Source organism: Oncorhynchus clarkii, chromosome 19 (assembly GCF_045791955.1).
Source record: "Oncorhynchus clarkii lewisi isolate Uvic-CL-2024 chromosome 19, UVic_Ocla_1.0, whole genome shotgun sequence".
NCBI classification, from domain to species: Eukaryota; Metazoa; Chordata; class Actinopteri; order Salmoniformes; family Salmonidae; genus Oncorhynchus; species Oncorhynchus clarkii.
Genome location: NC_092165.1, coordinates 61,811,356 through 61,955,534, shown reverse-complemented (window position 1 = coordinate 61,955,534; position 144,179 = coordinate 61,811,356). Strand labels below are relative to the sequence as shown.

Genomic DNA, 144,179 nt, shown 5'->3' with positions numbered 1-144,179 from the left:
TCTTCTGTAAGGGCTCACAATTCAAACCCTCACATCTGCAGGGACAGACAGAGTTGGAGAAGAGCAGTGAGCACTGGACTCTCAGGTGACAGAAACACATTATCACTAGGCCATGCCTAAGGGGGTCTATTCGTCTGGGAGGTGTATTGGGGGGGGGGCTGGACTCTGACCAGGCCAAAAAGTCACTGATCAATAGGCTCAGTGGTAAATGTCAACCAGGGAAGACTATATTTTTCTTCAGGGGATCTAAAGATGCCTACAGAAATGGGTGTTGAGTCACAGACACCTTGTGTAATATTCACTGAGCGATTGGTCCAAAACACTGTTAACAAACAATGGCAAGAGGCGGGGAAGCTAAGAATCCTAGGATTACTCTACACTGACGACCTGAACTACAAAACTAAACAAATGAAGAAATGCTGGGAAGCTGCAATGGAAGGAGGAGAGGGATTGTAGGGGGGAGGGGACTTCCCCACTGAGGCCCATTCTGAAAACAGGGTCGGTTTTGTGGAACATTTAAAGTTGTAAACACAACTCAAGTGGAACATTTCAATCGTATGAAGGAGACATGAGATCCAAGACCAAAGGAGACATGAGATCCAAGACCAAAGGAGACATGAGAGCCAAGACCAAAGGAGACATGAGATCCAAGACCAAAAGAGACATGAGAGCCAAGACCAAAAGAGACATGAGAGCCAAGGGGAAAAGGAGAGATGAGAGCCAAGGAGAAAAGGAGACATGAGAAAAAGAGAGATGGAGAGATGAGAGCCAAGGAGAAAGGAGAGATGGAGAGATGAGAGCCAAGGAGTAAAGGAGAGATGAGAGCCAAGGAGTAAAGGAGAGATGAGAGCCAATGAGAGATGAGAGCCAAGGAGAGATGGAGAGATGAGAGCCAATGAGAGATGGAGAGATGAGAGCCAAGGAGTAAAGGAGAGATGAGAGCCAATGAGAGATGAGAGCCAAGGAGAGATGGAGAGATGAGAGCCAAGGAGAGATGGAGAGATGAGAGCCAAGGAGTAAAGGAGAGATGAGAGCCAATGAGAGATGAGAGCCAAGGAGAGATGGAGAGATGAGAGCCAAGGAGAGATGGAGAGATGAGAGCCAAGGAGAAAAGGAGAGATGAGAGCCAAGGAGAGATGGAGAGATGAGAGCCAAGGAGAAAAGGAGAGATGAGAGCCAAGGGGAAAAGGAGAGATGAGAGCCAAGGAGAGATGGAGAGATGAGAGCCAAGGAGAGATGGAGAGATGAGAGCCAAGGAGAGATGGAGAGATGAGAGCCAAGGAGAGATGGAGAGAAGAGAGCCAAGGAGAGATGGAGAGATGAGAGCCAATGGGAAAAGGAGAGATGAGAGCCAATGAGAAAAGGAGAGATGAGAGCCAAGGGGAAAAGGAGAGATGAGAGCCAAGGAGAGATGGAGAGATGAGAGCCAAGGAGAGATGGAGAGAAGAGAGCCAATGAGAGATGGAGAGATGAGAGCCAAGGAGAGATGGAGAGATGAGAGCCAAGGAGAAAAGGAGAGATGAGAGATGAGAGCCAAGGAGAAAAGGAGAGATGAGAGCCAAGTAGAAAAGGAGAGATGAGAGATGAGAGCCAAGGAGAGATGGAGAGATGAGAGCCAAGTAGAACATTAGAGATGAGAGCCAATGGAAAAGGAGAGATGGAGAGATGAGAGCCAATGGAAAAGGAGAGATGGAGAGATGAGAGCCAAGGAGAGATGGAGAGATGAGAGCCAAGTAGAACATTAGAGATGAGAGCCAATGGAAAAGGAGAGATGGAGAGATGAGAGCCAATGGAAAAGGAGACATGGAGAGATGAGAGCCAAGTAGAGATGAGAGCCAAGGAGAGATTGAGAGATGAGAGCCAATGAGAGATGAGAGCCAAGGAGAGATGGAGAGATGAGAGCCAAGGAGAAAGGGACAGATGAGAGCCAATGGGAAAAGGAGAGATGAGAGCCAATGGGAAAAGGAGAGATGAGAGCCACGGAGAGATGGAGAGATGAGAGCCACAGAGAGATGGAGAGATGAGAGCCAAGGGGAAAAGGAGAGATGGAGAGATGAGAGCCAAGGGGAAAAAGGAGAGATGAGAGCCAAGGAGAGATGGAGAGATGGAGAGATGAGAGCCAAGGGGAAAAGGAGAGATGGAGAGATGAGAGCCAAGGAGAAAAAGGAGAGATGAGAGCCAAGGAGAGATGGAGAGATGAGAGCCAAGGGGGAAAAGGAGAGATGAGAGCCAAGGGGAAAAGGAGAAATTGAGAGATGAGAGCCAAGGAGTAAAAGGAGAGATGGAGAGATGAGAGCCAAGGGGAAAAAGGAGAGATGAGAGATGAGAGCCAAGGAGAAAAGGAGAGATGGAGAGATGAGAGCCAAGGAGAGATGGAGAGATGAGAGCCAAGGAGAGATGGAGAGATGGAGAGATGAGAGCCAATGGGAAAAGGAGAGATGAGAGCCAATGGGAAAAGGAGAGATGAGAGCCAATGGGAAAAGGAGAGATGAGAGCCAAGGAGAAATGGAGAGATGAGAGCCAAGGAGAGATGGAGAGATGGAGAGATGAGAGCCAAGGGGAAAAGGAGAGATGAGAGCCAATGGGAAAAGGAGAGATGAGAGCCAAGGAGAGATGGAGAGATGGAGAGATGAGAGCCAATGGGAAAAGGAGAGATGAGAGCCAAGGAGAAAAGGAGAGATGAGAGCCAAGTAGAGATGGAGAGATGAGAGCCAAGGAGAAAAATAGAGATGGAGAGATGAGAGCCAAGGGAAGGAGAGATGAGAGCCAATGGGAAAAAGGAGAGATGGAGAGATGAGAGCCAAGGAGAAAAGGAGAGATGAGAGCCAAGGAGAAAAGGAGAGATGAGAGCCAAGGAGAAAAGGAGAGATGGAGAGATGAGAGCCAAGGAGAAAAGGAGAGATGAGAGCCAAGGAGAGATGGAGTGATGAGAGCCAACGGAAAAGGAGAGATGGAGAGATGAGAGCCAAGGAGAAAAGGAGAGATGAGAGCCAAGTAGAGATGGAGAGATGAGAGCCAAGGAGAAAAGGAGAGATGAGAGCCAAGGGGAAAAGAAGAGATGAGAACCAATGAGAGATGGAGAGATGAGAGCCAATGGAAAAGGAGAGATGGAGAGATGAGCCAATGAGAGATGGAGAGATGAAAGCCAAGGAGAAAAGGAGAGATGATAGCCAAGGAGAGATGGAGAGATGAGAGCCAACGGAAAAGGAGAGATGGAGAGATGAGAGCCAAGGGGAAAATGAGAGATGGAGAGATGAGAGCCAAGGAGAAATGGAGAGATGATAGCCAATGAGAGATGGAGAGATGGAGAGATGAGAGCCAACGGAAAAGGAGAGATGGAGAGATGAGAGCCAAGGAGAAAAGGAGAGATGGAGAGATGAGAGCCAAGGAGAAGAGGAGAGATGATAGCCAAGGAGAAGAGGAGAGATGGAGAGATGAGAGCCAAGGAGAGATGGAGAGATGAGAGCCAAGTAGAGATGGAGAGATGAGAGCCAATGGAAAAGGAGAGATGGAGAGATTAGAGCCAAGGAGAAAAGGAGAGATGGAGAGATGAGAGCCAAGGAGAGATGGAGAGATGAGAGCCAATGGAAAAGGAGAGATGGAGAGATGAGAGCCAAGGAGAAGAGGAGAGATGATAGCCAAGGAGAAGAGGAGAGATGAGAGCCAAGTAGAAAAGGAGAGATGAGAGCCAAGGAGAAGAGGAGAGATGAGAGCCAAGGAGAAAAGGAGAGATGATAGCCAATGGAAAAGGAGAGATGGAGAGATGAGAGCCAAGGGGGAAAGGAGAGATGAGAGCCAAGCAGAAGAGGAGAGATGATAGCCAAGGGGGAAAAGTGGGAGAAAAAAAATAGAGATTAAGGAATCTCAGGAGTTAATACGAGTCTTCAGAGAGGTAAGAATCACATTTACTCCTCATCCTCCTCCTTCAATCTGGTTTCCTTTAAGGCTGCAGCGAGTATTGGGAAATAGACGGTGTGTGTGTGTGGTGTGGTGTGTGTGTGTGTGGTGTGGTGTGTGTGTGTGGTGTGTGTGTATTGGGTAATACAGTTTAAATAGTTGGCTGTGGTCCCACAGGGTCCAGCCAGAGGCAGCTCTCTAGCTCTGGAGGAGGAAATGCTTTCTAAGCTGTTTAGTGTGCGTGTGTGTAGTGTGCGTGTGTGTAGTGTGCGTGTGTGTGTGTGTGTGTGTGTGGTTGGGATCAGATCAAATCAGATTAGTCGGGGGGGGGGGGGGGATTGTAGGGACTGTTGGTAGTTCAAAAGGTATTAGACTTTGGAATTTTTGGGGGATCATCTACTTAGGACAGTCTTGTTCATTGACTTGGAAGTTGGAACAACAGAAAATATGTTGGATTGCATTATGCTTAAGAGCCGAGCTATCCACGGACGGAACGAGAAAACGAGAAAAGGGGGACACAATTGCATCAGTAGGTGATAGTAGAGCTAGAATAGGAGTATCTTCAAATCCCGAGAGAGCATTTCAATAAAGTCCTCTAGTTACTGTAGAGCGCTATGTTATCTTGATGTCCCAGCAGTAACTTTGGGATAATGTGTAATAAAACCCCATCTGTATTCTCATCACCTCGGAAAATGGCTCTGTTGTGAATAAACTGGGCTTATCTCTTATAAAACAGAAATGTCACTCACATATCTCCATAACACTACTGCCAGAGAATCTCTTAGTTTTCAATAATAAAGGAATGAATATTCCCTCCACAGCATTGGAAGGAGCGGAGCTCGTAGTAATGAATGTGTCTATGTCATTAGCGAGGGGACAAGCCAACCAAAACATATGACTTGATAGTTGGCCATCAGAATGGACCATAATAATCAGCCCCAAATGGCACCTTATTCCCTATATAGTGCACTACTATAGACCAGAGCCCTATTCCCTATATAGTGCACTACTATAGACCAGAGCCCTATTCCCTATATAGTGCACTACTATAGATCAGAGCCCTATTCCCTATATAGTGCACTACTTTAGACCAGGGCCCTATTCCCTATGTAGTGCACTACTTTAGACCAGGGCCCTATTCCCTATATAATGCACTACTATAGACCAGGGACCCTATTCCCTACATAGTGCACTACTTTTGACTTATTTCAAATTTGGACACAGCCTTCGAGAGGTCAGGGGTTAGATAGTAAATGACAACGACCACAAGAGAAAGCACAGACTGATTTGGGACCAGGCTAGAGATTCACAGCAACAGAGAATGAACAGAGAGGAAGTATAGACGATGAGGGTAGTAAAGAGGTGAAGAAGAAGAAGAACAGGGGGAGTAAAGAGGAGAAGAAGAGAAGAAGAACAGAGGGAGAAAAGAGGAGAAGAATAACAGAGGGAGAAAAGAGGAGAAGAAGAGAAGAAGAACAGAGGGAGTAAAGAGGAGAAGAAGAACAGAGGGAGTAAAGAGGAGAAGAAGAGAAGAAGAACAGAGGGAGTAAAGAGGAGAAGAAGAAGAACAGAGGGAGTAAAGAGGAGAAGAAGAACAGAGGGAGTAAAGAGAAGAAGAACAGAGGGAGTAAAGAGGAGAAGAAGAGAAGAAGAACAGAGGGAGTAAAGAGGAGAAGAAGAACAGAGGGAGTAAAGAGGAGAAGAAGAGAAGAAGAACAGAGGGAGTAAAGAGGAGAAGAAGAGAAGAAGAACAGAGGGAGTAAAGAGGAGAAGAAGAGAAGAAGAACAGAGGGGGAAAAGAGGAGAAGAGGAGAAGAAGAACAGAGGGAGTAAAGAGGAGAAGAAGAACAGAGGGAGTAAAGAGGAGAAGAAGAACAGAGGGAGTAAAGAGGAGAAGAAGAACAGAGGGAGTAAAGAGGAGAAGAAGAGAAGAAGAACAGAGGGAGAAAAGAGGAGAAGAAGAGAAGGAGAACAGAGGGAGTAAAGAGGAGAAGAAGAGAAGAAGAACAGAGGTGGAAAAGAGGAGAAGAGGAGAAGAAGAACAGAGGGAGTAAAGAGGAGAAGAAGAACAGAGGGAGTAAAGAGGAGAAGAAGAACAGAGGGAGTAAAGAGGAGAAGAAGAACAGAGGGAGTAAAGAGGAGAAGAAGAGAAGAAGAACAGAGGGAGAAAAGAGGAGAAGAAGAGAAGAAGAACAGAGGGAGTAAAGAGGAGAAGAAGAACAGAGGGAGTAAAGAGGAGAAGAAGAGAAGAAGAACAGAGGGAGAAAAGAGGAGAAGAAGAGAAGGAGAACAGATGGAGTAAAGAGGAGAAGAAGAGAAGAAGAACAGAGGGAGTAAAGAGGAGAAGAAGAGAAGAAGAACAGAGGGAGTAAAGAGGAGAAGAAGAACAGAGGGAGTAAAGAGGAGAAGAAGAGAAGAAGAACAGAGGGAGTAAAGAGGAGAAGAAGAGAAGAAGAACAGAGGGAGTAAAGAGGAGAAGAAGAGAAGAAGAACAGAGGGGGAAAAGAGGAGAAGAGGAGAAGAAGAACAGAGGGAGTAAAGAGGAGAAGAAGAACAGAGGGAGTAAAGAGGAGAAGAAGAGAAGAAGAACAGAGGGAGTAAAGAGGAGAAGAAGAGAAGAAGAACAGAGGGAGTAAAGAGGAGAAGAAGAGAAGAAGAACAGAGGGGGAAAAGAGGAGAAGAGGAGAAGAAGAACAGAGGGAGTAAAGAGGAGAAGAAGAACAGAGGGAGTAAAGAGGAGAAGAAGAACAGAGGGAGTAAAGAGGAGAAGAAGAACAGAGGGAGTAAAGAGGAGAAGAAGAGAAGAAGAACAGAGGGAGAAAAGAGGAGAAGAAGAGAAGGAGAACAGAGGGAGTAAAGAGGAGAAGAAGAGAAGAAGAACAGAGGGGGAAAAGAGGAGAAGAGGAGAAGAAGAACAGAGGGAGTAAAGAGGAGAAGAAGAACAGAGGGAGTAAAGAGGAGAAGAAGAACAGAGGGAGTAAAGAGGAGAAGAAGAACAGAGGGAGTAAAGAGGAGAAGAAGAGAAGAAGAACAGAGGGAGAAAAGAGGAGAAGAAGAGAAGAAGAACAGAGGGAGTAAAGAGGAGAAGAAGAACAGAGGGAGTAAAGAGGAGAAGAAGAGAAGAAGAACAGAGGGAGAAAAGAGGAGAAGAAGAGAAGGAGAACAGAGGGAGTAAAGAGGAGAAGAAGAGAAGAAGAACAGAGGGAGTAAAGAGGAGAAGAAGAGAAGAAGAACAGAGGGAGTAAAGAGGAGAAGAAGAGAAGAAGAACAGAGGGAGTAAAGAGGAGAAGAAGAGAAGAAGAACAGAGGGAGTAAAGAGGAGAAGAAGAGAAGAAGAACAGAGGGAGAAAAGAGGAGAAGAAGAACAGATGGAGAAAAGAGGAGAAGAAGAAGAACAGAGGGAGAAAAGAGGAGAAGAAGAGAAGAAGAACAGAGGGAGAAAAGAGGAGAAGAGAAGAAGAACAGATGGAGAAAAGAGGAGAAGAAGAGAAGAAGAACAGAGGGAGAAAAGAGGAGAAGAAGAGAAGAAGAACAGAGGGAGAAAAGAGGAGAAGAAGAGAAGAAGAACAGAGGGAGAAAAGAGGAGAAGAAGAACAGAGGAAGAAAAGAGGAGAAGAAGAGAAGGAGAACAGAGGGAGTAAAGAGGAGAAGAAGAGAAGGAGAACAGAGGGAGAAAAGAGGAGAAGAGGAGAAGAAGAACAGAGGGAGTAAAGAGGAGAAGAAGAGAAGAAGAACAGAGGGAGAAAAGAGGAGAAGAGAAGAAGAACAGATGGAGAAAAGAGGAGAAGAAGAAGAACAGAGGGAGAAAAGAGGAGAAGAAGAGAAGAAGAACAGAGGGAGAAAAGAAGAGAAGAAGAACAGAGGTAGAAAAGAGGAGAAGAAGAACAGAGGGAGAAAAGAGGAGAAGAAGAGTGTTTCACCTGGTTGACCTCATCCTTGTCTAGTCCCAGGACACTACCCATGAGCCTCAGCACTTCAGAGCGTTCGGGTTTCGGGGTGTGGAAGTACCCCATGAACAGGTTCCTCATCAGAGCCCTGAGCAGACAGAATAAAAAGTAAGTAAGCCTTGTCTGAGCCAGAAAGGCCCATAGGGGCAGCTTGAGGTTCAACTATAACCCCATGGACAGGACGTCTAGTCTGACAAAAAGAGTCATTACACTGGCTAGATGGGAAAATAATACGACCTACCCTCTAGTACATATAGCTCTATTAATACGACCTAGTCTCTAGTACATATAGCTCTATTAATACGACCTAGTCTCTAGTACATATAGCTCTATTAATACGACCTACACTCTAGTACATATAGCTCTATTAATACGACCTAGTCTCTAGTACGACCTAGTCTCTAGTACATATAGCTCTATTAATACGACCTAGTCTCTAGTACATATAGCTCTATTAATACGACCTAGTCTCTAGTACATATAGCTCTATTAATACGACCTAGTCTCTAGTACGACCTAGTCTCTAGTACATATAGCTCTATTAATACGACCTAGCCTCTAGTACGACCTAGTCTCTAGTACGACCTAGTCTCTAGTAAATATAGCTCTATTAATACGACCTAGCCTCTAGTACGACCTAGACTCTAGTACATATAGCTCTATTAATACGACCTAGCCTCTAGTACGACCTAGTCTCTAGTAAATATAGCTCTATTAATACGACCTAGTCTCTAGTACGACCTAGTCTCTAGTACATATAGCTCTATTAATACGACCTAGCCTCTAGTACGACCTAGTCTCTAGTACATATAGCTCTATTAATACGACCTAGCCTCTAGTAGATATAGCTCTATTAATACGACCTAGTCTCTAGTAGATATAGCTCTATTAATACGACCTAGTCTCTAGTACGACCTAGTCTCTAGTAGATATAGCTCTATTAATACGACCTAGTCTCTAGTACGACCTAGTCTCTAGTACATATAGCTCTATTAATACGACCTAGTCTCTAGTAGATATAGCTCTATTAATACGACCTAGTCTCTAGTACATATAGCTCTATTAATACGACCTAGTCTCTAGTACATATAGCTCTATTAATACGACCTAGTCTCTAGTACGACCTAGTCTCTAGTAAATATAGCTCTATTAATACGACCTAGTCTCTAGTACGACCTAGTCTCTAGTACATATAGCTCTATTAATACGACCTAGTCTCTAGTACGACCTAGTCTCTAGTACATATAGCTCTATTAATACGACCTAGTCTCTAGTACATATAGCTCTATTAATACGACCTAGCCTCTAGTACGACCTAGCCTCTAGTACGACCTAGTCTCTAGTACGACCTAGTCTCTAGTACGACCTAGCCTCTAGTACGACCTAGTCTCTAGTACGACCTAGTCTCTAGTACATATAGCTCTATTAATACGACCTAGCCTCTAGTACATATAGCTCTATTAATACGACCTAGTCTCTAGTACAACCTAGTCTCTAGTACGACCTAGTCTCTAGTACGACCTAGCCTCTAGTACGACCTAGCCTCTAGTACGACCTAGTCTCTAGTACGACCTAGTCTCTAGTACATATAGCTCTATTAATACGACCTAGCCTCTAGTACATATAGCTCTATTAATACGACCTAGTCTCTAGTACGACCTAGTCTCTAGTACATATAGCTCTATTAATACGACCTAGTCTCTAGTACATATAGCTCTATTAGTACGACCTACACTCTAGTACGACCTAGCCTCTAGTACATATAGCTCTATTAATACGACCTAGTCTCTAGTACGACCTAGTCTCTAGTACATATAGCTCTATTAATACGACCTAGTCTCTAGTACATATAGCTCTATTAATACGACCTAGCCTCTAGTACGACCTAGCCTCTAGTACGACCTAGTCTCTAGTACGACCTAGTCTCTAGTACGACCTAGCCTCTAGTACGACCTAGTCTCTAGTACGACCTAGTCTCTAGTACATATAGCTCTATTAATACGACCTAGCCTCTAGTACATATAGCTCTATTAATACGACCTAGTCTCTAGTACGACCTAGTCTCTAGTACGACCTAGTCTCTAGTACGACCTAGTCTCTAGTACGACCTAGCCTCTAGTACGACCTAGTCTCTAGTACGACCTAGTCTCTAGTACATATAGCTCTATTAATACGACCTAGCCTCTAGTACATATAGCTCTATTAATACGACCTAGTCTCTAGTACGACCTAGTCTCTAGTACATATAGCTCTATTAATACGACCTAGTCTCTAGTACATATAGCTCTATTAGTACGACCTACACTCTAGTACGACCTAGTCTCTAGTAGATATAGCTCTATTAATACGACCTAGCCTCTAGTACATATAGCTCTATTAATACGACCTAGTCTCTAGTAGATATAGCTCTATTAATACAACCTAGCCTCTAGTACGACCTAGTCTCTAGTACATATAGCTCTATTAATACGACCTAGTCTCTAGTACATATAGCTCTATTAATACGACCTAGTCTCTAGTACATATAGCTCTATTAATACGACCTAGTCTCTAGTACATATAGCTCTATTAATACAACCTAGCCTCTAGTACGACCTAGTCTCTAGTACGACCTAGTCTCTAGTACATATAGCTCTATTAATACGACCTAGTCTCTAGTACATATAGCTCTATTAATACAACCTAGCCTCTAGTACGACCTAGTCTCTAGTACGACCTAGTCTCTAGTACATATAGCTCTATTAATACGACCTAGTCTCTAGTACGACCTAGCCTCTAGTACGACCTAGTCTCTAGTACATATAGCTCTATTAATACGACCTAGTCTCTAGTACATATAGCTCTATTAATACGACCTAGTCTCTAGTACATATAGCTCTATTAATACGACCTAGCCTCTAGTACGACCTAGTCGCTAGTTCATATAGCTCTATTAAAAGAGCACACACACACACACACAGCTTCCCAGAAGTCTGAAGCATGGCCAGCGTGGCTACACGGAACAGTTTAAGTCTGACTGTCGGGACTATATATTTATGTAACAGACCACCATGGCCAAAAGAAAGATTCAAGTCAGAGGTGCAGATCAGGGTATGATGGGCCTTCTGATGGTTCACAAACCAGATGGCCCCCTGTTTCACAGCCTTTATCAGTTCAACTAAACCGCTCATACATCTGGATTCCTATAGTGAATGAAAAACAGACCAGAGGTGGTGTGTGTGTGTGTGTGTGTGTGTGTGTGTGTGTACTATGATGTAATAACCATGTCTACAGCTGATAGCGTAATCAGTAGACCATTGCAGCTTACAGTGTGTGTGTGTGTGTGTGTGTGTGTGTGTGTGTGTGTGTGTGTGTGTGTGTGTGTGTGTGTGTGTGTGTGTGTGTGTGTGTGTGTGTGTGTGTGTGTGTGTGTGTGTGTGTCTCTCTCTCTCTCTGTGTCTGAGAATGCAGACTGATGTGGGAAACTCTATTCCTGGGTGGGATTGATTCCTGTAGTGTTAGCACTGTTACTATACTAATGATGTGATTTACTCTATTTGTGTTATTTGAGCGGTTGGCTGATAACAACATGTGAAATGGGCTTGTAGAACATTCTGGAATGGAATGCCAGATGTCTACTGGGTAACGTAGTTGGACTCCAGACCAGGGGTTTTCAGACCTCTCCTCGGGGACCCACAGCCATCCCATGTATTTGAATAATTCAACAGACATGATTCTAGTCGTCAACTAATCATCAAGTCCTTTTCTTCGTTTCGTCAGGAATTTATTCCCTTTTTTCTCCCAATGTCGCGGTATCCAATCCGAAGTGAAGGCCTCGTCTCACCGCAGCGACTCCCAGCGAGCTTGGGAAAGTTGAAGATCGAGACATGCTTCCTCCGAAACATGCCCTGCTGCTTCCTCCGAAACATGCCCTGCTGCTTCCTCCGAAACATGCCCTGCTGCTTCCTCCGAAACATGCCCTGCTGCTTCCTCTGAAACATGCCCTGCTGCTTCCTCTGAAACACACTCTGAAACATGCCCACCTGCTTCCTCTGAAACATGCCCTGCTGCTTCCTCTGAAACACACTCTGAAACATGCCCTGCTGCTTCCTCTGAAACATGCCCTGCTGCTTCCTCAGAAACATGCCCTGCTGCTTCCTCAGAAACATTCCCTGCTGCTTCCTCTGAAACATGCCCTGCTGCTTCCTCAGAAACATGCCCTGCTGCTTCCTCAGAAACATGCCCTGCTGCTTCCTCAGAAACATGCCCTGCTGCTTCCTCTGAAACATGCCCTGCTGCTTCCTCTGAAACATGCCCTGCTGCTTCCTCTGAAACATGCCCTGTTGCTTCCTCTGAAACATGCCCTGCTGCTTCCTCCGACTGACTTCCTGGTTAGCCAGGAAGTCAGTCGAACTGATCAAGTCTTTTGATTGGTGAATCAGGAGAGGAAGTGAGCCGAACCCGGCCAAACCCGGACAACGCTGGGCCAATTGTGCACCACCCTAAAGGACTCCCGGTCACGGCCGGGTTGTGACACAGCCTGGGCTCAAACCCGGGTCTGTAGTGATGCCTCAAGCACTGAGATGCAGTGCCTTTAGGCCGCTGTGCCACTTTGGTCGAGGTCTGTAGATCCTATTTCACAGACATCTGGAAACACTGGACAGGTACTTTAAGTTCCATCACTTGGCTGCATCCCAAATGAAATGGCACCCTATTTCCTAAACAGGGCACCGTATTAGACTACACTGGCTAGGCCATGAGTTTAGACTGGAGAACCTGGCACAAAAGACTAGGGACAGCATGCCAAATGGCGCCCTATTCCCTATGGGGACTGGTCAAAAAGTAGTGCACTATACAGGGAATAGGGTGCCGTTTTTTTGGGACTCGGGGAAAAGCCTAGTTTACTGTAGAGAGAAGGGGAAAAGCAGACCGGTTTTCAAAGAGGAGCGTGGCGATGAAAACAGGTGTCTGTAATCAGCTGATTTATGTCTGGATCAAACACCTGTCCTCCTCCTCACCTGCTGCTGTAGCTAGAGATGTTCTGGGTGATATGCATTCCTTTTCCATACCTTCCTGTCTGTACATACCTGTCTGTACATTCCATACCGTCCTGTCTGTACATTCCATACCTTCCTGTCTGTACATACCATACCTTCCTGTCTGTACATACCTGTCTGTACATACCATACCTTCCTGTCTGTACATACCATACCTTCCTGTCTCTACATTCCTGTCTGTACATACCATACCTTCCTGTCTGTACATTCCATACCTTCCTGTCTGTACATACCATACCTTCCTGTCTGTACATACCTGTCTGTACATTCCATACCTTCCTGTCTGTACATACCATACCTTCCTGTCTGTACATACCTGTCTGTACATACCATACCTTCCTGTCTGTACATTCCTGTCTGTACATACCATACCTTCCTGTCTGTACATTCCATACCTTCCTGTCTGTACATTCCATACCTTCCTGTCTGTACATTCCATGCCTTCCTGTCTGTACATTCCATACCTTCCTGTCTGTACATACCATACCTTCCTGTCTGTACATACCATACCTTCCTGTCTGTACATACCATACCTTCCTGTCTGTACATTCCATACCTTCCTGTCTGTACATACCATACCTTCCTGTCTGTACATACCATACCTTCCTGTCTGTACATTCCACACCTTCCTGTCTGTACATACCATACCTTCCTATCTGTACATACCTGTCTGTGCATACCATACCTTCCTGTCTGTACATTCCATACCTTCCTGTCTGTACGTACCTGTCTGTACATACTATACATCCCTGTCTGTACATACCATACCTTCCTGTCTGTACATACCATACCTTCCTGTCTGTACATTCCTGTCTGTACATACCATACCTTCCTGTCTGTACATACCATACCTTCCTGTCTGTACATTCCATACCTTCCTGTCTGTACATTCAATACCTTCCTGTCTGTACATTCCATACCTTCCTGTCTGTACATACCATACCTTCCTGTCTGTACATACCATACCTTCCTGTCTGTACATTCCTGTCTGTACATACCATACCTTCCTGTCTGTACATACCATACCTTCCTGTCTGTACATTCCATACCTTCCTGTCTGTACATTCAATACCTTCCTGTCTGTACATTCCATACCTTCCTGTCTGTACATTCAATACCTTCCTGTCTGTACATTCCATACCTTCCTGTCTGTACATACCATACCTTCCTGTCTGTACATACCATACCTTCCTGTCTGTACATTCCTGTCTGTACATACCATACCTTCCTGTCTGTACATACCATACCTTCCTGTCTGTACATTCCATACCTTCCTGTCTGTACATTCAATACCTTCCTGTCTGTACATTCCATACCTTCCTGTCTGTACATACCATACCTTCCTGTCTGTACATACCTGTCTGTACATACCATACCTTCCTGTCTGTACATACCATACCTTCCTGTCTGTACATACCATACCTTCCTGTCTGTACATACCATACCTTCCTGTCTCTACATTCCTGTCTGTACATACCATACCTTCCTGTCTGTACATTCCATACCTTCCTGTCTGTACATACCATACCTTCCTGTCTGTACATACCTGTCTGTACATTCCATACCTTCCTGTCTGTACATACCATACCTTCCTGTCTGTACATACCTGTCTGTACATACCATACCTTCCTGTCTGTACATTCCTGTCTGTACATACCATACCTTCCTGTCTGTACATTCCATACCTTCCTGTCTGTACATTCCATACCTTCCTGTCTGTACATTCCATACCTTCCTGTCTGTACATTCCATACCTTCCTGTCTGTACATACCATACCTTCCTGTCTGTACATACCATACCTTCCTGTCTGTACATACCATACCTTCCTGTCTGTACATTCCATACCTTCCTGTCTGTACATACCATACCTTCCTGTCTGTACATACCATACCTTCCTGTCTGTACATTCCACACCTTCCTGTCTGTACATACCATACCTTCCTATCTGTACATACCTGTCTGTGCATACCATACCTTCCTGTCTGTACATTCCATACCTTCCTGTCTGTACATACCATACCTTCCTGTCTGTACATTCCTGTCTGTACATACCATACCTTCCTGTCTGTACATACCATACCTTCCTGTCTGTACATTCCATACCTTCCTGTCTGTACATTCAATACCTTCCTGTCTGTACATTCCATACCTTCCTGTCTGTACATTCCGTACCTTCCTGTCTGTACATACCATACCTTCCTGTCTGTACATACCATACCTTCCTGTCTGTACATACCATACCTTCCTGTCTGTACATTCCATACCTTCCTGTCTGTACATACCTGTCTGTGCATACCATACCTTCCTGTCTGTACATTCCATACCTTCCTGTCTGTACGTACCTGTCTGTACATACTATACATCCCTGTCTGTACATACCATACCTTCCTGTCTGTACATACCATACCTTCCTGTCTGTACATTCCTGTCTGTACATACCATACCTTCCTGTCTGTACATACCATACCTTCCTGTCTGTACATTCCATACCTTCCTGTCTGTACATTCAATACCTTCCTGTCTGTACATTCCATACCTTCCTGTCTGTACATTACATACCTTCCTGTCTGTACATACCATACCTTCCTGTCTGTACATACCATACCTTCCTGTCTGTACATACCATACCTTCCTGTCTGTACATTCCATACCTTCCTGTCTGTACATTCCTGTCTGTACATTCCATACATTCCTGTCTGTACATACCATACCTTCCTGTCTGTACATACCATACCTTCCTGTCTGTACATTCCATACCTTCCTGTCAGTACATACCATACCTCCCTGTCTGTACATTCCTGTCTGTACATACCATACCTTCCTGTCTGTACATACCATACCTTCCTGTCTGTACATACCATACATTCCTGTCTGTACATTCCATACATTCCTGTCTGTACATTCCATACATTCCTGTCTGTACATACCATAACTTCCTGTCTGTACATACCATACCTTCCTGTCTGTACATTCCATACCTTCCTGTCTGTTCATTCCTGTCTGTACATACCATACCTTCCTGTCTGTACATTCCTGTCTATACATTCCTGTCTGTACATACCATACCTTCCTGTCTGTACATACCATACCTTCCTGTCTGTACATACCATACCTTCCTGTCTGTACATTCCTGTCTGTACATACCATACCTTCCTGTCTGTACATTCCATACATTCCTGTCTGTACATACCATACCTTCCTGTCTGTACATACCATACCTTCCTGTCTGTACATACCATACCTTCCTGTCTGTACATTCCATACCTTCCTGTCTATACATACCATACCTTCCTGTCTGTACATTCCTGTCTGTACATTCCATACATTCCTGTCTGTACATTCCATACCTTCCTGTCTGTACACACCATACCTTCCTGTCTGTACATACCTGTCTGTACATACTATACATCCCTGTCTGTACATACCATACCTTCCTGTCGTACATACCATGCCTTCCTGTCTGTACAGTCCTGTCTGTACATACCATACCTTCCTGTCTGTACACACCATACCTTCCTGTCTGTACATACCTGTCTGTACATACTATACATCCCTGTCTGTACATACCATACCTTCCTGTCGTACATACCATGCCTTCCTGTCTGTACAGTCCTGTCTGTACATACCATACCTTCCTGTCTGTACATACCATACCTTCCTGTCTGTACATACCATACCTTCCTGTCTGTACATACCATACCTTCCTGTCTGTACATACCATACCTTCCTGTCTGTACATTCCATACCTTCCTGTCTGTACATTCAATACCTTCCTGTCTGTACATTCCATACCTTCCTGTCTGTACATTCCATACCTTCCTGTCTGTACATTCCATACCTTCCTGTCTGTACATACCATACCTTCCTGTCTGTACATACCATACCTTCCTGTCTGTACATACCATACCTTCCTGTCTGTACATACCATACCTTCCTGTCTGTACATACCATACCTTCCTGTCTGTACATACCATACCTTCCTGTCTGTACATTCCATACCTTCCTGTCTGTACATTCAATACCTTCCTGTCTGTACATTCCATACCTTCCTGTCTGTACATTCCATACCTTCCTGTCTGTACATTCCATACCTTCCTGTCTGTACATACCATACCTTCCTGTCTGTACATACCATACCTTCCTGTCTGTACATTCCATACCTTCCTGTCTGTACATTCCATACCTTCCTGTCTGTACATACCATACCTTCCTGTCGGTACATACCATACCTTCCTGTCTGTACATACCTGTCTGTATATTCCATATCTTCCTGTCTGTACATACCATACCTTCCTGTCTGTACATACCTGTCTGTGCATTCCATACCTTCCTGTCTGTACATACCATACCTTCCTGTCTGTACATACCTGTCTGTACATACCATACCTTCCTTTCTGTACATACCTGTCTGTACATTCCATACATTCCTGTCTGTACATACCTGTCTGTACATACCATACCTTCCTGTCTGTACATTCCATACCTTCCTGTCTGTACATACCATACCTTCCTGTCTGTACATACCATACATTCCTGTCTGTACATACCATACCTTCCTGTCTGTACATTCCATACCTTCCTGTCTGTACATACCATACCTTCCTGTCTGTACATACCTGTCTGTACATACTATACATCCCTGTCTGTACATACCATACCTTCCTGTCTGTACATACCATACCTTCCTGTCTGTACATTCCTGTCTGTACATACCATACCTTCCTGTCTGTACATACCATACCTTCCTGTCTGTACATTCCATACCTTCCTGTCTGTACATTCAATACCTTCCTGTCTGTACATTCCATACCTTCCTGTCTGTACATTCCGTACCTTCCTGTCTGTACATACCATTCCTTCCTGTCTGTACATACCATACCTTCCTGTCTGTACATACCATACCTTCCTGTCTGTACATTCCATACCTTCCTGTCTGTACATTCCATACCTTCCTGTCTGTACATACCATACCTTCCTGTCTGTACATACCATACCTTCCTGTCTGTACATACCTGTCTGTACATTCCATATCTTCCTGTCTGTACATACCATACCTTCCTGTCTGTACATACCTGTCTGTACATTCCATACCTTCCTGTCTGTACGTACCATACCTTCCTGTCTGTACATACCTGTCTGTACATACCATACCTTCCTTTCTGTACATACCTGTCTGTACATTCCATACATTCCTGTCTGTACATACCTGTCTGTACATACCATACCTTCCTGTCTGTACATTCCATACCTTCCTGTCTGTACATACCATACCTTCCTGTCTGTACATACCATACATTCCTGTCTGTACATACCATACCTTCCTGTCTGTACATTCCATACCTTCCTGTCTGTACATACCATACCTTCCTGTCTGTACATACCTGTCTGTACATACTATACATCCCTGTCTGTACATACCATACCTTCCTGTCTGTACATACCATACCTTCCTGTCTGTACATTCCTGTCTGTACATACCATACCTTCCTGTCTGTACATACCATACCTTCCTGTCTGTACATTCCATACCTTCCTGTCTGTACATACCATACCTTCCTGTCTGTACATACCATACCTTCCTGTCTGTACATTCTGTACATTCATGTCTGTACTTACCATACCATTGTGGAGTCAATGACTGTTCCATTATAACATAGTGGAGAAAATGACTGTTTCATTTTCACATAGTGGAGTCAATGACTGTTTCATTATAACATAGTGGAGACAATGACTGTTTCATTATAACATAGTGGAGACAATGACTGTTTCATTATAACATAGTGGAGACAATGACTGTTTCATTATCACATAGTGGAGTCAATGACTGTTTCATTATAACATAGTGGAGACAATGACTGTTTCACTATAACATAGTGGAGACAATGACTGTTTCATTATACCATAGTGGAGACAATGACAGTTTCATTATAACATAGTGACTACAACAACAACATAGGGATAACCATCTCCTGACTAAAACAACAACAACAACAACATAGGGATAATCATATCCTGACTAAAACAACAACAACAACATAGGGATAACCATCTCCTGACTAAAACAACAACAACATAGGGATAACCATCTCCTGACTACAACAACAGACCTGAGCGGTGCCCCCGCACATTGACACATTGACTCTGTACCGGTACCCCCTGTATATAATCTCCACATTGACTCTGTACCGGTACCCCCTGTACATAGCCTCCACATTGACTCTGTACCGGTACCCCCTGTATATAGCCTCCACATTGACTCTGCACCGGTACCCCCCAGTATATAGCCTCCACATTGACTCTGTACTGTTACCCCCTGTATATAGCCTCCACATTGACTCTGTACCGTAACACCCTGTATATAGTCTCCACATTGACTCTGTACCAGTACCCCCTGTATATAGCCTCCACATTGACTCTGTACCGGTACCCCCTGTATATAGCCTCCACATCGACTCTGTACCGGTAACCCCTGTATATAGCCTCCACATTGACTCTGTACCGGTACCCCCTGTATATAGCCTCCACATTGACTCTGTACCGGTACCCCCTGTATATAGCCTCCACATTGACTCTGTACCGGTACCCCCTGTATATAGCCTCCACATTGACTCTGTACCGGTCTCCTGCAGAGCTCTGAACTCTGACTCCTTCTCCCTCATGAGGAGGGACACCTGCATGTTGGTCTCCTGCAGAGCTCTGAACTCTGACTCCTTCTACCGGCACCGCTGGGCCTCGTTCTCATCCTTCAACACAACACAACTTTATTGTACCAGGTTTCAGCCTTCTTTTCACTCAGTCAGTGAGGTTAGTGTTGTGGAGTAAATTCAATGTTGATCCATCCTCAGTTTTCTGTCACACCTATTATTATAGATTTTTAATATATTTTTTGGGGGCTTGTGTCTATTTATTTGTTTTTATCTGCCGTTTCCAACTACAATAGTGATTTACAAACAGCAGTATCAGAGAGAACAGTAATCATCATAGTTACCTGTAGATCTTCTGCCAGCTGGCCAGATTCATTACATTACACATGATTCATTCTATTACATTATCAAATCAAATCAAATCAAATTTTATTTGTCACATACACATGGTTAGCAGATGTTAATGCGAGTGTAGCGAAATGCTTGTGCTTCTAGTTCCGACAATGCAGTAATAACCAACAAGTAATCTAACTAACAATTCCAAAACTACTGTCTTGTACACAGTGTAAGGGGATAAAGAATATGTACATAAGGATATATGAATGAGTGATGGTACAGAGCAGCATAGGCAAGATACAGTAGATGGTATCGAGTACAGTATATACATATGAGATGAGTATGTAAACAAAGTGGCATAGTTAAAGTGGCTAGTGATACATGTATTACATAAGGATACAGTCGATGATATAGAGTACAGTATATACGTATGCATATGAGATGAATAATGTAGGGTAAGTAACATTATATAAGGTAGCATTGTTTAAAGTGGCTAGTGATATATTTACATCATTTCCCATCAATTCCCATTATTAAAGTGGCTGGAGTTGAGTAAGTGTCAGTGTGTTGGCAGCAGCCACTCAATGTTAGTGGTGGCTGTTTAACAGTCTGATGGCCTTGAGATAGAAGCTGTTTTTCAGTCTCTCGGTCCCAGCTTTGATGCACCTGTACTGACCTCGCCTTCTGGATGATAGCGGGGTGAACAGGCAGTGGCTCGGGTGGTTGATGTCCTTGATGATCTTTATGGCCTTCCTGTGACATTGGGTGGTGTAGGTGTCCTGGAGGGCAGGTAGTTTGCCCCCGGTGATGCGTTGTGCAGACCTCACTACCCTCTGGAGAGCCTTACGGTTGAGGGCGGTGCAGTTGCCGTACCAGGCGGTGATACAGCCCGCCAGGATGCTCTCGATTGTGCATCTGTAGAAGTTTGTGAGTGCTTTTGGTGACAAGCCGAATTTCTTCAGCCTCCTGAGGTTGAAGAGGCGCTGCTGCGCCTTCTTCACGATGCTGTCTGTGTGAGTGGACCAATTCAGTTTGTCTGTGATGTGTATGCCGAGGAACTTAAAACTTGCTACCCTCTCCACTACTGTTCCATCGATGTGGATAGGGGGGTGTTCCCTCTGCTGTTTCCATGACGGTTACCTGTAGCTTGTGGAGCTCCTCTACCAGCTGGCCAGATTCATGATGATGATGATGATGATGATGATGGTTACCTGTAGCTTGTGGAGCTCCTCTACCAGCTGGCCAGATTCATGATGATGATGATGATGATGATGGTTACCTGTAGCTTGTGGAGCTCCTCTACCAGCTGGCCAGATTCATGATGATGATGATGATGATGGTTACCTGTAGCTTGTGGAGCTCCTCTACCAGCTGGCCAGATTCATCATGATGATGATGATGATGATGGTTACCTGTAGCTTGTGGAGCTCCTCTACCAGCTGGCCAGATTCATGATGATGATGATGATGATGATGATGGTGGTTACCTGTAGCTTGTGGAGCTCCTCTACCAGCTGGCCAGATTCATCATGATGATGATGATGATGATGGTTACCTGTAGCTTGTGGAGCTCCTCTACCAGCTGGCCAGATTCATCATGATGATGATGATGGTTACCTGTAGCTTGTGGAGCTCCTCTACCAGCTGGCCAGATTCATCATGATGATGATGATGATGATGGTTACCTGTAGCTTGTGGAGCTCCTCTACCAGCTGGCCAGATTCATCATGATGATGATGATGGTTACCTGTAGCTTGTGGAGCTCCTCTACCAGCTGGCCAGATTCATGATGATGATGATGATGATGATGGTTACCTGTAGCTTGTGGAGCTCCTCTACGAGCTGGCCAGATTCATGATGATGATGATGATGATGATGGTTACCTGTAGCTTGTGGAGCTCCTCTACCAGCTGGCCAGATTCATCATGATGATGATGATGGTTACCTGTAGCTTGTGGAGCTCCTCTACCAGCTGGCCAGATTCATCATGATGATGATGATGATGATGGTGGTGGTGGTGGTGGTGGTGGTGGTGGTGGTGGTCACACATCGTCGGCACTACGTTCACACGTCCGAACAGTCCGAAAGGTAAACGCTGGATATGTCAATCAAAATGAATCCCGAGAACAAAATATACCCTGACAATACCTGATCGCCATGGCAGCAGAAGCATACTTGTTTGAGCTGTTCTTGCCATAATACGGACTTGGTCTTTTACCAAATAGGGCTATCTTCTCTATTCCGGGTGATTACCTCATGAGGCTGGTTGAGAGAATGCCAAGAGTGTGCAAAGCTGTCATCAAGGCAAAGGGGCAAAAGCCTCACTTTATAGAATCTAAAATATATTTTTAATTTTCAGTTACCACATGATTCCATATGTGTTATTTCATAGTTTTGATGTCTTCACTATTATTAAGTAGAAAATAGTCCAAAATAAAGAAAACTCCTTGAGTAGGTGTGTCCAAGCTTTGGACTGGTACTGTGTGTATATATTACAAAACAATACCTGATGATCCGACTGGTACTGTGTGTATATATTACAAAACAATACCTGATGATCCGTGACAAATTCTGAATGGTCTCTCTGAACATCTCTCGACTCGCTGAGGGGTCAGACATGGTGGACAGCCTCAAGTTCTCCTGCTGGACCTTGAGGAGCACAGCCTCCTTCCCTGCTACAATGTCCGTGATGCGTTGGTAGTCCCCCCTAAGCCGGCTGTTCTCCCTCGTCTTCTCATTCAGCACCGCCAGGACCTACAGTAAATCAAGTCAAGTCAAAAAATATATAAATAAATATTACTGGGGTTGTAAAATTCCAATAACTTTAACACAATTCCTGGTTGGAAGATTCCTGGAATCAGGAAGGGATAGGCAGGAAATCCTTCAACTTGAATTTCTGGAAAATATAGACATTTTAGGAAAATTACCCAGGATTTTACAACTGTAATAAATTGAATAAAGTTGATAGTGATTTTGACCTGCTCTCTCTCCACGGCATTGGCCCGCAGCTGCTGGAGGAGGAACATCACGTCTTGGCTGTGGCCTCGTCCCCCCCCCAGGGAGACGTGGGAGTGCAGCGCCTGGATCTCTACGTCTTTCTGCTAGACCATCTGGCTGAGCTTCCCCATCTCCTCTCTGGAGACCACCAGCTGGTCCAGCTGTCTGGTGAGGTTCTGGTTCTTCTCATTCAGCTGGCTGATCTCCGTCTCCTTCTCCTCAATGCCCTTCAAATTGAGATCAGATAATGCTTTATTATCCTGAATGGTAATTCATCAACTGCTGCTGAGTACAACAACAATCCAGGAAATACCTTCACTGGTCTCTCTACCTCCATCTTGGACAGGTCGTGTTTCTCGTTGCCGTTCTCCCTGTTATTCAGGGACGACTTGGTCTCGTCTTCCCGTTGGAGAATGACCACTTCCTGTTCCTGGGAGTATCGGGTAGGGCCGAGGTGATCTACTACTTCCTGCTGCAGGCGCCCAATCTCCTCGTCCTTCGCGTGGATCAGCCTATCGTAGTTCTCTCTGCTCTGCTCGTGGCGTTGGTGGGCCTGCTCCAACTCATTCTGCTGCGCCAGGAGAGACTGCTGGGAGGAGAGGAGGTGCCCCCGCTGCTCCTCTATGGTCCTCTATGCTCCTCTATGCTCCTCTATGGTCCTCCTACAGGCATCTCCTGAGGTCTTCAGCTGGGTGATGTCCGTCTCCAGTTCTGTGGTTCATGTTAATGTGCTCAATAAGGCTGTTCATTTAGCAGCAAATACAATACATAGATATTTATTTTAAAAAACAACAAGAGATATGACAGGATGTGTTACCGTTGATGATGTCCGGGGTGCGTGGCTCGGCCAGGCCGGGGGGCTGGGGTCTACTCTGCTGGTCCCTCAGACGCTCTATCTCCTCCTTATAGGATAGGATTTAATGTTAATATCCCAAGGGAAAAAATTGGCTCCAACACACAGTACCACTGTATACAAAATAGACACTGTACACATACAGTACATGTTGTGGACGTACCTTCAGGTGGCTGTTGTCTTCCTTCACGCCTCCCAGCTGCTTGTCCTTCTCTTCCAGAGCTCCTCTCAGGGTCTCTGGCTGCCTGGACCCCGGCCTCCAGCTCCCTCTGGGTGGCGGCCATGTTAGCTCTCATGTTCTCATCTCCAGGTTCTTCTCCAGGTTCTTCTCCAGGTTCTTCTCCAGGTTCATCTCCAGGTTCATCTCCAGGTTCATCTCCAGGTTCTTCTCCAGGTTCTTCTCCAGGTTCATCTCCAGGTTCATCTCCAGGTTCTTCTCCAGGTTCATCGCCAGGTTCTTCTCCAGGTTCAACTCCTGGTTCAGCTTCACCCTCCTCTCATGCGCCGTCTGAAAATAATCAAGCTATTAGTACAACACATTCCTTACCAAAAAAATAAAAAAATACAGTTAATTGTCAAAGTGCTACAAAAGTGAAAAGATAAAAAAAAAACATGTGAATGTAGATACATGAAGATAGTAAAACAGTAGTGAAACAACAGTGGACTTGCAGTGCCGAGGCGTCCATGGAGCGGGCAGCGGTCAGCTCCTCGATGGTCTGCTGGTACTGCCTGACCTGCTCCTGGAGGCCCCTCTCTGCCTGGATCAGCTCCCCTTCCAGCTGGCTCTTCTCCAGCTTCAGAGCCTCGATGTGGGTGTCCTTCTCCAGGACGGTCCTGCCGAGAGCATCCTGGACCTCCCTGACCTGCCTGGCCAGCTCCTCTATCCTCCCCTGGGCCTGGTCAGCCTCTGTCTTCAGCCTCTGCTTCTCCATCTCCATCTCGTAGTCTTCTGAAATCACCTTCTCCTGGGAGCTCCTCATCTCAGTCAGCTCTCTCCTGAGCTCCTCCAGCTCCTCTCCGGACCCCCCGGATTCTCTCCCTCTCTCCCCAGCCTTGCACAGCTCTGCCCGGGCAGCAGACAGCTGCTCCTCCCTCTCCTGTACGGTTCTCTGGAGCACCTGGTTCTCTTTGCCCATCGCTGTTGCCCGTCCAAGTTTCTCCCTCAACTCCTTGACGGTAGCCTCCAGCTGCTGCTTGCCCATGTGGAGGTGGTTCAGGGTGTAAGCACTCTGGCTCAGTTTCTCCTGTTGGGCCTGTAGTTCTTCCTGTAGCGCCACCCTCTGGTCGGTGGTGGTACTGAGCTCTGACTGCAACCTGAACACCTCAGTCTCAGACTCCTTCAGCTGAACAGAGAGCTTCTCCTACACTGAGATCACATGCTGCATGGAGACACAAGAACAGAGTAATAGCATCTCGATAACCATTTTATAGGTAGTCTTACTTTAATAAGTCTAAATTATGTAAAGGGGGTTAAATCATTAAAAACATGTGGTAATCCTTGATGGACTTTCTTTTTCAACATGGTCTAAGACGCTGTGTATATCCCAATATCAACACATTCCTTCCTATACACGACCAATATATCAATATCAACACATTCCTTCCTATACACGACCAATATATGAATATCAACACATTCCTTCCTATACACAACCAATATATTAATATCAACACATTCCTTCCTATACACAACCAATATATTAATATCAACACATTCCTTCCTATACACGACCAATATATTAATATCAACACATTCCTTCCTATACACGACCAATATATGAATATCAACACATTCCTTCCTATACACGACCAATATATTCATATCAACACATTCCTTCCTATACACGACCAATATATTCATATCAACACATTCCTTCCTATACACGACCAATATATTAATATCAACACATTCCTTCCTATACACGGCCAATATATCAGTGCATGGTGCACTGCTTCAGGCATTGGTTGTGATTGGCTGTTCCAGATCCAGGAAGTGTTACATTGCTGTGTGTCGAAACTAATATAACTGTTTCATAGACTTTTGTTTAACATCGTCAGACTAAAAGTGAGTGTCACCAACCACAACCTGATCAACCTTTAAATATATTCTAGGGGATCATCCATTTCCTCTCTAGGTGATCAGCCATTTCCTCTCTAGGTGATCAGCCATTTTCTCTCTAGGTGATCAGCCATTTCCTATCTAGGTGATAAGCCATTTTCTCTCTAGGTGATCAGCCATTTCCTCTCTAGGGGGGGAATCATCCATTCCCTCTCTAGGGGGATCAGCCATTTCCTCTCTAGGGGGGGGATCATCCATTCCCTCTCTAGGGGGATCATCCATTTCCTCTCTAGGGGGGGACTACTGATGCTTTAAAAAGGGCATTATAAATAGATTTGATTGGTTGATTAAAACACAAGTTCAAACCAGACCTGTGTAGCTTCCATGTTCTTTAGGTCCAGTTCTTCCTGCGTGATGACGAGTGTGTCTCGTTCCTCCTGGTCGTCTTTCAGGGCCTGCTCTCTCTTCTCCAGCTCAGCCCTCAGCTCTGCTATCTGCTCTGAGGCGGCTGGGAGAGAACTCCCGTCTGTCAAGGATGTCTGACTCCACTCTGTCCTCGGCACACGCAAGTCTCTCCAGTCGATTCATCTGATTTTTTGTCTAAGTCTAAATCTGAACACACAATCATTATCCATGGACTCAGGAAGAGTTTCTGCTGCATGAGCAACAGCTAATGGGATCCTAATCAACTAAACTAACTAAACAATGAACTTTTGAATAATCAACTGATCCATCTGACACTCTCATCAACAACAGAACGACATTATAGTTCAAGACATCTAGATTCTCAACGTCACGATGTTAAGTCAACGCAGTTTATTTAATGTATACTGAACTAAAACATAAACGCAATATGTAAAGTGTTGTTCTCATGTTTCATGAGTTGAAATAAAATATGAAAATATAAAATGTTCCATTCACACAAAAAGCTTATTTCTCTAAAATGTTGTTCTTATCCCTGTTAGTGAGCATTTCTCCATTTCAGGTGTGGCATATCAAGAAGCTGATCATTACACAGGTGTACCTTGTGCTGGGGACAATAAAAGGCCACTCTAAAATGTGCAGTTTTATCACACAACACAATGCCACAGATGTCTCAAGTTTTGAGGGAGCGTGCAATTGGAATGCTGACTGCAGGAATGTCCACCAGAGCTGTTGCCAGATAATCAAATGTTAATTTCTCTACCATAAGCCACCTCCAATGTTGTTTTAGAGAATTTGGCAGTACGACCAACCGGCCTCACAACCCGCAGACCACGTGTAACCACGCCAGCCCAGGACCTCTTCACCTGATCGTCTGAGACCAGCCACCAGGACAGCTGATGAAACCGAGGAGTATTTCTGTCTGTAATAAAGCCTTTTTTTGTGGGGAAAAACTAATTCTGACTGGCTGGGCCTGGCCCCCCTCCACAGTGGGTGGGCCAATACCCTCCCAGACACACGCATGGCTGTGCCCCTGCCCAGTCATGTGAAATCCATAGATTAGGGCCTAATGAATTTATTTAAATGTACTGATTTCTTTATATAAACTGTAACTGTAAAATTGTTGCATGTTTCATTTATATTTTTGTTCAGTGTAAGTGGAGTGTAGATATTTGAGGGAAAACCTTACTGTTAGTTCAGTGTGTCAAGAGTTTATATAAGTCAATATATACCGTACGGGAGTTTGTTAAAGAATTAGCATTGTGAAGTGCAAAAACACTGACAGTGTTGAGGCCCATTAGCAAGCAGAAATCACCTCAGACTAAGTCTTAAATGAAGTTTCCATTTGAGAACAGAAATCTACCTTTTTCCTGTTCCGTCATAACATTCTCTTGCCTCGGGGTTCCAACGATGGCGTTGAGTTCTAGAATGTCTGCATGTTCCACAATCATTACATAAAGGACGATCATAGAAAGACTACTATCACAGCTACTACAACACTGCAACACTATTTCAAAAGATACTATGTGATCAGGTTAAATACCTACAGTGCAGTATCGAACAGTCTTCATTCTCAACGTCTCCAGCTCCGCCACTTGAAAAGATGACAATAGTTCGAGTCAGCATATCAAATCGGACTAATAACTAACAGCCTCGGTATGTCTGAGATGATATCTGAATGTGTATGTTGTGAGTGAGTACCTGCGAGAGCACTGTAAGCAACAAAATGGAGTCGTGGTCAGCTTTTCCGAAAGGAGGGCGGGGGAGGCCTTATATGCGTCGCGGAAGTTAGAATAACAACGATCCAGGGTTTTACCAGCCCTGGTTGCACAATCGATATGCTGATAGAATTTAGGGAGTCTTGTTTTCAGATTAGCCTTGTTAAAATCCCCAGCTACAATGAATGCAGCCTCAGGATATGTGGTTTCCAGTTTTCATAGAGTCAAATAGTTCATTCAGGGCCATCGATGTGTCTGCTTGGGGGGGAATATATACGGCTGTGATTATAATCGAAGAGAATTTTCTTGGTAGATAATGCGGTCGACATTTGATTGGGAGGAATTCTAAGTCATGTGAACAGAAGGACTTGAGTTCCTGTATGTTGTTATGATCACACCACGTCTCGTTAATCATAAGGCACACGCCCCCGTCCCTCTTCTTACCAGAAAGATGGTTGTTTCTGTCGGCGCAATGCGTGAAGAAACCAGCTGGCTGCACCGACTCCGATAGCGTGTCTCGAGTGAGCCATGTTTCCATGGCTACATGTAGCTCTGACTTTGAACTCAAAACAAACACATCTACTCATGACCGCTCACGCTGTAAACACAGTCCAGTTCAAAGTGAATGGCAGAGATTCATATTTGGCAATGGCCTATTTGCATATAGGCCTACTGCAGCTCTGAATGGTTATGGCGCACCAGTCTGGAGCAGGTTTGTTCCTATTTCCCTCGATCCTGACTAGTCTCCCAGTCCCTGCAGTTTGTTGCTACCTGACAACTTGACGGTTTTCACTTTTTAATGACTGGTTTTATATTTTTTATTTTTCCTCCTCGCTCTACTTTTTTCCATTCAACTTGTTCACCTCGGACGGACATGGTTCTCCAGGACCTCCACCAGCCGAAGTAGTAACATTAACATGATGCCTTCTAATTACAGTCGCTGTACTCATAATATACAGGAGAACGATCGCCTTACGGCGAGGATAGCTGTGCAGAAAGCCCAGCTTCAGACGCATTATCGTTAGGCAAGGGTAATTTCAGTGTAGGAAAGGATGAAACAGCGTCTGTGCCACCAATAAGTACAGATAGTAGTATAAATCCCTTCGCGCGGCTTCTGGAGGGAAATGCTGTAGGAATGTTCAACCGGTGTCGCTCATTCAGCCAACAGAAACTTTCAACCAGTTTTCCCCATTAAGCAGCGGGTCGGAGTCTTCTCTGGTCTCTCCTCCTCCTCCAGTTTCGGGGTATGAAACGCCGAAGCATTCCACCATTAGCTCTGACAAATTGAACACCCTAGTTATTGGCGACTCCATTAGTATTAGACTTAAAAATAATCAATCATCCATCCATCCATACATACACTGTTTACCGGGGGGCAGGGCTACCGACGTTAAGGCTAATCTGAAGATGGTGCTGGCTAAAGCTAAAACTGGCGAGTGTAGAGAGTATAGAGATATTGTTATCCACGTTGGCACCAATGACGTTAGGATGAAACAGTCAGAGGTCACCAAGCGCAACATAGCTTCAGAGTGTAAATCAGCTAGAAAGATGTATAGGCATTGAGTAATTGTCTCTGGCCCCCTCCCAGTTATGGGGAGAGATGAGCTCTCTCTGACAACTCAATCGCTGGTTGAAAACTGTTTACTGCCCCTCCCAAAAGATAGAATTTGTAGATAATTGGCCCTCTTTCGGGGACTCACCCACAAACAGGACCAAGCCTGGCCTGGAGAGGTGTTCTCATCTTATCCACGAACATAGACAGGGCTCTAACTGCTCTAGCTCCACAATGAGATAGCCACCCTGCCAGCTTAGTGGAGTCTGCCACTGGCACAGTCAGTGTAGTCAGTTCAGCTATTCCCATTGAGACCGTGTCTATGCCTTGATCTAGGTTGAGCAAAACTAAACATGTCAGTGTTCGCCTTAGCAATCTCACTAGGATAAAGACCTCCTCCATTCCTGCCGTTATTGAAAGAGATTGTGATATCTCACATCTCAAAATAGTGCTACTTAATGTTAGATCCCTCACTTCCAAGGCAGTTATAGTCAATGAACTAATCACTGATCATAATATTGATGTGATTGGCCTGACTGAAACATGGCTTAAGCCTGATGAATTTACTGTGTTAAATGAGGCTTCTCCTCCTGGTTATATTAGTACCCATATCCCTCGCGCATCCCGCAAAGACGGAGATGTTGCTAACATTTACGATAGCAAATTTAAATTTACAACAACAAAAAATTACTGCATTTTCATCTTTTGAGCTTCTAGTCGTCATGAAATCTATGCAGCCTCTCAATCACCTTCTATAGCTACTGTTAACAGGCCTCCTGGGCCGTATACAGCATTCCTCACTGAGTTCCCTGAATTCCTATCGGACCTTGTAGTCATGGCAGATAATATTCACATTTTTGGTGACTTTAATATTCACATGGAAAAGTCCACAGACCCACTCCAAAAGGCTTTCGGAGCCATCATTGACTCAGTGGGTTTTGTCCAACATGCCACAGTCACTGCCCACAGTCATACTCTGGACCTAGTTTTGTCCCGTGGAATAAATGTTGTGGAATAAATGTTTGTTAAATGTTTGTTAAATGTTAAATGTTTTTTCTCAGACTATCGAACCACCATTTTATTATGTTTGCAATCGCAACAAATAATCTGCTCAGACCCCAACCAAGGATCATCAAAAACTGTGCTATAAATTCTCGGACAACCCAAAGATTCCTAGATGCTCTTCCAGACTCCCTCCACCTACCCAAGGACGTCAGAGTACAAAAATCAGTTAACCATCTGAGGACGGGGGATCTAAATGTAACCTTGTGTAATACCCTAGATGCAGTCGCACCCCTAAAAGCAAAAAACATTTGTCATTAGAAACTAGCTCCCTGATATACAGAAAATACCCGAGCTCTGAAGAAAGCTTCCAGAAAAGTGGAACGGAAATGGCGCCACACCAAACTGGAAGTCTTCCGACTAGCTTGGAAAGACAGTACCGTGCAGTATCGAAGAGCCCTCACTGCCGCTCCACCAAACTGGAAGTCTTCCGACTAGCTTGGAAAGACAGTACCGTGCAGTATCGAAGAGCCCTCACTGCTGCTCCACCAAACTGGAAGTCTTCCGACTAGCTTGGAAAGACAGTACCGTGCAGTATCGAAGAGCCCTCACTGCTGCTCGATCATCCTATTTTTCCAACTTAATTGAGGAGAATAAGAACAATCCCAAATGTATTTTTGATACTGTCTCAAAGATAACTAAAAAGCAGTATTCCCCAAGAGAGGATGACTTTCACTTCAGCATTAACTTATTTGACAAAAAGATCATGATCATTAGAAAGCAAATTAAGGACTCCTCTTAAAATCTGCGTATTTCTCCAAAACTCAGTTGTCCTGAGTCTGCACAACACGGTCAGGACCTGGGATCAAGAGAGACACTCAAGTTTTTTAATACTATATCTCTTGACACATTGATGAAAATAGTCTTGGCCTCTAAACCTTCAAGTTGCATACTGGACCCTATTCCAACTAAACTACTGAAAGAGCTGCTCCCTGTGCTTGGCCCTCCTGTGTTGAACATAATAAACGGCTCACTATCCACCGGATGTGTACCAAACTCACTAAAAGTGGCATTAATAAAACCTCTCTTGAAAAAGCCAAACCTTGACCCAGAAAAAACTATCGGCCTATATTGAATCTCCCATTCCTCTCAAACATGTTTGAAAAAACTGTTGCGCTGCAACTCACTGCCTTCCTGAAGACAAACAATGTATACGAAATGCTTCAGTCTGGTTTTAGACCCCATCATAGCACTGAGACTGCACTTGTGAAGGTGGTAAATGACCTTTTAATGGCGTCAGACCGAGGCTCTGCATCTGTCCTCGTGCTCCTAGACCTTAGTGCTGCTTTTGATACCATCGATCACCACATTCTTTTGGAGAGATTTGAAACGCAAATTGGTCTACACGGACAAGTTCTGGCCTGGTTTAGATCTTATCTGTCGGAAAGATATCAGTTTGTCTCTGTGGATGGTTTGTCCTCTGACAAATCAACTGTGTTCCTCAAGGTTTTACCTCTTGGGGATGTTATTTGAAAACATAATGTTAACTTTCACTGCTATGCGGATGACACACAGCTGTACATTTCAATGAAACATGGTGAAGCCCCCAAATTGCCCTCGCTAGAAGCATGTGTTTCAGACATAAGGAAGTGGATGGCTGCAAACGTTCTACTTTCAAACTCGGACAAAACAGAGATGCTTGTTCTAGGTCCCAAGAAACAAAAGAGATCTTCTGTTGAATCTGACAATTAATCTTAATGGTTGTACAGTCGTCTCAAATAAAACTGTGAAGGACCTCGGCGTTACTCTGGACCCTGATCTCTCTTTTGAAGAACATATCAAGACCATTTCAAGGACAGCTTTTTTCCATCTACGTAACATTGCAAAAATCTGAAACTTTCTGTCCAAAAAATGATGCAGAAAAATGTATCCATGCTTTTGTCACTTCTAGGTTAGACTACTGCAATGCTCTACTTTCCGTCTACCCGGATAAAGCACTAAAACTTCAGTTAGTGCTAAATACGGCTGCTAGAATCCTGAATAGAACCAAAACATTTGATCATATTACTCCAGTGCTAGCCTCCCTAAACTGGCTTCCTGTCAAGGCAAGGGCTGATTTCAAGGTTTTACTGCTAACCTTCAAAGCATTACATGGGCTTGCGCCTACCTATCTCTCTGATTTGGTCCTGCCGTACATACCTACACGTACGCTACGGTCACAAGACGCAGGCCACCTTACCGTCCCTAGAATTTCTAAGCAAACAGCTGAAGGCAGGGCTTTCTCCTATAGAGCTCCATTTTTATGGAATGGTCTGTCTACCCATGTAAAAGACGCAAACTCAGCCTTTAAGTCTTTAAGACTCATTTATTCAGTAGGTCCTATGATTGAGTTGGCGCCCCCTCGGGTTCGTGCCGTGGGGGAGGTCTTCCTGGGCTATACTCAGCCTTGTCTCAGGGTAGTAGGTTGGTGGTTGAAGATATCCCTCTAGTGGTGTGGGGGCTGTGCCTTGGCAAAGTGGTTGGGGTTATATCCTGTCCGGGGGTATCATCGGATGGGGCCACAGTGTCTCCTGACCCCTCCTGTCTCAGCCTCCAGTATTTATGCTGCAGTAGTTTATGCGTCGGGGGGCTAGGGTCAGTCTGTTATATCTGGAGTATTTCTCCTGTCTTAACCGGTGTCTTGTGTGAATTTAAGTATGCTCTCTCTAATTCTCTCGGAGGACCTAAGCCCTAGGACCATGCCTCAGGACTACCTGGCCTAATGACTCGTTGCTGTCCCCAGTCCACCTGGTCGTGCTGCTGCTCCAGTTTCAACTGTTCTGCCCGGTACCTTGTCACTGGACGTGTTCACTGGACCTTGTCCAGGACCTGCTGTTTTGGACTCTCTCTACCACACCTGCTGTCTCTAACTCTGAATGATGGGCTACGAAAAGCCAACTGACATTTATTCTTGAGGTGTTGGTACCTGTTGTACCCTCGACAACCACTGTGATTATTATTATCATCATCATCATCATCATCTGACCGTGCTACACAACACAGCTCCTCAGACCCGGCCTTGGTCAGCAGTCCCAACAACTGATGCCAACCGCTTCATGGGATCGAAACTCCTCCCCCAAAAAAGAAGCTAACTAGCTGGTAGTCAAACTTTCCAATAGACTTTCAACATTTTCCAAAACAACAAACTTCGCCCCAAACAACAAACCGAGTGCCGCTATTTTCCTCAACAGGGTAGATATTTGTTGAACTTTTGTCAGGTGATTAACTTGAAAGATCTTTACATTTTTCACTATTGGAACCCTGTTACAAATAAGGGAATAGGGAAGATTTTGGAGACACACTCATTCACTCGTTGGTTATAGTTCATTGGGGGAGCGAGAGACAAAACACAAAACGGAAAACCAAACGGTACGAAAACCCCTGTTTATTCTGCCTCACTCCAAACTATCATATACACATGGCATGTCACATCAATACAGGAACTAAGTACACAATCAATAACACTTAGAATCTGCTCTGAAAATGGGAGGTAACAAAAAGCAACAGGAAAAAAAACTAGAGATTAAAAGAAAAGATCCATGTAAATAGATAGATTAATCGGTTTCTTTTTGTAGACTTGGGGGGGAAAGTGACATGTACTGTCCAGTAAGTAGATAACTGCTCTGCAGTCTAAGAGGCTAAAAAAGGGGTGAAGTTTCCCCCTAGCTACAGATCTAGAATCAGTTTCTCCTCCCCCCCCCCAATCCAAACCTCAACCGTTAGTGGTTGACCCAAGATCAGCGTCTTAGGAGGCAACTTCACCTCCACACCTCTAGTGAACCGTGCAGGTGGAACTGCCCTGAAATCAGGTACGAAAGAAATCCAGTCTGTTGTTGATGTGGAAACCAGATTCAGTATTTCAACAAGTCTTACAAGACAATGTCCTTTCACAAGCAATGTGCCCCGGACACCAAAAGGAGTGAACTTCAGATCCGTATGAGGGAGAACCAACGTTAGATTTATTTATTTTAAAAAAACAACGTAGAAATAACAAAAAAAAGAAAAACAATTCAAAGTATGACTTTGCAAATAAAAATTAAAAAGGTGGACAACTTTCTTCAGAGAGAGAAAAGTAGCCTTCTCTTAATATTTCCTATCGGTTTTAAAATGGACAGTCTCTAGTGTACACACACACTTACCTCTCTCACACACACACCTCACATCTCTCACACACACACTTACCTCTCTCACACACACACACATACACACACACACACACACTTACCCCTCTCACACACACTTACCTCTCTCACACACACTTACCTCTCACACACACACACACTTACCTCTCTCACACACACACACACTTACCTCTCTCACACACACACACACTTACCTCTCTCACACACACACACACACACTTACCTCTCTCACACACACACACACACTTACCTCTCTCACACACACACACTTACCTCTCTCACACACACACACTTACCTCTCTCACACACACTTACCTCACATCTTTCACACACACACTTACCCCTCTCACACACACACACTTACCTCTCTCACACACTTACCTCACATCCCTCTCACACACTACTCGAACACACACTTACCTCACATCTTTCACACACACACCTCACACACACATACACTTACCTCTCTCACACACACACACTTACCTCTCTCACACACACACACTTACCTCTCTCACACACACACACACACTTACCTCTCTCTCACACACACACACTTACCTCTCTCTCACACACACACTTACCTCTCTCTCACACACACACTTACCTCTCTCTCACACACACACTTACCTCACATCCCTCTCACACACACTACTCAAACACACACTTACCTCACATCTCACATCTTTCACACACACACACACCTCACATATCTCACACACAACTACCTCACATCTCTCACACACACACACACACACACACCTCACATCTCACACACATCTCTCATCTCTCACACACCTCACATCTCTCACACCTCACATCTCACACACAAACATACAGGTAGAATGGCCAACCAACACATGCAGGTGGTTCTGACTGACTGAGGGGTTAGGCTATTAGATCATTAGACCAAGCCCCCTCCTCTTCCTGTAGTTCATTAGACCACGGCCCCTCCTCTTCCTGTAGTTCATTAGACCAAGCCCTTCCTCTTCCTGTAGTTCTTTAGATCAAGCCCCTCCTCTTCTTGTAGTCCTCCAGGTTGAGAGACCTACGTGGAGCACCGTCCTTCACTGCCAGGGTGTTGGCGCTCACTGACAGAGACTTGGCTTCTGAAACACACCGGAGGAACAGCATTACTATGACACATCCTGTTGTTACAGCTCAGGGTGAAGTTGTCCCTTAGACGCTGACCTTGAATCAGTGTAGCTTCCCCCCCCCCCCCGTCACTATGGTTAACGTTGGGATTTGGGGGAGCTGATCCCAGATCTGTACCTCGGGAAAACGTCACGATGGAGAGGCATACTAGAACGCAGGATCAAGACTGCTCCCCTGCCTAAATACTCTGAAATAACTTGAGATTTTTTTTAGAAAGACAAGCTTGAAATTGGCATTGGCCTAATGGACTTAAACAAACTAGCTTTCTTATTGAAAGATAAATAAATAAATACAAAAATCTGTTAATTCTGATTTATCGAAGTTAGCTGGCTAACTAATGATGATAATCTTTCCATTTCAAGACGATTTGATAAATATCTTTATACATGGGGCTCCGATACAATACAGGAACCATACGTTTAGTTTCAAATGATTAGATAAATATCTTTATACAGTCGTAGTCGGAAGTTTTACATACAGTCATGGCCAAAAGTTGAGAATGACACAAATATTAATTTCCACAAAGTTTGCTGCTTCAAGTTGTCTTTAGATATTTTTTGTCAGATGTTACTGAAGTATAATTACAAGCATTTCGTAAGTGTCAATTAACTTCTGGGCCACATCCTGACTGACGGCAGCCCATTCTTGCATAATCAATGCTTGGAGTCTGTCAGAATTGGTGGGTTTTTGTTTGCCCACCCGCCTCTTGAGGATTGACCACAAATTCTCAATAAATTAAGGTCTGGGGAGTTCCCTGGCCATGGACCCAAAATATCAATGTTTTGTTCCCCGAGACACTTAGTTATCACTTTTGCCTTATGGCAAGGTGCTCCATCATGCTGGAAAAGGCATTGTTTGTCACCAAACTGTTCCTGGGTGGTTGGGAGAAGTTGCTCTCGGAGGTGGTGTTGGTACCATTCTTTATTCATGGCTGTGTTCTTTTGCAAAATTGTGAGTGAGCCCACTCCCTTGGCTGAGAAGCAACCCCACACATGAATGGTCTCAGGATGCTTTACTGTTGCCATAACAGGTAGCGATCACCTCGTCTTCTCCGGATAAGCTTTTTTCCGGATGCCCCAAACAATCGGAAAGGGGATTCAGAGAAAACGACTTTACCCCAGTCCTCAGCAGTCCAATCCCTGTACCTTTTGCAGAATATCAGTCTGTCCCTGATGTTTTTCCTGGAGAGAAGTGGCTTCTTTGCTGCCCTTCTTGACACCAGGCAATTCTCCAAAAGTCTTCGCCTCACTGTGCGTGCAGATGCACTCACACCTGCCTGCTGCCATTCCTGAGCAAGCTCTGTACTGGTGGTGCCCCGATTCCGCAGCTGAATCAACTTTAGGAGACGGTCCTGGCGCTTGCTGGACTTTCTTAGGCGCCCTGAACCCTTATGCACAACAATTGAACCGCTCTCCTTGAAGTTCCTGATGATCCGATAAATGGTTGATTTAGCTGCAATCTTACTGGCATCCATGCCTGTGAAGCCCTTTTTGTGCAAAGCAATGATGACTGCACGTGTTTCCTTGCAGGTAACAATGGTTGACAGGGGAAGAACAATGATTCCAAGCACCACCATCCTTTTGAAGCTTCCAGTCTGTTATTCAAACTCAATCAGCATGACAGAGTGATCTCCAGCCTTGTCCTCGTCAACACTTAGCTGTGTTAACAAGAGAATCACTGATATGTCAGCTGGTCCTTTTGTGGCAGGGCTGAAATGCAGTGGAAATGTTTTTTGGGGGATTCAGTTCATTTGCATGGCAAAGAGGGACTTTGCAATTAATTGCAATTCATCTGATCACTCTTCATAACATTCCGGAGTACATGCAAATTGCCATCATACAAACTGAGGCAACAGACTTTGTGAAAATTCATATTTGTGTCATTCAAAACTTTTGGCAACGCCTGTACACTTTAGCCAAAGACATTTAAACTCAGTTTCACAATTCCTGACATTTAATCCTAGTAAAAATTCCCTGTCTTCGGTCAGTAAGGATCATCACTTTAGTTTAAGAATGTGAAATGTCAGAATAATAGTAGAGAATTATTTATTTAAGCTTTTATTTATTTCATCACATTCCCAGTGGGTCAATTAGTATTTGGTAGCATTGCCTTTAAATTCAATTAGTATTTGGTAGCATTGCCTTTAAATTGTTTAACTTGGGTCAAACATTTGGGGTAGCCTTCCACAAGCTTCCCACAATAAATTGGGTGAATTTTGTCCCATTCCTCCTGACAGAGCTGGTGTAACTGAGTCAGGTTTGTAGGCCTCCTTGCTCGTGCTTTTTCAGTTCTGCCCACAAATGTTCAATAAGATGCACTAACATTTGTTGCACAAACACATCTTCTAATTTCCATTCAAATCTGCTGCTGATGATGATCATGAGCAGAGCCTCTCTGAGCTGTGTGTCTGAGCTGTGGTCACTGATCTATATACCCCATAATGTCAAAGTGGAATTAGGTTTTCATTAAATTAATTTTAAACATTTAAATAAATAAAAAAAAAACACTGAAATGTCTTGAGTATTCAACCTCTGTTATGGCACGCCTAAATAAGTTCAGGAGTAAAAACGATACTTAACAAGTCACAACTGAGTTGGTAGACAATAGTGCTTTCATCGGCAGGGTTGTGGGTTCGATTCCCACGGGGGACCAGTATATACATTTTTTTTTTTAAAGTATGAAAATGTACTCACTATTGTCTCTCTGGATAAGAGCGTCTGCTAAATGACATTAAATATATACACTATATACCGTTCAAAAGTTTGGGGTCATTTAGAAATTTACTTGTTTTTGGAGAGAAAAAAAAAGCAAATTTTTGGTCCATTAAAATAACATCAAATTGATCAGAAATACAGTGTGGACATTGTTAATGTTGTAAATGACTATTGTAGCTGGAAATGGAAGATTTGTAATGGAATATCTACATAGGCGTACAGAGGCCCATTATCAGCAACCATCACTCCTGTGTTCCAATGGCACGTTGTGTTAGCTAATCCAAGTTTATCATTTAAAAAAAGGCTAATTGATCATTAGAAAACCCTTTTGCAATTATGTTAGCACAGCTGAAAGCTGAAAACTGTTGTGCTAATTAAAGAAGCAATAAAACTGTCCTTCTTTAGACTAGTTGAGTATCTGGAGCATCAGCATTTGTGGGTTCGATTACAAGCTCAAAATGGCCAGAAACAAAGTACTTTCTTCTGAAACTCGTCAGTCTATTCTTGTTCTGAGAAATGAAGGCTATTCCATGCGAAAAATTGCCAAGAATCTGAAGATCACGTACAAAGCTGTGTACCACTCCCTTCACAGAACAGCACAAACTGGCACTAACCAGAATAGAAAGAGAAGTGGGGAGGCCCCGGTGCACAACTGAGCAAGAGGGCAAGTACATTAGAAAAAACAGATGCCTCACAAGTCCTCAACTGGCAGCTTCATTAAATAGTACCCCTAAAAACACCCGTCTGAACGTCAACAGTGAAGAGGTGACTCCAGGATTCCCTAATCAATCTAAACACAATACCCCATTGTGACGTCACAATACATCATAATGACGGCACAATACCCCATTGTGACATCACAATACATCATAATAACAAAGTGAAAACAGGTTTTCAGAAATGTATGCACATTTATTAAAAATAAAAAAACAGAAATACCTTATTTACATAAGTATTCAGACCCTTTACTCAGTACTTTGTTGAAGCACCTTTGGCAGCGATTACAGCCTTGAGTCTTCTTGGGTTTGACGCTACAAGCTTGGCACACCTGTATTTGGGGAGTTTCTCCCTTCCTTCTTCTCTGCAGATCCTCTCTAGCTCTGTCAGGTTGGATGGGGAGTGTCGCTGCACAATTATTTTCAGGTCTCTCCAGAGATGTTTAATTGGGTTCAAGTCTGGGCTCTGGCTGGGCCACTCAAGGACATTGAGACTGAAGTTGTCTTGGCTATGTGCTTTGTGTCGTTCTCCTGTTGGAAAGTGAACCTTCGCCCCAGTCTGAGGTACTGAGCAAGCTTTCATCAAGGATCTCTCTGCACTTTCATCTTTTCTTCAATCTTGACTCATCTCCCAGTCCCTGCCGCTGAAAAACATCCCCACAGCATGATGCTGCCACCACCATGTGTTCACTGGTTTCATCAGATCAGAGAATCTTGTTTCTCATGGTCTGAGAGTTCTTTAGGTGCTTTTTGGCAAACTCCAAGCAGGCTGTCATGGAGGCCACTTCTCAGTGAAAGGCACGTCTGGCCAATCTACCATGAAGGTCTGATTGGTGGAGAGCTGCAGAGATGGGAGAACCTTCCTGAAGGACAACCATCTCCTTCCAGACACTGGAGCTCTGTCAGAGTGACCATCGGGTTCTTGGTCACTTCCCTGACCAAGGCTCTTTTCCCCTGATTGCTCAGTTTGGCCAGATGGCCAGCTCTTGGAAGAGTCTTGGTGGTTCCAAACTTCTTCCATTTAACAATGACGGAAGCCACTGTGACCACGGGGACTGACGCGTAATCGGTGAATTTTTACATTCCTAATGCACTGATGCTGCTTTGTAGTATACTATATACATGGTCTAGCAGCACCACTACCGACCCCACATCACAAATTGAACAATCCCCCTGGAGACGGGGGTTCGACCCGTGAACCCACCACTTTATGCGCGTTACATATGAACTTCACCTGCGTTGGGAACCTGTAGGTCAATCTTGACGTCAAAGTCGTGGACTTTAAAGAGGTCCTCTGATAGGTCGCTGGTGTTCTTAGTAGGGTCGATGACTTTGAGAGCAGCCTGTCCTGCTCCCCTGCCCATCTCAAACTCCAAGTCCATCTCTTTGCCTGACCCTTCTCCGTACTTCTCATTGAGGTGTTGGAGGATAGCTGCATGGACTGAAGGGTCTCTGGCCTGCCAAAACACAAACAGACAGACACACAAGTTCATCTGAATATTATACAGCATGGCTGCATCCCAAATAGAGACTTACGTTAGACAGAGAGAGAGACAGAGACGAGCGAGAGACAGAGAGAGAGACAGAGACGAGCGAGAGACAGAGAGAGAGACAGAGACGAGCGAGAGACAGAGAGCGAGAGACAGAGAGCGAGAGACAGAGAGCGAGAGACAGAGAGCGAGAGACAGAGAGCGAGAGACAGAGAGCGAGAGACAGGAAGAGACTTACGTTAGACACCATGGTCGGTTTGCACTGCCGTCTAGTAAACGGGTCCATCTGCAACTTGGCATTCTGTCCTTCAGCCTGAAAGAGAAATAGTATATATAATATAGTCATAATAATAATTAAAAATGTAACGTAACAATGAGTCGTAATAAGCAATAGAATATAAATGTACACTGAATAAAAATATAAACTCAACATGTAAAGTGTTGGTCCCATGAGCGGAAATAAAAGATCCCAGAAATGCTCCATATTCGCACACAAAGCTTATTTCTCTCAAATTCTGTGCACAAATGTGTTCACATCCCTGTTGGTGAGCATTTCTCCTTTGTCAAGATAATCCATCCACCTGACAGGTGTGGCATAATCAAGAAGCTGATTAAACAGCATGATCGTTACACAGGAGCACCTTGGGCAGGGGACAATAAAATGCCCCTCTCTAAAATGTGCAGTTATGTCACAAAACACAATGCCACAGATGTCTCAAGTTTTGAGGGAGTGTGCAATTGGCACGCTGACTGCAGGAATGTCCACCACAGCTGTTGCCAGATCATTGAATGTTCATTTCTCTACCATAAGCCGCCTCCAACGTCATTTAAGAGAATTGAGCAGTACGTCCAACCAGCCTCACAACAGTGTGTATTGCATCTTGTGGGCGAGCGGTTTGCTGATGTCAACGTTGTAAACAGAGTGCACCATGGTGGCGGTGGGGTTATGGTATGGGGCAGGCATAATCTACGGACAACGAACACAATTGCATTTTATCGATGGCAATTTGAATGCAGAGAGATACCGTGACGAGATCCAGATGTCGTGCCATTCATTCGCCGCCATCACCTCATGTTTCAGCATGATAATGCACGGCCCCATGTTGCAAGGATCTGTACACAATTCCTGGAATCTGAACATGTCCCAGTTCTTCCATGGCCTGCATACTCACCAGACATGTCACCCATTGAGCATGTTTGGGATGCTCTGGATCGACGTGTACGACAGCGTGTTCCAGTTCCCGCCAATATCCAGGAACTTCTCACAGCCATTGAAGAGGAGTGGGACAACATTCCACAGACCACAATCAACAGCCTGATCAACTCTGTGTGAAGGAGATGTGTCACACTGCATGAGGTAAATGGTCACACCAGATACTGACTGGTTTTCTGATCCACACCCCTACTTGTGTTTAAGGTATCTGTGACCAACAGATGGACATCTGTATTCCCAGTCATGTGAAATCCATAGATTAGGGCCTAATTTATTTATTTTAATTGACGTATTTCCTCATATGATCTGTAACTCAGTAAAATCTTTGAAATTGTTGCATGTTGCGTTTATATTTTTTGTTCAGTGTGTATTTATAACAAAACCAAAACTAACGGATTAAAAACATAATTGCGTACTGCAGAGCCTGGGGTCGCGCCCAGGCTCTGTCGTAACCGGCCGCGACCGGGAGGGCCGTAGGGCGACGCACAATTGGCCTAGCGTCGTCCGGGTTAGGGAAGGATTGGTCGGTAGGGATCTCCTTGTCTCATCGCGCACCAGCGACTCCCGTGGCGGGCCGGGCGCAGTGCGCGCTAGCCAAGGTTGCCAGGTGCACGGTGTAGCCTCCGACACATTGGTGTGGCTGGCACCGGGTTGGATGCGCGCTGTGTTAAGAAGCAGTACGGCTGGTTGGGTTGTGTATCGGAGGACGCATGACATTCAGCCTTCGTCTCTCCCGAGCCCGTACGGGAGTTTTAGCAATGAGACAAGATAGTAGCTAGTAGCTACTACAACAATTGGATACCACGAAATTGGTGAGAAAAAGGGGTAAAATTCAAAAAATAAATAAATAATTGCGCTGCGATGACATTTAGTTCAGATGGAGGCTGGGATACTTACGACTAGAGCCTTCTCAGACTCCACGATGTTCCAGCTACGATTCCTCTGGTTGATGTAGCTGGAGGAGACAGATGGACAGAGAGGTTTAGATACATTCGGAGAAAACAGATGGGGGTTATTCGGAAAGTATTCAAACCCCTCGACTTTCTCCACTTTGTTACGTGACGTTTAATTCAATGTTTCTTCACTTTAAAAAAAACATTGTAAAAGTGAGGTTTACCTCATGCGTGTTTCATTGGATCTTACTATACAAACATTGCTATGCATGTACCCCCCCCCCCCCCCCAACAGCTCCGTTTCACAAGCGATGCACTTCTACTCAGGTCGTTGTACGAACCGTTTTAAAATCGAAGACGCTAAACAAATGAAGTTCATTATTATAAAAAAATATAATATGATTATTGTGTTTACCTGATGGCAGAGATGTTTTTGGTCCTCTGTCTGTCCAGATGCTCGGCCCTCTCCTCCAACTCATTCAGCTGGTCCTGGATCTCTTTGGCTCGGTCTCCTTCTCCACTCTCCTCAGCCATGGCCTGGAGGAAGACACAAGTCAAGTTCATTTGTCATGCAACAGGATACACATGGTACGCAAGACAATTAAATGCTGACCTGCAGGTTCAAGGTGGACACCACATGAACAATAAATGGAATCAGAAAATACAACTCTATGGAATCAACAGAGTGTACGCACACACACTGCACACACACCGCACCCAGGAGATGTTAATTTATCTACCTTATCTTTGAGTAGTGATGTTTTCTTCATGGCGTAGTTGGAAGGAGCCTTTCTGAATCTGTCTTTCTCTTTAACAATCTGTGGATCAACAAACAAGGTCAAAGTTTAACACTGTAATGAACATCATTAATATGGCACAGAATAGGTATGACCGGGAAATAAGACCAACATTACATCCCCAATGGCACCCTATTCCCTATATAGTGCACTACTTTAGACCAGAGCCCTATATAGTGCACTACTTTAGACCAGAGCCCTATATAGTGCACTACTTTAGACCAGAGCCCTATATAGTGCACTACTTTAGACCAGAGCCCTATTCCCTATATAGTGCACTACTTTAGACCAGAGCCCTATAAAGTGCACTACTTTAGACCAGAGCCCTATTCCCTATATAGTACACTACTTTAGACCAGAGCCCTATATAGTGCACTACTTTAGACCAGAGCCCTATTCCCTATATAGTACACTACTTTAGACCAGAGCCCTATAAAGTGCACTACTTTAGACCAGAGCCCAATTCCCTATATAGTACACTACTTTAGACCAGAGCCCTATATAGTGCACTACTTTAGACCAGAGCCCTATATAGTGCACTACTTTAGACCAGAGCCCTATATAGTGCACTACTTTAGACCAGAGCCCTATATAGTGCACTACTTTAGACCAGAGCCCTATATAGTGCACTACTTTAGACCAGAGCCCTATATAGTGCACTACTTTAGACCAGAGCCCTATATAGTGCACTACTTTAGACCAGAGCCCTATATAGTGCACAACTTTAGACCAGAGCCCTATATAGTGCACAACTTTAGACCAGAGCCCCATTCCCTATATAGTGCACTACTTTAGACCAGAGCCCTATTCCCTATATAGTGCACTACTTTAGACCAGAGCCCTATTCCCTATATAGTGCACTACTTTAGACCAGAGCCCTATTCCCTATAAAGTGCACTACTTTAGACCAGAGCCCTATTCCCTATATAGTGCACTACTTTAAACCAGAGGTCTATGGGCACTACATAAGGAATAGGGTCCCTGGTCTAAAGTAGTGCGCAATATAGGGAAATGAGGTGATATTTGAGACGGACAGATACTTACGTCCTCGATGTCTTTGTCGTTGAATTTGTAGTTACAAGCCTCTTTGATGGCCTGTTCCTTCTTATTGATCTCATCTAGAGTAGGAACCTGCATACTGGCTATGATCATCTGTAGGCAGAGAGGAAAAACATCAAGAGAGACTCTGCTCTCCGACAGGGCCGACGTAACCAGGTATAACAGAACCCTGCTTCTCCACGAGACATCCATCCAAGATCCACAACATTCATCTTTCCCAGTCACTTTGGATATTCCCTTGGCAAGATTTGTAACAATAGACGTCTACCAGGAGGAGTTCAAGCAACCATGCTCCTCTATCCACAATCAGCATGTTCCCTCTGGTACTTCCTCAAGTCAACCATCCAACCAACCAGAAATCTCAATTTCCCACTTCCTCAAGTCAACCATCCAATCAGCATGCTCCTTCCAGTCAACTCACCGCCTCCTTCCACTTCATAAACTCGTTTTCTGTGAACTCCTGATTGGACACAAACTCCAGTCTGAAGACTCGGGTATCACCACCATGCCTAGAGGAGAGAGATTATGGGACGGGGCACAGAGAAACCGTCACAGACGAAGAGACATAAATAGCGAAACGGGAAGAGAGGAGGAGGAGAGAAAGAGAGGAGGAGGAGGAGAGAAACAGGAAGAGGCGAGAGAGAGAGAGAGAGAGAGAGAGAGAAACAGGAAGAGGAGGTGGAGAGAAACAGGAAGAGGAGGTGGAGAGAAACAAGAATAGAAGGTGGAGAGAAACAGGAAGAGGTGGAGAGAAACAGGAAGAAGAGAAGCCAAGGGTAGTAGCGGGTAAGAGGAGAGAGAAACAGGAAGAGGAGAGAGAGAGAGAAGCAGGAAGAAGAGAAGCCAAGGGTAGTAGCAGGTAAGAGGAGAGAGAAACAGGAAGAGGAGGTGGAGAGAAACAGGAAGAGAAGGTGGAAAGAAACAGGAAGAAGAGAAGCCGAGGGTAGTAGCAGGTAAGAGGAGAGAGAAACAGGAAGAGGAGGTGGAGAGAAACAGGAAGAAGAGAAGCCAAGGGTAGTAGCAGGTGAGAGGCGAGTAGTTTTAAATGAAGGATGTCGTACTGTAACTGTAGTCCTTTGTTCGTCCGGGTCGTTCCCAACTGGTACACTTTAGCCGTCTCTACCACGTCAACTATTTCAGCCACCTTATCACAGGGAATTACAAGAAATACTCATTATTGAACAGAACTGAAAATATCAAAGTTAAATCGGAATAAGTTTCCCAGACATGGAGATTCAACATTGAGCAGGATGTTCAGTCTAGGACCAGGTTTAAACATGCACTCAAGATATTAAAAATAATAATTAAATAACTTTTACTGTTGTAAATAATATCCCACGAATTAACACAGTAATGTACACACACATAAGGGTAAGGAAAATATATGTTTTGACCAAAATAGTTTTTTTTTCCATTTTTGTTTTTTGACACAAGTGCAAACTTCAAGGAGTAGTAGGCCGGTGTCCTCTGATGTCATCAGCCTCCATCTTGCCTGAGGAACAAAAGAGGAGCAATAGAGAACTATTGCCGTGTGGATACCTGGACCGCCTATTGAGATGTGCCTTTAGTTCAGTAAATCAGGTGATAAATGAGGTGAAAAAAGGAGAGTGGGGTAGGACTTTAATCTGTCTCATGGGGAAACAGCTCCAATAAATGCATCTTGTTACCCTGTAAACTGGTTTGCTACTACTGTTCCCGATGCCGATCCGTACGAAGCAGCCGCTGACGGTCTTCTGGAAGAACGGCATGTGGCACCAACGCTCCAGTTTGTGTCGGGACAGACGGACACGGTTCAGCTCGTCTGGCAGTGACACGGGCTGAGACTTTGGTGGCGTCTCCTCTTTCCTGGAAACATCCCGAGACAGAAAACATAGAAACACTGGTCACTGATCGTTGTTCACTGATCGTTGGTCAAGCAGAACGGTTTCAAATAGTCAAAAAATATATATCTATTTTTTTAAGTTACAAGGTTACTGAAATGGGATTTCTTAGACCAACTAAATCTTGAAGACCAAATTCAACAAAGTAATTTAGACCTATTAAGGAACTACTAATTTGCAGTGTTTAACATTGAGCTCCAGTACTACTAGGAACACTTTAATAAAATAAATAAAAAAATAAACCCACAGCTGATGGATAGATACTCACTCTTCGTCTTCGGAATAAGATGAAGAGCGTGAACTGCGATCGCTCTTTACTGAGGATTTGTCTTCGTCCTCCTCCTCTTCCTCCTCCTCGTCGTCAGAGTACACCTCGCTGGTCTTCAGGGGCTGCCGTTTCGCCAGGAGCTCCGCTGTCCTTGTTTTCTTTTTCTCTCTCTCCGCTTTCAGTTCCTCCATGGCCTGAGACTTTTTATCCAGCTTCTCGTCCCGTTTAGTTCTCCTCTCCTTGTTGTGGGACATAACCTACAGGAGAATGTAGTCACAATGTACAATGTACCTGTAAGGACTATGGAACACAATGTGGTGTGTTGTTTAAAAATATACAGCACATTGGGAAAGTATTTAAAATGACTTTTTCCACATTGTGTTACATTACAGCCTAATTCTAAAATGGATTAAATCATTTTTTCTCCCTCATCAATCTACACACAATACCCCATAATGGCAAAGCGGAAACAGTTTTTTTTAGAACTTTTAGCAAATATATTTTAAAAAACAAACAGAAATTGCTTATTTACATAAGTATTCAGACCCTTTGCTATGAGACTTAAAATTTAGCTCAGCATCATCATGCTGTGGGGGATGGTTTTCAGTGGCAGGGACTGGGAGACTAGTCAGGATCGAGGGAAAGATGAACAGAGCAGAGCAAAGTACAGAGAGAGATCCTTGTTGAAAACCTGCTCCAGAGCACTCAGGACCTCAGACTGGGGGTGAATGTTCACCTTCCAACAGGCGAATGACCTTAAGCACACAGCCAAGACAAAGCAGGAGTGGCTGTGCAGCGATGCTCCCCATCCAACCTGACAGAGCGTAAGAGGATCTGTAGAGAAGAATGTGAGGAACTCCCCAAATACAGGTGTGCCAAGCTTGTAACATCATACTCAAGAAGAGTTGAGACTGTAATCACTGCCAAAGGTGCTTCAACAAAGTACTAAGTAAAGGGTCTGAATACTTATGGAAATGTCATATTTCTAAAAAACTGTTTTTGCTTGGTCATTATGGGGCATTATGATGTCATTATGGGGCATTGTGATGTCATTATGGGGCATTGTGATGTCATTATGGGGCATTGTGATGTCATTATGGGGCATTGTGATGTCATTATGGGGCATTGCGTGTAGATTGCTGAGTGACACTCAATGTAATCCATTTTAGAATAAGGCTGTAACGTAACAAAATGTGAAAAAAGTCAAGGGGTCTGAATACTTTCCAAATCCTCTATACTTTCACACATGTGCTGCTGCTAATATGTTCTTTATTTTACTCTTATTATTATCATCATCTATCCTGATGTCTAGTCACTTTACCCTGCCTTCATGTACATATCTACCTCAAATACCTTATTATAATCTATCCTGATGTCACTTTACCCTGCCTTCATGTACATATCTACCTCTAATACCTTATTATTATCTATCCTGATGTCACTTTACCCTGCCTTCATCTACATATCTACCTCTAATACCTTATTATCTATCCTGATGTCTAGTCACTTTACCCTGCCTTCATGTGCATATCTACCTCAAATACCTTATTATTATCTATCCTGATGCCTAGTCACTTTACCCTGCCTTCATGTACATATCTACCTCACGTTATTATTATCTATCCTGATGTCTAGTCACTTTACCCTGCCTTCATGTACATATCTACCTCAAATACCTTATTATAATCTATCCTGATGCCTAGTCACTTTACCCTGCCTTCATGTACATATCTACCTGAAATACCTTATTATAATCTATCCTGATGCCTAGTCACTTTACCCTGCCTTCATGTACATATCTACCTCACGTTATTATTATCTATCCTGATGTCTAGTCACTTTACCCTGCCTTCATGTACATATCTACCTCACGTTATTATTATCTATCCTGATGTCTAGTCACTTTACCCTGCCTCCATGTACATATCTACCTCGATATGTTGTACTCCTGCACAAAGCGTCTTTAGAAATGCTTTCAGAAGATAAACTCACCACCTGCAGGTCCTGATGAGTCCGGTCTTCATGATGACCGGATGATCTCTCTCGCTTCTTCCGTTCTTCCTCGTCCTTCTTTTTCTTCTCCTCTTTCTCCTTCTTTTTCGCCGTCTTCAGTTTCTTTTTTATTTCAAATCTGATACAGAAGATGTTCGATTATGGGATATAAATAGCAATACATCAAGATATACATAGCAATAAATCAATAAATCAAGATATACATAGCAATAAATCAAGATATACATATCAATAAATCAATACATCAAGATATACATGGCAATAAATCAATACATCAAGATATACATAGCAATAAATCAATACATCAAGATATACATAGCAATACATCAAGATATACATATCAATACGTCAAGATATACAGAGCAATAAATCAAGATATACAGAGCAATAAATCAAGATATACATAGCAATAAATCAAGATATACAGAGCAATAAATCAATAAATCAAGATATACAGAGCAATAAATCAATAAATCAAAATATACATAGCAATAAATCAAGATATACAGAGCAATAAATCAATAAATCAAGATATACATATCAATAAATCAAGATATACAGAGCAATACGTCAAGATATACAGAGCAATAAATCAATACATCAAGATATACATATCAATACATCAAGATATACATAGCAATACATCAAGATATACATATCAATACGTCAAGATATACAGAGCAATAAATCAATAAATCAAGATATACAGAGCAATAAATCAAGATATACATAGCAATAAATCAAGATATACAGAGCAATAAATCAAGATATACAGAGCAATAAATCAATAAATCAAGATATACAGAGCAATAAATCAATAAATCAAGATATACAGAGCAATAAATCAATAAATCAAGATATACAGAGCAATAAATCAATAAATCAAGATATACATAGCAATAAATCAATAAATCAAGATATACATAGCAATAAATCAAGATATACATATCAATAAATCAAGATATACAGAGCAATAAATCAAGATATACATAGCAATAAATCAAGATATACAGAGCAATAAATCAATAAATCAAGATATACAGAGCAATAAATGAATAAATCAAGATATACAGAGCAATAAATGAATAAATCAAGATATACATAGCAATAAATCAAGATATACAGAGCAATAAATCAAGATATACATATCACTTAAAAAAATATTTATTTTCCCTGTTTTGTAAAATTATATATATTTTTATTTCATTTAACTAGGCAAGTCGGTTAAGAATCTATTCTTATTTACAATGACGGCCTACCCCGGCCAAACCCGAGCGACGCTGGACCAATTGTGCGCCGCCCTAAGGGACTCCCAATTACAGCTCCATTGGTGATAGAGCCTGGATTCGAACCAGGGTGTCTGTAGTGATGCCACTGGCACCGAGATGCGGTGCCTTAGACCGCTGCGCCACTCGAGAATCCCTAAAGGCGATGGTGGTGAATGAATAACAACAATGGGCCTCAGGATTTAGTCAAGGTATCTCTGTGCATTCTAATTGCCATTGATAAAATGCAATTATGTGCCAATTCTCTGACAACATTGGCAGCGGCTTATGGTAAAGAAATGAACATTTAAAATGTTGTTTTTATATTTTTGTTGAGCACACACACCATCTCAGTCTCAACTCTCCTGCCCCGACGACAGTCTCAACTCTCCTGCCCCGACGACAGTCTCAACTCTCAAGCTCTGTACTCAAAAGATAAATTTTGCTTCTTAGTCCAGGACTAGGCTAAAATTTGCATCCAAGAAACTGTCCCTTATAGTTCCAACTTCCTGAAGTAGTCTTACCTCCTCTTGAGCACCTCCCTCTTCTCTATCCTATTGAAGAGCTCCTGCTCCCTCTCCTTCTCCGTCATCTGCTCCAGCCGAGCCCTGTCCTCCTCGTCTCCCATCAGGTCCTCTCCGTAGTCGTCCCTGAAGACATCGTCCTCCGACGAGGAGTCTGAGCTGGAGGCAGAGCTGTTGCTCTCGGAGTCAGACACCTCACCTGGAGGAAGAGACCATTACATAATAAGAAACCCCAAGAGAGATGTTTATCTCAATGTGTCTTTCTGTGATTCCGCGTCTCCGATCACCTGGAAAATACCATTATATGGGGTTAGTTAGCATTATTAGTTGGTAGATACGCAAAAATCTAAATGGTAAAATAAACCACTGGCAGCAATCAACAACTCTTGAGGTCTATCTCAATTAGTCTTTCAAAGATTCCTTGCATCCCATCTCCTTCTCAAGTGTATATAGAATGTGAAGATCCAAGGTCTCTCCCCGCGGGTCATCCTCTCCCATGTGTTTTTAGAAGGAGCCAAGGAGAGAGGATGAGAAGTATAGAGGAAAGATGGAGGGGGGGGGGGGGTGAGCCCGGGGTCTCAGGACAACGTACCCTCCTCGGGGGCAGAACTGTCAGCTGAACTGTCTCCACCAGAACTACCGGACGATGCAGCTTTATGTGCCTTCTTCTTCGCGGCCTCTTTCTTCTTCTCTGTTGTTGTCGGTTTCCCTGGCTTAACTTTCTTCTTGACTTTAGGACCACCGGCGGTCCACTAAGTGAAAACAACATACACAGAAAAATCAGTAAACACAATGTCACGTGGAGCATCAAGGACTGTATAAATATAGTGATAATAACATGACTCTTTCATGCCACCTAGTGTAAGGGCTGGTTTCCTGGACCCAAGTCAAGCCTAGTCAGGGCCTAAAACATTTTTCAAAAAAAAAAGATCCTCAGTTGAGCTTCTTAGTTCAGGAAACCAGCCCTAAGGAGATCAACATAGATATAGAGAGGAGATTCATACCTCATCGTCGCTGTCTGATGTCTCCGAGTCTGATGAGGCTGCAGGCTTACTGACTGGCTGGTCATCCTGTTGGTTATCCTGCTGGTCATCCGAGTCCACCCTCTTCCTCTTGGTGGCCAGAGACAGAAGCTCCTGGGGGCCACAGGGTGAGAGACAGAGGTGAGTGCCTGAACTCCTGATACAGTATATCAACCAGACAAAGTGGAGAAGCTGACATCCATTTTATAAAAATAGGTGTTGTTAACAGTTCATATGGATTGAGACGGAAGCGCCTGGGTGCCACAGGGTGGGATACACAAGACAGAGGGGTAAGTTTAAAGCATGGGCGATTGTGTCTGAAAAGTCTTTCACAGTGATAAGACAATGGGCAGGTAGAATAGTGGAGGAGCTTACATCCTGTACAACATATATATATTTTCGATAGTTAATATGGATTGACTTATACAGGATGAATTCTGTATGGCCTGCTCAGAGGACAGCAGAACAGGTAAAAGTTACATTTTTGTTGACTAAACCGTTACAGTATATTTAGAGGCTGTTGCATGTGTGGAAGCATAGTAGTACTATAGTTTATCAGTCACTCGCTTTTATTATGTGGTCTTATTTTACAGTGAGAAACTTAAATGATTTTATTTTAATATGGTGCTGTGTAAAAAATATATATGAGCCATCATTGGGTAATATACCTACCTCCCTGTTGAAGCTTGTGTCAACGTTTAACTGTATGTTTACCAAAACAAAATGTAATCAACAGGCCGAATTGTTGCTAGCTACCTAACTAAATTACTATCAGGAGGTATAATAGCAAAGATAGCAAATTACCACCTTCACTGCTACATGTAAGGCTATGCTAAATCTACGATTGACATGTCTTTATAGCAACACCACTGGCTGTACAGAAACGGGACAGTCTATCGGACGCTAGCTGGTTAGCTAACATTAGCTAACTGTGTGTCAACATTTAACTTCAGCTGCGCCCCTTCGGGTCATGCAGAAAGATTGCGTTATAAATCCGTAGGTCACTGTATTATTTGATTAGCAAATTATCACAGATTATTGTCGTTGCCACATGATACTATAAACTGGAATTGAATAAAGCCAATAAAACGTCAGGCCTATGGCGCGGTGTTTTCCTCCAAAACTCCTAGGCACAGCTAACATTACCTAGGTTGTCAACACCGAGAGCGGAAAAAAACCCCACATAGAAACCTCCTTACTTGATCTAAATTATCATCACTGGCGCTGTCTTCAGAGTCAGAGTCGATAACGACTCGACCTTTCCGTTTCTTTACATTCACCATGATTAAAGCTTTATGTTTCGTCTGTGGTGGCTGTTGAAACTAAAACTCCGCAGTCCTCCACAACGGGCCGATATACAACTGAACATTGTCGCAACGACTAGAGAACAAGCGGAACTGAAAATCACCGGCAGTGATTTCAGGTAGGACTTTTATCTGGACGGAACACAACCTTGGATTGGTACGCTTCCGTATTTAAAAAAAACATCATAATTACACATTTATAAAAAATCGGTTAGAGATTATACTGATTTTTATTCTACGCTACAAAGTGAAGAACACAATGCTGTTTACTTAAGGTCTATTTGTAAATAAATTCGTGAGACCGATCCGACCGGTAACAAGTTCAGTTGTCAGTCACCGGGTAAGTAACGTTAACGACAGAAAAAAAAACATTGCATTTCCTGCTATCAAAATGAGTTGATTGATATTGTATATTCTGTTATTCACTTAGCTTGTCTTCATATGACTATTAACCAGAACCTGGATGTCCTGTTACAGACTGTTGATGTGGTCATATAGCTAATGGCTTAGTCCAATATTTCACTAAAGGAGCCAAACGTTACTCCTTAGTCCAATGTTACATGTTTTGTATAAAGGGCGAATTGACTCTGTAAACCAAAACAGGCAAGTACTCATCTACATGTGTTGAAACAAATCCCTATACTTTAATATCACATCAAAATAATTTCTCAAAGCGCTGTAAAATGGAGATATGGCCGTGTGGGAATCCTAACCCTATAAACGGTGTGTATCAATTTAATTTAATTCTTGCCGATATGAAATATGCTTCCAAAACAGTACCGCAAGAAATCAGTGTTTTAATGTTCAGACTGAGCGTCGCGGCACAACAAAGCATACCTTTTTACAGAAGATGCTTTCGTCATCGTCATTGACTTTTGTGTAATGGAACTGAGTGAGATGATCAAGGGATACCTATGGCAATGAACATGATAATGCCCTGGCTGTGACATTGTACTTGCTCCTCTTGACAGTCCATCCTTAACGACCACTTTTGTCTCCCCCCCAACAGTAAGGCAAGAACCCAGGATTACTTTTTATGGCAGTGTCAAGAGCTACACATTTCACCCCAGCAGTGAGGTTTTTTGGATCCTGCTACAAACAGAGACTCTTGACCCCACACCTGTCTGTGGGATGGAGGGCTATCTCTGGAGGAGAGTACAGACGGCCAGGCCAGACACAGGACAACACCCCCATATGGAAGAAGTTTGACTTCAATAAAGGTGTGGAGGGGATACGAAAGCATTTCACTCTGCTGAAGAATGAGTTTCTGGGCCGCTGGACAGGGCCAGAGGGAAAGCCACTGATTGAACATATCCTGGAACAGACCAGGGTGATCTGGGAGTTCAGAGGGCCAGAGAGCCTGGAGCAGTGGACAGTGTCTTCAGACCAAGAGATCGGCGGGAGGAGTGAGGCCTATCTGAAGCTAGGCAGGAACAACGCTACATGTCTGATGTATGGGACCCTCTGTTCTGCTCCCCCCAGGGACGGAGAGACACGATATAGTGGATACTGCACTCTACGTTCCAAACCGCCCATGGTTAGTACTGATGTTGTCTTAACTTAGCCCGGGTGCCAGTCTGTTTCTGCCCTCTTGCCAATGAGTTGGCATGATTATACAAACACCGGTACTCAGGCTAGTCTTTCCTCCCCAGTAAGATTAAACGGCTGCCAAACATTGAGCACGTCCTTCCATCAGTTCCATGACTCATCCTTGGGAAGCATGGCCATGCGCGATGTTAACCCCCCCCAAAAAAACATGTGTTCTCTAGGGTTCGTTTGACAGTAAGAATCATCACGATTGGTCCAGCTTCAACACCCTGCACCTGCGTATCCGTGGGGACGGGCGACCATGGATGATTAACGTCGGTGCGGAGACCTACTTCTCACACCAGAAGGACGACATGTACAGTTACTTCCTGTACACACGGGGAGGACCTTACTGGCAAGATGTCAAGGTACAGCTTAGCCATGGACACTTTCAGTTGCCAATGCCATGTAATAGAGACGTTATGATTTCATAGTCTACATATTAGAGGCACGTTTCGTTTTTTATTACAGCCCATTTCCATCTGAACGTTGCGTTCTACTGAACGCGTTCCCAGTCTCCCTTGCTTGGTTTTGGCTTTTCGTTTAAGGAAATTCAGTTTGCGTCTCACACAGCACATAGGAAATGAGCGAGGCTATCGCCGTGTGATCTTAGTTGTGACTACTATAGGACACGACCGAGGCTATCGCCGTGTGATCTTAGTTGCGACTACTATGGGACATGACCGAGGCTATCGCCGTGTGATCTTAGTTGTGACTACTATAGGACACGACCGAGGCTATCGCCGTGTGATCGTAGTTGTGACTACTATAGGACATGACCGAGGCTATCGCTGTGTGATCTTAGTTGTGACTACTATGGGACACGACCGAGGCTATCGCCGTGTGATCGTAGTTGTGACTACTATAGGACATGACCGAGGCTATCGCTGTGTGATCTTAGTTGTGACTACTATAGGACACGACCGAGGCTATCGCTGTGTGATCGTAGTTGTGACTACTATAGGACATGACCGAGGCTATCGCTGTGTGATCTTAGTTGTGACTACTATAGGACATGACCGAGGCTATCGCCGTGTGATCTTAGTTGTGACTACTATGGGACCTGACCGAGGCTATCGCCGTGTGATCTTATTTGTGACTACTATAGGACATGACCGAGGCTATCGCCGTGTGATCGTAGTTGTGACTACTATAGGACATGACCGAGGCTATCGCCGTGTGATCGTAGTTGTGACTACTATAGGACACGACCGAGGCTATCGCTGTGTGATCTTAGTTGTGACTACTATGGGACCCGGCCGAGGCTATCGCCGTGTGATCGTAGTTGTGACTACTATAGGACACGACCGAGGCTATCGCTGTGTGATCGTAGTTGTGACTACTATAGGACATGACCGAGGCTATCGCCGTGTGATCTTAGTTAGTCCAGAAGTATTTGGGTGCTAACATTTGATTGCATCTTTACAGATTCCATTCTCAAAATTCTTCCTCTCTAGTCGCGGGAGGGTACAAGATGATCAGCATCCTCTCTGGTTGGACAAAGTAAGAAAAATTATACTCTAAGTACTACATAGTACTCAGACAAGGGTAAAATGACAATTCACTTGCTAGGTTTTTGCAACTCTTAATGTCCGTTTTGTGCTCCTAGGTTAACACCATAGGAATAACGTTGGGTGATAAGGCAGACGGTCCATTTCAACTGGAGATTGATTTCGTTGCCGTGTGTAACGACCGTGCACACACAGAGGAGTTTGCATATGAGGTATACAAGAGGAACCCTGAAGTCTGAAGACAACAAGCATCACCTACCAAGTCCCCCCCCAAAAAGTCTGCTTCAGGAAATGCCAAATTTACTACATGTATTTACAATTCTGGAAAAAGTACAACAACTTATACGCACTGTAAAACATGTGAATTACAGATGACCAAAATATTTAACATGTTAATGTGAACAATAAAGTACATAACATTGTAATAGTGAAGTTGTTTGAGGAACTACAGAGGAAAATTGAACAATCATAACAGTACAGAGGACAGATGCAGTAAAAACAGGGTCTAATCTTTACAGAAGAGTGGGGGGGGATGACAGAATAATTAGGTCATGACGAGGCCTCGTCTGGCTCCAAGCATGTTCACTTTCTTCTGCTTCCTGTCTTCAGTCTGTTTTGTCCTCCTTTCCTCCCTTGAATAAAAATAAATATGGAAATCAATACAGCCAATCGGAAAGAGAACAAGTTTCAGGACAGACACTCAATTAGTTCCCTTGGAATTTTTTTTTTTTTTTTTCATTGAGTAATTAATGAACGATTGACAAAAGCTGGGAATTCAATTACTCAAATTCCCCCTCCACTTTTACCTTTTTTGTTCCCGACACTCACCTCGTCTGAACCGGGTGCTGTTTGTAGTTCTTCTGGTGTGAAAGAACAATCTGAGACTGGTCAGCGGTGTTCTCCTTGGTCTCTCCATAAGGCTTCAGCTTCCCTACAGACACGATAAGCCGGGGCGTTATCGACCAGACACGATAAACTGGGGCGTTATCGACTAGACACGATAAGCCGGGGCGTTATCGACCAGACACGATAAGCCGGGGGGCGTTATCGACCAGACACGATAAGCCGGGGGGCGTTATCGACCAGACACGATAAGCCGGGGGGCGTTATCGACCAGACACGATAAGCCGGGGGGCGTTATCGACCAGACACGATAAGCCGGGGGGCGTTATCGACCAGACACGATAAGCCGGGGGGCGTTATCGACCAGACACGATAAGCCGGGGGGCGTTATCGACCAGACACGATAAGCCGGGGGGCGTTATCGACCAGACACGATAAGCCGGGGGGCGTTATCGACCAGACACGATAAGCCGGGGGGCGTTATCGACCAGACACGATAAGCCGGGGGGCGTTATCGACCAGACACGATAAGCCGGGGGGCGTTATCGACCAGACACGATAAGCCGGGGGGCGTTATCGACCAGACACGATAAGCCGGGGGGCGTTATCGACCAGACACGATAAGCCGGGGGGCGTTATCGACCAGACACGATAAGCCGGGGGGCGTTATCGACCAGACACGATAAGCCGGGGGGCGTTATCGACCAGACACGATAAGCCGGGGGGCGTTATCGACCAGACACGATAAGCCGGGGGGCGTTATCGACCAGACACGATAAGCCGGGGGGCGTTATCGACCAGACACGATAAGCCGGGGCGTTATCGACCAGACACGATAAGCCGGGGCGTTATCGACCAGACACGATAAGCCGGGGGGCGTTATCGACCAGACACGATAAGCCGGGGCGTTATCGACTAGACACGATAAGCCGGGGGGCGTTATCGACCAGACACGATAAGCCGGGGGGCGTTATTGACTTACCCTTGTGAGGCTTGTAGGTGAGAGGCTTAGAGAGACTGGCCTTCAGATCAAAGTTGGCCTTGTTGGTTCCAGGAGTGTTAGAAAGAACACTGGTGTTTGCATTAAACACAAATGCTGTTCCTTATTAAAAAAAAGGAAAAATACCAAAGAAAACAGGAAGGAATCAATTCAGTTGTAATGCATAGAAAATGCAAAGTAAAGACTACATAGAAATTAAATTTAATGTGATCTTGATCTAGAGAGGACGTTACCTGGCGTCTTGGTGCTAGAGGGAACAGAGGGCTTGTTGACTTCACGTTTCCCGCCAACTCTAGTCTCTTTCCCAGGAGTGACGAGTTCCACGCGGGTTGACGGGCGCGCTGGTGTCTTGACCATGGGCCTCTTGTGCTCATTATCCTGAGTAGCCTGAGAGAACCTTTACACAAACCAACAGTTGGACTTAATCTATAACATTTCATTCTAGAAAACGGTCACCTTGAACAAAAGCTAGTTAGTTAACCTCTATTTAGCAGCAACTCGTCACACAGGGCATGGTGTGAAGTTCATCACAAGAGGTTTAACCAAGAAGTTTCAGTAGCACTGTAAAGTACTTGGTACTAACTAAATCAGACCAATGTTTTAAAAAAAGACTCACCGGACATTGATCCTGCAAGTGGACAGGACTGTGGGTCTGAATGGAACAACAGTGTCCTTCTGAGGGGAGTTGGTGCCAGAGACCCGGGTCTGTCTGCGTTTGTCTGTAGCTGGCTTACTGGCTGAGAGTCTACTTTTATCAGTGGCAGATTTGATGGCTGAGACCCGGGTCTGTCTGCGTTTGTCTGTGGCTGGCTTACTGGCTGAGAGTCTACTTTTATCAGTGGCAGATTTGATGGCTGAGACCTGGGTCTGTCTGCGTTTGTCTGCAGCTGGCTTACTGGCTGAGAGTCTACTTTTATCAGTGGCAGATTTGATGGCTGAGACCCGGGTCTGTCTGCGTTTGTCTGTGGCTGGCTTACTGGATGAGAGTCTACTTTTATCAGTGGCAGATTTGATGCCTGAGAATCGGGTCTGTCTGCGTTGGTCTGTGGCAGGTCTCTGGGATGCTGGGCTGAACAGGGAGGCACAGCTCGACATCTGGAAAACACATCAAGGACTGATCACGCCAAGCAACAATTGAATAGGAACCAATTAAGAAGCTAAAAAAAGATTCAACATGTACTGCTTACCCCTGGGGTTTTTCCTTCAGTCGGGTTAGAAAGAGTCCTATCGGAGAGAACCTAAAGAATTTAAAAAGACAACATATAATTAACCATTTGATACATTTATGAATTAGCTATGCTATTTTGTAATTAATAGTTCCTTGGGCTTATTTGCCATTGAACATCAAACCCCCACCTTGACCACAACACAAACACCACCTCTATTATATACACTGCTCAAAAAAATGAAAGGGAACACTTAAAACAACACAATGTAACTCCAAGTCAAATCACACTTCTGTGAAATCAAACTGTCCACTTAGGAAGCAACACTGATTGACAATAAATTTCACATGCTGTTGTGCAAATGGAATAGACAACAGGTGGAAATTATAGGCAATTAGCAAGACAACCCCCCAATAAAGGAGTGGTTCTGCAGGTGGTGACCACAGACCACTTCTCAGTTCCTATGCTTCCTGGCTGATGTTTTGGTCACTTTTGAATGCCGGCGGTGCTTTCACTCTAGTGGTAGCATGAGACGGAGTCTACAACCCACACAAGTGACTCAGGTAGTTCAGCTCATCCAGGATCGCACATTAATGCAAGCTGTGGCAAGAAGGTTTGCTGTGTCTGTCAGCGTAGTGTCCAGAGCATGGAGGCGCTACCAGGAGACAGGCCAGTACATCAGGAGACGTGGAGGAGGCCGTAGGAGGGCAACAACCCAGCAGCAGGACCGCTACGTCCGTCTTTGTTCAAGGAGGAGCCGGAGGAGCACTGCCAGAGTCCTGCAAAATGACCTCCAGCAGGCCACAAATGTGCATGTGCCTGCTCAAACGGTCAGAAACAGACTCCATGAGGGTGGTATGAGGGCCCGACGTCCACAGGTGGGGGTTGTGCTTACAGCCCAACACCGTGCAGGATGTTTGGCATTTGCCAGAGAACACCAAGATTGGCAAATTCGCCACTGGCGCCCTGTGCTCTTCACAGATGAAAGCAGGTTCACACTGAGCACGTGACGGTCTGGAGACGCCGTGGAGAACGTTCTGCTGCCTGCAACATCCTCCAGCATGACCGGTTTGGCGGTGGGTCAGTCATGGTGTGGGGTGGCATTTCTTTGGGGGGCCGCACATGTGCTCGCCAGAGGTAGCCTGACTGCCATTAAGTACTGAGATGAGATCCTCAGACCCCTTGTGAGACCATATGCTGGTGCAGTTGGCCCTGAGTTCCTCCTAATGCAAGACAATGCTAGACTTCATGTGGCTAGAGTGTGTCAGCAGTTCCTGCAAGAGGAAGGCATTGATGCTATGGACTGGCCCGCCCGTTCCCCAGACCTGAATCCAATTGAGCACATCTGGGACACCATGTCTCGCTCCGTCCACCAACGCCACATTGCACCACAGACTGTCCAGGAGTTGGCGGATGCTTTAGTCCAGGTCTGGGAGGAGATCCCTCAGGAGACCATCCGCCACCTCATCAGGAGCATGCCCAGGCGTTGTAGGGAGGTCATACAGGCACGTGGAGGCCACACACACTACTGAGCCTCATTTTGACTTGTTTTAAGGACATTACATCAAAGTTGGATCAGCCTGTAGTGTGGTTTTCCACTTTAATTTTGAGTGTGACCCCAAATCCAGACCTCCATGGGTTGATAAATTTGATTTCCATTGATCATTTTTGTGTGATTTTGTTGTCAGCACATTCAACTATGTAAAGAAAAAAGTATTTAATAAGAATATTTCATTCATTCAGATCTAGGATGTGTTATTTTAGTGTTCCCTTTACTTTTTTTGAGCAGTGTAGTTCAACTCTGACCCTGCGAGGTCCAGAGACCGCTGGTTTTCTGTTCTACCTGATAATTAAAATTGCACCCACCTGGTGTCCCAGGTCTAAATTAGTCCCTGATTAAAAACACAGTGGAACTGGCTTTGAGGTCCAGAGTTGAGGGATATAGTTCAATACCTTCAGTTCCTTCACGGAACTTCTGAACAAATCAACTTGCTTGGTCTTCCTTTCCACGTACGAATCGATTGACTCCATCCTCTTGAAATGTGCCTCGTGGAGCTTTCTGAAGTCTACAATAGAAAGGGTGTAAATAATATATATATTTTTTTTTTCTTTCTCTCCCCCAGGTCAGAATTTTCACTACTTATCTTGAGGCTTAATGTATTCCCGGACAGACATCGTTTCAAGCAAGGACCTAAAAAAAATGTTTTTAGATCCTGTAGCTACAGAACATATGATTCAGATGACTAACTTGGTGTCGTAGGCTTCAGCGTCGACTTAGTCCTCTTCAGGAGCCCCTCGTGGCGAGGGATCTTTCCCACTGGCTTCACCACCTCCTGTCCCTCTCCTATGCAAAGCAATATGAGAATGTGATCAATAATATTTTTTTTTATTTTTACATTTTAGTAAATTTAGCAGATGTTCTTATCCAGAGCGACTTACAGGAGCAATTAGGGTAAGTGCCTGGCTCAAGGACAGAAAGATTTTTTTACCGACTCTGGTCTTCGAACCACCAACCTCTTGGTTACTTGCCCAATGCTCTTAACTGCTAGGCTACCTGCCACCCTAATGATGTTACTGAAACAAGAGTTGATGCTCTACATAAAACACTTCCACCAGACTAACCTTTCTCAAAAGTCACTGCCGGGGCTATATCTTTGTGGCCAGGTTCAGGCTGTGTCTGAACATTGGTTTTCTGTGACTCCTCCACTGGTGCTGCCACCCCAGAATCCTTAGCGGCAGACGTTTTCCTTCTCTTAACACTCCCTTGGCCGATTCTGGGTTCAACCAGCTTCTCAAAGATCTAGATCAAAAACACCATAGTTCAGTTTCTCAAACAGAGCTAACACATATCCTTTCTTAACATAAGACACATGGAGACCACTGTCGGGGCACATACACACACCTCTTCCTCATCTTCATGCTCCTTCCTCTTCTTCGGTCGCCCTCTACCGCGACGTTTGGTAACAAACTCCTGAGCTTGATGTTTTAGGAAAGGCTCATCGTCAACCTGTGACGAATTGTTGACTTCCTGGGTTGAGTTGACGTCATCCTGTGCAGCGATGCCAGTCTCATCTCCCTGCTAAATACACAACGAGAGGTTTGCTACTGGCTGTAAATCTACACGGCAAACATAGCTAGTTGTAAAACACACGGAAAGAAAGTTAAGGAGATAATCGGTGTACCTTGCAGATCGCGTAAAGTGTAATAAGTTGCGTTTTTAAATGCCAAGTGTACAAATTACAGTGAAACGCCTTTCTTGCAAAGATGTTCTTATCCCAACAATGCAGTAATCAATATCAATTTACACTTGTATTTAACTAGGCAAGCCGGTGAATAACTAATTCTTGTTGACAGACAGCCTACCCCGGCCAAACCCAGAAGACACGGGGCCAATTGTGCTCTGTCCTATGGTACTCCCAATCACGGCCGGATGTGATAGAGCCTGGATTCAAACAAGGGACAGTAGCGACACCTTTTGCACTGAGATGCAGAACCTTAGATCGCTGCGCCACTCGGGAGCCCTATGCAGTAATCAATGTAGTAGTATAAAGTATATGCAGTCACTTTACCTCTACCTACATGTAAATGTTAACCTCGACTAATCTGTGCCCCCCACACATCGACTCTGTACCTGTACCCCTTGTATATAGCCTTGTTACTGTTGTTTTATTGTTGCTCTTAAAATTAGTCATTTTTCTATTTTCTGGTTTACTTTTACAAGTTTATTTAGTAAATACCTTTACACATCTGCATTGTTGGTTAAAAGGCTTGTAAGTGTGTTGTATTAGGCACATGTGACCAATTAAAATTGTGATTTTAAGAAAAATAGAAGAAAAACGAGAGAGAAAATAAAAAAAATATAATTTGAACAGAAGTTGGAGGGAGCTTCAAGCCAGAATTTAACGTACCTCCACTGCAACATCTCCCTGCTGCTGGAAATGCTCCTTGAGCACCTTCAGAAGCTTATCAGCCTTAAATAAAACACAAAGTTAGCTAGGTTATACACTGCAAAACAACGTGATGGATAATATAGTAAGTTAACTAGCTGTTAGTTGGGTGGCGTTAGCTAGCTAACGCGTTAGCTAACCCAATACAGTTACTGTTTACGATTTATTGTACCTTCAGTTTTGAGGTTTTGAGCCCAATCTCCTTCGCAAGACTGCGTAATTCGGCATACTTCATGGAATCCAATTCCATTTTTTTTTCTTGTTTTACCTAAAAAACAAACAAATTAGTTTGTCGCTTGAACACGTTGTATCTAACCCGCTCCGACTCACAGACAATTTATTTTGTCGCGCCTGACGGTTAAAATGCTCAGGTTCAAAAAACTGGAGTATAAGACATTTGATTGGCTGGCAGATGTACACGGAAGTACCTCGCAACCAATCAAAAGTAATTTCTATTAGCACCTTGGTTCTCCACTAGATGGCAGTAAAAACACGGAATAAAACAACCGAATAAGACACTTATTAAAATAGATGTTTTGGGTCAGAAGTTGAAATAACGTGACATTTTATATAAAATAATAGAAACATGTATGATTTCGAGTCATTTCAATACTGCGATACAAATGACCAAAGCCTGGAGAATGAGTCAGTGAACCAAGCCATTGTCGGGCATCCAGCAACTTTCCATTGAGGACGATGGAACAGTGTGGGCTGATTCCCGAGCGATATGGGAAGAGGCAACATGTCAACTCACTCAATTTGTCTTAGTAAATTGCTCCATTACAACTAGCTAGTTAGGTGTTTAATGTTTTGCCAAAAATAAATCCAATTGAATATTACTAGTGTGTTTACGTTGTCAGGTTTATAACGAGGGGGAACACGGTCCGAGAGGTGTTTGAACCAGCAACGCTGCCCCTATGAGTAACTCGTACTAACGTAGAGCGGAGACCCCTCGAACAGGGTTGGCCAACTGGCTTCTTCTTTGGTGGTTTATCGGTTGGCATTGGTTATTGTTTGGCATCCAACGTTATGGTGCATTACCACCACCTACTGTACTGGAGTGTGGGCCAGAGACAGGGAGAAACTAAATCCTACCTGCCAGCCCTATTGCTCTTAAAAAAGATAACTAAATATTTGAGAGGATATCTAATATGACGTTTTACTCAATATACTATTTAAACTAATTTCCCGAATCCCCTTCTCCTTCATACTAGATCTCAGCCTCTCTATTTCCCTCTGATACTGCCCACATTGTATCAATACATGCTCCACGGTCTCTGTTTCCTGGTAATACTCACTTTTTCCTGTTGGGAGCTTTCCTATCACATATAAGGTCTTATTCAACAGACTGTGTCACACCCTTAATCTTGTAAAAATAGCCTCCTCTCTTCTGTCCCTCCCTACCGTCCTCCCCTCCCCGACTTTCCTCTGTACTTGAAGTAAATGCTTGCCCTTAGTATCTCTAGTCAACTGCTCCTGTCATCTCTACACCATCACTGTCCATATCAGGCTTTTTGCCTCTGTCTTGCTCATTGAAACTACAACATCAACATCCCCACTACTAAGTGGTTGGTTAGTCAGTACATCAACATCCCCACTACTAAGTGCTTGTTTAGCCCATACATTAGCCCATACATTAGCTGCCTCATTCCCCTCCAACCCCACATATGCTGGGACCCAAGTCAATGTTATCTGTTTACCCATCTGTCTAATCCTGCCATGGGGTTGTAGCACCTCATAAAGCAGGTCTTGTCTGCTAATTGACCTAAAGGACAGCAGACTCATCAACACTGCACATGAATCAGAGAAAATAACTCCTCTGTGTGGCTTGACTTCCTCCACCCACTGCCAGGCCAACAGTACGGCCATCAGCTCTGCCTTATATACAGCCAGACGATCTGTAATACATTTCCTGATTTCCACCCCACATTCCTGCACCACAAATGTTGACCCAGAACTTCCTGTCCTTGGATCTCCTTGAACCATCTGTGTATATGGCCACAAAATCCTGATACACAATATCCAGATGTCTCTTAAACAAATTAGATGGATCAAACACCCTCCCTATCTTTCCCTAGTCTCTCCAATCAGATGGATCAACACCCTCCCTATCTTACCCTAGTCTCTCCAATCAGATGGATCAACACCCTCCCTATCTTACCCTAGTCTCTCCAACATTTCTAGATCAACACCCTCCCTATCTTTCCCTAGTCTCTCCAATCAGATGGATCAACACCCTCCCTATCTTTCTGTAGTCTCTCCAACACTTCTAGATCAACTACAGGAGGCGGGAGGAGCCATGGAGGATTTACAGGAACAGCTACTGTTGGACTAAACTCCCTTCCATGCAGTCCCATCTCCTTCACCTGTGTATTACCCCACCCACCCAAAGCTTGTGTTCTGTCTTCGCTCATGTTCCCAGCATGCCTGTAAAATCCCTTTCGCAGGATGAGACACCCCATGTCCCTGTAGGTGGACACCATAATGAATTGCCAGCTGTTGTCTCCTAATCTGCAATTGCATACCCCCCCCCCCCCCCCCCCCCATCTCCACCTGTAGTTCAGCCAATGGGGAGGTCCGAAACACCCCACTACATATTCTGAGTCCTTGCCCCTGTATGACTTTCCAATGATGTCCGGGATGCTGAACCATACGCTATGCTGCCACAGTCTATTACAGATCAGATCAGTGCAACATACATGGTCTTCAATGAGGAACGCCCAGCCCCCCACTCCTTCCCCATCAGACCGGATCAGTGCAACATACATGGTCCTCAATGAGGAACGCCCAGTCCCCCCACTCCTTCCCTGTCAGACCAGATCAATGCAACATACATGGTCCTCAATGAGGAACACCGAGCCCCCCCACTCCTTCCCTGTCAGACAGACAGCGCATCACATTTAGCACCTTCTTACACTTTTCCACCACTCTCTCAATGTGTTCTGCCCAGGTCAGTCTAGGGTCAAAGTATACCCCAAAGAACCTGAAGGACCCCACCCTCTCCAAGTTTCTCCCATATAACCTCAAGCATACCTCATCTCCCACCTTCCACCTGGTAAAGAACACTGTCTGAGCTTTCTCTACAGAGAACCTGAATCCCCACATTAATGCCCACTGCTCTACCTCATCAATCACTTCCTGTACCTTCCTGACTATGTATGGCACATTTCTTCCCCTCTTCCATAAGGCCCCATCATCTGTAAATAACGACTTCCCAATATCCGTCCGTACATGAGAGTAAACATCATTGATCACGATTGAGAACAACAGAGGACTAATCACGCTCCCCTGTGGTGTACCGTTATCCACCAGGTAGCTGCCTGGTAGAGACTTCCCCACCCTCACCTGGATAGACCTTCCAAACAGGAAGTCCTTTATCCAGTGGTGCGTTCTTCCTCCTACCAACATAATATCTACCTTGATTAACAACCTCTCCTTCCACATCATATCATACACCTTCTCCACATCAAAAAATACAGACTGTCCTTGTTCACCTGAGCCTTCCTGATCTCTCCTTCCAATCAGAGCACTGTGTCCATAGATCGCCTTCCTGATCTCTCCTTCCAATCAGAGCACTGTGTCCATAGTTCGCCTTCCTGACCTCTCCTTCCAATCAGAGCACTGGGTCCATAGTTCCCCTCCTGTTCCTGATCTCTCCTTCCAATCAGAGCACTGTGTCCATAGTTCTTAATCTTACATACATGTGATGTTAAAGCTATTGGCCGACAGCTTGTTGGCCTCATTGGGTCCTTCCCTGGCTTCCGGATTGGTACCACTACTGCCTCCTTCCAGCTGCCTGGTAGTTTCCCCTCCTCACACACTCTGTTGTACAACACCAATAACTTATCCAGTGCCTCATCGCTAAGATGGGCCAACATAATATAGAACACCTCATCTTTCCCAGGTGAAGTTAACCCAGCCGTACCTATTGCCCTTTTCACCTCAGCCATGACGCATTCAACACATCATTTACATCCCCTGTCCTATCCAGCACTCCAGGAAGCTCCTCTCTCGCTCTCTCTCTCCCCCTCTGCCCATCCTCTTGACAAATTTGCAGAGCTATTCACTTGGACAAACACTTTGGCCATCATCTCTGCCTTCTCCTCATCTGTTACTGCCACATCCTTCCCACTCCCTTCTGACCCCACTCATCCTCTTAAGCATCCCCCACACTTCTCCCACAGGTGTCGCCCTTCCAATGGTGTCACAGAACTGACACCAACATGACCTCTTTGCCTGACAGATAGCTCTCCTCACCAGGGCCTGCTGATACTGAATCAGACTGAGGGATAGTTCTCCTCACCAGGGCCTGCTGATACTGAATCAGACTGAGGGATAGTTCTCCTCACCAGGGCCTGCTGATACTGAATCAGACTGAGGGATAGTTCTCCTCACCAGGGCCTGCTGATACTGAATCAGACTGAGGGATAGTTCTCCTCACCAGGGCCTGCTGATACTGAATCAGACTGAGGGATAGTTTTCCTCACCAGGGCCTGCTGATACTGAATCAGACTGAGGGATAGTTCTCCTCACCAGGGCCTGCTGATACTGAATCAGACTGAGGGATAGTTCTCCTCACCAGGGCCTGTTGATACTGAATCAGACTGAGGGATAGTTCTCCTCACCAGGGCCTGTTGATGCTGAATCAGACTGCGGGATAGTTCTCCTCACCAGGGCCTGCTGATACTGAATCAGACTGAGGGATAGTTCTCCTCACCAGGGCCTGTTTATACTGAATCAGACTGAGGGATAGGTTTCCTCACCAGGGCCTGCTGATACTGAATCAGACTGAGGGATAGTTCTCCTCACCAGGGCCTGCTGATACGGAATCAGACTGATGGAGGTACCGTTATCCACCAGGTAGCTGGTGGACGTTTCTCTTCCAGTCGCTATCCTTGAGAGGCGCTAGACGTCACCTTGGAAAACCCTGCTATCCTTGAGAGGCGCATTATCTTAATGTGATGAAGAGTTCAGACCTTGTATCTTAATGTGATGAAGAGTTCAGAACTTTTATCTTAATGTGATGAAGAGCTCAGACCTTTTATCTTAATGTGATGAAGAGTTCAGACCTTGTATCTTAATGTGATGAAGAGTTCAGACCTTGTATCTTAATGTGATGAAGAGTTCAGACCTTGTATCTTAATGTGATGAAGAGTTCAGACCTTGTATCTTAATGTGATGAAGAGTTCAGACCTTGTATCTTAATGTGATGAAGAGTTCAGAACTTTTATCTTAATGTGATGAAGAGCTCAGACCTTCTATCTTAATGTGATGAAGAGTTCAGACCTTGTATCTTAATGTGATGAAGAGTTCAGAACTTTTATCTTAATGTGATGAAGAGCTCAGACCTTTTATCTTAATGTGATGAAGAGTTCAGACCTTGGTAGAGAATTGGACTCAGGAATGAAGATATGGGAGAAGGTGTGAGTTGTAATGCCACACAAACCAGTCCAGTCATTCGTGCTATTGGCACCATGCTGCTTTTTATTGCTAAATTTCTGATGCAGATTTCTTCAGTTAATTCCACAACCGAGACGGGAGACTCCGTTGCTCCAGCATGCCCCAGGGCCTCTCGCTGGAGTGCATAGTCACACCACAACGCACAGTCAACTCATTCTGTTTGTTTACTAGTAATACTTGGATCAACAGCCTGAAATCCAGTCTTTAGGCCCATCATGCCACTCCTTGTCATTAGAATGATAGTAGAATGATAGTAGAATGATAGCGCAAACAGCCTGGATTTCAGGCTGTTGATCAACATCGTACATTCTTTTTATCAAAACAATGTGCTCAGGGTGATGTCAACAACCGTCCCCTGTTATTCAAGACCTGTAAAACGTATTACAACCGTATATCACAGCGCCACAATATCAACCTTTCAGTATCACAGATCTAATGATCAACGCAAATGGACCAAGTTGATTATTGCCCGCGATACAAATCATTGATTACTTTTAAGTCATGCATAATATTTTCTCCTCGCATTTAATATAGTTTTAAATGATCGATACATTCTATATTGACCTTTTCCTAAGCATTGCCACATTATGTAGCATTACAATTTTTTTTTATATATATTTTTTTTAAACACAGTATTCAAGACAGGATGATGGTAGTGAATTAGTTCATACATGTCAAGAAAGGTTTACAGCATAATTATTATTATTATAATTTTTTTTGTTCAGTCGTTTCTCCTTGAGGCAGCTCTATTAATAGGAAGGATGCATAATAATTCACATGTATACATGCATACATAGTTCGATTGATATGGACAACGGTGCAACATTTGAACAGAATGGAAACTGTGAAAAGAGGCATCAACACAGGCCTCCTAAATCAGTGGGTTCTTAGTTCTTACAGAATGATACTGTACGAGTCCGAGGCTACTTCCCAAAATGACACCCTATTCCCTACATAGTGCACTACTTTGTACTAGAGCCCTATGGTCCCCCCCCCCCCCCCCCCCGGTCAAAAAGTAGTGCACTAGTACCATAGGGAACGTAGCTTGAATATTGAATTTCCCCAGAAGACCGTTTTGCCAATTCAAATGTGAGTCGTTCGGTTTCAACATGTGGTACTTCGCGCCCTGTTGGGCGTTTCTTACGAGGAACATACGTCCTCCTAAACCACAGTATACACCATAGTCTTCCCTCTAAACAAAAAAAACATTACATTATATAGCTATTAATATGCTAAACATTCCTTTAAAAAAACAGAGATTACAATAGATCAAATAAACTGGAAAATCGTGCAGAATTGTTTTATTTTCTTCTGAAATGTCTAGATGTCTTGCTTTTTAACTAAATATATTCTAATTTTCTAGATCGTTATTTTATTGATCAATTACGATAGGCTGTTTCCACAGGACGCACAACTCTAATATGTTGTCTAATTATTGGCAAAAGAGCCGATCTGATTGGTCAAAAAGACCAATTAGTGGCAAAAGAGCCGATCTGATTGGCCAAAAAGACCAATTACTGGCAAAAGAGCCGATCTGATTGGCCAAAAAGACCAATTAGTGGCAAAAGAGCCGATCTGATTGGCCAAAAAGACCAATTAGTGGCAAAAGAGCCGATCTGATTGGCCAAAAAGACCAATTAGTGTCAAAAGAGCCGATCTGATTGGTCAAAAAGACCAATTAGTGGAAAAAAAGATCAGAATTGGGCTGCCTGTGTAAACACACTGGATGTCAATATGTCTGATTCTGAAGGTGTTCATTCCATAAAATACAGTTTAGATAGTAATAGATAACTGTATATCTGTGGTGAAATTCACTCTGAATAGAATTTAACAATTGAATCAAATCTCCCAAACATGTTCTGTTTTTAGAAAACAATGTTTCCTTATTTTTTTTTTTTAAACTAGGCAAGTCAGTTGAGAAACAAATTCTTATTTTCAATGACGGCCTAGGAACAGTGGGTTAAACTGCCTTGTTCAGGGGAACAGTGGGTTAACTGCCTTGTTCAGGGGAACAGTGGGTTAACTGCCTTGTTCAGGGGAACAATGGGTTAACTGCCTTGTTCAGGGGAACAATGGGTTAACTGCCTTGTTCAGGGGAACAGTGGGTTAACTGCCTTGTTCAGGGGAACAGTGGGTTAACTGCCTTGTTCAGGGGAACAGTGGGTTAACTGCCTTGTTCAGGGGAACAGTGGGTTAACTGCCTTGTTCAGGGGAACAGTGGGTTAACTGCCTTGTTCAGGGGAACAGTGGGTTAAACTGCCTTGTTCAGGGGAACAGTGGGTTAACTGCCTTGTTCAGGGGAACAGTGGGTTAACTGCCTTGTTCAGGGGAACAGTGGGTTAACTGCCTTGTTCAGGGGAACAGTGGGTTAACTGCCTTGTTCAGGGGAACAGTGGGTTAACTGCCTTGTTCAGGGGAACAGTGGGTTAACTGCCTTGTTCAGGGGAACAATGGGTTAACTGCCTTGTTCAGGGGAACAGTGGGTTAACTGCCTGGTTCAGGGGAACAGTGGGGTTAACTGCCTTGTTCAGGGGAAGAGTGGGTTAACTGCCTTGTTCAGGGGAACAGTGGGTTAAACTGCCTTGTTCAGGGGAACAGTGGGTTAAACTGCCTTGTTCAGGGGAACAGTGGGTTAACTGCCTTGTTCAGGGGAACAGTGGGTTAAACTGCCTTGTTCAGGGGCAGAACGACAGATTTGTACCTTGTCAGCTCTGGGATTTTGGTTATTCAAAAAGCAAGCAACACCAGCAACTCTTCATGCATGGTTAGTTATAATATTGGCACCACAGTCCCTTTAAACAAGCTAATGCATATGAAGACTATAAATATTTCTTAATGGAAGACGTTGGTAATTTTGTTGTTTTCAAACAACGTGTCACTTGTTCATACAATATCACATATTCATATCCACATCATGACAGGTAATAAGATACCATATTGCACATATCCCGGAGGGAGTGAAGGTGGTGGACCACAAATGATGCAAAAAATAAAATAAAAAGTCCCTTAATGAAATAGAAAATGTTGCCTGGGGCTCAACACATAAACCTACTTAACTCTATGGGTACAACATATAAATCTACCTAACTCTATGGGTTCAACACATACACCTACCTAACTCTATGGGTTCAACACATAAACCTACCTAACTCTATGGGCTCAACACATAAACCTACTTAACTCTATGGGTTCAACACATAAACCTACCTAACTCTATGGGGACAACACACAAACCTACTTAACTCTATGGGGACAACACATAAACCTACTTAACTCTATGGGTTCAACACATAAACCTACCTAACTCTATGGGCTCAACACATAAACCTACCTAACTCTATGGGCTCAACACATAAACCTACCTAACTCTATGGGTTCAACACATAAACCTACACAACTCTATGGGGACAACACATAAACCTACTTAACTCTATGGGGACAACACATAAACCTACTTAACTCTATGGGTTCAACACATAAACCTACCTAACTCTATGGGCTCAACACATAAACCTACTTAACTCTATGGGTACAACATATAAATCTACCTAACTCTATGGGGACAACACATAAACCTACTTAACTCTATGGGCTCAACACATAAACCTACCTAACTCTATGGGCTCAACACATAAACCTACCTAACTCTATGGGGACAACATATATATCTACCTAACTCTATGGGGACAACACATAAACCTACTTAACTCTATGGGTTCAACACATAAACCTACCTAACTCTATGGGGACAACACATAAACCTACCTAACTCTATGGGCTCAACACATATATCTACCCAACTCTATGGGCTCAACACATAAATCTACCTAACTCTATGGGTACAACATATAAATCTACCTAACTCTATGGGCTCAACACATAAACCTACTTAACTCTATGGGTTCAACACATAAACCTACCTAACTCTATGGGGACAACACATAAACCTACCTAACTCTATGGGCTCAACACATATATCTACCTAACTCTATGGGCTCAACACATAAATCTACCTAACTCTATGGGTACAACATATAAATCTACCTAACTCTATGGGTTCAACACATAAATCTACCTAACTCTATGGGTTCGACACATAAATCTACCTAACTCTATGGGTTCAACACATAAATCTACCTAACTATATGGGTTCGACACATAAATCTACCTAACTCTATGGGTTCGACACATAAATCTACCTAACTCTATAGGTTCGACACATAAATCTACCTAACTCTATGGGTTCAACACATAAATCTACCTAACTCTATGGGCACAACACATAAATGTACCTAACTCTATGGGCACAACACATAAATGTACCTAACTCTATGGGTACAACACATAAATCTACCTAACTCTATGGGTTCAACACATAAATCTACCTAACTCTATGGGTACAACACATAAATCTACCTAACTCTATGGGGACAACACATAAACCTACTTAACTCTATGGGCACAACACATACATTTACCTAACAATATGGGCTCAACACATAAATCTGCCTAACTCTATGGGCACAACACAGAAATCTACTCTAAGGGCCTGTTTCCCAGATACAGATTAAGCCTAATTCTGGACTATTTCAATTTGTTTAAATAGGCAAGTCAGTTAAGAACAAATTCTTATTTACAATGACGGCCTACTGGGGAACAGTGGGATAACCGCCTTGTTCAGGGGGCAGAACGACAGATTTTTACCTTCTCAACTCTGGGATTCGATCCAGCAACCTTTAGGTTACTAGTCTAATGCTCTAACCACTAGGTTACCTGCAGTTAAAAAGCTTTTTCAATGGAACTTCTCCTTGACAAGGACTGTGTGTCTGGGGATCCGGTCCTATAACTAGGACTGTGTGTCTGGGGATCCGGTCCTATAACTAGGACTGTGTGTCTGGGGATCCGGTCCTATAACTAGGACTGTGTGTCTGGGGATCCGGTCCTATAACTAGGACTGTGTGTCTGGGGATCCGGCCCTATAACTAGGACTGTGTGTCTGGGGATCCGGTCCTATAACAAGGACTGTGTGTCTGGGGATCCGGCCCTATAACTAGGACTGTGTGTCTGGGGATCCGGTCCTATAACTAGGACTGTGTGTCTGGGGATCCGGTCCTATAACAAGGACTGTGTGTCTGGGGATCCGGCCCTATAACTAGGACTGTGTGTCTGGGGATCCGGCCCTATAACTAGGACTGTGTGTCTGGGGATCCGGCCCTATAACTAGGACTGTGTGTCTGGGGATCCGGCCCTATAACTAGGACTGTGTGTCTGGGTATCCGGTCCTGTAACTAGGACTGTGTGTCTGGGGATCCGGTCCTATAACTAGGACTGTGTGTCTGGGGATCCGGTCCTATAACTAGGACTGTGTGTCTGGGGATCCGGCCCTATAACTAGGACTGTGTGTCTGGGGATCCGGTCCTATAACTAGGACTGTGTGTCTGGGGATTCGGTCCTATAACTAGGACTGTGTGTCTGGGGATCCGGCCCTATAACTAGGACTGTGTGTCTGGGGATCCGGTCCTATAACTAGGACTGTGTGTCTGGGGATCCGGTCCTATAACTAGGACTGTGTGTCTGGGGATCCGGTCCTATAACAAGGACTGTGTGTCTGGGGATCCGGTCCTATAACTAGGACTGTGTGTCTGGGGATCCGGCCCTATAACTAGGACTGTGTGTCTGGGGATCCGATCCTATAACTAGGACTGTGTGTCTGGGGATTCGGTCCTATAACTAGGACTGTGTGTCTGGGGATCCGGTCCTATAACAAGGACTGTGTGTCTGGGGATCCGGTCCTATAACTAGGACTGTGTGTCTGGGGATCCGGCCCTATAACTAGGACTGTGTGTCTGGGGATCCGGTCCTATAACTAGGACTGTGTGTCTGGGGATCCGGCCCTATAACTAGGACTGTGTGTCTGGGAATCTGGTCCTATAACTAGGACTGTGTGTCTGGGGATCCGGTCCTATAACTAAAATAACATAATCTGGGACTCTGTGCCATTCATACAAACTCTGATAAGGTTATCGAATGAATCAATATGGTGAAAGAATGAATCATTCTTGGTGTATGTAAGAATGAATCAATATGGTGTAAGAATGAATTAATATGGTGTATGTAAGAATGAATCAATATGGTGTATGTAAGAATGAATCAATGTGGTGTACAAATGAATCAATATGGTGAAAGAATGAATCAATATGGTGTATGTAAGAATGAATCAATATGGTGTATGTAAGAATGAATCAATATGGTGTAAGAGTGAATGAATCAATATGGTGTAAGAATGAATCAATATGGTGTAAGAGTGAATGAATCAATATGGTGTAAGAATGAATCAATATGGTGTAAGAATGAATCAATATGGTGTACGAGTGAATCAATATGGTGTAAGAATGAATCAATATGGTGTAAGAATGAATTGCGTCTTTTCACTTTTGGTACAGTATGTTATGTTGGGCTATATGGTCCCTACTTCATCTAAGGGAAACGACGATATTCATTTGCCTCGAACTCTAGGACCTGGGTTAGTGTACTGTTGTTGTCTTCACACTGGTTAATATCATAGAGAAAAGCACCAACTGTCCTGGTGCAAAACATGGCAATGAGGCAAAGCAATAAAAACATCTTTCCACCACAGATCAACAATCATAAGAGGGAGGGACTACTAATCTAATCTCACAGAGCCAGACGAGAGGCTCCGAATCTGGTATGATAAGGTACAGGGCAGCCCAACCCTCTTCCTGGAGATCTACTGTCCTGTAGGTTTTCAGTCCAATCCTCTTCCTGGAGATCTACCGTCCTGTAGGTTTTCAGTCCAACCCTCTTCCTGGAGAGCTACCGTCCTGTAGGTTTTCAGTCCAACCCTCTTCCTGGAGATCTACCGTCCTGTAGGTTTTCAGTCCAACCCTCTTCCTGGAGATCTACTGTCCTGTAGGTTTTCAGTCCAACCCTCTTCCTGGAGATCTACTGTCCTGTAGGTTATCAGTCCAACCCTCTTCCTGGAGATCTACTGTCCTGTAGGTTATCAGTCCAACCCTCTTCCTGGAGATCTACTGTCCTGTAGGTTTTCAGCCCAACCCTCTTCCTGTAGATCTACTGTCCTGTAGGTTTTCACTCCAACCCTCTCCCTGGAGATCTACCGTCCTGTAGGTTTTCAGCCCAACCCTCTTCCTGTAGATCTACTGTCTTGTAGGTTTTCAGTCCAACCCTCTCCCTGGAGATCTACTGTCCTGTAGGTTTTCAGCCCAACCCTCTCCCTGGAGATCTACTGTCCTGTAGGTTTTCAGTCCAACCCTCTTCCTGGAGATCTACTGTCCTGTAGGTTTTCAGCCCAACCCTCTCCCTGGAGATCTACTGTCCTGTAGGTTTTCAGTCCAACCCTCTTCCTGGAGATCTACTGTCCTGTAGGTTTTCAGTCCAACCCTGTTCCTGGAGATCTACTGTCCTGTAGGTTTTCAGCCCAACCCTCTCCCTGGAGATCTAATGTCCTGTAGTTTTTCAGTCAAGGTCTGGTATAATATATTAGAACAAACCAGCTCTGTAGCAGTAAAGTCTGACATGCGACATTAGGAGGGGACAAGATCTTTGATACAGTTTGCAACATGTACTATGTTTTACTCCATTGTTGAAGGTTGGGAACGAGGCTTTTCAGAACAACAGCAAACTCACTGTCCACAGCACATCTGAAACTAGACCTATACTTTGTTCATTATAATGGTAAATTGCTTGGTTCAGACAAAAGGGTGATTATTGGGTTACTAAAAGGCAGTAGAACAGAGATCCTCCATTTCAGGAGGGGAAAAAAAAAACCTACCGAGATGTCTGTGAATAACTTTAAATGCAAATGAAACCAATTCTGGGGATGATTCCACCAACTAGCCGACATATGTTCTGTTCGATGCCTAGTTATGAAAATAACAGGACAAGACTTGACAGATATCATCGTCGTCGTCGTCTACAAGCAATGGAGGGGACAGAAAGATGAGGATAGAGGAGAGAGAGAGAGAGGGGACAGACAGGTCCAGCCTGGAGCTGTCTGTAGTTGCCAGTCTCTCCTGTATCCCCATACATCCCTGGAGTTTAGTCCACTGTCTGTTCTCTGCCGAAATAGTGGCAGAGGTTGAGCTCTTGATCCATCTCTGGTCTGAACAGCTGGGCGTGACAATTGGGAGATGTTACCCCAAATCTGGATGTGTCTCACGTGAAGAGCTGCGGTCTGGACATTTCCCCACAAAGTCTGGCACTCATTCACTTCGCATCTGTTTAGTGATTTGAGTCACAAATGAGAGAATAGTTAGTATTCTGACAAAGTATGTAGCTAGTAGCTGGTAGCTAGCTACATATCATTATGCTATGGCTGAGAAGGACTGACCTTTGTCAAATGCTGGACAGGTTGTTGCACTGTCAGAGATGATCTTGTCTAGAAGCTGGAGAGGCAGCCTGTGGGTGGACAAACATACATACCTCATTCAAAATATAGCTAGGACATTTATTTATTTATAAATATAGCTAGGACATTTATTTATTTATAAATATAGCTAGGACATTTATTTATATATAAATATAGCTAAGAAAATAGGTAGCTGTTTTTAAATTGCACGAAACGACCTTCCACAAATGTGATCCAAATGAGCTATTGTGGCAAACAACCTGTGGCACATTAGAGGGGAATACAATGACAACCAATAATTCGTGCTACATACGTTTAGTATTAGCTAGCTAGCTATTGCGGCTAACCCCCATTCATAGTCGCTAACTGCTTTAGCACGTATTGACGATAGTATTTTCTGGCCAGGGGAATTTTGTTAACATCCCCAACGCTCACTTTGAACTTTAAAACGCATCGCTTGTGGTACGGTTTTGGAAACATAAGGAACGAATATTTTATATCAACGAGAAATTATATACAGTACCAATCAATGGTTTGGACACACCTAATCATTCAAAAGGTTTTTCTTAATTTTTTTTACTAATTTCTACATTGTAGAATACTAGTGAAGACGTGTTATTTCATAATTTTGACATATGGAATCATGTAGCAACCAAAAAGTGTTAAACAAATCAAAATATAGTTTAAATTCTTCAAAGTACATTTTGGCTGATTTTCCTTCACTCTGTGATCCAACTCATCCCAAACAATCTCAATTGTGTTGACGTCGGGTGATTGCGGAGGCCAGGTCATCTGAAGCAGCACTCCATCACTCTCCTTCTCCCCTTTACAACTGACTAGGTAACCCCCCTTTCCCTGTACAACTGACTAGGTATCCCCCCCTTTCCCTGTACAACTGACTAGGTCATCTGAAGCAGCACTCCATCACTCTCCTTCTCCCCTTTACAACTGACTAGGTAACCCCCCTTTGTCCCTTTACAACTGACTAGGTATCCCCCCCCCTTTCCCTGTACAACTGACTAGGTATCCCCCTTTGTCCCTGTACAACTGACTAGGTATCCCCCCCCTTTCCCTGTACAACTGACTAGGTAACCCCCCTTTCCCTGTACAACTGACTAGGTATCCCCCCCTTTCCCTGTACAACTGACTAGGTATCCCCCTTTGTCCCTTTACAACTGACTAGGTATCCCCCCTTTCCCTGTACAACTGACTAGGTATCCCCCCTTTCCCTGTACAACTGACTAGGTATACCCCCCTTTCCCTGTACAACTGACTAGGTATCCCCCCTTTCCCTGTACAACTGACTAGGTATCCCCCCCTTTCCCTGTACAACTGACTAGGTATACCCCCCTTTCCCTGTACAACTGACTAGGTATCCCCCTCTTTCCCTGTACAACTGACTAGGTATCCCCCCCTTTCCCTGTACAACTGACTAGGTATCCCCCCCTTTCCCTGTACAACTGACTAGGTATCCCCCCCTTTCCCTGTACAACTGACTAGGTATCCCCCCCTTTCCCTGTACAACTGACTAGGTATCCCCCCTTTCCCTGTACAACTGACTAGGTATCCCCCCCTTTCCATGTACAACTGACTAGGTATCCCCCCTTTCCCTTTACAACTGACTAGGTATCCCCCCTTTCCCTGTACAACTGACTAGGTATCCCCCCCTTTGTCCCTTTACAACTGACTAGGTATCCCCCCTTTCCCTGTACAACTGACTAGGTATCCCCCCTTTCCCTGTACAACTGACTAGGTATCCCCCCCTTTCCCTGTACAACTGACTAGGTATCCCCCCTTTCCCTGCACAACTGACTAGGTATCCCCCCCCTTTCCCTGTACAACTGACTAGGTATCCCCCCTTTCCCTGTACAACTGACTAGGTATCCCACCCTTCCCTGTACAACTGACTAGGTATCTCCCCCTTTCCCTGTACAACTGACTAGGTATCCCCCCCTTTCCCTGTACAACTGACTAGGTATCCCCCCTTTCCCTGCACAACTGACTAGGTATCCCCCCCCTTTCCCTGTACAACTGACTAGGTATCCCCCCTTTCCCTGTACAACTGACTAGGTATCCCACCCTTCCCTGTACAACTGACTAGGTATCTCCCCCTTTCCCTGTACAACTGACTAGGTATCTCCCCCTTTCCCTGTACAACTGACTAGGTATCTCCCCCTTTCCCTGTACAACTGACTAGGTATCCCCCCCTTTCCCTGTACAACTGACTAGGTATCCCCCCTTTCCCTGCACAACTGACTAGGTATCCCCCCCCTTTCCCTGTACAACTGACTAGGTATCCCCCCTTTCCCTGTACAACTGACTAGGTATCCCACCCTTCCCTGTACAACTGACTAGGTATCCCCCCTTTCCCTGTACAGCTGACTAGGTATCCCCCCTTTCCCTGTACAACTGACTAGGTATCCCCCCTTTCCCTGTACAACTGACTAGGTATCCCACCCTTCCCTTTCCTCTATGCTTCACGGTGGGAACCACACATGCAGAGATCATCCGTTCACCTACTCTGCGTCTCACAAAGACACGGCGGTTGGAGCCCAAAATCTCAAATTTGGACTCATCAGACCAAAGGACAGATTTCCACCGGTCTAATGTCCATTGTTCGTGTTTCTTGGCCCAAGCAAGTCTCTTATTATTGGTGTCCTTTAGTTTTTTATTTTTATTTTTTTTATTTCACCTTTATTTAACCAGGTAGGCTAGTTGAGAACACCTTTATTTAACCAGGTAGGCTAGTTGAGAACACCTTTATTTAACCAGGTAGGCTAGTTGAGAACAAGTTCTCATTTGCAACTGCGACCTGGCCAAGATAAGGCATAGCAGTGTGAACAGACAACACAGAGTTACACATGGAGTAAACAATTAACAAGTCAATAACACAGTAGAAAAAAGGGGAGTCTATATACATTGTGTGCAAAAGGCATGAGAAGGTAGGCGAATAATTACAATTATGCAGATTAACACTGGAGTGATAAATGATCAGATGGTCATGTGCAGGTAGAGATACTGGTGTGCAAAAGAACAGAAAAGTAAATAAATAAAAACAGTATGGGGATGAGGTAGGTGAAAAATGGGTGGGCTATTTACCAATAGACTGTGTACAGCTGCAGCGATCGGTTAGCTGCTCAGATAGCAGATGTTTGAAGTTGGTGAGGGAGATAAAAGTCTCCAACTTCAGCGATTTTTGCAATTCGTTCCAGTCACAGGCAGCAGAGAACTGGAACGAAAGGCGGCCAAATGAGGTGTTGGCTTTAGGGATGATCAGTGAGATACACCTGCTGGAGCGCGTGCTACGGATGGGTGTTGCCATCGTAACCAGTGAACTGAGATAAGGCGGAGCTTTACCTAGCATGGACTTGTAGATGACCTGGAGCCAGTGGGTCTGGCGACGAATATGTAGCGAGGGCCAGCCGACTAGAGCATACAAGTCGCAGTGGTGGGTGGTATAAGGTGCTTTAGTGACAAAACGGATGGCACTGTGATAAACTGCATCCAGTTTGCTGAGTAGAGTGTTGGAAGCAATTTTGTAGATGACATCGCCGAAGTCGAGGATCGGTAGGATAGTCAGTTTTACTAGGGTAAGTTTGGCGGTTGTGAGTGAAGGAGGCTTTGTTGCGGAATAGAAAGCCGACTCTTGATTTGATTTTCGATTGGAGATGTTTGATATGGGTCTGGAAGGAGAGTTTAGAGTCTAGCCAGACACCTAGGTACTTATAGATGTCCACATATTCAAGGTCGGAACCATCCAGGGTGGTGATGCTGGTCAGGCGTGCGTAGTGCGTAGTAGTGGTTTCTTTGCAGCAAATCGACCATGAAGGCCTGATTCACGCAGTCTCCTTTGAACAGTTGATTATGAGATGCGTCTGTTCCTTGAACTCTGTGAAGCATTTATTTGGGCTGTAATTTCTGAGGTGCAGTTAACTCTGATGAACTTATCCTCTGCAGCAGAGGTAACTCTGGGTCTTCCTTTCATGTGGCGGTCCTCATAAGAGCCAGTTTCATCATAGAACTTCATGGTTTTTGCGACTGCACTTGAAGAAACTTTAAAAGTTCTTGAAATTTCCGGATTGACTGACCTTCATGTCTTAAAGTAATGATGGACTGTCGTTTCTCTTTGCTTATTTGAGATGTTCTTGCTATAATATGGACTTGGTCTTTTACCAGATAGGCTATCTTCTGTATACCACCCCTACCTTGTCACAACACTACTGACGCATTAAGGAAAGACATTCCACAAATTTACTTTGAACAAGGCACACCTGTAAATTGAAATGCATTCCAGGTGACTACCTCATGAAGCTGGTTGAGAGAATGACAAGCGTGTGCAACGCTGTCATCAAGGCAAAGGGTGGCTACTTTGAAGAATCTCAAATATATTGTGATTTGTTTAACACTTTTTTTTGGTTATTACATGATTCCATATGTGTTATTTCATAGTTTTGATGTCTTCACTATTATCTACTTTAAAAAAAAAAAAAGTCTAATAAATCAATTGAATACACACCATCACAATAAATTATTTACTTATTTTAGGCAGGTCTAAAGAAACTTTATGATATGATGGAAATATGTTTCAGAAGAACAGAATGAGTTGACCTACTGTACATTACATGTACATTATATGGCTATGCACCATGCCATAGGCTGTTGGTTTGTTAATTTAGCAGACAAGAAGAATTAGCTGAATAGGATATTTCTCCGATCCAGGAGCGAGTGAGCATATGAAGGGTGTACAGGTGTTCATGATGCTAATGATCCGTTTCCGTTTGGACCGTTGTGACTAGATGGAGTAGGTCTACAGCACCATAGTGGCCGCGTCGGGGACAACAGTTGTTGACAACCGTAGCGTTGTCGCTAAGCCTAACCCTTTTCTTAACCTTAACCTCAATTATCTCAAGCCACTACGTTAATTCACCTAACCTGTTAAGACGAATTATCCTAACCTACTTTATAAAACGAACCATCTGCCCTGACATACCATCAGTATTACCACACAGGAATGCGCACACATGTACGAAAACCCCAAATTGAGGGCCGCAGTCATATTATTATCTCGCAGATGGCTACACAAGTAAACAAAGGACTGCCCAGCAAAAACTGGTCATCCAACAACCCTTACGTTTTAATCCTGTTTGAATCATTAAGATACTCACAGAAACTCTTCAAAGACACCAACATCATCAGTAAATGCTATATTCCGGGGGGGGGGGCGGGGGGGGGGCAATGTCCGTATTTGACACCCCCTTGCGAGCTCTTACGAGAACCAGTTCTACGATTTTTTTGCCCCCAGCCGTCTGACTGCCCTTTACGGAGATTGCGCTGTTGAACTGTCACACAAATCCTAAAGCCCTCCCCTCAATTTTCCTCCCATTAAAAATACTGTAATTATGTTAAAAAAATAAAAAAACGTCTGAAACTAGATTGCCAGCATACTGGTGTTGACGAGAGAGAAAACTGTAGGGGGAGGTTTTCTTTTGCACTGTTCGACCAATCCAATGGAGAAGTTAATATGGAGTCCTTGATAACACAGAGTTTCTAAAGCCAGAGGCGCAACATCGCGGTACTTCCGGGAACGCTTGCGAAACAGACCAGCCCGGTGTTTGAGAAGTCAATGAGAGAAGTGAACAATTCTTCCTTCGACAACTAAAAGGAACAACCTACATCCGAGCCAATGTCTTATACGTAGTTCAACGTGTTATTACTCCAACCTCGTGAAGGTAAAACAAGCATAAAAAAACTGACAAGTTTGCATTTTCGTAAAAAAAAAATTCATTTTTTTTATACAGGAGTGCCTTTTGATTTGACGTCATGCACATGCGCAGTTCGGCGATATATGGGACCGTTAGACCCAATGACGTGTTTCTACGCATGAGCTTTTTTCTTTTGCCTGCCAAGGTCGCCATGTGTGATCGGATACGCAGCTTTTAGCCTATCTTCATACCAAAGATGTGTATATAACTAACCTAAGAGACCACAGCCTGTCCACTTCCAAATATGAACAAATGTCATAGTGGGGCAGAATAATTTATTATGTATTTATCTTGCGTCCCAGTATCTCTACTTGCACATCAATCTTCTGCATTGTAATTACTTCACCACCATGGCCTATTTATTACCTTACCTCCCTTATCCTACCTCATTTGTACACACTGTAAATATACCTTCTCTACTGTATTATTGACTGTTTGTTTACTCCATGTGTAACTCTGTTGTTTGTGTCGAACTGCTTTGCTTTATTCTTGGCCAGGTCGCAGTTGTAAATGAGAACTTGGTCTCAACTATCCTACCTGGTTAAATAAAGGTGAAATTAAAAATAAAAAACAAGCAAGGTGGGCAGAGCCAAGCACCAGCTAGTGAGATCCTATTGGCGCGTTGTAGCATTTATTTGCATATTTCCGTTAGGGAACGCCTACTATGTGAAATGCGCCCGTGACGTAACTAAACTTGCCTTCGGACTTCTAAACTACGCATTTTTTTAATTTATTTTTTACTTTGGCAAAGAGTCAAGTTTCTAGACAGATCAATCTGGCTATTTCTTCTCTGCTGCTCACTGGGCTTCCAACATATTTGGTAGTGTGAGTAGAAACGCCAACCAGATGCTACATTAGCTCATTTGAGGCTCTTATTTTATTTAACTAGGCAAGCCAGTTAAGAACATGTTCTTATTTACTATGACGGCCTACCCCCGGACGACGCTGGGCTAATTGCTCGCCCGCACTACGGGACTCCCAATCACGGCCGGTTGTGATACAGCCTGGAATCGAACCAGGGTGTCTGTTGTGACGCCTCAAGCACTGAGACCGCTGCGCCACTCAGGAGTCCATTGCTAAGCTTAGTACAATAATCAAATTTGATATTAGGCCATCCAAAATGAAACAAACAAAACATTTAATTTTGAGCAAGCATGGCACATAAGTTTTATTTAAATCAAATCATTATTATTTTTTTTACAATTTTGTTCTAACATTTCACAAGATAAAATATATATATATAATATAGTACATTTGACTTTGATGATCACATTGTTTAATAAAAACTGATGAAAAATAAAATATCTACTTCCAGCATCAAGGAGCAGCTGGTGAAGCTATACAATTGTTATCATTTGAAAAAAGACAGACCCACAAACACATAGCTTAATGTTCTGTAATATATTAACATTTTACATAAGCAGAAATCAAATTCTAATGTTTATTTTTCTTCAACTCTCCATCAGAAGTACCTGGAACTAACCTGATGATCATCAAAACAATGAAAAACATTGTACAGTGTGTAATGTTATTAATACAAGGCTACAATATATCTAGGTTGATTCACAATGAGTCTTAAAATGTTCTATTGATGATGGACAGACCGCTGTGTGTGTGTATGTGTGTGTGTGTAGACTGGTTCTGAGCCTCTGCACCATACAGTAGTCACGAGACCAGAGAGGGTCAGGGCTAGGTCTGACGCAGTCGAAAATGAAGGTTGTTCCAAATGGCACCGTATTTCCCCCAGGATTAGAGGGATAGGAGACCCATAGGCCTCTGGTCTAAAGTAGTACACTAATATATATATATATATATATAGAGAGAGAGAATAGGGTGCCATTTGGGTAATGGCCAGTTGACTGGCAGTAACTAGGTAGGTTGACCTGTGAGATAAAATAAAAACATGATCATTTGGTTCTCATTTAACCCGTATGATATTGACAGATGGGAGACAAAAACATGAACCCGACAAAACGTATAAAAAAAAATAGTGTCTGTGTATATTAATAGTGAGAGACGCCAAGCTCCAATTGCCAGAGACTGAGGCAGCTCAGGGGACTGTCCCAAACGGCACCCTATTCCCTACATAGTGCACACTCCTGTCGACCAGAGCCCTGTGGGAATCCTATGGCACCCAGTCAAAATGAATTCTCCGTTATAAGGAAGAGAGAGTGCCTTTTAGGAAGCGGCCTCGTTTTAGAAAAACAAGTCGTAGCTCAGTGAAGAGGAAGGGACATCGATTCTCGTTAGCGTTAACAACCCCCATGCATGTTCCTGTCATATATCTGCATATTCATAATGATGAAGAAAACAGCATGTTTTCCTCACCATGGAATTGATAAGTTAGTTTAAATAAGAGGCTAAATTTGGCCTGTTCTGCCCTGGCTAACAATACATCACAATGACAAAAGATACCTTTACCATTACATGGAACGACATCTAACAAACAGGTGGAAAGGTGGTATAAACGCAGAGCCTTGGTAATAACCACAGGTCTACTTCCAACAAGGAGTGGTCTAAACCATAAGGTTTCATCTCTGAGAGAGAAGCCGTAGTCGTGACAACAACATAAAGCAACCCAAGGCACGCAAGTACTCCCTTTAGTTTATACAGAGCGGTGCAAGGCAGAACAGACAAGAGACTAAATAATACAAACTATAAAAATGTTATCTTATCTAACAAATCCTTGGTCAGCAAAAGAGCATAGTACTGTATGGAGGAGGAGGAGGGGTCAGAGAGAGGGGATAGTACTGTATGGTGGAGGGGATAGTACTGTATGGAGGAGGATGGTCAGAGAGAGGGAGGGGCTAGTACTGTATGGAGGAGGAGGGGTCACAGAGGGAGGGGCTAGTGCTGTATGGAGGAGGAGGGGTCAGAGAGAGGGGATAGTACTGTATGGTGGAGAAGGAGACAGAGAGATAGTACTGTATGAAGGAGGGGTCAGATATCATAGATATCATAGTATTGTATGGTGGAGGAGGGGTCAGAGAGAGGGAGGGGATAGTACTGTATGGTGGAGATAGTACTGTATGGTGGAGGAGGAGACAGAGAGAGGGAGGGGCTAGTACTGTATGGAGAAGGAGGGGTCAGAAAGAGGGAGGGGCTAGTACTGTATGGAGGAGGAGGGGTCAGAGAGAGGGAGGGGCTAGTACTGTATGGAGGAGGAGACAGAGAGAGGGAGGGGCTAGTACTGTATGGAGGAGGAGGAGACAGGGAGAAGGAGGGGCTAGTACTGTATGGAGGAGGAGGAGACAGAGAGGGAGGGGCTAGTACTGTATGGAGGAGGAGGAGACAGAGAGAGGGAGGGGCTAGTACTGTATGGAGGAGGAGACAGGGAGACACAGCTTAGGTCATGTTCCAGCGGGCATGGTGGTGGTAGTAAAATATCCAGCCAATCAGAGAGACAGTCCTGTCAGGAAGTGCAACCAATCAGTGTCTCAGTGCAGGAAGCGGATGCTCATCTTCTGTTCAACATCTACCTTCTCCAGAACCTGAGGAGGAAAGGAACAGCTTCAGTCGTTATCCTCAACAACATGGTATTAGTTAGCTCTAGATCCTGTCTACTGCTGGCAGCAGCCTTTCACCATGTCAAACTCTGGGTATATGTAAATGTCCTTGGCAAGTAACGGTGATTCTAATTTATTACCGTCGAAATGACATAACTAGACGTTGCATTGGCCTGTCAACGTTGCATTGGCCTGTCAACGTTGCATTGGCCTGTCAACGTTGCATTGGCCTGTCAACGTTGCATTGGCCTGTCAACGTTGCATTGGCCCGTCAACGTTGCATTGGCCTGTCAACGTTGCATTGGCCCGTCAACGTTGCATTGGCCTGTCAACGTTGCATTGGCCTGTCAACATTACATTACAGTTGACTGTACATGTCAGAGCAGAAACCAAGCCATGAGGTTGAAGGAATTGTCCGTAGAGCTCTGAGACAGGATTGTGTCGAGGCACAGATCTGGGGAATGGTACCAAAACATTATTGCAGCATTGAAGGTCCCCAAGAACAATGGCCTCCATTATTCTTAAATGGAAGACGTTTGGAACCACCAAGACTCTTCCTAGAGCTGGCTGCCTGGTCAAACTGAGCAATCAGGGGAGAAGGGCCTTGGTCAGGGAGGTGAACAAGAACCCAATGGTCACTCTGTGACAGAGCTCCAGAGTTCCTCTGTGGAGATGGGAGGACCTTCCAGAAGGACAACCATCTCTGCAGCTCTCCACCAATCAAGCCTTTATGGTAGATTGGCCAGACGTGCCTTTTACTGAGAAGTGGCCTCCATAACAGCCCGCTTGGAGTTTGCCAAAAAGCACCTAAAGGACTCTCAGAAACAAGATTCTCTGGTCTGATGAAACCAAGATTGAACTCTTTGGCCTGAATGCCAAGTCTGGAGGAAACCTGGCACCATCCCTACGGTGAAGCATGGTGGTGGCAGTGTCAAGCTGTGGGGATGTTTTTCAGCTGCAGGGACTGGGAGATTAGTCAGGATCGAGGGGAAGATGAACAGAGCAAAGTACAGAGAGATCCTTGATGATAACCAAGGATCCAGAGCACTCAGGACCTCAGCCAGAGCCCAGACTTGAAACCCAATCAAACATTTTCTGAGAGACCTGAAAATAGCTGTGCAGCGACACTCCAGTTCCAACCTGACAGAGCTTGAGAGGGTCTGCAGAGAAGAACGTGGAGACACTCCCCAAATACAGGTGTGCCAAGCAGGTAGCATCATACCCAAGAAGACTCAAGGCTGTAATCACTGCCAAAGGTGCTTCAACAAAGTTCTGGGTAAATGGTCTGAGTGTTTATGGAAATGTCATATTTCCATTTTTACCCCCCCCCAAAAAAAAAACCAACAACTTGTTTTTGCTTTGTCATTATGGGGTATTGTGTGTAGATTGATGAGGGGGAAAAAACAATTTCATCCATTTTAGGAATAAGGCTGTGGAAAAAGTCAAGGGGACTGAATACACAAACTGACCAAATATCAACGGACTTGGCTCACACACTGCTACAAAGTCAGTACTGTAGAACTGACAACAGAATGTATATTCTAGGTTAGTATTAGGTAATGATCCCCGGCCCAAACATAAATATGTAGTAAGTTTCCAACCTTGATGAACTCGTTAAAGGAAATGGAGTTGTCTCCGTTCTGGTCGGCCTCCTGGATGGTCCTATCAGCGATGCTGCCCAGCTGCTCGTCAGAGATGTTTACACCAACCATCATCCTAAGAACCTGGAATAAATCATGTTCACACCAACCATGATCCTAAGAACCTGGAATAAATCACGTTCACACCAACCATCATCCTAAGAACCTGGAATAAACGTGTTCACACCAACCATCATCCTAAGAACCTGGAATAAATCACGTTCACACCAACCATCATCCTAAGAACCTGGAATAAACGTGTTCACACCAACCATCATCCTAAGAACCTGGAATAAATCACATTCACACCAACCATCATCCTAAGAACCTGGAATAAATCACGTTCACACCAACCATCATCCTAAGAACCTGGAATAAATCACGTTCACACCAACGTTCCCTAGGGTCTAAAGTTGACAGTTTTCTCCAAGTCTTAACAGCAGAGTTGTAAAGTACAAGACGACATCCTAAATGTACTATACATAAAATGACAAATAATGAGTATAAGTGAGAGACAAAAAAATATATGTACTTCAATGTGCTGGTAACATGAAGGGTGCAGAAACTGATTCATTCATGGCGTCACGAACAACGTTAGGCAGCAACGTTGTTTGCAAAACAAGAGATCGGTTTTCACTGAGTCATTGAACCCGGAGATTACAGTGATTGTAGGTCATAATCCCAGACCAGTCACACAGAGAAGAGCAGGGGTGTATTTATTTAGTTTATTGGACAAATTCAGGAAGGTCCCGCCCTGGTTTCTTCTGTTTGGTTCAGAGTAAAAACACACCAGGTGTCATAGGGCACTGCACAGCCAATGACATGGAATAAACAGGAGCTAGAATGGGGACAATGTAGTATGACAAAAACATTTAGTTAGTTGGGGGGGGGGGGGGGGGGGGGGGGAGACAGAATGAGAGGGAGGGGGGGAAGAAGAGGAGAGACAGGAGGAGAGGGAGGGGGGGGGGGGGGAGGAGAGACAGGAGGGGAAGAAGAGGAGAGACAGGAGGAGAGGGAGGGGGGGGGGGGGGGGGGGGAGAGACAGGAGGAGAGGGAGCTAGAATGGGGACAATGTAGTATGACGAAAACAAAATTTAGTTAGGGTTGGAAATTTACACAATTGTTTACTGTCCAGGGCAAATTCCCTCTCCTTCTCAATGCCAAAAACACTTTGAAATTTCCGTCAGTATATGCTGAGCAGCAGGGCTCCTGTCCGTCTTGGTATTAACTTTAATAGGCTCAAATTACATCATGACACGAGGAACAAACCGAAGGACAATTCTCTCTCTGCCTAAGATCTTGTTATTCAGCTCTAGGGTCATTTCCTTCATCAGGGTGAAGAGATGCCTGGTCCCCCTTGATGCAAACTCTTAACATCAATCTACTCCACAACATTCAAGCCCTGATTGTTGAATGAGAATATGGTGTTGAGGTCTGGTATCAAGAGATTAAGGTCCCCCCCTCCCTAAAAAAAACAAAGATTTCTAGTGGGGGAACCACAAGAGTGTGCAATTTTAACCCTGACTCTATTCTCACCTGTAGCAGCTCGTCACGGGAGATCTTATCATCTCTGTCCAGGTCGTACAGCTGGAAAGCAACTGGAAGGGGAGGGGGGGGGGGGGCAAGACAGGGGGGGGGGGGGGGGGAGACAGGAGAAAATGGGTTTTGAGGTCAAATAATCATTTTCAAAATACATTTATATCCATCAGATTGGGAAAGAAGAAGAGTCAGTTGGTATATAGTATTCTATAGTACAGTTAACCAACAGTCTGTTGGTATATAGTATTCTATAGTACAGTTAACCAACAGTCTGTTGGTATAGAGTATTCTATAGTACAGTTAACCAACAGTCTGTTGGTATAGAGTATTCTATAGTACAGTTAACCAACAGTCTGTTGGTATATAGTATTCTATAGTACAGTTAACCAACAGTCTGTTGGTATAGAGTATTCTATAGTACAGTTAACCAACAGTCTGTTGGTATAGAGTATTCTATAGTACAGTTAACCAACAGTCTGTTGGTATAGAGTATTCTATAGTACAGTTAACCAACAGTCTGTTGGTATATAGTATTCTATAGTACAGTTAACCAACAGTCTGTTGGTATAGAGTATTCTATAGTACAGTTAACCAACAGTCTGTTGGTATAGAGTATTCTATAGTACAGTTAACCAACAGTCTGTTGGTATAGAGTATTCTATAGTACAGTTAACCAACAGTCTGTTGGTATAGAGTATTCTATAGTACAGTTAACCAACAGTCAGTTGGTATATAGTATAAATTCAGCAAAAAAAAGGACCCTGTCTTTCAACGGTAATTTGTAAAAATCCAAATAACTTCACAGATCTTCATTGTAAAGGGTTTAAACACTGTTTTCCATGAACCATAAACCACTGTACAAAAAACACTGTTTATGAACCATAAACAATGAATGAACATGCACCTGTGGAACGGTCGTTAAGACACGAACAGCTTATACAGACGGTAGGCAATTAAGGTCACAGTTAAGAAAACTTAGGACACTAAAGAGGCCTTTCTACTGACTCTGAAAAACACCAAAAGAAAGATGCCCAGGGTCCCTGCTCATCTGCCTGAACGTGCCTTAGGGATGCTGCAAGGAGGCATGAGGACTGCAGATGTGGCCAGGGCAATAAATTGCAATGTCTGTACTGTGAGACGCCCAAGACAGCGCTACAGGGAGACAGGACGGACAGCTGATCGTCCTCGCAGTGGCAGACCACGTGTAACAACACCTGCACAGGATCGGTACATCCGAACATCACACCTGTGGGACAGGTACAGGATGGCAACAACAGCTGCCCGAGTTAGACCAGGAACGCACAATCCCTCCATCAGTGCTCAGACTGTCCGCAATAGGCTGAGAGAGGCTGGACTGAGGGCTTGTAGGCCTGTTGTAAGGCAGGTCCTCACCAGACATCACCGGCAACAACATCGCCTATGGGCACAAACCCACCGTCGCTGGACCAGACAGGACTGAAAAGAAGTGCTCTTCACTGACCAGACGCGGTTTTGTCTCACCAGGGGTGATGGTCAGATTCACGTTTATCGTTGAAGGATTGAGCGTTACACCGAGGCCTGTACTCAAGAGCGAGATCGATTTGGAGGTGGATGGTCCGTCATGGTCTGGGGCGGTGTGTCACAGCATCATCGGACTGAGCTTGTTGTCATTGCAGGCAATCTCAACGCTGTGCGTTACAGGGAAGACATCCTTCTCCCTCATGTGGTACCCTTCCTGCAGGCTCATCCTGACATGACTCTCCAGCATGACAATGCCACCAGCCATACTGCTCGTTCTGTGTGTGATTTCCTGCAAGACAGGAATGTCAGTGTTCTGCCATGGCCAGCGAAGAGCCCGGATCTCAATCCCATTGAGCACGTCTGGTACCTGTTGGATCGGAGGGTGAGGGATAGGGCCATTCCCCCCCCAGAAATGTCTGGGAACTTGCAGGTGCCTTGGTGGAAGAGTGGGGTAACATCTCACAGCAATAACAGGCAAATCTGGTGCAGCCCATGAGGAGGAGATGCACTGCAGTACTTAATGCAGCTGGTGGCCACACCAGATACTGACTGTTACTTTTGATTTTGACCCTCCCCCCCTTTGTTCAGGGACACATTATTCCATTTCTGTTAGTCACATGTCTGTGGAACTTGTTCAGTTTATGTCTCAGTTGTTGAATCATGTTATGTTCATACAATTATTTACACATGTTAAGTTTGCTGAAAATAAACGCAGTTGACAGTGAGAGGACATTTCTTTTTTTTTTGCTGAGTTTAGTACTCTATAGGAAATTGTCAACTGATCTGGCCTGGGTCGCAGTTCTGTTTGTCTTGACCCCTTGTCACTCATCATTTATTGTCAAGACAGCACAAAGAGATCTGGGACTCGGGCTAGGACCGCACCCTCTGATTAGACTTACAGAGCAGCTTATTGGTCCTGCTGTTGAGAGGTTCAGAGGCAGTGGGGTCCTTGTTCTTCTCGTTGTCTTCAATAGGACGGAAGTGAGCCAGGGTTCTCATGAAGCCCCTGAAGTTCACCTGGTCCTCCCTGAGAAAGCACACAGCCGGGACAACAACAATTACATCAACCCGACCAGAAGAGCCTTCATAGAGACATAGGATATTTCTATTTTTAAACTGTATAATTTGCTGAATAGACACACAGCAAAACAGGTCATTCACATGATTGGTCATGACTTGGGAGGTCAGAACACCTTAGACCAACGCGACCTTCTAATATCAGGCTACTCATTGTGGTCCACATGACTAGGGCTGTGGCGGTCATGCCCCCCCCCCGGCTGAATAAAAATAGATTTCCCGGGGGGAGTGTGCAAACGCATCAATTCCATGTTGAGCAATTAACAAAGTCAGGATTTGAAACTGGTCCTCCTATAGGGTTAAATTACAGTTGCTTATGCAACACTAGTTATGATAGAAACCTTAGGATATACACTGACCAGGTGAATCCAGGTGAACGCTACGATCCCTTATTGATGTCACGTGTTAAATCCACTTTAAATCAGTGTAGAATGAAGGGAAGGAGACAGGTTAATTAAATAACATTGTTTAAGCCTTGAGACAATTGAGACATGGATTGTGTATGTGTGCCATATAGAGTTTAAATGGACAAGACAAAAGATGCCTAAGTACCTTTGAACAGGGAATAGAGCCCTGAGTACCAGGCCATTAGCAACCTGATGGAGGGACAATAGAGCCCTGAGTACCAGGCCATTAGGACCTGATGGAGGGACAATAGAGCCCTGAGTACCAGGTCATTAGGACCTGATGGAGGGACGATAGAGCCCTGAGTACCAGGTCATTAGGACCTGATGGAGGGACGATAGAGCCCTGAGTACCAGGCCATTAGCAACCTGATGGAGGGACAATACAGCCCTGAGTACCAGGCCATTAGGACCTGATGGAGGGACAATAGAGCCCTGAGTACCAGGCCATTAGGACCTGATGGAGGGACAATAGAGCCCTGAGTAGCAGGCCATTAGGACCTGATGGAGGGACAATAGAGCTCTGAGTACCAGGCCATTAGTACCTGATGGAGGGACAATAGCGACTGGTCGTTAGCAAGCTTGGTAGGCTACTAATGACCATCAGCAGCATCAGAGCGCCGTTTTAGAGAAGCCTAGTTACTGTGACTCAAATGGTCACATGGAATGCGGTCATGACATTTTTATAAGCTAAAATTAAAATTTGTTTTGGGATGGTAACGATATAGGTCTAACCAAGGCTGTTTGTTTTGGGATGGTAATGATATAGGTCTATCCAAGGCTGTTTGTTTTGGGATGGTAACGATATAGGTCTATCCAAGGCTGTTTGTTTTGGGATGGTAACGATATAGGTCTATCCAAGGCTGTTTGTTTTGGGATGGTAACGATATAGGTCTATCCAAGGCTGTTTGTTTTGGGATGGTAACGATATAGGTCTATCCAAGGCTGTTTGTTTTGGGATGGTAACGATATAGGTCTATCCAAGGCTGTTTGTTTTGGGATGGTAATGATATAGGTCTAACCAAGGCTGTTTGTTTTGGGATGGTAACGATATAGGTCTATCCAAGGCTGTTTGTTTTGGGATGGTAACGATATAGGTCTATCCAAGGCTGTTTGTTTTGGGATGGTAATGATATAGGTCTATCCAGGGCTGTACGTTTTGGGATGGTAATGATATAGGTCTATCCAAGGCTGTTTGTTTTGGGATGGTAATGATATAGGTCTATCCAAGGCTGTACGTTTTGGGATGGTAATGATATAGGTCTATCCAAGGCTGTTTGTTTTGGGATGGTAACGATATAGGTCTATCCAAGGCTGTTTGTTTTGGGATGGTAATGATATAGGTCTATCCAAGGCTGTTTGTTTTGGGATGGTAACGATATAGGTCTATCCAAGGCTGTTTGTTTTGGGATGGTAACGATATAGGTCTATCCAAGGCTGTTTGTTTTGGGATGGTAACGATATAGGTCTATCCAAGGCTGTTTGTTTTGGGATGGTAACGATATAGGTCTATCCAAGGCTGTTTGTTTTGGGATGGTAATGATATAGGTCTATCCAAGGCTGTTTGTTTTGGGATGGTAATGATATAGGTCTATCCAAGGCTGTTTGTTTTGGGATGGTAACGATATAGGTCTATCCAAGGCTGTACGTTTTGGGATGGTAACGATATAGGTCTATCCAAGGCTGTACGTTTTGGGATGGTAACGATATAGGTCTATCCAAGGCTGTACGTTTTGGGATGGTAACGATATAGGTCTATCCAAGGCATGTTTGTTTTGGGATGGTAATGATATAGGTCTATCCAAGGCTGTTTGTTTTGGGATGGTAACGATATAGGTCTATCCAAGGCTGTTCGTTTTGGGATGGTAATGATATAGGTCTATCCAAGGCTGTACGTTTTGGGATGGTAACGATATAGGTCTATCCAAGGCTGTTTGTTTTGGGATGGTAACGATATAGGTCTATCCAAGGCTGTTTGTTTTGGGATGGTAATGATATAGGTCTATCCAAGGCTGTTTGTTTTGGGATTGTGATGATATAGGTCTATCCAAGGCTGTTTGTTTTGGGATGGTAACGATATAGGTCTATCCAAGGCTGTACGTTTTGGGATGGTAATGATATAGGTCTATCCAAGTCATGTTGTCGAAAAAAAACACTAAACTTTCATGTGAATTTCACAGACCAGCACAACCGGTCATACACACTTAAACTTAAGAAAATGCATTACAATATAAATACAATGTTAAGGTAGACTCAAACAAAGGAATGTTTACTGTATGTTTAACGCACATTACTAAATGGGTTTGTTCGTGTGGTGAGTGACTCGAGTCAAAGCTATGTGCATCTTTAAAGAAATCAGGGAAGGTCACATACTACTCACCCCTCGGGAAAGAAGGCATTGATGATTCTGTCTCCCAGAGGGTTGATGGCCAACTCTGGGATCCGTTGGAAATCTTCCCGACTTCAGAAACAGGAGAGGAAGAATTTACTCAACGACAACAAAGGGAACTATGGACTATTTTCCAAGGCTGCGTTTACACAGGCAACCCAATTCTGATCTCTCCCCCCCCCCCAACTAATAGGTCTTTTGACCAATCACATCAGATCTTTTTCAGTGCTGATCGGATTGATCAAAAGATCAATTAGTGAAACATATCAGAATTGGGCTGCCTGTTTAAACGCAGCCTATGAGTTTGACCCCACTTCCAATCACACACCATGGATCAAAGACCAGCAGATGAGTGGAGAGATACTGACATCACTCTGGGTAATGTCTAGTTGAAATGATATCACATACCACTGTATACCCCAATACAGACTGCATGCTAGCTCCACTGTATACCTGACGTGGCTGTAGTGTTGTGGCAACTGATGAATGATTAAGACAAGTCACCTTGGATTCACCAGACCAGCTTTAAAAATCTGGCCCAGCCCCACTGTATATCCCAATACAGACTGCATGCTAGCCCCACTGTATACCCCCAATACAGACTGCATGCTAGCCCCACTGTATACCCCCAATACAGACTGCATGCTAGCCCCACTGTATATCCCAATACAGACTGCATGCTAGTTCCACTGTATACCCCAATACAGACTGGACGCTTCATTGAGAGGACACAGAAAACCCACACATGTTGTGTGTAAACAGACAAAGTGGTGCAGTTACATTTCAGTATTATATCTGGTTAATGACCCCCACCCAGCTTAATAGTCAGTAGTAACATCATTTCATAGACAGACTGGATAAACGGGGTCAATGTGTGGCTGGAATCCCGGAGGTTTCTTTCTGCATAGTGGGTGAAAACTATGGAGCCTAGGCCACTCAGAGAGAGAGAACAGAGCTGGAGTTGAACTGTGATGGGATTTAAAAATGACCGATTGTTTTTCCCTCTGAAGGTCAGCGAGCAACTGAGAGGTCAGAGGTCAATCACACCGTCTTCCACGTCTGTTTGTAATGTCGTGTTAATTTGCCGGCACTAGATGTGGAAATAAAGAACTGCATAGCGAGGTCGAAGTTCATATCGAAGTTCGAGTTGTCAGACTCCGGTCAAAACAATCTGATTCTTCTAGACACAGCTTATACCCAGTGACACACACACCACTAGTATGGGTAGTAGGGTACTGCAGGCAACGCCCGAGCCAAGAGTGATGCATCTTGGGAAGCCTCTTGAACAGCCTCTTGAACAGACCAGAGGTTTTTTTTATTTGACCTTTATTTAACTAGGCAAGTCAGTTAAGAACAAATTCTTATTTTCAATGACGGCCTAGGAACAGTGGGTTAACTGCCTGTTCAGGGGCAGAACGACAGATTTGTACCTTGTCAGCTCGGGGATTTGAACTTGCAACCTTTTGGTTACTAGTCCAACGCTCTAACCACTAGGCTACCCTGCCGTCCCAGGCCGAGGCGACAAACTTCAATATCACATCAGCTCAGAACATTCTGTACTTACACGGCCACTTTGAAGTAAGGGTCACGTGCCTCTAAGCGATATTCACTGGCATGGAGTTATACTGTGTTCCTACACAACATTGCCAAGTTGGCTCTGATGGTCACAGAGAAGTAATATGGGGACGAAGGGCAATCGTGAACACAGTCAAGTAAATGTCTTACAGCTGTCTCACATCCTCAATACTCTCTTCGTTTGGCGGTCGACTACATTCCATAACCAATAGAACGTAAAGAAAAGGAGCTATCGGCATAAATCCACTATTTTCCATTGGACAAACACCATTAGCTCTAATTTAAATGAATTGTAAATCATTTACAATGCCTCCTAGGGCTGGGAATTCCCAGGAACTTCACCGTGGGATATTATCACCATACCTAGGTGCTGTTTCGAAATGAACTACACATTTAGAGTGATTCTCCATGTAGTGTGATTCTATATGAATAGTGTGATTCTATATGAATAGTGTGATTCTATATGAATAGTGTGATTCTATATGAATAGTGTGATTCTCCATGAATAGTGTGATTCTATATGAATAGTGTGATTCTCCATGAATAGTGTGATTCTCCATGAATAGTGTGATTCTATATGAATAGTGTGATTCTATATGAATAGTGTGGTTCTCCATGAATAGTGTGATTCCCCATGAATAGTGTGATTCCCCATGAATAGTGTGATTCTCCATGAATAGTGTGATTCTATATGAATAGTGTGATTCTATATGAATAGTGTGATTCTCCATGAATAGTGTGATTCTATATGAATAGTGTGATTCTCCATGAATAGTGTGATTCTCCATGAATAGTGTGATTCCCCATGAATAGTGTGATTCTATATGAATAGTGTGATTCTATATGAATAGTGTGATTCTATATGAATAGTGTGATTCTCCATGAATAGTGTGATTCTATATGAATAGTGTGATTCCCCATGAATAGTGTGATTCTATATGAATAGTGTGATTCTATATGAATAGTGTGATTCCCCATGAATAGTGTGATTCTATATGAATAGTGTGATTCTATATGAATAGTGTGATTCTATATGAATAGTGTGATTCTATATGAAGTGTGATTCTCCATGAATAGTGTGATTATTCTATATGAATAGTGTGATTCTATATGAATAGTGTGATTCTATATGAAGTGTGATTCTATATGAAGTGTGATTCTACATGTATTCTGATTCTACATGAATTTTCGATTCGATACTGTGATTTGATGTTCCAAACATATTCCTCACTATATCTGCTGTAGAGAGAGACAAGAGCGTAAGAAAGCGAAAATAAGGGAATAAGTGCTGAAAAAAGCCCCCCCTATTTAAAATGACTGAGAACAAGCTATAGGATTAAAAATAGCTGAGTTTTGGCTAACACTACCTACAGTTGCAAAATATATATATATATTTTTTTAATGATACGAGTCAAATATTGATTTAATATCGTCCAAAAATAATATTGCAACTATGGATTTCCCCCCCCCCATCACTAATGCCTCCCCTCCCACAGAGAGCCAGAGGACATCACAGATTCACCTTGTCCTCCTTTCTGTGTAGGCCTATTGTGTCATGGCTATGACTTCAGTGTTTGGCTGGAAGTCTGAGGGTGTGTTCGTAAATTCAATCTGGAGAGCAAGAGAGCGTTCAGAGTGCGCTCTGGGCGTTGGTAAATTCTGAGCTTTTCGCTCTCCCGAGCGTTCAGAGTGCACACTGGACGCTCTGGTCAAGGATTAGGGTTGATCCGATCGTTCTGACCTCACAACGGCAGTCAAGCACCCAAGCTAACGTTGGCTAGCTTGTCAGCTACTTCCAGACACAAATGATAGAACATCTCACTCTGACCATTTTACTCTCCCTAGCAGAGCTGGTTAGGCTGTTTTCATGTTATCCAGAGCGTTGGTGACTGCAACTCTGCTGCTGGCAACAATTTAATTATGCTTTTTTTGCCGACGTTTACTGACACCGGCCATATTCAACGGGTGTCGAGTGTTCGTACATTCATCAGTTATTCTGCCCTCTGGCACACTCAGGCGAGAGTGCTCTGAAAATCGGAGTAGACAGCCAAAGTGAATTTACGAACACACCCCGAGTGTTTCATCAAGCTTGTCGTTGTGTGTGTGTCCCAGTGGCATTGCATGATGGGGCTGCTGTCTGTACCTGAGTGTGCCGTTCTCTCCTTTGTCCAAGCTGGTGAAGCGACTGTAGAGCCGGGTGATCTGGCTGTGGGAAACTGCAAAGAAACACACCGTGTTTAGTGACAGGGATTGTTGGGATCATGCTTTTAAAGGCCTCAGGTCTTAATGTATGAACAACACTTCTACACAGGACTACGATGATGTAAAGGAGAAGGCTTGTCCATACTTTGTCAGTAGTTTGTTTCATTGTTGTGATCCACTGGACTAACACACATGTAATGACTTAGTAGAGCTTTCCTCTGGTAACAATAATGGCTCTGCTCAAGTCACAGATCAGCAGAGAAACCCAAAACTCTCCATCACCAGGCATAAAAATACCACAACACCAGTATATATATAAAACACTACATGATCAAAAGTATGTGGACATCTGCTTGTTGAACATCTCATTCCAAAATCATGGGTATTAATATGGAGTTGGGCTCTCCCGTTGCTGCTATAACAGCCTCCACTCTTCTGGGAAGGTTTTCCACTAGATGTTGGAACATTGCTGCGGGGGACTTGCTTCCATTCAACCACGGCATTAGTGAGGACGGGCACTGAAACAGGAAAGGGCATTCCTCAAACTGTTGCCAAAATGTTGGCTGCACAGAACCGTCTACAATGTCATTGTACGCTGTAGCGTTACGATTTCCCTTCACTGGAACTAAGTGGCCAAGTCTGAACCATGAAAAACAGCCCCAGACCATCATTCCTCATCCACCAAACTTTATAGTTAGTACTATGAATTGGGGCAAACCCAGATTAGTCCGTCGGAGTGGCAGATGGTGAAGCGAGAATCTTCACTCCAAAGAACGCTTTTCCACTGCTCCAGAGTCCAATGGCAGCGAGCTTTACACCACTCCAGCCGAAGCTTGGAATTGAGCATGGTGATCTGAGGCTTGTGTGCGGCTCCCGACAAACAGTTATTGTGCTGAAGTTGCTTCCAGAGGCAGCTTGGAACTTGTTATTGAGTGTTGCAACCGAGGACAGACATAAGTTTTTTTTTTACGACCTACATGCTTCTGCACTCGGCAGTCCAGTTCTGTGAGATTGTGTTACCTACCACTTCGGTGTTGCTCCTTGACGTTTCCACTTCACAATAACAGCACTTACAGCTGACCGGGGGCAGCTCTAGCAGATAAGAAATTTGACAAACTGACATGATGAGAAGGTGTCACCCTATGACGGGAGCTCTTCAGTAAGGCCATTCTACTGCCAATGTTTGTCTATGGCTGCGTGCTCGATTTAATACACCTGTCAGCAACGGGTGTGGCTGAAATAGCCGAATCCACTATTTTGAAAGGGTGCCAACATACTTTTGTATATATAGCTTAGCTAGTTATGTGAAATAACAACGTGCTATGATATTACAAGATAGTGAGAGCTTGTCATTAACGGCTAGTTGGCCCCACACCCGCTTTGGTAAAAGTGGAGAACTCAACTCACAGCCCGTCTCCTTTTTGATTTCTTCAATCTCCTCTTCTCTCAGTAATGTCGATGCTCTGGATCCCATTGTAAAGTCCTTCCTTCACAACAAAAGCTACAAAAAAATAATAATACAATTTTAAAAATCCCTAGTAACGCTAACAAGTTGTTCGCCGCAGGTTTCGAAGAGATTTGTTAGCTAACGTTTGCTGATTCGTGCTAACTAGCGGAAGAGAGAGACAGAGAGAAAAAAAAATGGATATACACGAAGCAAGCTAGCAAATGTCGCAACGTTTCGGTAGTCTGCGTTGAATCCAATTGTCTACCGTTAATAATTTCCTTGTATTTGTTTAAAAAAATAATTATTCCGAGTTAGCCTGTGAAACAGCTGACCGGAGAACTGTCAGTTTGCTCTGTTCAGCACTGTGGAGAGGTCAGGGGGGGGTCACGCCTGATGCGCCGAATTCATGACGTAGCCACGCAGAGTGAGTCGAATGTTAATTAAATGATTCATTTTTCTACATAATTATAATAACATTTTTTTTCTGTGATTACAATTGCACTAGAATTGTTTATTTAAAAAAAATACGTTTCGTTTGTTTGTTCCAGTATTTTCTCATTAATACCTGCGTTCTGTTTTGCTGTAATGTAAGAACGTAAATTGTTGATCTGTAATTTGAATTAAAAAATAACATAGAAAGAGACGATGAGCACTTCAACGCTGCGATTGGGTTGGTCTTCATTTAAGGTTAGAGTTACGCATAAGATTAGCAGTGTGGTTAAACTCATGGTTTAGGGTTCAAATCTGAATTTAAGAAGATAAATTGTAGGAATAGGCGGGGTTTAGGCAATAATTATGACTTTGTGGCTGTGGGAACTAGTGACAACCCGTGATTTTACTACACACTCCAGTACAGTAGGTGGCGGCACTTGTTAGCGGACAGACACAATATTATAGAAGAGCCTTTCGCAGAGCACCTCGACACGACACCGTTGTACTGGTCATTCGTAACGGGTTGCCGTTACGTTACCTAATTGGCATGTTACGATGGCATCCAGATGACCAATATGAAAATAAACATAACTTTATTTTACAAGTTTTAACTAGCGCCATGCTGCTATTTAACCTTTATTTAACTAAACAAATCAGTTAATAACACATTCTTATTTACAATGATGGCCTAGTGGGTTAATTGCCTTGTTCACATTTTACCTTGTCAGCTAGGGGATTCGATCTCGCAACCTTTCAGGTCCAATTCCAACGCTCTAACCACTAGGCTACCTGTGGTTGCCAGCATAAACTAGATTGTTGGGAAGGGCTCATCAGCACCACTTCTTCTATGGTATATTGGCGATTAGAAACTGGGAGGTTCGAGCCCTGAATGCTGATTGGCTGACAGCTGTGGACGACGCAACGCGGAGTTACCATATACCTTCTCTGGCCTTATTGCTTAATTGCACGATTCCTAAAAAAACAAAAACATAACTACATATATCAATGGAGGCTGCTGAGGGGAGGACGGACAGCTCATAATAATGGCTGGAGTGAATAGAATGGTATCAAACACACCATGAACACTTTGTGAAGACACTGTAGTTATTGTACAGGCTATGCATTGAAAGGTGTGACTTGGGCCAGCAGCAAATCACCCAGCATCCCACTGCTGCATTGGCTCTGAAGCTAATGTCACCGATGTGAAATGGCTAGTTAGTTAGCGGGTGGTGCGCGCTAACGGCGTTTCAATCGGTGACGTCACTTGCTCGTGAGAACTCGAAGTAGTTGTTCCACCATTGATTTGTTTCTCTTTTGATCCATTCAACAACAGAGCGATACGATCCTTGTTTCAGCAGGATGTTGTATCTATCTATACCTTATGTCCTGCCTTATTGGAATGGATGTGTTGATCATATCTGTTGGAAAAAAAGTTTGAATGTTGCCACACACAAACCTACTTGTTAACAAAATTAAGGAAGTTTCCTTTCAAATTAAATCAAATCAAATTTATTTATATAGCCCTTCGTACATCAGCTGATATCTCAAAGTGCTGTACAGAAACCCAGCCTAAAACCCCAAACAGCAAGCAATGCAGGTGTAGAAGCACGGTGGCTAGGAAAAACTCCCTAGAAAGGCCAAAACCTAGGAAGAAACCTAGAGAGGAACCAGGCTATGAGGGGTGGCCAGTCCTCTTCTGGCTGTGCCGGGTGGAGATTATAACAATGTGGTCGAATAATAATAAGGCAGAACAGTTGAAACTGGAGCAGCAGCACAGTCAGGTGGACTGGGGACAGCAAGGAGTCATCATGTCAGGTATTCCTGGGGCATGGTCCTAGGGCTCAGGTCCTCCGAGAGAGAGAAAGAAAGAGAGAATTAGAGAGAGCATATGTGGGATGGCCAGTCCTCTTCTTTGATTTGATTTAAAATTAGCCATAAATATTATCCTGCCAACCACTATATGAAGAAGTTTAAGGAAAACATCAACTCAAATTGCTCCTTTTGTAATGACCACCCAGAAACAGTTTTGCATCTTTTTTGGCATTGTATGCATGTAAGAAAACTGTGGCAAGACATCAGTAGGTTTATAATTGAACACATTTATGAAGATTTTACACTATTGTGGAGAGATGTACTGTTTGGATTCTTTACATACAATAGAAATAAGCGGAAACATTTTTATGTAATTAATTTCATTATTCTTTTGGCCAAATTTCATATACACAAATGTAAATTTACAAACAGAAAACCACATTTTCGTAACCTACAAAAATAAATTGAACTGTATTTTAAGACGGTTAAATGCTCTACTAACAAAAAAGCTGTTAGAATTGTAAGTATATGCATGTCCCTTAAGGTCCTTATGTAATTGTAATGTGATATTGTACCCCCTAGCCCCGCCCCTAGCTCGATTGTCTATTGTTTGTAATCTATGTATGCTTGTGTTCCCTCATGTGCTTTATGTATTGATTTGTTGTTAATAAAAATAAAATAAAAATAAAAATAAATAATAATAAATGTAAAAAAAAGTTGTTCCACCATTGCTCTGAAGGGCATCTTTTGTGGACTGATGGGTAACGATGCTCCGTGGGTGTCAGTTGTTGATGTGTGCAGAGGGTCGAGGAGAGGGACGGAAGCTATACTGTTACACTAAGCAGGGTTGGTCCAGGGACTGACCCCCTGGATGGGAGACCAGATGCTGCTAGAAATTGGAATCCAAGTCGAAATCTTTTTTTTTTCTCCCTCCTAACTCAGGATTTGTTTAACCCTCCTGAGTAAAATATGTGTTCCCATTCCTGTAGAATGTAGTTCTCCAGGAGATAATAGATTTTCACTGCAGGAATTCAAAAGAAAATACATCTGGCCAGCTAGACTTTGTTGATGGCAAAAACCAAACATCAACGTGGAAGAATAGACATTGAATTGACATCTGTGCACAATTTCTTAATCGGAGGTTCAAAATGACTGGGATAAAACAAATCAGTAGTTTGTTTTCAGGAGATAATAGATTTTCACTGCAGGAATTCAAAAGAAAATACATCTGGCCAGCTAGACTTTGTTGATGGCAAAAACCAAACATCAACGTGGAAGAATAGACATTGAATTGACATCTGTGCACAATTTCTTAATCGGAGGTTCAAAATGACTGGGATAAAACAAATCAGTAGTTTGTTTTATCAGCAACCAGCAGCACACCACCCTGCAGGTGTAACAGTTGTTAAAGTACTATGTGAATTTCACCAGGTTCATATATCAATATGTTGTGTTGATTTGTTATTATGTATGCCTGCATCCTGGGAGAAGGAGAGTGTGTACTTACGTTTTGCCCGGCGTGCTCGTGCTCACATCATTTTGATGCACTGAGAGGGGTAAGCACGCTTTTTCTGTCTTCAGAAAAGTTAGATTCTTTCAAGTACAAAGTCATATACACACAGTGTTTTGTTCATGAATAATGATGTATATTTAGAGGTTACTCATAAGTGGATGGTATTGTTACGATGCACTTGTAATTGTACTTTTTAGGATGATATCAACATTCTGAATTCAACATGTGGTTAATAGCTAGCTAAGGTATTAGCAGGCTACTGTATGTGTGAACGATGGCTAGCTCCTCGAATGATCCCAGTCCCTCCTATTGTGCATCTGTTGTAGAAAGAGGCGACGATTCTCAGAACAGATGTGCTCTACAAATGTTTTATTTCCTTTTGGATGCAGGTATGTGGTTTTATCTATGTAAAATATGTTACGTATAATTAGGAGAGTGTATTCATTTTTGTATTTGAAAATCATTTTGATGCACTGAGAAAGAGGTGACGATTCTCAGAACATATGTGCTCTACAAGACGACCATTCAGAAACGTCACCTTTTAAAAAGAGCATCGTGTCTGTTGTACCTATCCTCAGCAAAACCAGGTACAGCAGCTGTATCGTTTAACTCAAACAATCCTAATATGATAACAATTATCTGACTCGGACAATATCTTAATTAAACCTTGACTAGATATAGAAGGTACCGACGACGAGAGCAATGACTAGCCCACAGCTGTTTTAGACTGTCCAGGTTATATTTCAAAATCCGTGTGACAACATCAACATAGCCTGATCCTTTGAAAACAGGAGATTGGGTTATCTTGCAGATCTATCTTGCAGATCATGTGTGATGCTGTAGGAGTCAACCTCCAGGTCAGTCTCGCTCAGGGGTGAAGTCCCTTCTAGGATCTACTTCCCCTTCTACAAGTCATAAACTTAACCATTAGTGTGGGGGGGGGGGGGGCAGAACTGACATTAAGATCAGAAACTAGGTGAACTTCACCCTACTGCAGCAGAGTTACCTGCAGAGCAGAGCAACCAGCAGAGCAGAGCTGACAACCAGCAGAGCAGAGCTGACAACCAGCAGAGCAGAGCAGAGCTACCTGCAGAGCAGAGCTACCTGCAGAGCAGAGCAACCAGCAGAGCTACCAGCAGAGCTACCTGCAGAGCAGAGCAACCAGCAGAGCTACCAGCAGAGCTACCTGCAGAGCAGAGCAACCAGCAGAGCTACCTGCAGAGCAGAGCTACCAGCAGAGCAGAGCAGACAACCAGCAGAGCTACCAGCAGAGCAGAGCAACCAGCAGAGCAGAGCAGACAACCAGCAGAGCTACCTGCAGAGCAGACAACCAGCAGAGCTACCTGCAGAGCAGAGCAACCAGCAGAGCTACCAGCAGAGCTACCTGCAGAGCAGAGCAACCAGCAGAGCTACCAGCAGAGCTACCAGCAGAGCAGAGCTGACAACCAAGTGGGCAAACTGGCTCCTGATCTCCTCTCATTAGTGTTCATAGAAATCAGAGCAGTAAAAAAAATACAAATAGAAAAACATGATTCTCGTCCAAAACAAACTCTCACAGGGATATAGTGAAATTCATCATAAAAACACATCTTTAAAAAAAGGTCTCATTAAAACCGGAGGGGGAAAAAAAACAAGTTTGAAATCAAAGCTATGATTAGAAGAGAGTAGTGATTAAAAAATTAAAAAATATTCAAACTTTATTCCTTGTCAGTGAAAAGACAAGACTTGTCTACTCGGACCCCTCCTTTTTGCAGACACCGCAACCTGTCTCTTCAACTAGACACACTTTCTCGATTGTCATCAGGATACTGAGGGAGAGAGACAAAAAAATAACATTATTAGACCATGGAAGCAGCTCACTGGAAATGAAATAAACCTTGAACAAAACCATTTTTTGTTTTGTTTTTGTTGGTCAAATCGTGCATTAGTGAAACTCGTCTTCATTGAAAAGCTTGAATTGACATGGATAGTGTAACGCGAGGTTGGTGTCACTTCCAATTATCTTCAATGCGGAAAATGTGGAATTTTCTGAATAGAAATTGAATTGATCTAAACCCTTGTGGGGAAGTATAAAAAGAGGGAGGTATGAGATGGATACAGTACCAATTTGTTCCATATCTTGACACACACAGGTTGAACAACATGTACAGGTCCCGCAGATAATACTCATGCTGTAACACAAGAACACACGCCACAACTTCCACATACTGTACTCTGATCTAACTTAAAATCACAACAATGACAACTGGGACAGAGCTGTGGAGACCTGGGGGCTGGGTCAAAGCTGGGGAGGCCTGGGTCAGAGCTGGGGAGACCTGGGTCAGAGCCGGGGAGACCTTGGGGCTGGGTCAGAGCCGGGGAGACCTTGGGGCTGGGTCAGAGCCGGGGAGACCTTGGGGCTGGGTCAGAGCTATGGAGACCTTGGGGCTGGGTCAGAGCTGGGGAGATCTTGGGGCTGGGTCAGAGCTGGGGAGATCTTGGGGCTGGGTCAGAGCTGGGTCAGAGCTGGGGAGATCTTGGGGCTGGGTCAGAGCCGGGGAGACCTTGGGGCTGGGTCAGAGCCGGGGAGACCTTGGGGCTGGGTCAGAGCCGGGGAGACCTGGGGGATGGGTCAGAGCCGGGGAGACCTTGGGGCTGGGTCAGAGCCGGGGAGACCTTGGGGCTGGGTCAGAGCCGGGGAGACCTTGGGGCTGGGTCAGAGCCGGGGAGACCTTAGGGCTGGGTCAGAGCTATGGAGACCTTGGGGCTGGGTCAGAGCTGGGGAGATCTTGGGGCTGGGTCAGAGCTGGGGAGATCTTGGGGCTGGGTCAGAGCTGGGTCAGAGCTGGGGAGATCTTGGGGCTGGGTCAGAGCTGGGGAGATCTTGGGGCTCGGTCAGAGCTGGGTCAGAGCTGGGGAGATCTTGGGGCTGGGTCAGAGCTGGGTCAGACCTTGGGGCTGGATCAGAGCTGGGTCAGAGCTGGGGTGACCTGGGGGCTGGGTCAGAGCTGGGAGACCTGGGGGCTGGGTCAGACCTGGTGAGGCCTGGGTCAGACCTGGTGAGGCCTGGGTCAGACCTGGTGAGGCCTGGGTCAGACCTGGTGAGGCCTGGGTCAGACCTGGTGAGGCCTGGGTCAGACCTTCGGGCTGGATCAGAGCTGGGGTACCCTGGGCCGGGCTATACGTACCTCAGTGGAAAACCAGGTTAAGCAATGTTTCTTGTAGCGACTGACAGCATCCTTGTAGCACTGGTTTTGCATCAGATCCATCTTCACACTCAGAATCTTCGGATTCTCGTGGTTATCGCCCGTCACACACTGCACCACCTTGTGCATCTTCTGTGTCAGCTGCTCAATCTCCTAGTGGGCACACAGGACACAGACAATCAGAACAGTTCTCCAAGGTTCCCACTTCTATTAAATAACAGAAGCATCTTATGATATAGCCAGGGGTCATGTTCATTAGGCACGAAACGGAAAACGATCCAAAATAGAGCGAAATGGGGAGGTACCATGCGACTTCATTGAGAAACACTTTGGTTTCCATTACAGTGTGCCCAAATGCATACAACCCAGGTTCGTCAGGAAATGTAAAAAAAGTGTAAAGTAAACACCATTTCCTGTCCATTACGCCTCTCAGAGATGGAACGCAACACCCTGCTACAACTCAACTCCCCGTGGAGTGAAACAGGTATGGGACTGTAGGTGTGAGTAAGGATGACAAAGGCAGAGAGAGTGGTACCGTTTACAAGGAATTTATTCCGTCACACAGTAATATGGGGAAAAGGGGCTGGACGGAACCAAAGCAAAGGAAGTAAATGTCCAAGCCCCCTCACCTGCCGACCCACAACTTACCTAACTAGCACCACCTGGTGCACTAACCAAAATACAGGGGGTGGTCCTCCCAGGTCTTACCTAGTGTATATAGACAGTAAATACTACAGGTTATGTATTCCCGCAGGCCTCTTGCCTAAGCACTCCCAAGGTGCCTTCCCCTTCCCCCCCCGGGAACAAAAACAGAACAATACAACCATTTCAATCATCAAAACGGTCCTTTGGACATAAACAAACCTCAGGACCAGCTACAAAAACACTTCACAAAAACAAAACTCTGAGAAACAACCAACACAGGATATAACAATAAGCTCCCCCTGATCAAACACTGACTTCTATAGCTATAGGAGTCTGGAATTAAAGACAGCTGTTTCTGACAAGAGGGTAGAGGTCAGCTCCAATCATCAATGGGGCCGACCAATCAGCTGATTGGGGGAATTTCACACACACACACACACACACACACACACACACACACACACACAAACAAAACCACAACACAGAAACTGGGGAACGTAACAATTACCTTGAGCTGGTAGAGATACTCCTCGGCTGTGGATGTCCTAGTGAGGATGGCCATAGGGACGTCAGCGCTGGGGATCAGACCTGGCTCCACTACAGGCTGCAGGGTCATGGGGGGGGCAGGCCGGGCGTTGGCATTACCTTGAAAAGCCTTTACCTTCATATTGGCCAGAGTCTAGGGAAAGATTACACAAACATAGATATAGTTGGTTCAACACCGAGACACCCAGTTGGTTCAACACTGAGACACCCAGTTGGTTCAACACTGAGACACGCAGTTGGTTCAACACTGAGACACCCAGTTGGTTCAACACCGAGACACCCAGTTGGTTCAACACCGAGACACCCAGTTGGTTCAACACTGAGACACCCAGTTGGTTCAACACTGAGACACCCAGTTGGTTCAACACTGAGACACCCAGTTGGTTCAACACCGAGACCAGTGGCTACCAGTCATTCAGGGTCTGTTTTGAGCCCCACATTTTTAGCAAAAAAAAAAAAGGGGGGGGGGGGGGCTTGTCTGTTTTGCATGTTGTGTTGGCATTAATACGAGTCACATATCAGTTTGCAAACAATGTAAAAAGATCACAGAGTTAATAAAGCCACTACAAACATGATCTCTGTTTTGCTTTCTTGAGTAAGGCAGCTCCAAAATGCAGGTGTTTCAGCCTAGCTCAGTGCCTTCTGTGGTAGTGGGGCGAGCCAGCAGAAAATACGGAGCGTTGCGCCGTGATTGGCTCAGTGTTCTGTCACTCATGGAGACACATCCCTGCAAAATCTACAGGGAGAGCTCGAAAATTCAAGCCCCTTTGGGTGCTGCCATAGAGTTACATTAGAAGTGCCCATCCAAGAAGGCTCAAGGTCATTGGCCACAGATAAAATGATGTCACATCACATTATAAATACCGTAGCTTTGATTGGACTGATCAGGTCAACATCTAACTTTCAAAATCTTAGCTAACAGTCATCATGAATCAAGTCGACAATCTACTGGCAAATCCTTTTTAATCCTTGTCATATGAGAAAGTATATGTAACAGTATAACTTTAGACCGTCCCCTCGCCCATACCCGGGCGCGAACCAGGGACCCTCTGCACACATCAACAACAGTCACCCCTCAAAGCATCGTTACCCATCGCTCCACAAAAGCTGCGGCCCTTGCAGAGCAAAGGGGGAACAACTACTTCAAGGTCTCAGAGCGAGTGACGTCACCGATTGAAACGCTATTTACCGCTAACTAAACTAGCGGTTTCACATCCGTTACATATAGATAAAACGTATCGGTGCTCATCGGCCGTGTCGGCCGCACTGCTAACTAAGCTAGCGGTTTCACATCCATTACATATAGATAAAACGTGTCGGCCGCACCGCTAACTAAGCTAGCGGTTTCACATCCGTTACATATAGATAAAACGTATCGGTGCTCATCGGCAATTTGACAAACATTACACAACAAGTCGGAAATCGCAAATTCGACAATGAGTGGTTTGGGAATGAATCAGTGGCTAACTGCAAGCTTTACATACATTTTGGCCCATTCCTCCTGACAGAGCTGGTGTAACTGAGTCAGGTTTGTAGGCCTCCTTGCTCGCACACGCTTTCAGTTCTGCCCACAAAGTTTCAATAGGATTGAGGTCAGGGGTTTGTGATGGCCACTCCAATACCTTGACTTTGTTGTCCTTAAGCCATTTTGCCACAACTTTGGAAGTATACTTGGGGTCATTGTCCATTTGGAAGACCCATTTGCGACCAAGCTTTAACTTCCTGACTGATGTCTTGAGATGTTGCTTCAATATATCCACATACTTTTCCTTCCTCATGGTGCCATCTATTTTGTGAAGTGCACCAGTCCCTCCTGCAGCAAAGCACCCCCACAACATGATGCTGCCACCCCCGTGCTTCACGGTTGGGATGGTGTTCTTCGGCTTGCAAGCCTCCCCCTTTTTCCTCCAAACATAACAATGGTCATTATGGCCAAACAATTCTATTTTTGTTTCATCAGACCAGAGGACATTTCTCCAAAAAGTACAATCTTTGTCCCCATGTGCAGTTGCAAACCGTAGTCTGGCTTTTTAATGGCAGTTTTGGAGCAGTGGCTTCTTCCTTGCTGAGCGGCCTTTCAGGTTGTCGATATAGGACTCGTTTTACTGTGGATATAGATACTTTGTACCTGTTTCCTCAGCATCTTCACAAGGTCCTTTGCTGTTGTTCTGGGATTGATTTGCACTTTTCGGACCAAATTACATTCATCTCTAGGAGACAGAACGCATCTTCTTCCTGAGCGGTATGACGGCTGTGTGGTCCCATGGTGTTTATACTTGTATACTATTTAACTTTTCTTTTAGATTTAAAGCTAGACAATAGATTTGAAGTTAACAGAATATATTGTGATTCCTTATCGCTAGCCATTTCAATGGGAATTAGGTACTTTTCCCCCCCTCTGAATCCCTCACCTCGTTTCCAAATTGCATGATGTGGCTCTGGACGATCTTGAACTGTCTCATTAGGGTCTCCTTGCTCAGGTCCTCCTGGACAACAAAATCAGGGAGAGGAAGACATTAATCACACCAGAGTCTTCCATCCAGTTAAATCAAATCAAATGTATTTATATAGCCCTTCTTACATCAGCTGATATCTCAAAGTGCTGTACAGAAACCCAGCCTAAAACCCAAAACAGCAAGCAATGCAGGTGTAGAAGCACGGTGGCTAGGAAAAACTCCCTAGAATGGCCAAAACCTAGGAAGAAACCTAGAGAGGAACCAGGCTCTGAGGGGTGGCCAGTCCTCTTCTGGCTGTGCCAGGTGGAGATTATAACAGAACATGGCCAAGATGTTCAAATGTTCATAAATGACCAGCATGGTCAAATAATAGTAATCACAGTGAACAGTTAACACTGTACCAGACTTACCACATCAGAGTTTTCCATCCAATTAACACTGTACCAGTCCCCCAGGTAGGTCTTCCTCTTCTCGTCATAGTAACAGGCATAGGAGTTGGTTGCTGTGGTGGCATACACTGAAGGAGAGACAGACCGATTTATTAAGACACTGGAAGAGGGAGAGCGTTAAAAACAGGCTATATGGCTTCCAGGACACTGGTTATACACCATCACAAAAATATGGTAGAGGCCATGGCTGCGAATACAGAGTTCTCCCTCCGGAAACCTCTCTCAAAGCTAAGGAGCCGGATCACATTCTGATCAGGAGTAATTTAACGTGGCTACTGCTCACACCCCCCCCCCTGGCTTTAGGTTTCTCTACTCACCCTCGTACGCACCATGATGATGAAGTCTCTCTCTGCCTCATAATTCTGAACAGCTGAAATAAAAACCCTGCACAATCCCCAAAATATTTACTGGCCATGCTACCTTCTCTGTCTGTCTGAAATTACAGTTGCACAAGCAGGACTCAGGCCCTACATCTTGCATTGGAGTACAAACAATACACGGTTGGTGTGATGATTTAGGCTCATCTTTATAGTTGCTGCCATATCAGAGCCACTAGTCAGAGTTCCAGAAAAAGAGCCCAACTTTTTTTAGACAGTTCGAGCTCAACTACTACTGATTGGTGATGATAATCTACATAGTTATTCTGCTTTAGACTGTCTCCTATTGGTGATGATAATCTACGTAGTTATTCTGCTGCTTTAGACCGTCTCCTATTGGTGATGATATTCTAAAGCAGAATAACTATGTAGATTATCATCACCAATAGGAGACAGTCTAAAGCAGAATAACTGTCTCCTATTGGTGATGATAATCTACATAGTTATACTGCTGCTTTAGACTGTCTCCGATTGGTGATGATAATCTACGTAGTTATTCTGCTGCTTTAGACTGTCTCCTATTGGTGATGATAATCTACGTAGTTATTCTGCTGCTTTAATTGGTGATGATAATCTACATAGTTATTCTGCTGCTTTAGACTGTCTCCGATTGGTGATGATAATCTACGTAGTTATTCTGCTGCTTTAGACTGTCTCCTATTGGTGATGATAATCTACGTAGTTATTCTGCTGCTTTAGACTGTCTCCTATTGGTGATGATAATCTACATAGTTATACTGCTTTAGACTGTCTCCGATTGGTGTTGATAATCTACATAGTTATTCTGCTGCTTTAGACTGTCTCCGATTGGTGATGATAATCTACATAGTTATTCTGCTGCTTTAGACTGTCTCCTATTGGTGATGATAATCTACATAGTTATTCTGCTGCTTTAGACTGTCTCCGATTGGTGTTGATAATCTACATAGTTATTCTGCTGCTTTAGACTGTCTCCTATTGGTGGTGAAAATCTACATAGTTATTCTGCTGCTTTAGACTGTCTCCGATTGGTGTTGATAATCTACGTAGTTATTCTGCTGCTTTAGACTGTTTCCTATTGGTGATGATAATCTACATAGTTATTCTGCTGCTTTAGACTGTCTCCTATTGGTGATGATAATCTACATAGTTATTCTGCTGCTTTAGACTGTCTCCGATTGGTGTTGATAATCTACATAGTTATTCTGCTGCTTTAGACTGTCTCCTATTGGTGATGATAATCTACATAGTTATTCTGCTGCTTTAGACTGTCTCCGATTGGTGTTGATAATCTACATAGTTATTCTGCTGCTTTAGACTGTCTCCTATTGGTCATGATAATCAACATAGTTATTCTGCTATATCATAGCAAGAGTTGCTGAAAAAATAACTAGCCAATGTTTGTAATAATGATACAGTCACTATTTTGACTGCCTGCATGTCTTGCTTCTGTTCGGTATGCTTGCCTAAATATACTGTTGTTACAACACACTACAAAGTTTGTAAAAACACGTTGATCAGGTATTTTGTGTACAACATGATCACTGCTTGTAGCCTAAACAAACAACACAACATTAAATCACGCTTGAGGTATGGAATGCATAGTTTGAATAGCCACGACAAGTCGGGCTCGCAGCCATTCCATATGTTATAAGTTATAACTAAACATCCATAGCTTTCTTGAGTGTTTTTACAGTTTTAGCGCAACGTCGAGCTCGTCATGATTTATTGCTGTACTGTAGACAAAGGAAGACTTTGGCCTGTGGGTAACAATACAACGTTATACATTTTATTTTATGTATTTCACCTTTATTTAACCAGGTAGACCAGATCACCTTTATTTAACCAGGTAGGCTAGTTGAGAACACCTTTATTTAACCAGGTAGGCTAGTTGAGAACACCTTTATTTAACCAGGTAGGCTAGTTGAGAACACCTTTATTTAACCAGGTAGGCTAGTTGAGAACACCTTTATTTAACCAGGTAGGCTAGTTGAGAACACCTTTATTTAACCAGGTAGGCTAGTTGAGAACACCTTTATTTAACCAGGTAGGCTAGTTGAGAACACCTTTATTTAACCAGGTAGGCTAGTTGAGAACACCTTTATTTAACCAGGTAGGCTAGTTGAGAACACCTTTATTTAACCAGGTGGGCTAGTTGAGAACACCTTTATTTAACCAGGTAGACTAGTTGAGAACACCTTTATTTAACCAGGTAGGCTAGTTGAGAACACCTTTATTTAACCAGGTAGGCTAGTTGAGAACACCTTTATTTAACCAGGTGGGCTAGTTGAGAACACCTTTATTTAACCAGGTAGGCTAGTTGAGAACACCTTTATTTAACCAGGTAGGCTAGTTGAGAACACCTTTATTTAACCAGGTAGGCTAGTTGAGAACACCTTTATTTAACCAGGTAGGCTAGTTGAGAACACCTTTATTTAACCAGGTAGACTAGCTGAGAACACCTTTATTTAACCAGGTAGGCTAGTTGAGAACACCTTTATTTAACCAGGTAGGCTAGTTGAGAACACCTTTATTTAACCAGGTAGGCTAGTTGAGAACACCTTTATTTAACCAGGTAGGCTAGTTGAGAACACCTTTATTTAACCAGGTAGGCTAGTTGAGAACACCTTTATTTAACCAGGTAGGCTAGTTGAGAACACCTTTATTTAACCAGGTAGGCTAGTTGAGAACACCTTTATTTAACCAGGTAGGCTAGTTGAGAACACCTTTATTTAACCAGGTAGGCTAGTTGAGAACACCTTTATTTAACCAGGTAGGCTAGTTGAGAACACCTTTATTTAACCAGGTAGGCTAGTTGAGAACACCTTTATTTAACCAGGTAGGCTAGTTGAGAACACCTTTATTTAACCAGGTAGGCTAGTTGAGAACACCTTTATTTAACCAGGTAGGCCAGTTGAGAAGTTCTCATTTACAACTGCGACCTGGCCAAGATAAAGCAAAGCAGTGCGACACAAACAACAACAGAGTTACACATGGAGTAAAACAAACATACAGTCAATAAGACAGTAGAAAAAAAAGAGAGTCTATGGGACTTGTTGTCACACAAGGCAGGGGTAGTGATCCGGTCAAAATACTAACTAGACTAGAGGAGTGTAGGATGTAACAGGCCTGTAGATCAGAGCAGGACAGTTACCAAACGCAGACCACTCACTCCTCCACTTCAATGGGGGAAAAAAAACAACAACAAAAAACAGCTGGTATCTGCTTGTACGAAGAAGAGCACGTTGTCGTAGTGACCAGATCTACCCTTAACCCATAACTTAACCCTTTTTAACACCTACCCGTATACCGACCAGACCTACCTTAACACTATATACACCTACCCGTATACCGACCAGACCTACCTTAACACTATATACACCTACCCGTATACCGACCAGACCTACCTTAACACTATATACACCTACCCGTATACCGACCAGACCTACCTTAACACTATATACACCTACCCGTATACCGACCAGACCTACCTTAACACTATATACACCTACCCGTATACCGACCAGACCTACCTTAAGAACACTATATACACCTACCCGTATACCGACCAGACCTACCTTAAGAACACTATATACACCTACCCGTATACCGACCAGACCTACCTTAAGAACACTATATACACCTACCCGTATACCGACCAGACCTACCTTAACACTATATACACCTACCCGTATACCGACCAGACCTACCTTAACACTATATACACCTACCCGTATACCGACCCGTATACCGACTTTGGGTTGTTATTATAAAAATGGGCTGTTTTTGGAATGCGTAAACCACAACAGTAACTGTAATTGCGGGGCTGGAGGATAGTAATTCCAAACAACGACACTTCTGTCTGCTCCTCACAGCTAGGAGAGCTGAAAAATAGCACCGATACGTCTGTCTGCTCCTCACAGCTAGGAGAGCTTTAAAATAGCACCGATACGTCTGTCTGCTCCTCACAGCTAGGAGAGCTGAAAAATAGCACTGATACGTCTGTCTGCTCCTCACAGCTAGGAGAGCTTTAAAATAGCACCGATACGTCTGTCTGCTCCTCACAGCTAGGAGAGCTTAAAAATAGCACCTTTATAGTTGAAGACTCTTTTGAGTCATAAAAGTGCATTGAAATAACTTAGAAACTGGTGTGTTTGGGGGGGGTGGAGTCAAAGAGCCGGTAAAGAGCGGTCAACCTCGTCCCAGTCACGAGGGACGGTCAACCTCGTCCCAGTCACGAGGGACGGTCAACCTCGTCCCAGTCACGAGGGACGGTCAACCTCGTCCCAGTCACGAGGGACGGTCAACCTCGTCCCAGTCACGAGGGACGGTCAACCTCGTCCCAGTCACGAGGGACGGTCAAGTGCATCTTGTGATAGTGTTTTGGGTTTGTTCCTGGAAAGTGATAGAGTCACAGGGGAGGTTCAAGCGCAGCGTAACTCACCATGGATGTCATCAGGCAGCTTGGTCATCATTAATCCTGAATCACAGGCATCAATATAGAACACCAACTGTGTAGGAAGATTAAGAACAAGATGAGTCAGTCGACACTATCTTCTCCTGTACTTTCAATGGAAGTAACGCTATGACATTGTTCGCCAAAATATGTAAATCAACTGGAGAACCGGGAAATATCAATAAACAAGATTCCGATTTTAAAATCAAAAATCAGAAGAAAAAAATTGTTTTAAAAACAGGTAAAAATTACACCTAAACATGCGTATGTTGATTTTGTCTACCCACACCAGATGCGATCAGGACACGCAAGTTGAAATATCAAAACGAACTCTGAACCAACTATATTCATTTGGGGACAGGTCGAAACGCATGAAAGAGTCAAGGCAATTCAGCTAGCTAGCTTGCTGTTGCTGGCAAATTTTTCCTGGGACATAAACTTTGGGTTGTTATTTTACCTGAAATGCACAAGGTCCTCTACTTGACAATTCATCCACAGATAAAAAGGTAAACAGAGTTTGTTTCAAGTAATCTCTCCTCCGTCAGGCTTCTTCTTCTTCTGTGCTCTTTATATGGCGGTTGGCAATCAACTTTAAGGTGCGTTACCGCCACCAACTGGACTGGAGTGTAAACCTCAGTTCAACTTTCAATCACCCACGTGAGTATGTGCTCCTAACAACCAATGAGATGGAAGAGGCGGGACTTGCAGTGCGTCAAGCATCACAAATAGAATCAAGTTCTATATTAGCTCTTGGCTACGCAGACACTCGTTGACGCGCGCAAGCAGGTTGGATGAAATGATTGAATAACATGCATGTGTACATTTATTGTATAACGCGAGCAGTGTGGTCAGAATGGAACAGCAGGGACTGTGGAGAGACACACACACACACACACACAGTAATATAGTTGTATGGTGGTATTATACATGTTGTATTGTAGATATATAGCGGTGTAATAATGTTATATGATGTACTGATTTATCTGTTGTTTTATGGGTAATGTAAGTAGCGTCTTAATGTGTTTGGGCCCCAGGAAGAGTAGCTGCTGCCTTGACAGGAACTAATGGGGATCCATAATAAACCCCAGGAAGAGTAGCTGCTGCCTTGGCAGGAACTAATGGGGATCCATAATAAACCCCAGGAAGAGTAGCTGCTGGCTTGACAGGAACTAATGGGGATCCATAATAAACCCCAGGAAGAGTAGCTGCTGCCTTGACAGGAACTAATGGGGATCCATAATAAACCCCAGGAAGAGTAGCTGCTGCCTTGGCAGGAACTAATGGGGATCCATAATAAACCCCAGGAAGAGTAGCTGCTGCCTCAACAGGAACTAATGGGGATCCATAATAAACCCCAGGAAGAGTAGCTGCTGCCCTGGCAGGAACTAATGGGGATCCATAATAAACCCCAGGAAGAGTAGCTGCTGCCCTGGCAGGAACTAATGGGGATCCATAATAAACCCCAGGAACTAATGTGGATCCATAATAAACCCCAGGAAGAGTAGCTGCTGCCTTGGCAGGAAATAATGGGGATCCATAATAAACCCCAGGAAGAGTAGCTGCTGTCTTGGCAGGAACTCATGTGGATCCATAATAAACCCCAGGAAGAGTAGCTGCTGCCCTGGCAGTAACTAATGGGGATCCATAATAAACCCCAGGAAGAGTAGCTGCTGCCTTGGCAGGAAATAATGGGGATCCATAATAAACCCCAGGAAGAGTATCTGCTACCTTGGCAGGAACTAATGGGGATCCATAATAAACCCTAGGAAGAGTAGCTGCTGCCTTGACAGGAACTAATGGGGATCCATAATAAACCCCAGGAAGAGTAGCTGCTGCCTTGGCAGGAACTAATGGGGATCCATAATAAACCCTAGGAAGAGTAGCTGCTGCCTTGACAGGAACTAATGGGGATCCATAATAAACCCCAGGAAGAGTAGCAGGAACTAATGGGGATCCATAATAAACCCCAGGAAGAGTAGCTGCTGCCTTGACAGGAACTAATGGGGATCCATAATAAACCCTAGGAAGAGTAGCTGCTGCTTTGGCAGGAACTAATGGGGATCCATAATAAACCCCAGGAAGAGTAGCTGCTGCCTTGGCAGGAACTAATGGGGATCCATAATAAACCCCAGGAAGAGTAGCTGCTGCCTTGGCAGGAACTAATGGGGATCCATAATAAACCCCAGGAAGAGTAGCTGCTGCCTTGTCAGGAACTAATGGGGATCCACAATAAACCCCAGGAAGAGTAGCTGCTGCCTCGACAGGAACTAATGGGGATCCATAATAAACCCCAGGAAGAGTAGCTATTGCCCTGGCAGGAACTAATGGGGATCCATAATAAACCCCAGGAAGAGTAGCTGCTGCCCTGGCAGGAACTAATGGGGATCCATAATAAACCCCAGGAAGTAATGTGGATCATAATAAACCCCAGGAAGAGCAGCTGCTGCCCTGGCAGGAACTAATGGGGATCCATAATAAACCCCAGGAAGAGCAGCTGCTGCCTTGGCAGGAACTAATGGGGATCCATAATAAACCCCAGGAAGAGTAGCTGCTGTCTTGGCAGGAACTCATGTGGATCCATAATAAACCCCAGGAAGAGTAGCTGCTGCCCTGGCAGTAACTAATGGGGATCCATAATAAACCCCAGGAAGAGTAGCTGCTGCCTTGGCAGGAAATAATGGGGATCCATAATAAACCCCAGGAAGAGTAGCTGCTGCCTTGGCAGGAAATAATGGGGATCCATAATAAACCCCAGGAAGAGTAGCTGCTGTCTTGGCAGGAACTCATGTGGATCCATAATAAACCCCAGGAAGAGTAGCTGCTGCCCTGGCAGTAACTAATGGGGATCCATAATAAACCCCAGGAAGAGTAGCTGCTGCCTTGGCAGGAAATAATGGGGATCCATAATAAACCCCAGGAAGAGTATCTGCTACCTTGGCAGGAACTAATGGGGATCCATAATAAACCCTAGGAAGAGTAGCTGCTGCCTTGACAGGAACTAATGGGGATCCATAATAAACCCCAGGAAGAGTAGCTGCTGCCTTGACAGGAACTAATGGGGATCCATAATAAACCCCAGGAAGAGTAGCAGGAACTAATGGGGATCCATAATAAACCCCAGGAAGAGTAGCTGCTGCCTTGACAGGAACTAATGGGGATCCATAATAAACCCTAGGAAGAGTAGCTGCTGCTTTGGCAGGAACTAATGGGGATCCATAATAAACCCCAGGAAGAGTAGCTGCTGCCTTGGCAGGAACTAATGGGGATCCATAATAAACCCCAGGAAGAGTAGCTGCTGCCTTGGCAGGAACTAATGGGGATCCATAATAAACCCCAGGAAGAGTAGCTGCTGCCTTGTCAGGAACTAATGGGGATCCACAATAAACCCCAGGAAGAGTAGCTGCTGCCTTGGCAGGAACTAATGGGGATCCATAATAAACCCCAGGAAGAGTAGCTGCTGTCTTGGCAGGAACTAATGGGGATCCATAATAAACCCCAGGAAGAGTAGCTGCTGCCTTGTCAGGAACTAATGGGGATCCACAATAAACCCCAGGAAGAGTAGCTGCTGCCTTGACAGGAACTAATGGGGATCCATAATAAACCACAGGAAGAGTAGCTGCTGCCCTGGCAGGAACTAATGGGGATCCATAATAAACCCCAGGAAGAGCAGCTGCTGCCCTGGCAGGAACTAATGGGGATCCATAATAAACCCCAGGAAGAGTAGCTGCTGCCTTGGCAGAAACTAATGAGGATCCATAATAAACCACAGGAAGAGCAGCTGCTACACTGGCAGGAACTTTGTGTACTATCAATCAAAATACCGTATGTCTAAGATCAACATTAAATATCGTTCCACGAGACTTCATCAACTGCAGCCTGTCATGTGATGACGTCCTCCACAGCCAGAAAACAATAACAAGTTTAACCTCTGCACCTTTTTGTATCTCTTGTTCTCATGCATGTAGATAATAACGTCCATGAGGTCGGAAGCATAGAGCTGTAGAAAGAAGAAAAACACAACATAAAAGTTTCATTTGTGTTAGTTTTTACCCCCCCCCCCCCCCCCCCAGCACAATAACATTTATTTTAGCTTAACCCCCCCCCCCCCCCCCAGCACAATAACATTTATTTTAGCTTAACCCCCCCCCCCCAGTACAATAACATTTATTTTAGCTTAACCCCCCCCCAGCACAATAACATTTATTTTAGCTTAACCCCCCCCCAGCACAATAACATTTATTTTAGCTTAAACCCCCCCCCAGTACAATAACATTTATTTTAGCTTAACCCCCCCCCCCCCCCCCCAGTACAATAACATTTATTTTAGCTTAACCCCCCCCCCCAGCACAATAACATTTATTTTAGCTTAACCCCCCCCCCCCCAGCACAATAACATTTATTTTAGCTTAACCCCCCCCCCCCCCCAGTACAGTAACATTTATTTTAGCTTAACCCCCCCCCCCCCCAGTACAATAACATTTATTTTAGCTTAACCCCCCCCCAATACAATAACATTTATTTTAGCTTAACCCCCCCCCCAGCACAATAACATTTATTTTAGCTTAACCCCCCCCCCCAGTACAATAACATTTATTTTAGCTTAACCCCCCCCCCCCCCCAGTACAATAACATTTATTTCAGCTTAACCCCCCCCCCCAGTACAATAACATTTATTTTAGCTTAACCCCCCCCCCCCCCAGTACAATAACATTTATTTTAGCTTAACCCCCCCCCCCCCCCCAGTACAATAACATTTATTTTAGCTTAACCCCCCCCCCCCCCAGTACAATAACATTTATTTTAGCTTAACCCCCCCCCCCAGTACAATAACATTTATTTTAGCTTAACCCCCCCCCCCCCCCCAGTACAATAACATTTATTTTAGCTTAACCCCCCCCCCCCCCCCCAGTACAATAACATTTATTTTAGCTTAACCCCCCCCCCCCCCCCCAGTACAATAACATTTATTTTAGCTTAACCCCCCCCCCCCCAGTACAATAACATTTATTTTAGCTTAACCCCCCCCCCCCAGTACAATAACATTTATTTTAGCTTAACCCCCCCCCCCCCCCCCCCAGTACAATAACATTTATTTTAGCTTAACCCCCCCCCCCCTCCAGTACAATAACATTTATTTTAGCTTAAACCCCCCCCCAGTACAATAACATTTATTTTAGCTTAACCCCCCCCCCCAGTACAATAACATTTATTTTAGCTTAACCCCCCCCCCCCAGTACAATAACATTTATTTTAGCTTAACCCCCCCCCCCAGTACAATAACATTTATTTCAGCTTAACCCCCCCCCCAGTACAATAACATTTATTTTAGCTTAAACCCCCCCCCCCCCAGTACAATAACATTTATTTTAGCTTAAACCCCCCCCCCCCCCAGTACAATAACATTTATTTTAGCTTAACCCCCCCCCCCCCCCCAGTACAATAACATTTATTTTAGCTTAACCCCCCCCCAGTACAATAACATTTATTTTAGCTTAACCCCCCCCCCAGCACAATAACATTTATTTTAGCTTAACCCCCCCCCAGTACAATAACATTTATTTTAGCTTAACCCCCCCCCCCCCCCCCCCCAGTACAATAACATTTATTTTAGCTTAACCCCCCCCCCCAGTACAATAACATTTATTTTAGCTTAACCCCCCCCCCCCCCCAGTACAATAACATTTATTTTAGCTTAACCCCCCCCCAGTACAATAACATTTATTTTAGCTTAACCCCCCCCCCAGTACAATAACATTTATTTTAGCTTAAACCCCCCCCCCCCAAAAAAAAAGAGGCACTAGAAACGCATGAGGTCCAGGCCACAAAAGTCAGCGACAAGACCCATTACGTTTTTTTTGCCTTTACCTCCCTTATCTCACCTCATTTGTACACACTGTATATAGACTTCTTTTTCTACTGTATTATTGACTGTATGTTTTGTTTATTCCATGTGTAACTCTGTTGTTGTTGTTGTTGTTGTTGTATGTGTCGCACTGCTTTGCTTTATCTTGGCCAGGTCGCAATTGTAAATGAGAACTTGTTCTCAACTAGCCTACCTGGTTAAACAAAGGTGTTCTCAACTAGCCTACCTGGTTAAATAAAGGTGTTCTCAACTAGCCCACCTGGTTAAATAAAGGTGTTCTCAACTAGCCCACCTGGTTAAATAAAGGTGTTCTCAACTAGCCCACCTGGTTAAATAAAGGTGTTCTCAACTAGCCTACCTGGTTAAACAAAGGTGTTCTCAACTAGCCTACCTGGTTAAATAAAGGTGTTCTCAACTAGCCTACCTGGTTAAATAAAGGTGTTCTCAACTAGCCCACCTGGTTAAATTAAGGTGAAATAAAATAAAAATGATTCAGATTCTTTCCCACAAAACACTTACTGCTGAGTGAGAGAACATTCACTTTCATTCATCCAGTCTTAAATATTAGATCTTTATGATAGACTTTTCTGAACGACCGTTTAAAAAATAACTATATGTCAGCGGTCTATTTCACAGGGCAGAAATAGGTCATTCATCCACATGCAAAGGGAGAAGTGTCCTAAACAGCACCCTATAAAGCACACTATTTTTTTTGACCAGGGCCCTGTGAACAGGGAGGCATTTGTGACAGACCCGATAGCGTTGAGACAAACATTGACCGAGGAGCACAGGAAGTGTTAGAACCTGTTCAGGATAGGGGGCGGTATTTCCCCTTTGGATGAATTGCGTGCCCATAGTAAACTGCATAAAAATCTGACCTAAATTGCTAATATATGCATATTATTATTATTATTGGATAGAAAACACTCTGAAACTTCTAAAACCGTTTGAATTATGTCTGTGAGTATAACAGAACTCAGAGGGCAGGCAATCTTCCAAACTAGTTTTGGAATCCTTAAAGTTGGGGCAACTTTGACGTCATCGCCCCCACTCCCTTCCCATCCAGTTATGGATCTGGAAACACTTCCTATGTCTTCCACTAGATGTCCTCATTCAGTAGAGCGTTTAATAATGCATATGCTGTGAACTTTGACCCAATGGGGGGGGGGGGGGGGGAAGTGTAGGTGTCGCGAGAATTATCATGTGCGTGAAGGCGCGCTTTGGGAGAGAGAGCTTCCTCTGTTCCAGTCAGCCCGAGACGAACTAGGATCGTCCGTTTTGTACGTTTATAACATCCTGAAGATTGATTCTGCACTTAGTTTGACCAGTTTGGTCGACCTGTAATATGTAATTTGGAAGTTTTGATGCGCAATTATTCTGGACCAGAAGTCATTTTTTGGGCATTTGAGCTGAAAGTGGTAGCATATGCTACTACATGGACACTAGAATTGAACATTATGAAACAAAACGGATGTATTGGGTAAGTATGACTCCTTCCACTACATTCTGATCGAAGACCATCAAAGGTAAGGGAATATTTATGTTGTAATTTTGTATTTCTGTTGACTCCAACATAGCGGAGAAATATTGTTACGTCTGAGCGCCGTCTCAGATTATTGCATGGTAAGCTTTTTCCGTAACTTAAAAAAAAAATGTGACACAGCGGTTGCATTAAGAACCAGTGTATCTTTCTAACTATATGTAGAACATGTATCTTTAGTCAAAGTTTATGATGAGTATTTCTGTTATCTGGCGTAGCTTTCTATAATTTCTCCGGACATTTTTTGATAATTTTATGAACATGGCGTCAATGTAAACCGTGATTTATGGATATAAAATGCATATTATCGAACAAAACATACATTTTTTGTGTAACATGTCATATGACTGTCATCTGATGAAGATTTTCAAAAGGTTAGTCAATGATTTATTTTTTAATCCTGCTTTTATCGTTTAATATTTTCTGGGACAAAATGGCTACCTCTTCTCTTTGTTTCGGTGGTGGTCTAACATAAATATGTGCTGTGTTTTCGCCGTAAAACATTTAAAAAATCTGACACGCTGGGTAGATGAACAAGGTCTTTCATTTGAGGTATTGGACTTGTTAATGTGTGGAGGTTAAATATTTCTAAGAATATTTTTGCATTCCTTGCGCCACCGTTTCAGCTGAACGGGTGGGGGGGGGGGGGGGGTGTAGTTCCTGTAGGGTAACCCCTCGCCCCAACAGGAAGTGTTACTGTACTCACCTCATCATTGGGGAAGGCCAGCAGACCAGGCGCTCCGTTAGCAGTGATGTACACAAACACGTGATCGTTGGGACCGCTGTCAACAGGAAGAGAAAAATTAAGCCTTCTTTGAACAAAATGTGAACTGAAAGATGACAAAGAAAAATCACATTTTTTTTTTTGAGAACAAGTAAAGTACAGAAACATTCCCTGAAAAAAATAAAAATAATAATAAAATAAAAATGAAAATTCTGTCCAGAAAATGTATAACAATACGTTGTTCTAACAAATTATTTTCATATCATTTTAGAATTCTACCTTAAAGTTCTGGAATAATTTCTCCCTCGTGTGGATCTTTCTATAATATATTCCAACCCATCCTCCATGCCCTCACTCAAATTCCTTTTCTCCATTATTTCTCAATCCTCCCTCTCATTACTTGCCTCTTCAGTACCTTTCCAGAACCCTGCTTTGTACTGGCAGAGTCACCCTTCAGCACCGCCAGGAAGTTGTCAGGGGTCACAGCCTGCAGGACACAAAACACATCATTAGACAAACACAACACATTGTGAACATTACACTATACTGCATGTAAACAGAAGATCTGTTCCATTTGTATAGACCATTGATTGTTATTTTTAATTAAAAAAATGTACCTTTTATTTAACTAGGCAAGTCAGTTAAGAAAAAAATATTATTTTCAATGACGGCCTAGGAACAGTGGGTTAACTGCCTGTTCAGGGGGCAGAACGACAGATGTGTACCTTGTCAGCTCGGCGATTTGAACTTGCAACCTTCCGGTTACTAGTCCAACGCTCTAACCACTAGGCTACCCTGCCGATATTAACTGCCGATATTAACTCCATAGACACACAAAAAAACAAAGGCATTTGAAACGTTCCATTTTCCATCCACTCACGTCTCCAGTGTAGTCTTTGGGGACTCCCTTGTAGACGTCTGTCCCATTGGGTCGGTTGATCACCACCCCTGGGGTGGGGTTTCTGAAAAACAAAGAGGGTAAATAACCTGAATCAGATACATTCCAGGAGGAAACACAGGACAGACAGATCTGTTTTATGACCGTTAAAAAACATACAGGACATCTATACACTCACTTCCATTGTGACCTTAAGGAGAAGTTTATCTGTATTTCCATGAAAACATTTGTATAGTTTATCCATGTTTATGATGAGTATTTATGTTATTTGATGTGGCTCTCTGCACTTTCACCGGATGTTTGTTTGAGACCACGCATTTCTGACCACAACGCGCCAATGTAAACTCAGATTTTTGGACAGAATAATTTTATCTATATTTCTGCTTTTTGTGAATCCTCTCTTTGGCTGGAAAAATGTTATTCTGTGAATAGGCACTCGCCTAACATAATCGTTTGGTTTACTTTCGTCCTAAAGCCTTTTTGAAATCGGACACTGTGGTGGGATTAACAACAAGTTTATCTTTAAAATGGTGTAAAATACTTGTATGTTTGAGGAATTTTAATTGTTTTGAATTTGGCGCCCTGCAGTTTCACTGGCTGTTGTCGAGGTGGGATGCTAGCGTCCCACGTACCCTAGAGAGGTTAATGCAACCGCTGTGTCAGATTTCAAAAACGCTTTACGGAGAACGCACACTTTGCGATTATGTTAGGTCTGCACCTAGCCACAGAAACGCATACAGCCATTTCAGCCAAGGAGTGTCACCAAAGTCAGAAATACCATTAAAATGAATCACTTACCTTTCATGATCTTCATCTGGTGGCACTCCCAGGTCTCCATGTTAGACAATAAATGTTTGTTTTGTTCGATAATGTCCCTCTTTATGAGCAAAAACCTCCTTTTTGTTCGCGCGTTTTGTCCATTAACCTGAATGCAGAAGGCGCGAGCACTAATACCAGGATGAAAGTTTTTTTTTTAAAAGTACAATAAAAGTTAGTAGAAACATGCCAAACGATGTTTAAAATCAATCCTTCGGTTGTTTTTGTCATAAATAATCAATAATATTTCAACCGGACAAAAGTTTGGTCAATAGGAAAGGAGAAACAAGAAAGGCGCATTCACGATCAGGGCGCATGACTGATGAAAGGAAATTTCCACTGGCCATTGATTGAAAGTGCTGCATCTCCCTCATTTTTCAGAGTAAAAGCCTGAAACAATGCCTAAAGATTGGCCACATGTAGAGGAAGCCATAGAAATTGTGAACTGGGTCCTAAGTCTTTGTATGGTGGACAGGCTTTCAATGGAAAAACAGCCTTTCAAAATAATAGCACTTCCTGGTTGGATTTTCCTCGAGTTTTCGCCTGCCATATCAGTACTGTTATACTCACAGACATTATTGTAACAGTTTTGGAAACTTTAGAGTGTTTTCTATCCAAATCAACTAATTATATGTATATCCTATCTTCTGGGACTGAGTAGCAGATAGTTTAATTTGGGCATGCTTTTCATCCAAAATTCAGAATGCTGCCCCCTACCCTAGTGAAGTTAAGCAAAGCACTTAACCACAAAACTAGCGTCGGGGTAGTGTACTGTGTCTGATCCGCGCGTGTGGGCGGAGGGGTGGACAGTGTACGCTGATGGGGTTCACCTTGGGGTCATGAGAGGGGCTGCACCAAATGATTGATGTATTATAATAATTGATTATTCTTATGTTGTATTAATAGAAGTGGAAGGGCTATAAGACCCCTCCCCCACTACATCTATAGGGTCCTGGACCATAGATTAGCAATATGTACAGTGCCTTGCGAAAGTATTCGGCCCCCTTGAACTTTGCTACCTTTTGCCACATTTCAGGCTTCAAACATAAAGATATAAAACTGTATTTTTTTTGTGAAGAATCAACAACAAGTGGGACACAATCATGAAGTGGAACGACATTTATTGGATATTTCAAACTTTTTTAAACAAATCAAAAACTGAAAAACTGGGCGTGCAAAAGATAAAAAGATATAAAGAAACGGTCTGAGAGATGTTATTATTGCAGTCAAAACAGGGTGTCTGTGAGAAAGCGCCTCAAGGCTAAAAGAGATTCATAGACACAGAACCCTGCGGGGGAGTGAAAGAGATAAGAGACTAGTCAGACATAACACGATGACGCAACTTAGGGACATTTACTGCTGAGCCCTGCTGAGAACTATTTTCTCTCCTGCAAGTTTGTATAACTATATATGCATGGTCTTGGTCTCATGAGTAGAAGGTGTTAACGTAGGCAGTGACATCACTAGGGGTTGACTGCAAGCGTAATTAAAGCAACTCGGACCCTTTCCTATTTGGCAGAACTTACTCGGAAACATGCGCGCTATGTTCCCGTTGTCAACTTCTAGTCTGCAATTGCATTAATAAAAGTTTGATTGATTTACATAAAGATATTGTCTAATTGCTGATTTCACCAATAAGCCAATGATTGACAAGGAACATACCCCAACAACTCTATGGCAATACACAATAGTACTGTAAAACATGGGTAATTCCAAATGCCAGTGGTGATTAGGTTATTAGGTGACAGCTTGGAAAAATCTATAGTCTCCTTATCAAAAACATACAATATCACTTCCTCTGTCCTCCAATAACAGGAATCACACTGTCATTTAGTCCAAGAGTTGTTCAATCGAAACCCACCGATACTGAAAACCAGCTTTAACCGAAGCAGCATTTAAATCATTCAAAGTACTTGATAAAGTTAACCAAAGGTTGACCAACATTATGACTTACCAACGACAGAGATGAACAGCTCCAATAACTGCTTATGACTTACCAATGACTGATGTTGCTACTAAAACTACTAAACAATTAGAGACATAATGACGCAATCCTATTTTTCTTAGATCTTCAGCCTCTAACACAGCTTGTGAGTCTCGTGTTTCCCATCTAGGGCCCATAACTCACAGGCCTGGCAAGTCTCGTGTCTCCCATCTAGGGCCCATAACTCCCAGGCCTGGCAAGAGGAGAGGAGCTAAATGACGCCCTTGTGACTTCCACAGCAGCGTCCCACGAGTTCCAAGCGGTTTACCCGTGGGCCTGGCCGTCTGCACAACACAGCACGGCGAGGACAGGGTTTAGGCCTGTGCATCCACAGATAGGATGTACATGCTCTGCCTTAGTCTCAAGAACGTAACTATTGCAGAACAAACTCCTACTAGCCATCTAGTGCTGGTGACATCAGAGGACTGTATGGCCATGGTGATTATAAACTATTTACATGTGTAAATATTTGAATGAACATAACAAGCTTCAACAACCGAGACATAAACTGAACAAGTTCCACAGACGTGTGACTAACAGAAATTGAATAATGAGTCCCTGAACAAAGGGGGGGGGGGGGTCAAAATCAAAAGTAACAGTCAGTATCTGGTGTGGCCACCAGCTGCATTAAGTACTACAGTGCATCTCCTCCTCATGGCAGTTCTTGCTGTGAGATGTTACCCCACTCTTCCACCAAGGCACCTGCAAGTTCCTGGACATTTCTGGGGGGAATGGCCCTAGCCCTCACCCTCCGATCCAACAGGTCCCAGATGTGCTCAATGGGATTGAGATCTGGGCACTTCGTGGCCATGGCAGAACACTGACATTCCTGTCTTGCAGGAAATCATGCACAGAACGAGAAGTATGGCTGGTGGCATTGTCATGCTGGAGGGTCATGTCATAATGAGCCTGCAGGAAGGGTACCACATGAGGGAGAAGGATGTCTTCCCTGTAACGCACAGCATTGAGATTGCCTGCAATGACAACAAGCTCAGTCCGATGATGCTGTGACACACCGCCCCAGACCAGGACGGACCTTCCACCTCCAAATCGATCCCGCTCCAGAGTACAGGCCTCGGTGTAACGCTCATTCCTTTGACAATAAACATGAATCCGACCATCACCCCTGGTGAGACAAAACCGAGACTCGTCAGTGAAGAGCACTTTTTGCCAGTCCTGTCTGGTCCAGCGACAGTGGGTTTGTGCCCATAGGCGACGTTGTTGCGGTGATGTCTGGTGAGGACCTGCCTTACAACAGGCCTATAAGCCCTCAGTCCAGCCTCTCTCAGCCTATTGTGGACAGTCTGAACACTGATGGAGGGATTGTGCGTTCCTGGTGTTACTCGGGCAGTTATTGTTGCAATCCTGTACCTGTCCCACAGGTGTGATGTCCGGATGTACCGATCCTGTGCAGGTGTTGTTACACGTGGTCTGCCACAGCGAGGATGATCAGCTGTCCGTCCTGTCTCCCTGTAGCGCTGTCTTAGGCGTCTCACAGTACGGACATTGCAATTTATTGCCCTGGCCACATCTGCAGTCCTCATGCCTCCTTGCAGCATGCCTAAGGCACGTTCACGCAGATGAGCAGGGGCCCTGGGCATCTTTCTTTTGGTGTTTTTCAGAGTCAGTAGAAAGGCCTCTTTAGTGTCCTAAGTTTTCATAACTGGGACCTTAATTGCCTACCTTCTGTAAGCTGTTAGTGTCTTAACGACCGTTCCACAGGTGCATGTTCATTAATTGTTTATGGTTCATTGAACAAGCATGGGAAACAGTGTTAAAACCCTTTACAATGAAGATCTGTGAAGTTACTTGTATTTCTAACCAATTGTCTTTGAAATACAGAGTTTATATGTAGGGCTGGGCGATATGGTAAAGATAACATATCACAATATTTTTCACATTTGACTGTATTTTATGTTGTCTAACGATAACATTTCTAAATGTGAGTAGTGAGACCCTGGGCAACACACACATTATAAGTGATGTCAATGGGTCTTTCTCCATTCTGATTGGTTTATACTGTTCAATTCAAATTCAACCAAAAATAATTTTCTGCATTTCCTGCACTAGAGAATTTCCACACTGCCATGTAGGGCTGCACGATATTGGCAAAAAACTCTAAGGCCTTATTTTTAACCAAATGTTGCATTTGCGATTTGATTTGACTTGTGATTTAGATCAAATCACTTGGGTGAACTGTTGGAATCAGGAAACTATCATATTAATTCTATATTTAGAATATAAATAATAGTATAGCACTTTGAATACGGTTAACTAGGAATTAGCAGCTAAGACAATTTTGGCAAAAAACTTGCTGAACTGAACACAAGTGTCTTGTGGCCAAACAGATGCGCTCCTTGAGTGGCAGGGGGTGGGCCTAGATCTGTGGTAAGCGTCATGGCAAGTGTGTGTAAACAATTTTTCACATTTAACAAACCAAACATTAAAATACCATTATAGACGGTAAAAGCCCAAACCAGTCAATGCATCAGTGCCGGTATATAGTAAAATACCGTATACCGCCTAGCCCTAAATTAATGTGATGACAGTCATCCTTTATATCGTTATATATAGGCTTAGATAGTTGATTAAATTATTGTTGATGTCGTCCAACCCTAGGACACCGTTCAGATGGAGAACAGAAATGTCAAGGAAGTGAATACTCACGTCTTATTGGTTGCCAGATCATCATACATCATCACAACAATCTGCTTGTCAGGGATGCCATTCTTGTGGACGATCTGGTACGCATGGCAAGCACCGGCCTAGGAAGAAAAATAAGGTACTGTAAGTCAACAAATGAACTCCATCACATTCTGATAAATGAAAATCAATAAGTGCATCGAGGACATCGTCCCCACAGTGACTGTACGTACATACCCCAACCAGAATTAATGGATTACAGGCAACATTCGCACTGAGCTAAAGGGTAGAGCTGCTGCTTTCAAGGTGCGGGACTCTAACCCGGAAGCTTATGAGAAATCCTGCTCTGCCCTCCAGCGAACCATCAAACAGGCAAAGTACCAATACAGGACTAAGATTGAATCATACTACACCAGCTCTGATGCTCGTCGGATGTGGCAGGGCTTGAAAACCATTACAGACTACAAATGGAAGCACAGCCAAGAGCTGCCCAGTGACACGAGCCTACCAGACAAGCTAAATCCCTTCTATGCTCGTGCCGAGACAAGCAACACTGAGGCATGCATGAGAGCATCAGCTGTTCCAGACGACTGTGTGATAATGCCCTCCGTAGCCGACATGAGTAAGACCTTTAAACAGGTCAACATTCACAAGGCCGCATTATAGTATAACTATCTTCAAAGTAATGACTCGGGACGTCGGGTTTGAAATGAAAGCTTCTTTTAGTAATACTACTTGTTCACGTTACATTTAACAACTTTAGATTCTACAAAACAATAAAAGAAAGTTGCTGGCGAAAGTCAGAATAATCACTTGTACATAACTGCCGCGTTCTCTCTCTACTTCCTGTCGCAAGGCATTCTGGAACTTGCAGTCAAAAGAGTAATCCAATGCTAAATAATACAAACAAAAATATTTATGTAGTTCTCTCAAATACAATTACATATGTAAATAACTGTAAAGAAAATATCTGTAGATACAGCTCAATGAATTAACTGTAAACATCAACTCTGTAACCCATTAAAGTTACAACACCGCAGGGCCAGACGGATTACCAGGACGTGTGCTCCGGGCATGTGCTGACCAACTGGCAGGTGTCTTTACTGACATTTTCAACATGTCCCTGATTGAGTCTGTAATACCAACATGTTTCAAGCAGGCCACCATAGTCCCTGTGCCCAAGAACAGTAAGGTAACCTGCCTAAATGACTACAGACCCGTAGCACTCGCATCCATTGCCGTGGAGTGCTTTGAAAGGCTAGTCATGGCTCACATCAGCACCATTATCCCAGAAACCCTAGACCCACTCCAATTTGCATACCGCCCAAACAGATCCACAGATGATGTAATCTCTATTACACTCCACACTGCCCTTTCCCACCTGGACAAAAGGAACTCTTATGTCAGAATGCTGTTCATTGACTACAGCTCAGCGTTCAACACCATAGTGCCCTCAATGCTCATCAATAAGCTAAAGACCCTGGGACTAAACACCTCCCTCTGCAACTGGATCCTGGACTTCCTGACGGGCCCCCCCCAGGTGTTGAGGGTAGGTAGCAACATTTCCGCCACACTGATCCCCAACACTGGAGCCCCTCAGGGGTGCGTGCTCAGTCCCCTACTGTACTCCCTGTTCACTCATGACTGCATGGCCAGGCACGACTCCAATGCCATCATTAAGTTTGCTGACGACAACAGTGGTAGGCCTGATCACCAACAACGACGAGACAGCCTATAGGGAGGAGGTCAGAAACCTGGCCGTCTGGTGCCAGGACAACAACCTCTCCCTCAACATGATCAAGACAAAGGAGATGATTGTGGACTACAGGAAAAGGAGGACCGAGCACGCCCCCATTCTCATCGTTGGGGCTGTAGTGGAGCAGGTTGAGAGCTTTAAGTTCCTTGGTGTCCACATCAACAACAAACTAGAATGGTCCAAACACACCAAGACAGCCGTGAAGAGGGCACGACAAAACCTATTCCCCCTCAGGAGACTGAAAAGGTTTAGCATGGGTCCTCAGAACCTCAAAAGGTTCTACAGCTGCAACGTCGAGAGCATCCTGACTGGTTGCATCACTGCCTGGTACGGCAACTGCTCGGCCTCCGACCGCAAGGCACTATAGAGGATAGTGCGCACGACCTAGTACATCACTGGGGCTAAGCTGCCTGCCATCTAGGACCTCTATACCAGGTGATGTCAGACGAAGGCCCTAAAAATTGTCAAAGACCTCAGCCACCCCAGTCATAGACTGTTCTCTCTGCTACCAAGAGGTACCGGAGTGCCAAGTCTAGGACCAATTATTGAGTATATTATGTATTTTTTTCTTTCCAGCAACGCTAGAGACAATCCTGTAGTTACATAACAGAGGTCAATGGCAGGTCTGTATTCATAGTCTCAAATAGTAAATACTCAGTCTACTGATGGTGGAAATGTGGTAACAGATTGTACGCTTGCCTGGTGTCTGTAGTTGTGCCAGCCATTGGAGCCAGCGACAATCACCACCCAGTTCTTCCCGTTTCCAGACTGCTGTGTGGGGAAAGCATTAGCCACCAGTCCTATACTGAGGCCCAGAAGGGCTAGCGTCAACGTCAACATGATCCTCTCCCGGTGTCCGTCTGTGTTTCTGGAAAAGGATAAATGACATTTAAAAAAAAAAAAAGGTGTTATCACTGTGATCACATTCACTGCATATGGACAGGATGTCACGGTGCTTAGCGTCTTCCACTTACCCCTGATTTCGGGCACCTACACATTGCTCAAAATCCTCACCTCTGCTTCAAAAAAAAAACACTTAAGTGTCTTCCTACCGGTCGCAGCCACTCAAAAAAAACTAGCAACTGACCAGCGCAACGTGGACAGGAGTATGTTTCACAGCTCCAGGTTACTAACTAAATGTTTAGTTTTAGTCTCCACTGTCCTTACACAGTCAACGATTATACTCACACACATTATTTTGTAAAATACTAGTTAGCAGAGCAGTGGGGTCAAGAACTTAAGGAAAAAAATGCTTTAAAGTACTACTTAAGTAGTTTTTGGGATTATTTATATTTCTTACAACTTTGACTTTCTCCACTAAACATTCCTAAAGACAATAATGCACATTCTACACCATACATTACCCCCCAGACACGTAAAAGTACTCGTTACATTTTGAATGCTTAGCAGGACAGAAAAATTGTCTAATTTACTCACTTAATGTGAAAATCCCTGGTCATCTCTACTGCATCTGATCTGGCAGACTAAACACAAACGCATTGTTTGTAAATGATGCCTGAGTGTTGGAGTGTGCCTCTGGCTATCTGTAAATGATGTCTGAGTGTTGGAGTGTGCCTCTGGATATCTGTAAATGATGCCTGAGTGTTGGAGTGTGCCTCTGGCTATCTGTAAATGATGTCTGAGTGTTGGAGTGTGCCTCTGGCTATCTGTAAATGATGTCTGAGTGTTGGAGTGTGCCTCTGGCTATCTGTAAATGATGTCTGAGTGTTGGAGTGTGCCTCTGGATATCTGTAAATGATGCCTGAGTGTTGGAGTGTGTCCCTGGCTATCTGTAAATGATGTTTGAGTGTTGGAGTGTGTCCCTGGCTATCTGTAAATGATGTTTGAGTGTTGGAGTGTGTCCCCTGGCTATCTGTAAATGATGTCTGAGTGTTGGAGTGTTCCCTGGCTATCTGTAAATGATGTCTGAGTGTTGGGAGTGTCCCCTGGCTATCTGTAAATGATGTCTGAGTGTTGGAGTGTTCCCTGGCTATCTGTAAATGATGTCTGAGTGTTGGAGTGTCCCCTGGCTATCTGTAAATGATGTTTGAGTGTTGGAGTGTTCCCTGGCTATCTGTAAATGATGTCTGAGTGTTGGAGTGTCCCCTGGCTATCTGTAAATGATGTCTGAGTGTTGGAGTGTTCCCTGGCTATCTGTAAATGATGTCTGAGTGTTGGAGTGTTACTTGGCTATCTGTAAATAAAGAATGGTGCTGTCTGGTTTGCTTTATACTACTTAAGAATATTTTAGCAATTACATTTACTTTTGAAACTAAAGTATATTTAAAACCAAATACTATTACTCAAGTAGGATTTTACTGGGTGACTCATTTTCTATTAAAAAGGTATCTTTACTTTTACTCAAGACATGCCACCAGGGGTCTTTTCATAGTCCCCAAATCAAGAACAAATATAGAGCCCTTATTGCATGGAACTGCCTAGTCAAAGGTTAAATAAAATAAAAAGCAAGACAGTTGTTGTGGTGATTTCAGTAAACAAACAGCGCAAATCAACATCCGGTGTAAAATAACGCTACAAGTTGCAATATAGTGGTTAGAATGTAGGGGTGGCAGGGTAGTCTAGTGGTTAGAGTGTAGAGGCGGCAGGGTAGCCTAGTGGTTAGAGGCAGGGTAGCCTAGTGGTTAGAGTGTAGAGGCGGCAGGGTAGCCTAGTGGTTAGAGTGTAGAGGCGGCAGGGTAGCCTTGTGGTTAGAGGAGGCAGGGTAGCCTAGTGGTTAGAGTGTAGGGGCGGCAGGGTAGCCTAGTGGTTAGAATGTAGGGGCGGCAGGGTAGACTAGTGGTTAGAGTGTAGAGGCGGCAGGGTAGCCTAGTGGTTAGAGTGTAGAGGCGGCAGGGTAGCCTAGTGGTTAGAGGCAGGGTAGCCTAGTGGTTAGAGTGAAGAGGCGGCAGGGTAGCCTAGTGGTTAGAGGAGGCAGGGTAGCCTAGTGGTTAGAGTGTAGGGGCGGCAGGGTAGCCTAGTGGTTAGAATGTAGGGGCGGCAGGGTAGACTAGTGGTTAGAGGAGGCAGGGTAGCCTAGTGGTTAGAGTGTAGGGGCGGCAGGGTAGCCTAGTGGTTAGAGGAGGCAGGGTAGCCTAGTGGTTAGAGTGTAGGGGCGGCAGGGTAGTCTAGTGGTTAGAGTGTAGAGGCGGCAGGGTAGCCTAGTGGTTAGAGGAGGCAGGGTAGCCTAGTGGTTAGAGTGTAGGGGCGGCAGGGTAGCCTAGTGGTTAGAGGAGGCAGGGTAGCCTAGTGGTTAGAGTGTAGGGGCGGCAGGGTAGCCTAGTGGTTAGAATGTAGGGGCGGCAGGGTAGACTAGTGGTTAGAGTGTAGAGGCGGCAGGGTAGCCTAGTGGTTAGAGGAGGCAGGGTAGCCTAGTGGTTAGAGTGTAGGGGCGGCAGGGTAGCCTAGCGGTTAGAGGAGGCAGGGTAGCCTAGTGGTTAGAGTGTAGGGGCGGCAGGGTAGCCTAGTGGTTAGAATGTAGGGGCGGCAGGGTAGTCTAGTGGTTAGAGTGTAGAGGCGGCAGGGTAGCCTAGTGGTTAGAGGAGGCAGGGTAGCCTAGTGGTTAGAGTGTAGGGGCGGCAGGGTAGCCTAGTGGTTAGAGGAGGCAGGGTAGCCTAGTGGTTAGAGTGTAGGGGCGGCAGGGTAGCCTAGTGGTTAGAATGTAGGGGCGGCAGGGTAGACTAGTGGTTAGAGGAGGCAGGGTAGCCTAGTGGTTAGAGTGGAGGGGCGGCAGGGTAGCCTAGTGGTTAGAGTGGAGGGGCGGCAGGGTAGCCTAGTGGTTAGAGTGGAGGGGTGGCAGGGTAGCCTAGTGGTTAGAGTGGAGGGGTGGCAGGGTAGCCTAGTGTTGGACTAGTAACCGGGAGGTTGCAAGTTCAAACCCCTGAGCTGACAAGGTACAAATCTGTCGTTCTGCCCCCTGAACAGGCAGTTAACCCACTGTTCCTAGGCAGTCATTGAAAAATGAGAATTTGTTCTTAACTGACTTGCCTAGTTAAATCAAATTTACCATTGTGCTCTCATTGAAAACACTGACAAACTATTTTCACTTTAAGTTGAATTAAAAGTTTAAACTCCTACGGTTTAAACTTTTATAGAATCTTTGTTGTTTTGTCTTTGTCTATAGTTTCTCTTAATGCTAGGGGGGTTACGAAACATTGTCTTATTTGATTTTTATTTGCTAAAACAATTTCGAACAGATTTTTGCTTTTTCCCAAGATTCTCACTCAATTTTGGCTGATGCCAACTTCTGGAGGTCACAGTGGGGCAGCGATATTTGTCTTTCCCATGGATCTGAACGCTCCGCTGGTGTTGCTACAATAGAAAATACCTTTGGTGGTAATATTCTACACTCTGTGACCCCTTTGTGACCCCTTTGGTGGTAATATTCTACACTCTGTGACCCCTTTGTGACCCCTTTGGTGGTAATATTCTACACTCTGTGACCCCTTTGGTGGTAATATTGGTGGTAATATTCTACACTCTGTGACCCCTTTGGTGGTAATATTCTACACTGTGACCCCTTTGGTGGTAATATTCTACACTGTGACCCCTTTGGTGGTAATATTCTACACTGTGACCCCTTTGGTGGTAATATTCTACACTCTGTGACCCCTTTGGTGGTAATATTCTACACTCTGTGACCCCTTTGGTGGTAATATTCTACACTGTGACCCCTTTGGTGGTAATATTCTACACTGTGACCCCTTTGGTGGTAATATTGGTGGTAATATTCTACACTGTGACCCCTTTGGTGGTAATATTCTACACTGTGACCCCTTTGGTGGTAATATTGGTGGTAATATTCTACACTCTGTGACCCCTTTGGTGGTAATATTCTACACTCTGTGACCCCTTTGGTGGTAATATTCTACACTGTGACCCCTTTGGTGGTAATATTCTACACTGTGACCCCTTTGGTGGTAATATTCTACACTGTGACCCCTTTGGTGGTAATATTGGTGGTAATATTCTACACTCTGTGACCCCTTTGGTGGTAATATTCTACACTCTGTGACCCCTTTGGTGGTAATATTCTACACTGTGACCCCTTTGGTGGTAATATTCTACACTCTGTGACCCCTTTGGTGGTAATATTCTACACTGTGACCCCTTTGGTGGTAATATTCTACACTCTGTGACCCCTTTGGTGGTAATATTCTACACTGTGACCCCTTTGGTGGTAATATTGGTGGTAATATTCTACACTGTGACCCCTTTGGTGGTAATATTCTACACTGTGACCCCTTTGGTGGTAATATTGGTGGTAATATTCTACACTGTGACCCCTTTGGTGGTAATATTCTACACTGTGACCCCTTTGGTGGTAATATTCTACACTGTGACCCCTTTGGTGGTAATATTCTACACTCTGTGACCCCTTTGGTGGTAATATTCTACACTGTGACCCCTTTGGTGGTAATATTGGTGGTAATATTCTACACTCTGTGACCCCTTTGGTGGTAATATTCTACACTCTGTGACCCTTTGGTGGTAATATTCTACACTGTGACCCCTTTGGTGGTAATATTGGTGGTAATATTCTACACTCTGTGACCCCTTTGGTGGTAATATTGGTGGTAATATTCTACACTCTGTGACCCCTTTGGTGGTAATATTCTACACTCTGTGACCCCTTTGGTCACTTTATTTGTCTTGTGATCAGTTACAATGACATTACGCTCATTACTGTAAACACCAAACATGAGAATGATGAGTTGCATGAGTCAGAAGAGAAACGTCTACTTCATTATCTAAATTTACCAATTTGTTATTGATAGGAGGCGACTTTAACATCACTATAGATAATTCAACTGATAGATGGCCACCAGGTAGGCCAACCAATCAGAATGTGGGTTTAATATTACTGATGTATGGAGAGAGAGGTTTCCGGCCAACTTTCTGTTCACTTAGAGTAACAAAACAGGTGCCAGACAGTCTGGCTGACGATACTATACTTTTTTTCTGAAAGACGATATCCAAATTCCCATATCGATCGATGTGACACAATCCTTTTCCAAAGTGTCTGGTCTGTATCTTAACATTAATAAATGTGAACTCATAGCTGTCAAAGATTGTGTGACACCTTCATATTATGGTATCCCAGTAAAAGAAGAACTTACATATTTAGGCATAACCATTACAAAGGATCAGAAGTCTAGAGGCTTACTACATTTTAACCCTCTTATTAAAAAAAAAAAAAAACCCAGAAGAAGCTAAATCAATGGCTACAGAGGGACGTATTTTTCAAAGGAAGAGACCTTCGTCCTCGGTTATTAGGTATCTCTAAACTAACATATGGTGCTCTGTCTTTATATCTTGACCGTAAAATAAGCAAGGAGATAGACCAGATGCTTTTCAACTTTCTGTGGAGAAACCGTACCCACTACAACTGTTGTAATGAACACTTATGATTATGGTGGGCTGAGTTCTCTGGACTTTACTACCTTTCAATAATACTTTTAAGATCAATTGGATAAAACAATTCCTAAGAATAAGACGCACTTCTATGTGGAATTTTATTCCTCATCGTGTCTTCTCTACTTTTGGTGGCCTTAACTTCATGTTGTTTTGCAATTATAATATTGACAAAGTTCCAGTGAAACTTTCTGCTTTTCATCGGCAGGTTTTCTTGTCATGGTCCTTCATTTATAAACATATTTTTCTCCAAACAGATATTATATATGGAATAATCGGGATATATTGTATAACAATACCTCTCTGTTTTTAGAATATTGGTTCTGAAATAATATCCTATTGGTGAGCCAACTGGTAAATGCAGAGGCTCTTTTACTCAGTTATAAAGAATTCTTAGCATTTTACAAGGTCCCTGTAACACCTAAAGATGTTGTAATTGTTTTCAGATGCCATTCCCTCAGGTGTTGCTATGTTATTCAGGAACGTGTCAAGACCTGACCCTCAGAGCCCACCTTCTGTTGACCCTGTTGACTCATCAGTAGGAAAGACCTGACCCTCAGAGCCTACCTTCTGTTGACCCTGTTGACTCATCAGTAGGAAAGATTTGTTTCTCTTTTGGTCCATTCAACAACAGAGAGATACGAACCTTGTTTCAGCAGGATGTTGTCATGCCTTATTGGAACAGATTTATTCGTAATATCTGTTGGAAAAACGTTTGGATGTTGACACGCATATACCTACTGGTTATTGTCCTGCCAACCACTATATGAAGAAGCTCCTTTTGTAATGACCATCTTTTGTTGCATATTTTTTGGCATTGTATTAATGTAAGAAAACTGTGGCAAGACATCAGTAGATTTATAATTGAGCACATTCATGAAGATTTTACACTATTGTGGAGGGATGTACTGCTTGGATTCTTTACCTATGATAGAAATAAGCTGAAACAATTTTATGTAATTCATTTCATTATTCTTTTGGCCAAATTCCATATTCACAAATGTAAATTTACAAACGAAACACCACATTTTATTACCTTACAAAAATAAATTGAACTGTATTTTAAGACAATCCACTAACAAAAAAGCTGTTAGATTTATGAGTGTCTGTATGTCCCTTAAAGTCCTTGTGTAATGTGATATTATACACCCCAATTGTCCTTTGTATATTATCTGACATCCGGTTTGCCGTCTACCTAGTACCATCTAAAAGCATCATACGTGTTGTTGATCCTATGGCTGCCAACAAACATTGCTAGCTAAGTTAGCTGTTACCTACTTCAGCATTTTTAAAGCACAGGTCTAGCTACAAGTAGCACATTATATCACTGTAAATTCTCTAAAGTTAGCTATATTTAGAGGTGCCATAGAAAATTTAAAAACGTTTGATTACCTTCTTTTAAAAAAAAAAAAAAAACCTCTTTGTTGCTATCAGGAAGACTCCAAAAACGTGTGTAGCTGGGACATGCTAGGAGACAGGACTTTTATACACATGTTGGAGATGGGGAAACCGTGAGGGTTTTGGCCGACAGCCAATCAGACTGCGCCAAGAGCGGGGTAGGTTATACTGTACTAACAATTTGGACAAAGGTTGATTTTGATTTCATTTTACGAGGAAGACACTTATTATACGATGTGTTATATGTATGCATAAAGAAAACAGTAATGTTAACATGTATGTTTGAATAACTGCAAAGGGGTGTTTATTTTAGTCACCGATGTGTTATACTGTAAGTCACCCAAATAACACTGATGTGCACAATTTATACAAATATGATGCACTTCGCTCGTCTCCCCATAAACTCCCAAATCGGCACCGTCTTGTGACCCATTTCTATGAAAAACATGTATTTTATTGGACTGCTCAGCAGAAATTGTACAGCGACATCCTGAACACCGTAGATACCTCGTGACTAGTTTTAGTAGAGCATCCAACCCACTCAATTCAGCACCTGCCCCTGTGTACTATGGAACTAGGGTGAAATGTTCCTGGTTTTATACCGTTCTCGTTGGCTCTCCATCATTTGGCGCGGCAGGGTAGCCTAGTGGTTATTAGAGCGTTGGACCAGTAACCGCAAGGTTGCAAGTTCAAACAGCTACAAACAAATCTGTCGTTCTGCCCCTGAGCAGGCAATCAACCCGCTGTTCCTAGACCGTCATTGAAAATAACAATGTTCTTTAATTGACTTGCCTAGTTGAAAAATAATAATAATAATGCATATGTCCCTGGTCTAGACAAACTACTGCAGTGTCATGATACAGTACGGAAACCCTTTCCAATACACTTGTATTTTCTTCCCCCCCCCCCCCCCTCGATAGTAAATTGTTCCTTTGTGTATCTGAATAATAGTTTGTATGTTTATGACTGAAATGTTAAAAAATGTATACGCCATTTTTTTAAAGTTCCACATAAATTGATACCAATAGCTAGGTTTCCATCCAATTGGCGACAACTGATATTATAAAATCAGCATAAAAATGTAAAAAAAATCTCAAAAGTTTTGCGTTTCTTTTTCCTTAATAACAAATCAATACAGGAAGTACATGTTTGAACACAAGAGTAAATAAATAACATACAAAGGACAATTTGGGGGGTAAAATATCACATTACACAAAGACCTTAAGGGACATACAGACACTTAGAAATCTAACAGTATTTAATCGTCTTAAAATACAGTTCAATTTATTTTTGTAAGGTAATAAAATGTGGTGTTTCGTTTGTAAATGTACATTTGTGAATATGAAATTTGGCCAAAAGAATAATGAAATGAATTACATAAAATTGTTTCAGCTTATTTCTATCACAGGTAAAGAATCCAAGCAGTACATCCCTCCACAATAGTGTAAAATCTTCATGAATGTGCTCAATTATAAATCTACTGATGTCTTGCTACAGTTTTCTTACATTAATAATACAATGCCAAAAAAGATGCAACAAAAGATGGTCATTACAAAAGGAGCAATTTGAGTTGATGTTTTCCTTCAACTTCTTCCTATAGTGGTTGGCAGGACAATAACAAGTAGGTATATGCGTGTCAACATCCAAACGTTTTTCCAACAGATATTATGAATAAATCTGTTCCATTAAGGCATGACAACATCCTGCTGAAACAAGGTTCGTATCGCTCTGTTGTTCAATGGACCAAAAGATAAACAAATCTTTCCTACTGATGAGTCAAAAGGGTCAACAGAAGGTGGGCTCTGAGGGTCAGGTCTTGACACGTTCCTGAAAAATACTGCAACACCTGAGGGAATGGCATCTGAAAACCAATTACAACATCTTTAGGTGTTACAGGGACCTTGTAAAATGATAAGAATTCTTTATAACTGAGTAAAAGACCCTCTGCATTTACCAGTTGGCTCACCAATAGGATATTATTTCGGAACCAATATTCTAAGAACAAATAAGTATTTTAATACAATATGTCCCGATTATTCCATATATAATATCTGTGTGGAGAAAATTATGTTTATAAATGAAGGACCATGATAAGAAAACCTCCCGATGAAAAGCAGAACGTTTCACTGGATGGCAGGCAGCTTAGCCCCAGGGATGTACTGGGCCGTACGCACTACCCTCTGTAGTGCCTTGCGGTCAGAGGCCGAGCAGTTGCCGTACCAGGCAGTGATGCTCTCGACGTTGCAGCTGTAGAACCTTTTGAGGTTCTCAGGACTCATGCTAAACCTTTTCAGTCTCCTGAGGGGGAATAGGTTTTGTCGTGCCCTCTTCACAGCTGTCTTGATGTGTTTGTACCATTCTAGTTTTGTTGGTGATGTGGACACCAAGGAACTTAAAGCTCTCAACCTGCTCCACTACATTCCCGTTGATGAGAATGGGGGCGTGCTCGGTCCTCCTTTTCCTGTAGTCCACAATCATCTCCTTTGTCTTGATCACGTTGAGGGAGAGGTTGTTGTCCTGGCACCAGACGACCAGGTATCTGACCTCCTCCCTATAGGCTTTCTCATCGTTGTTGTTGATCAGGCCTACCACTGTTGTCGTCAGCAAACTTAATGATGGTGTTGGATTCGTGCCTGGCCATGCAGTCATGAGTGAACAGGGAGTACAGTAGGGGACTGAGCACGCACCCCTGAGGGGCTCCAGTGTTGAGGATCAGTGTGGCGGATATGTTGCTACCTACCCTCAACACCTGGGGGGAGCCCGTCAGGAAGTCCAGGATCCAGTTGCAGAGGGAGGTGTTTAGTCCCAGGGTCCTTAACTTAGTGATGAGCTTTGAGGGCACTATGGTGTTGAACGCTGAGCTGTAGTCAATGAATAGCATTCTGACATAGGTGTTCCTTTTGTCCAGGTGGGAAAGGGCAGTGTGGAGTGCAGTAGAGATTACATCATCTGTGGATCTGTTTGGGCGGTATGCAAATTGGAGTGGGTCTAGGGTTTCTGTGATAATGGTGCTGATGTGAGCCATGACTAGCCTTTCAAAGCACTCCACGGCAATGGATGCGAGTGCTACGGGTCTGTAGTCATTTAGGCAGGTCACCTTACTGTTCTTGGGCACAGGGACTATGGTGGCCTGCTTGAAACATGTTGGTATTACAGACTCAATCAGGGACATGTTGAAAATGTCAGTAAAGACACCTGCCAGTTGGTCAGCACATGCCCGGAGCACACGTCCTGGTAATCCGTCTGGCCCTGCGGTGTTGTAACTTTAATGGGTTACAGAGTTGATGTTTACAGTTAATTCATTGAGCTGTATCTACAGATATTTTCTTTACAGTTATTTACATATGTAATTGTATTTGAGAGAACTACATAAATATTTGTGTTTGTATTAGTTAGCATTGGATTACTCTTTTGACTGCAAGTTCCAGAATGCCATGCGACAGGAAGTAGAGAGAACCAGTGATGTACAAGTGTACAAGTGATTATTCTAACTCTCGCTAGCAGCTTTCTTTTATTGTTTTGTAGAATCTAAAGTTGTTAAATGTAACGTGAACAAGTAGTATTACTAAAAGAAGCTTTCATTTCAATCCGACGTCCCGAGTCATTACTTTGTAGATCGTTATACTATATTTTGGTGGTGAAACCCGGGAAAAGTATGAGCTGCTACGAAGATCGTAGGGATGAAGTGGCTGAAATGGCTGAGGAGGAACGTCGGCATGAAGCAGAAAGAATGAGACGAAAGCGGGGTACCATTCGAGGCGCCACAACACCGGATTTTGAATCAGGTTGACGTGGAAATAACCCAGTCAAATCCGGATACCGATCACTTGATTGACATTGTTGGAATTGCTATCAGTTTAGGAGGACAGCTTGTTTGAACTTGATCGTGGAATTGAACAGTTAACGCCATTGGACGGATTGGAGGCAGAGATTGCGGAGGATTACAAAGAGCGCGTTATCATGCTAAAGAGTCGTGCACAACGAGTGATAAAGAAAAAAACAGGACGTCAATCCACTACGTGATGCTAACTCAAACAGATCACAGAGACAATCAAAGTTGATTATTGAGAAATGGAGATGTCAGTATGTGGCAGGAGTTTTGGAGCCAGTATGAGACTGCTTATTCACAACAATGATTCACTGTGTAATAAAGAGAAGTTTACCTATCTGAAAACACATCTCACTGGACCAGCTGCAAAGGCAGTAGCAGGACGGATGTTAACAGACCGTAACTATGATGATGCAATCGCTCTACTCAAGAGCAGATTTGGAAGGAAAGATATTGTGATTAGTGCTCATATGTCAAAGCTGCTGAATCTCACACCTGTGAAGAAATCCTGGAATCACTGGGTGTAGTGTCAGAAACCTATGGAAGCCTACTTTGCCCAATCTTC

The 144,179-nt window shown here is 43.9% G+C and overlaps 6 protein-coding genes and 2 long non-coding RNA genes across 14 annotated transcripts; 1 reads left to right on the top strand and 7 right to left on the bottom strand.

The window, feature by feature from the left end:
• Positions 1–11,599: 11,599 nt before the first annotated feature.
• On the bottom strand, positions 11,600–27,643 carry LOC139374546 (thyroid hormone receptor interactor 11). Its single transcript, XM_071115537.1, is given in 12 exon segments — positions 11,600–12,236; positions 22,412–22,614; positions 22,839–23,084; positions 23,171–23,568; positions 23,675–23,759; positions 23,874–23,949; positions 23,951–24,017; positions 24,020–24,218; positions 24,376–25,089; positions 26,141–26,281; positions 26,283–26,359; positions 27,559–27,643. Coding segments are annotated over 12 exon segments (2,928 nt in total).
• A 6,221-nt stretch (positions 27,644–33,864) lies between these two features.
• On the bottom strand, positions 33,865–53,060 carry LOC139375466 (RNA polymerase-associated protein RTF1 homolog). Of its 5 annotated transcripts, none has more exons than XR_011627801.1 (18): positions 52,854–53,046; positions 51,637–51,768; positions 51,225–51,384; positions 50,633–50,831; positions 48,823–48,961; positions 46,831–47,087; positions 46,350–46,527; positions 45,744–45,826; positions 45,104–45,191; positions 44,668–44,775; positions 43,567–43,644; positions 43,242–43,363; positions 42,831–42,888; positions 40,959–41,033; positions 40,465–40,687; positions 35,264–35,754; positions 34,715–34,960; positions 33,865–34,659 (listed from the first exon to the last, which is right to left on the bottom strand). XR_011627801.1 is itself a non-coding variant. In XM_071117280.1 (16 exons), the coding sequence occupies exons 1-16, from the start codon at positions 52,935–52,937 to the stop codon at positions 35,648–35,650; spliced, it is 2,091 nt and encodes a 696-aa protein (XP_070973381.1). In that variant the 5' UTR covers positions 52,938–53,060; the 3' UTR covers positions 33,865–35,647. The 5 variants fall into 5 exon arrangements, 1 of the variants encoding a protein (XP_070973381.1); XR_011627802.1 differs by having other exon boundaries at positions 33,865–34,747; positions 34,905–35,154; positions 35,281–35,754; XR_011627800.1 differs by having other exon boundaries at positions 34,721–35,754; positions 52,854–53,051.
• A 6-nt stretch (positions 53,061–53,066) lies between these two features.
• Positions 53,067–56,890, top strand: LOC139375465 (NADH:ubiquinone oxidoreductase complex assembly factor 1). The gene is made up of 5 exons (XM_071117279.1): positions 53,067–53,298; positions 53,968–54,495; positions 54,728–54,913; positions 55,974–56,048; positions 56,155–56,890. The coding sequence occupies exons 2-5, from the start codon at positions 53,995–53,997 to the stop codon at positions 56,293–56,295; spliced, it is 903 nt and encodes a 300-aa protein (XP_070973380.1). The 5' UTR covers positions 53,067–53,298; positions 53,968–53,994; the 3' UTR covers positions 56,296–56,890.
• LOC139375464 (nucleolar and spindle-associated protein 1-like) lies at positions 56,352–75,284 on the bottom strand. 3 transcript variants are annotated; one of them, XM_071117275.1, is made up of 13 exons: positions 75,268–75,284; positions 63,185–63,280; positions 62,974–63,036; positions 61,968–62,144; positions 61,688–61,865; positions 61,314–61,409; positions 61,019–61,131; positions 59,087–59,137; positions 58,516–58,994; positions 58,133–58,296; positions 57,882–58,001; positions 56,885–56,987; positions 56,352–56,688 (listed from the first exon to the last, which is right to left on the bottom strand). In XM_071117275.1, exons 2-13 carry the CDS (start codon positions 63,260–63,262, stop codon positions 56,601–56,603), a joined length of 1,710 nt encoding a protein of 569 aa, XP_070973376.1. In that variant the 5' UTR covers positions 63,263–63,280; positions 75,268–75,284; the 3' UTR covers positions 56,352–56,600. The 3 variants fall into 3 exon arrangements, with proteins under 3 accessions (XP_070973376.1, XP_070973379.1, XP_070973378.1); XM_071117278.1 differs by lacking the exon at positions 75,268–75,284 and having other exon boundaries at positions 58,516–58,760; positions 58,842–58,994; positions 63,185–63,356; XM_071117277.1 differs by lacking the exon at positions 75,268–75,284 and having other exon boundaries at positions 61,968–62,141; positions 63,185–63,329.
• On the bottom strand, positions 68,470–71,506 carry LOC139375463 (uncharacterized). Its single transcript, XR_011627799.1, has 2 exons — positions 71,140–71,506; positions 68,470–70,728 (listed from the first exon to the last, which is right to left on the bottom strand). It is a non-coding gene; the product is annotated as an uncharacterized lncRNA (long non-coding RNA).
• Positions 75,285–76,060: 776 nt separating the features above from the next.
• Positions 76,061–82,128, bottom strand: LOC139374396 (uncharacterized). Its single transcript, XR_011627680.1, has 3 exons — positions 82,027–82,128; positions 76,844–76,911; positions 76,061–76,730 (listed from the first exon to the last, which is right to left on the bottom strand). It is a non-coding gene; the product is annotated as an uncharacterized lncRNA (long non-coding RNA).
• Positions 82,129–83,765: 1,637 nt separating this feature from the next.
• LOC139375462 (calcineurin B homologous protein 1-like) lies at positions 83,766–100,286 on the bottom strand. Its single transcript, XM_071117274.1, has 7 exons — positions 99,863–100,286; positions 98,397–98,469; positions 94,670–94,750; positions 91,708–91,835; positions 89,306–89,367; positions 87,731–87,853; positions 83,766–86,114 (listed from the first exon to the last, which is right to left on the bottom strand). The coding sequence occupies exons 1-7, from the start codon at positions 99,927–99,929 to the stop codon at positions 86,061–86,063; spliced, it is 588 nt and encodes a 195-aa protein (XP_070973375.1). The 5' UTR covers positions 99,930–100,286; the 3' UTR covers positions 83,766–86,060.
• Positions 100,287–105,081: 4,795 nt separating this feature from the next.
• Positions 105,082–139,092, bottom strand: LOC139374545 (legumain-like). The gene is made up of 14 exons (XM_071115535.1): positions 139,034–139,092; positions 132,676–132,844; positions 130,245–130,342; positions 124,760–124,841; positions 124,284–124,366; positions 123,862–123,937; positions 119,687–119,749; positions 115,741–115,807; positions 110,902–111,008; positions 110,447–110,521; positions 107,998–108,168; positions 106,827–106,997; positions 105,763–105,830; positions 105,082–105,467 (listed from the first exon to the last, which is right to left on the bottom strand). The coding sequence occupies exons 2-14, from the start codon at positions 132,814–132,816 to the stop codon at positions 105,389–105,391; spliced, it is 1,281 nt and encodes a 426-aa protein (XP_070971636.1). The 5' UTR covers positions 132,817–132,844; positions 139,034–139,092; the 3' UTR covers positions 105,082–105,388.
• Positions 139,093–144,179: the final 5,087 nt, after the last annotated feature.

Coding starts and splice junctions, on each gene's coding strand:
- LOC139375465 (XM_071117279.1), top strand. CDS start 53,995: ATGGCAGTGTCAAGAGCTACACATTTCACCCCAGCAGTGAGGTTTTTT. Junction 54,496..54,727: donor TACGTTCCAAACCGCCCATG/GTTAGTACTGAT, acceptor TGTGTTCTCTAG/GGTTCGTTTGACAGTAAGAA. Junction 56,049..56,154: donor ATCCTCTCTGGTTGGACAAA/GTAAGAAAAATT, acceptor TTGTGCTCCTAG/GTTAACACCATAGGAATAAC.
- LOC139375462 (XM_071117274.1), bottom strand. CDS start 99,929: ATGGGATCCAGAGCATCGACATTACTGAGAGAAGAGGAGATTGAAGAA. Junction 98,470..99,862: donor AATCAAAAAGGAGACGGGCT/GTGAGTTGAGTT, acceptor GTTTCTTTGCAG/TTTCCCACAGCCAGATCACC. Junction 89,368..91,707: donor CAGGACCAATAAGCTGCTCT/GTAAGTCTAATC, acceptor CTCCCCTTCCAG/TTGCTTTCCAGCTGTACGAC.
- LOC139375464 (XM_071117275.1), bottom strand. CDS start 63,262: ATGGAATTGGATTCCATGAAGTATGCCGAATTACGCAGTCTTGCGAAG. Junction 59,138..61,018: donor GTTCCGTGAAGGAACTGAAG/GTATTGAACTAT, acceptor TAAATTCTTTAG/GTTCTCTCCGATAGGACTCT. Junction 56,988..57,881: donor CACCTACAAGCCTCACAAGG/GTAAGTCAATAA, acceptor TCGTGTCTGTAG/GGAAGCTGAAGCCTTATGGA.
- LOC139374545 (XM_071115535.1), bottom strand. CDS start 132,816: ATGTTGACGTTGACGCTAGCCCTTCTGGGCCTCAGTATAGGACTGGTG. Junction 119,750..123,861: donor TGGCCTTCCCCAATGATGAG/GTGAGTACAGTA, acceptor TTCTTTCTACAG/CTCTATGCTTCCGACCTCAT. Junction 115,808..119,686: donor AGAACAAGAGATACAAAAAG/GTGCAGAGGTTA, acceptor CTTCCTACACAG/TTGGTGTTCTATATTGATGC.
- LOC139375466 (XM_071117280.1), bottom strand. CDS start 52,937: ATGGTGAATGTAAAGAAACGGAAAGGTCGAGTCGTTATCGACTCTGAC. Junction 50,832..51,224: donor CAGTTCTGCCCCCGAGGAGG/GTACGTTGTCCT, acceptor CTCTTCCTCCAG/GTGAGGTGTCTGACTCCGAG. Junction 43,364..43,566: donor CATCACTACTCAAAGATAAG/GTAGATAAATTA, acceptor GTCTTCCTCCAG/GCCATGGCTGAGGAGAGTGG.